The following is a 144,179-nucleotide window of genomic DNA, read 5'->3' as shown; positions in this document are numbered from 1 at the left end:
TTTTTCGGTGAGTGTTTTTTAGTTTTCTGGTGAGTGCTTAACTGTAAAGGAAGAGCAGGTTAAGTGGATTGGTTATGGGAAAGTGCGTTGGGGATTGAGGAGTATAAATAAGTGTGGAGGGTCAAGGAAGCGGTTTGTAGTCTATGATGAAATCTGGACCGTTGATAGGAGTAGAAGAGCGGGTTGATGCAATCTGGACAGTTGATAAGAGTAAAAGAGAGGGTTGATCCTGAGCTGAGCTGGAAAAAGAGTTGCCACTTGTGAAGGAAATAGGCTGGTCCTACGTGTTGGCTGATATACAGGGAGTATTTATTATGGATAAACTAATGCTGTAATTTATCACTATTGATATTTATGTCCCAGAAAATTTTGTTTAAATTTTTCTTTAGTAAACAAAGCAATCAACTTTTTGTAGAGATAACGAGCTTTTAGATATCTTGGGTTTAGCTCAAAGTGATAATGATGTTTGAAATTGAATTATCACTTTCCAGGATATTACCTATATTAAAAGAATATCAAATCGTTTTTTATGGGGAAGGTGAGAGAAAATTTTCAAACAGATATATTGGGTGCGCTATGTTTTTTGTCGATGTCAAAAGAAAAAGATAAGAAACAAGAAAAATATAACAAATTGGTGTACTTGAGTCTTGTCAAGGTCAAAATTCAACTTTAGAATTTTCGTGTGAAATCAATAAATAAGTAGGCCCTTATCCCAAACACTCCAAACAAACGGATTTTAAAAGACCAAATTGCACATTTGCACCCAAATGATGGAGTGATTTCATTCACCTTTGTTTTCAATTGAGTTTCTCGTAGACGAGAATTTTTTCAACAAGTTCAAATAAATCTCATAAGGCTACAAGTCAAATAAGTCCCTTATATTTTCTGTTAATTCCAATACTACCCTTACTTTTAAAAATCCTTTAAGCACTTTTATCCAAACATGTAACTGCTTATTGATAAAAAAAACTTTCAACACTTAAAAAGTACGTAAATATTTATGCTTAAAAGTCATTTTTTTTAAGCTAGTCCAAGTGGATTCTTGATCTTGGTCTATGAGTTTAGTCTGGTCCATGAGTTTCAGTAATCAGATAGTTAAAAAAATAAAACAAAAGTTCATTCCTTAATTTACAATTGGAATAGTGTGTGTTGTGACACAGAATTCAATGCAAGTGTAACTCAGAGCTGGCAGAAAATCTTTCTAGAAATGTAAAGTTCCTGCAAAGTCAGGTAAATTTTGTTAGTACTTGAGGGTATTATTCTTCTTGATGTGTGAACAACCTTTTGAATAAAAAAATAGAGTGACAGCCACACACACACTTTTTATAACGGTCACGGACCGTTAGTAGCGGAACTCTAGTAGCGTGATTTAGAAGCCCGGCCCTGTGGCTGCGCTATTGGCTCCATTCTCTACACAACTGAGCTTGCGGACCCGACAAATGGGGTACATCCTCTTAGCCGACCAATTTGCCCTTTTCGTATGTTGCTACTTTACTTTGATCACCATATCTTCTCGATTGGGAAAAGAATGCTTTAAATGGAGTGTAAGTTACCTTATCCTGAACTTCTATGGAGGGTTTAGTAGGAAGTAGATTAATATTTGCAATTCATTATCTCTTAATACTTTTATCTCACTAGACGGATTCAGAATTTAAAAAATTTATGCATTCTGTTATTAAGGTTTTTAACATTTAATTCATAGTATTTTTAAACTAATGAATTCAGACCTACTATTTGTACTTTTAGTGAAATTATATACATAACTTATGCTCTGTATAGCAAGTATTGGATTCAGTGAAACCCAATACCGCAACACTGGACCGCCTATGTTTTTATGATAATAGGCAAAAGCTTAAAATCTTTGTGGTTGAATATAGTATTTACACACATATCTACCCCCTTCGTTTCAATTTCTATTTGTGGAGTTCAACTCTATTACATGAAAATGAAGGAAGAACAAAAGACTTTGAAACTTGTGATTTTAAATTTGTCCCATGACATTTGTATAGCTATTAAAGAATAAATATTTACTAAAACCGGATATTTCACCAGTCCAATAAACTCATGACTCTGTGTCTTTACAAGCATGATTATAACTATAAATAGTTAATCAATAATCAATACATATTCTCTAGCTTAATTTATCACTTCATGATTATAGTAAATTAGTATGGTTTGGTTACTTTGTATAGGGTAACTTTTTGCCCTATAAAAACCTATCGCTAAGAGAGGAAAAAAAAATAATTAAGAATTGTTTAAGGCAAACATGATCATCAACTCAACTTTAAATTGTTTAGGGAAAATAGCGATTTTAGTCCCTGTATTATAGTTTTATTCCAGTTTTGGTTATTGTATATTTTAACTAAGCATATTTAACCTTTAATTAGTATATACATGTTATTTTGATCCCTCAAACTAACGGAAGTTAAAAAATTAACTGAATATTTATTTTTATTAATAAAGAATTAAGATTAATGCCGCTCCTCTCTCCTTATCCACGGGGTCTACCTTCATACACTGGCCAAACCCCTCACTTCTCACTCCACAAATTTTGTTCTTTCTCTATCCAAAGACCTTTAGGTACAACCCACCTCCTTCTTGATTAAATTTATTGTCATTTATATGTTCTCTTTTTATTCACTAACTTTCTCATTTCCCTTTTTGGGTTTTGGACAGGTCTGAAGAGAAATTCTTTGAGAACTAAGTTAGTTCTATTGAAACTAGTGACTTGGCACCACAATTTTCGAATTTACCTTTGAGTCGTAGCTCCAATTTAAATTTTATTTTTATTTTTGCTCTTTATTATTTGAATATAAATAATGATTCCGTTAAGTTTTTAACTTCAGTTAGTTTGAGGGATCAAAATAGCACGCATATATTAATTGAATGTTAAATATGCTTAGTCAAATTATACAAGGACCAAAATTAATATAAAACTATAACACAGGGACTAAAATCACCATTTCTCTAATTGTTTATTTAGGTTACCAGCGGAATGTAATTAATAGTGGTTCGTGGGTCATACTTATCATGAAGTGGCTTGTGAGGCTTTAATGTACCTATAGTTAAATTTAACATTTAATTGGTAAATTACTTTTCGGAAGGCCTTAGTTTTTGGATTATAATCGTACCCTACAGCGTAGAATTGTCAAAATTCTCAAAAATAAAATATAACTTAGCCCGCTAAAGAGTGAAAGTGACTTTTTTGGTCCTACAAAGATGAGGTGCTTAATCGCTATGTTTTTTATACCGTCTTTAAGGTGGCAAGAATTTTCTGTGGGACCACCATGTGTTGGGTACTGATTAACAAATATTTCCTCCTTTTTATTTTGTTTGACATTATCTTTTGCTTAAAAAATAATGACATATTTATATATTTTCTTAATGAGAAGTTCTTTTAGCTACACAAATATCATATCATGTTTAAAATTATAAGTTTTAAAACTCTATAACCATACAAATATTATAAAATATTTAAATCACAAATTTCAAATGTTTTTTCTTTATAAATTTTGTATCAAACAAAATTGCGATAAACAAATTTGTGAATAAAGGAAGAAATAATTACTCCTAATTCTAAGTTGAAGATAGCTATTTTCCTTTTTGTATATATATCGATTTTTAATTTAGTGATTTTACGTTAATGCATACAAATACAACTGTAGACAATTACCAACAAAAGAGGCATTTATATCTGTCAGAAAAAATGCTAAAAATCCATTGATAGAAAAAAGAATCATTGTTCAGCAACCTATTATATTTGTGAATTTATGATCGTGGGACTGCATTATCAAAGGTTAAATAATCTAATTTCATGTGAAATAATTTGTGCATAGGTAAGTAGTCCAAAAATAACCTTACATATCCTTGTATTAATATATATAATCTAAAATAGATTTAATTTCTTTCCCAAATATCCTCATTAGTACGAACATGTAGCACGGAAAGACATATTAGCAAGTATATCATTTGACATAATTTTTGGTTACAAAAAATAAACTCCTATAATGTTATTTTATGATAATCTGATGATGTCACGTACGTATAGATATGTAGAAAAGTGCAAACATATTGTAACTTAATGGGGATTATGTAAGAGGCGAATCTAGGATTTTAAAAGGATGGTTTCACCATTGCTGCTAATTTTTTTTTTAAAAAGACGCAAAAGTGAATTTAGTTGGGATTAATCCTAGGACCTTAAGGGATTAAACTCAGCACTTAACCAGTACTCCACTCAATCTTGTTTGATCATGTGTTCCTTTAGTTAATATAGATATATTTTAAGAATTATATATATAATATACCGAGTTTAGTCGGTATATTAAGAATTATATACATTATGCGAATTGTATACATAATATACCGAGTTTAGTCGGGTCACCATGTGTTTACGTAACCCATCTTTCCTACCTAAATTCGCCCCTGGATTAGGTGTTGATATAGACTATCTACCATTCCATAATCAATACCTCAAGGAATCTTATTAATTATCATAAGTTTGATTTCTAAATTATTTGTAGGTCTAGAGTATCTAATCAAGATATAGTTTACCAAAAATATGCTTAAGGCATGTACCACGTCTTGTGCATTATTATCAATTTATCATTTGATGATTACACCTTGGTAGTGATTACGTACTCTGACAAAGTTAAAATAGAACGGAGGCAGTAGTAATCGTTAAGCAATAAACCTTACATTGTTTTCATCTATCCAGGGGACTTTATAGTGTCAAATACATAAATAAATAAACTATCATCCGACTAACTTAAGTTAATTACAAAATAAAAGAATGGAGGTTGGTAGATTCAACACATGAACTTTAAAATAAAATAAAAAATGCACACCTGATATTTGCACGAAGCAAATAAAAATATGCATGACATATGTTTTTTAAACTTTAATCACTTTACAATGTTAAATTGTATGTGTTCTCATTTTAATTTGTGAGGATTACTGGATTATGTTTTAATTATTTAACTTGGTTGAGAAGCAGACGCTCCTTACTTGTAGTTTTACAGTTAGCACCGTCCATTTAATCGGTAACTGCCACCTCGTCACTTATAACAAGATAAAATTCTTTTTGACTTCTATCCATTTAATGGACCCTTTAATTCTTTGTTGTTAAAAGTAAAATATATGATAAGCTCCTGGTTTGTAATTCTACTAAAGCCGAAACTTAATTTAGAAATTATATACAACTTCATCTTCGTATAGTACTATTATTATCATGAGTATATTTTCATGATAAACTCAAATCTCAATTAGAATTTCACTATGTCCCACAAGTTTCGAATACAATTATAGTGATGATGAAATTAATAAATGCATGAACCTAGAAGTGAAGTTGATTGACATAATTCTGCTCATTTTAGCTGTACTTGAATCTACAGTTTTGTTGAACATTTTTTAAAAAACTAAAGAAATGCAGATAAAAAGAATTTTTATAAAACAGAGAATAGAATTATGACCAGCTGGCCTACGCCAACACCAATACCATCTTTCTTCTTTTTAAGTTAAGTGATATATTTCGAAATTCTTCGAGAGGAAGGAAATACATATTCGTAGCTTAGGAGGGTGATATTAATTATATAAAACAACAAAAAGTGGTGATAAAAAAAAATTGTTTTTTGAATTTCTTTCTTTTATCCTACTTTTTCTATTCCCCTTTTTCCCGTCATTCTTTTCCTCGAAGTGATGCTACAGCGTCAAGGAAAGTGCTCTGCCTTTTCTTTTCTACAGTATTAATTTTGATTTGAATTAATATTGGGTCCACGAAGACGGGTGACTAATAAATACGAAGCATCTTAAATTTAGGTGGGTGTATCATTATATACAATATATTAGATGTCGTGAAAAATCTTATTTATATCAGAATTATTACGGACAAATAAGATTGCTTCACTTTTAATTAAAGATTTTCTATTCGAGTCAGCATATGAAAAAAATCTTGGTAAGAGTGTTTTTCCTTTAAGTGGGACTTACGCGACACAAATTCGGATTGTTCGGGACTCCAATATAAATATCGAACATTGGGTGGAAAACAAATAAAAATCTTATTTATTGAGTTCTTTTCACAAAAAGAGAAGTATGAGACGTCTATCTTCAAACACTTAAATTTGAAAATTAGTATGTTTACATATAGTTAAGAAATTCTTAAATTTTGAATTTATTTTAAAATATTTGTCGGTTTGAATATCTAAATTTCGTAGAGATGACATAATTGTATTTCCGTTCTAACAATCTCTTAGAACTCAAATATCAATTTCAATAAATGACAAACTTGCATTTTAAAAGTACATAGGTTCTTTTTTACTGGCTACTTCCTTTGGTATCAAATAATAGTCACTTTGACAAATTGAATTTGCTTCAAATATTTTTAAACAATAAGAAGTCATTTATTACTTTGTCTTCCTTCAAATTCATCTCTACTATTTTAGTCAGTAGCATGTTAATTGAGCGAAATATTTAAGGAAAGTTAAATGATTGTAGACACTGAAATTTAATCGAACTTAAATCCACAAATTAATTTGGATCATATTCTAAATTCTAAATGTATTGGTCCAAACAAATATTATGGGCTAACATAATCGGATTTATTGTTTAAATCCAACATGTATGGACTTAGTTGAAACACCAATTCAATTGGGCTAGTCTATCTTGTCGGACTTCACATGATGAGCCCACTTTATTAGCCCAAGGTTCATGCCACGTGTCAAATGACGTGGCGCGCCAAGTCAAATCAAGGACCAATAAAATCATGTCACATGCATAAGTGACACAGCATGTCAAGTTAATAGAAGAACCAATCAAATGTCGCCAAGTGTTCAAATGACATGGTTCAACCAATCATCTACAAACCCTAGCTCTCCCCTACAATTATAAATAGGGGTCTTCATAAAGCCAAAAGAAGAGGGGGAAAAATATACATAGAGAAGCTCTCAGCCGCAAGTTTTCCGCATATTAAGAAGTCTTCGCTCCAAGTGGTGAGCCGCAAGTTTCCATACCTCTACGTTTGTGATTAAAGCTCAGCTCCACATTCGTAGTGAAATATCAACAACAAGTGATTCGTCCATTCAAGAACAAGCAAAGCCCTTGATTGACGGCCGTATCGTGAGGAGAAGAATCAGAGGATTACATCTTGTTATTTAAGATTTCATAAAGATTGTAACCCCCGCACAAATTCTTGAAATCAAATATTATTCTTTGTCGCTATTTTTCTTGTCTTGATTATTATTTTCAGGAACGAAAGATTAGTCGTTACAATGATAATTAAGACAAATACACATAACTATACTGAGTATTCATCTTAAAAGGTACAAAAAAAAAAATGAAAGATCAGATAAAAAAGAAGAAGATTAGATTAGATAATATGGACACCGAAAGAAGTTCTTTTTTCTATTCCTCTTTGATTTCTGTCTATTCCCCTCACTATGCACATAAACAAATTGTTGAGGTGTTTTATCATAAAAGCTTTTAGAGAAAGCACACTTTATTTATCTAGTCATTTATACACGTTTTCTTACGTGCGAGCTAAATTCATTCATTTTTATTAGGAGCTGTTTGGACATGATTTCATCTCATGATATGAAATCATGTTGACAAGAGGGGGTTGTTCAGATGGTAAGCGCCCTTCACTTTCAACTCGAAGGTTGCGAGTTCGAGTCACTAAGGGAGCAAAGGAGGCCCCTCCTGGGGGTAGGGGTAAAAAAAAAAAAGATATGAATCATGTTTGGACATGCAATTTGGATTTCTTAAGTTGTAGTTTTTTTTTTTTTTTTATAAACATAAAAACCCCACAAGTTGTGAAAACCATCAAAATTTTCCCAATTCTTATACAATCTTACCAAATGAGTAAATCATAGTTCATAATAAAATTAATAAGCTACTAGGAGACCTTTCTAAAAAACACAACATCAATTGATCAAACTTTAGTTCAATAAAAAGGAAAATTTAACATGAATAGTAATGTAATCACTCTGTAATATAATTCTCCCACATGGTAAACATGATTGGTAAATATATTTTACCAACTTGCAGATTAATATTTAATACAAATGATTGGTAAACATGATTGATAAATATATCTACCAACTTATGGGTCTTTTTTTACAAAATACAAAAGTATGGGTCAAATTTTACATTTATATTTTTTGAAATCATGATTTCAAATACCAAATCATGCCTTTTTGGATGATTTGGGATTCAGAGATGAAATCGCATGTCCAAACGCTGATTTCATCTCATGAGATGAAATCGCATGTCCAAACGCCTACTTAGTCAAACACATGAAAAATTACTTTTTAAAAATTATGGATAGTAGTGTGATTCGAATTTTGAATCTCTATTTGCTATCATGTTGAAGTGTGTGACCATTTAATCTAAAATTTAAGCTTTTGTCAAAACAAGTATGAGAATAAATACGGCTGAGAAAATGCAAAACCTTAATTATAATCAACCAAAAGACTGATCAACTACCACAACTTGAACCGAGTAATTCCAAAACATGCAAGACGAGAGAGAGAGAGAGAAGTTGATGACGGAAGTGGAGGAAGGAGACAAAGGAGGAGTCTGATTCTACAATTTGTTTTACAGTTGGGAGGCACCAAATTAATATAGTGGACTTCTACTAGCTAGTACATTTTATGGATAATGAAAATATTGGGGTAAGTAAATAGTTATGTTCCCAACTAACAAAATGACGGATCTGGCTTCTCTCTATTTTTCCAAAGTTCTAGCTTAGATTAAGAACATATGGCATAGGTTAAAATTAATGGAGATTAAAATTAATAACTAAGATTTAATTGACTAAAAAACAAAGTCCTAATCATAATTTGAATAATTAATAACTTTTTCATAAAATAAATATATTAAAACTTTTCTCTCTCTTCCTAATTTTTTTTCCCACAGCCGTATCACTCTTCTTCCACCACCCCATAATGATCATCTCCTTTTAGATTTGCCCATTTGTCACTGTTCCCATTTTCGAGCTATTTCCTATCTCATGAACTAATCCATTAAAAATTAAAAAGGAGCTTATTCACGCCTGATTATATGGGATATATATATATATATATATATATATAAGTAAAAATGTTTGTATTGACCTTAGGATGAAAGATTTTCTTTTGTGTGTGATTAACTAGACCAGATTTATCAAGAAAAGAAGCTTTTTCAGCCAAGTATTTAAATTCACAAAATTATTTTTCTCGAAAAGTTACCTATAAAAGTTTTTTCAATTAACTAGACATGAATTCTTGCAAGATAATCCAGTAGATGAGACGTAACGTTTCTACCCACAATATTGTGCTAGTTTAAATGTAGTGCACTCCTGAGGCAGATCTATATATAATGCTAAATATGGGCTCAGTTGAACTTTCGTGAATCTATAATTTTTAAGAATTCAGAACTTCCAATCCACTAAATTTAAATTTTAAATCCACCGCCGTGACTATATTTTCCTCACCTCAATTTAATCACAATAATTTAATTTATTGGGTTCAAATTATATTAGTTGTATGCACGCACACGAAAGCTACTCTCCAGGTGTGACTATTTATTTTCATGCCATAAATTCTATCTATATACTGTAGACTGAGCGGATGGACGATGGAAACTCTAGTGCCGTGATTTATGTCTTATTAACTACAGCTTAATCTGTGCCATAACATATCTCTTATACTATAATAACAAAAGGGAGAAAAGGACTTCCCACTTGGACTTGATGGATTAATGTGACTGTATAAAACAAAAATGCTGCGTGGAGTACTGAAATATTTATTTTTAAGCGGAATCATTGTTGGGTTTTTGGATGAGGTATGGAAGGAAATGGAAGAACACAAAATGGAGGAAAATGCCAAATTAAAAAATGAAGGAAAATGGAAAAATTTCTTTTTACAAAGGAACTTTGTCCCTCATTGGTAGGGGAAAGTAATACTACTGTGCTTATATTGGACATGGTCATTGCTCATCTGAGAAGACAAGCTCCAAGCTATCGCACAAGTCAACTACACCGTCTTCATCCACTCACTTTGGGCCTTTAAATTTTACCACATTCTTTTTCTTGTTTGGGGAATATATTTTGTTTGTTATCATCACAGCTAATGATGTATAGGATAGCTGTGCATTAGTTTGTTAGGATAAAATATTATTTTCTTCCATTGTTTTGTATATATACTCGTATGGTGCACAAAGGGATTACACAGAAAATTTCCAAATTACTCTTTGTTTTCCTACATGGTATCAGAGCACTCTTAAAATCCTTCTTTTGCTCATCATCTTTTTTCAATCTTCACTACAATAGTGAACTCAGATGAAACTCAGAATACCCCTACTACTACCTGTTACACCTTGGGAAATTTCGTGTCGTTTGCATTATGAGTAAACTAACGCAAGCCTAAAGTGGCCATGAAGCCCTTATAAGGATAAGAAGGGTATATGATAATTTTAAGTGTATACCTTAAGGTTTCAGAGTCATATGAAGCGATGGAAGTAAGTTCGTTGGAGAAATTGGAGTTTGAGTCATGTTGTGGGAAGGTTTCATATCATTCGAGTTATACATTGCTTAGCATTGCTTTGAGGGGGAGATATAAGGCCCGTTAGATGGTTAAAGAAGTTTTATATAAGTGCCAAGAAGGTTTCATAAGGATTGGAGGTCGAACGAATCGAAAGGAACACATTTTCGCGAAACCGGAGAAAATGGGGCCATATGCGGCCGCATACTCAGTATGCTGGACCGCATATGGGCAGAAAATTCACCAAAATAGTAGCCCTCACTGCCCAACCTCTACCCCTTGGAGATGAGAAGAGATGCGGCTGCATATCCCATATGCGAAGATGCATCTCCACCGCAATCGGGTGCGAGGGGCGACTTTGCCACCTTTTTAAATACCAAAGGATCTCATTTTCATATCAACCTCCTATACTTCTTTCCCCACACTTCTAGAGAGTTCTTGAGGGTTCCATAATACTCCAAACCTATCCACATCATCAAGAGAGAAGATCAACATCAAAACCCAAAAGATAATCCATCGAAGGTGATTGTTCTTGCTTCTCTACAAAGTTGTGATAAACTTGGTCTTGAAAAGAGTTGAGAAAGGTGAAGTTCCTCTATTATAAGGTATATTCTCCCTATTATTTACATGATTGAGTTGATATAAAGGTTTAGTAACACTTTGTCACGACCCAACCCGCCATGACTGACACTCACACTAATTCTTAAGGGGCGAACCAACACACAAGTCATCTACATTCAAATCCGATTTTATATTAACCAATTTAGTCAGATATTACTCATTCAAGCATAAAATAACCAAAATAAGTCATGCCATAAAAATACTGAAGTAAATGAGGAAGTTCTAACTATCACAAAATCCCCAAAATTCGAAAGTCATCATACGAGGACTCTAAACTAGAACATGTCTAAGGAATGAAATCTGTCTAATAACTATCCAGAATGTCCAGAATAGGAAACAGACATCATAAGAGGAAGATCTTCGGGCGGCCTGGCATGGATAGAAGCTCACCCTAAATCTGTTAACAACGTCCTCAATGCTAGATGTGAGGGCGGGTAGCAGTCTCTGTATCACAATCTGCACTTAAAGAATGCAGTAAGGTAGTATCAGTACAAACACTATGTACCGGTAGATATCATAGGCCGACTAAGATTAGTATCATGTATGTCTCATAAAATCAATAGAATAAGCAAGCCAGCCAACAAACGTGAAATAAAAGCACATTTGGATGGGCTTAAAAAAAGCAGCTTATAAGCTGTTTTCAGCTTATTAGATGTTTTTGATGAGCAAAGCCAAACGGGCCCAATTATTTTTTTGGGCTTATTTTAAGCATAAAATGACTTTAAGCTGACCAGCTAAACACTAAAAAAAAAGCTGAAAACAGCTTATAAGTTGTTTTCAGCAACTTATAAGCCAATCCAAACGGGCTCTAAATAAGCCATGACAAGTCAACCAAGGAATATCACCAATCAATCACCCAAATAGCAAGAATCAATCAACGAAAAACCACAACAGGGAAATAAGTCTACTACAATACCATACTCACTGTACACACATTCTAACTGATGTCATTGCTCAGTAGTCATGACCTGCAGGGGACCCATGGTGTCTATGTACCACTCATTCCGGATACTCATCGGACCCGAGGATAAACCGCCGCTCCGAAAAGAACCTCGGACGCGGGCTATATCAATATATCCCTCGTTTTCGAAACGGGCCTCGGACCACGAGCCCATAATCTAGGTCACATATTTTTCTTTCCATCTATCTGTATGTAACGATGTTTCCTGCCCTCTTATTATCAATGCTCACATCATCATTCGATATCACAATATCGCCTAGAAGATTATATTAACTTCTCATCACAAACACATGCACTGCAGATTCAACACATAGGAATAGTGGCACGAAGCCTACACAATCACTCAATCACATTCACATAGGAGTTCAACCACACAATATCATGCATGAAGACTAGACATGATTTCTCCTAAAGAATTTACAAGACATATAACCAACTAACCAAAGTCTAACTCAAGTAGACCGTAACCTACCTCAAATGTAGAGCTGGAACAACGCAAGTCACTCTGCTATAGCTTTTCCCTTCCTTAAAGCCTCGGAACGCTCAAAGTCTAGAAATAGAAGGCTCAATGAGTCACAATTACTCAAATCACAAGTACCAATTCAAGAATACCTTTCCCTTTACCCCATTCCAATGGGTGAATGATTTTCTAGGTGTAAAACAACCTAACAAAGGCCTTAGTCATCACTAATCATCCAATTATAACAATATCATCCAATTATAACAATATTACACCAACATTCCAGCTACAAGCAGTTGCCATGGTCAAGCTACCATTTTTATAGAACCCTAGATCTCAATTTACTTAGTTCATAGCTCTAAGGGTGCAATTCATGATTAAGAGGAGTTAACCCAAGCCATTAGATGATAAATAAGTGATAATAATCATAACCTATCAAGTTTAGAAGGTTTATTAATTTCTAGGGTTTCTATTACAATCTCACCATTGAAGACCCATAAAAGTGATGTAATCATGAAGATGATACGGAATGATTGAGGCTTACCTCTCAAGAGTATTCTTGCCCTAGCTTGGAATTTCACCCTAGGTGCTTGTGGGGAACTGTGTTGGAGTTTTATGAATAAAGAATGTGGGACTAAGTCTTTAAAATGCAACATTTTGCCATCCGTCGACCGCGGTAGCGCTCTCGCTATAGCGGTCACTTGACCGCTATAGCAGACAAACGAGAACTCGACCATCACTGTGGCGAGCCATCCTCCGCTATGGCGGTATCTCCATAGCGAGACATCGCCCGTCATAGTGGCCACATGGAAAATGGTTGACCGCAGGCTGCAGTGAATCGACCGCTGTAGCAATACCGCTGAAGAGGTACACCCACCGCCGCAGCGGTGCCACTCTGGCAGTGAGCTCGACTTTTGCCCAGTTTTTCCCCCTGTCACTTAACATTTCATCCGAGGTCTCACAAACACAAACCAAACATGCACATATACATAAAAATGTCATACGAATCCACCCGTAGCCTCAAAATTCCCAACAGAATTTTAATTTTCTACGTCACTCCCCGACAGACTCAATACAATAAAATAACAACCACAAATAAGTCAAGTTTTCAGTTCTCAGACTTATAAAATCGAGTTTCTATTAGCTCGTACTACCCTTGGGAAGGTTCTATTTGGTGGGGTGATCCTACATTTCCCATAACGATCGGAAGGGTCATTACACTCTTGGAAAAGAAAAGAATTAAAGTGGAGAAGTCATAGAGTGTTGGGGTGAAGAAGATGCCTATGAGATGAATTTGAAAGGGATTTTGGACAGATTTGAGACTAAATTGAATATAACTTCTTGATTATGATATTGTGCATGTTGTTATTGTTGTTTAGGAGTTATTTTGTGATATAGTGGAAGTTGACAAAATAGGGGAAGTGCTGCCCAAATTTCATTAGCTCGTTAATTATGCTAGTTTGAACTTAAGAGTGTTTTCAAGACTTAACCTCAGTATGAATCCTCTTGAATGTAGATTTTGTGGACTTGAAAGGAGAACGTTAAGTTATTAAGGAGACGTAAAGGTATGTTAAGGCTAACCCTTTCTTTCTATAGGCATGATTCCTTTATTGTGAATCCACACATGGTATCCATAATGTCCTACTCCTAGAAATGCTAGAAGCTCTAAATTCTCAAAGCTCCTATGATATTGTTGATAAATGTTCTCTATGATGATGATGAAAATGATGATGATGATGATCCTATTCCGAAAGATACCAAAACTTACAGTTCTTGATGTTCTCGTAATATTATTGAGCTTGTTCCATGATTATTGATTTTACTCATTGTTGTTGACCTCACCTTATGGAAATTGTTCTTTTAAGGTGAGATATAGCGATGATGATTCCATAATAGAAATCGGAGGTTTATCGACCTTACATCACTCTGATAGAGTAGTAATGTTTCATTGGGTTCTCATGCATGCTATATATATGCATGTATGTATTTTCTCACACCGCGTCGTGCTACAGGCGGCCGGGCAGCACATAGATGTACACATCATTGCAGTGGGCAGCTTATGATATCATCCCGGACGCGGGATGATGATGATAACACCGCGCCATATGGCTGGGCAGTATACTATATACACGATGATAACACCGCGCCTATATGGCCGGGAAGTATACTATATATATGATGATAACACCGCGCCTATATGGTCGGGCAATGTACTATATATATCTATGTATGTATAAGATGTTGTTTTGAAAGAAAAAGCTTAGTATGCATGATATCCGCCTTAAAAGGCAATCAGATGTACAAGTTATCTCTTTTATCTCATGCTCCTTTATATCTTTAATATGTTGTTATTCATGCCTTACTTACTCAGTACATTATTCGTACTGACGTCCTTTTTCTTGTGGACGTTGGGTTCATGCCTGCAGGTAGGCAGAGAGATGGATCAGATTCTTAGGTGCTTCATCAGCTATCTCACAGGAGCGCTGCACTTACTTCGGAGTTGTAGTGTCGTGGTATTACTCTTTTGTGCACATATTTGGGCATGGCGGGGTCTTGTCCCATCCTTATGATTTCTTGTACTCCATGTAGACGCTCGTAGATAGATGTGTATGGTTAGATGTCCCATAACCCTATTGGTTCATTTTCTGTATATCATTTTTGGCAGCCTTATCAGCTTGTGTGTGTGTATATATATATATATATATATATATATATATATATATATTGGCTTAGTCGATGATGTTCACATAGAGAGATATTATTATTGCGGATTCATGCCTTGTTAGATTATGATATTCATAAGTCATCTATCAGGCTCCACCTAGAATGTTGATGAGAAGTATGCCAAGAGGTGCTGGGTAGGTTAGCTTCGAGTATCCGTCATGGCCCTTCGGTTGGGCCGTGACACTACCCAAGTCACCTCTGTCAATGACACTGGTAACCCCTTTTATATCCATCCATCTGATTCACCTGAAATGTTACTTGTCAATTCTTTTTTTATGGAAGGGTTATGTTGGTTGGAGTTGAGCTCTTATCATTGCTTTATCAACTAAAAACAAACTATGTATAAATGATGCTATGTATAAATGATAGCACTCTTAAAGAACCGGATTCTCTTTCCACAGATCACAAATCTTGGACCAGGTGTAATGACATGGTTATTTCCTGGATTCTCAACTCATTTTCCAAATAAATTGCTGAGTCTGTTCTTTACTCTAAATTTGCAAGAGAAATTTGGAAAGAGTTATCAACAAGATTTGGTCAATGTAATGGTGCTCAACTTTATCAACTTCAAAAGGAACTATTAGATGCAGTTCAAGGTAGCTCAGACATTGCAGGTTATTTTACAAAAGTTAAGAAAATATGGGATGAACTTGATGCTCTTTTTACTTTTGATCATTGCACATGTAAGTGTATTTATAGAGGTAAGGTGAAAACCAAGATATCTCTTCAGGATGAATTGTTGATTCAGTTCTTAATGGGATTGAACCACACTTATTCCAGTGTTAAGAGCACCATCCTGATGAGGGATCATTTACCTTTAGTCAATTCTGCTTATGCTTTACTTATTCAAGATGAAAAACAAAAAGAGGTGCATATGGAAGCACACCTTCTCAAGCTGCTTTTATGGTCTCAAATCAGAGGTATAATCAAAACCAAAAGAACAATAACAACTTCTTAACAACTATGCTCAGAAATCCAGTGGATGTGAAGAAAGGTTCAAGGGTAACTTTGATTAGCATAAATCAAGACTGTTTTGCACACATTGCAAGTTAACTAGCCATAATGTTTCTAGATGCCATAGATTGATTGGTACTTTAAGTTTACCAAGCCAAAGAAGAACAAGTTTGCAGCTCATACCACTGCAAGTAGTAGTAGGATAGATCTAAATGGTTCACACACAACTCTTGGAGATGATTTCTCCCTTTTTGGAAAGCAACTGACCCTAGAACAACACTCACAGCTGGTGAACCTTCTGCAAGATTTCAAGTATGGTCAACTAAGTGAGCAGGTTCCTGATGCCACTATTTCAGCCAATTGTGTTGGTATAATCACCCAACATTTTAACCCCAATTCTTTTTCTATCTCTTCACAATTGACTCATCTTCATGGATACTTGATACAGAGGCCTCTGAATATATAACTTTTGATTTTTCCTCACTGTTTAATGTCCCAGTTTTAACTATAGCCTTATATGTTAATTATCAAATTCTCACACACTCAAAGTCACTCATAAGGGCAGTGTTACTGTTTTACCTAATCTAGTACTTCATAATGTTCTCTTTGTCCCCGATTTCAAGTTTAATCTTCTCTACATTCATAAATTCACTTGTCAATTCCATTGTATGTTAATTCTCTTCTCTTTTGGTGCAATTTTTCAGGACCCTTCCATGAAGAGCCCAATGGTTCTTGGTGATGTCCAAGAGGGTCTCTACATTCTCAAATCCAGTCCCATCAAGTCAAGCATAGTTTCAGTTTCTTCAGTTTCAGTTCCAACTAAAATTTTATTGACCAAGTCTGCTTCAGTTCCAATTAGTAGTTTGTTATCTAAGTGTGCTTGTAATTTTCCTTCCAATGTACTTGCATTTTCCAATTCCTCTCCTAGTTCAGTTAGCCTTAGTACTCTCAATGTAAGCTTATGGCATCAAAGATTGGGGCATTTGCCTTTTTCTAATATGAAGAATATTTCCAGTTTACCTTTACATTCTTCTTTGTCTAATTTCAATTTACTTTGTGATGTTTGTGCTAAAGCTAGACACACTAAATTACCATTTTCATCTAGTACTATTACTACAAAGGCTGTTTTTGAACTCATTCATGTGGACACTTGGGGTCCTTATGAGGTCACCAGCCATGATGGTTTTAGGTATTTTTTGACCATTGTTGATGATTTTTCTAGAGGTACTTGGACATACTTACTCAAAACTAAAAGTAATGCTGCTAAAACAGTTTCTAGCATTAGTTGAGAGACAATTCCAAACCAAAGTCAAAATTATTAGATCTGATAATGCAAAGGAATTAGATTCTAGTTTGTCCAATTTTGATTTCTTATCTTCACAAGGAATCATACATCAAACTACCTGTGTTGCCGCACCACAACAAAATGTTGTAGTTGAAAGGAAACATAGGCACATTTTAGAAAATTATAGGGCCTTGCTTTATGAATCACTTGTTCATTTATCCTATTGGGGTGAATGTCTTTTAACTGTAACATACTTAATAAACAGATTTCCTTCCAGAATCCACAATTTCAAATCCCTTATCAAATTCTACTTCAATCTCTTCCTTCATATTAGTCCCTCAACAGTTTTGGTTGCCTTTGTCATGCAAGCACTTTAGGACATTTGAGATCTAAACTTGATCCTAGAGCTTCTAAGTGTATCTTCCTTGGTTATCCTTTAACCAAAAGGGTTATAAACTCCTAAACTTACAAACCAGAATTTTTTTCATTTCAAGAGATGTTAAATTCTATGAGTCAATTTTCCATTCTCATTTTCTATACCACTTTCTCCTATTTTTCCCGTCACTACTGTTTCACCTACCAATGTCCCCATTGACTCAGTTCCTATAATTGATTCTGCTTCTCAAGATCCTCCACCCCTGATCCTATGGAACTAGTTTAACTATCTTTATCATCTCCCTCTTCTTCTGTTCTAACCCAATCAGTACCACCCACTCCTTCACCTACTCATGTTCCACTTACTGATTTTGCTGAATCATCTACTCACATACTATCCCTGGATCTTATTCAATCTGCTACTGATATTTCGCCTATTACAACACCTATTCCAACCCCTGTTCCAACTAGACAATCCTCTAGGGTCAAATATCCTCCTATTAATTTAGTTGATTATATATGTAATGTTGTTTACCTAACTGATATTACTGCTACTTGTCTTGCAGCCTGTTTAACACCCAATGTTTTACCTTTTTCTGATTTAGCTCATCAAACCAAACTTTTCTAAACACTATTGCTCATACTCATGAACCGACTACTTTATCCCAAGCATTTTTACATCCATGTTGGCAGAATGCAATGGCTCAGGAATTTGCTGCTTTGGAAGCCAATAAGACTTGGGAATTGGTTCTACTTCCTCATGGTCACAAAGCTTTACCCCCAAAATGGGTATACAAAGTTAAATATAAAACAAATGGATACCTTGAAAGATTAAAGCTCATTTGGTTATTCGAGGTGATATTCAAAGACAAGGAATATATTACATTGAGACCTATTCACCAGTGGTCAACATGACCACTGTAAGGTGTTTACTGGTTGTTGCTATTAAGAAGGGTTGAGATCTTTATCAATTTGATGTTAATAATGCCTTCCTTTATGGCAATTTACAGGAGGAAGTTTATGTGAGGATACCTGCTGGTTTACATGTTTCTACTCCTAACCTTGTTTGCAAACTCAACAAAGCTCTATATGGGTTAAAACAAGCCTCTCGTAAATGGTATGCAAGACTCACATCAACTCTTCAATTCAAAGGATATTTACATTCTATGAATGGTTATTCACTCTTTTTTAAGAAGACCACTGGTGGTGTTTCTATTCTTGCTATATATGTTGATGACATTTTAGTGACAGGGGGATGGTTAAACTGAAAGAGCTGCTCTAAATTCATTTCTTAATTCTGAGTTCAAGATTAAAGACTGAGGTCTTTCATATTATTTTCTTGGTTTCAAACTGATCAGAGAAAAATAGGGACTTATTATCACTCAAGGAAATTGAAAAACAGGGACTTATTATCACTCAAGGAAATTTACCTTTGATCTTCTTGTTCAATTCAATTGTCTGAACAAAAAGCTAGTTTCTTCACCAATTGAGCCTTCCACCAAACTACGAGCAGATATTGGTGAACTTCTCTCTGATCCTGCTGTTTACCGACGACTGGTTGGAAAGTTAAATTTCTTAACTCATACATGACCAGATCTATCTTTTGCCGTCCAACACCTCAGTCTATACATGCAATCCCTTTAAATGCCTCATTACCAAGCAGCAATCCGTTGTCTTCAATTTCTTTATGAAAATTTCTGCACTTTCTCTTCTTTCTCCATAACTTTCTGCACAAAACAGAAAATTTCTAAGTGTGATTTGGCCGTTCATTTGCGTTCGCTGCGCATCGGTGTTTGAGGTACCGCTACACCGGTGACGGTAATCCGTTCTGTCCTCGGAGGAAATAATCCCTAACCTTGAATACTTGGGGAGATTAAGTTCGTTAAGGATACACTGTAAATTCAGTAAGCTCGAATTTATTCATTGTTAATTCTGCTTCTTCTCCATTTCTGATTTTATTTAGTTTCGGTATCTAGAATATATTTTTGAATACAGAAGGATAACAATCATAAGGGTACAACTTATCATTGTAAAGAATTTATATAATCCCAATGGTCATATGAGTAATAAATACAATATCTTCCATATTCTCATTTGAGTATTACAATTAAACAAGATAATATTCATCGGTCAGTTTTTAGGAGAATCAAAGTGATTGGAGTTACAGTCGAGTGATCACCATGTATCGCTTTGTTTAAAGATTTCAGTCACACTAAATTTCCTCTCCTACCTTTGCTTCTCCCACTAATCAAGGATCTATCTACCCCGTCATAGAAATTAAGAAGGAAAAAAAAAACCATAATCTTTTAATTTCTTATTTAAGTTTTTTCCTTTGCCGTTGTTTCTAGGACGTGTGGGTCTGTACGCGTGTCTTCAACTGTCATTTACTTTTATCAAGTAGTGACTAGTAAGTGCTCATAAAGGGGGAAGAAAGGTAAGTATTCTGTTTTTGGTACTTCGTTAAAAAGCATTTATACATGATATTGATCATGTTAATCTGTTGAACTATTATTTGTGTCACTGATTAATTAATCGTGTTATTAAGAGTTTAAGAGAATAATTTTGAAGATCTTATAAGTATAAGATTTATATACTAGTTTCTCGAGACAGTCGTTACGTACTCTCTTGAACTTAGAGTTAAATGGCTTAATTGACCGTTGAGAGTTGTTTAAATGGTGACGTGTGCTTATTGATTTACTTAACTAACTAATAAAGATAGCTTGAGGAAAGCTAAAGCTATACACGGACGAGTGCGCTTTTTGTCTCTCTGTTAACTTTTCTGAAATAATAACAAATTAGATATACAGGATCAGATGTTACTTATTAGCTAAGTTTGTTGGAAATGGGACTTCATCAGGAGTCATATAGCTTACTTATTCTTCTACAATTGACCCGATAATGTAGGAAGCTAATGTCTAATTAAATTAAGCCCAACAAATCCATACCTGATTTTGACTTTGAAGATATATCAACTCATATTTGTATCTTTTATATTCTTATTTTTTAAAATTAAGTAAAAGAGAAGAATTTAGTTAACCGGTTGAAAGAAAGATTTAAGTTATATACATTAATCGTGTAAACAATTTTTTTAATCAGTGAGTTGTGTTAACTTGTGATATATGTTACTAATATCATTTTAATATGTTGTTAATATTAATGCTTATAATTATCTTATGATCTGACTGTATAAATATTATTTACACTATACATACGCAACCTCAACATGCCAAAAAAATATATATATACATATTAGGGATGAACCAACTTCTTGTGCTTCTAATTTGAGATTATATGGCATAGAATAGTCATGGTGTTAGAAATATTGTTTTCCCAAAACTCCCTCTTCCACTAACCAAACAAATGATTCAAACTAATGTGCATAAACGATTCCAATCATGGAGTAGCACTTGTGGCTAGGGGTGTACAAAGTAAACAGAAAAACCGCATCAAACCGATAAACCGAGTCAAACCGAGAAAAAAACCCGACTAGTGGTTTGGTTTGATCTGGTTTGGTGTTGGAAAAAAAAACCCGATCTTAATTGATATGGTTTGGTTTTAGCTAAACAAAGTCAAACCGAACCAAATCAACCCGGCATTACATGTATTCAATTTTTAAAATATTTTATACATAAAAATATTTATTTGTAATGTAATTTATAAATATTTCTTAAATTTTTTCGTAGTTTTTTTTTTATCTATTATCATACTATTCAAGCTTGAACTTAGAATTTTGAATGTGAATAAGTTTTATATCCTATGGATGTTAGTAACTCATATAAAGTCCAAATCAAAATCAACTCAACACTAATACTAACAAAAGAAATTCAATTTACCACTAGGAATGACAATAATGTTGGATATCTATTCTTTAGTTTTGCGTAATTGGTTTAGAGAGTGAAAATACATAACTTAAGTTTTTTTTATTGTCATGTAGTTAATACTTATTAGCCGTACTTATTTTAGCATGACTTAGTATTTTTAGATTATGGTCATTTTCTTTATGGCTTATTAATTAGCAATATTTATTTTAACCGATTTTATTATCTTTCGTTGAATATTTTAATACAAGATCATCACTCTTCTCACATTTTGTATTATGTTCTTATGAAACACCTTAATTAGATAGTTGTATCTTGCTAGGACTAAAGAAATATTTGAAGTAAAAGTTATATGTTTTGTATCAAGACTATTTCGAAAAAAAAAACCCGAATAACTCGAGAAAACCGAATAACCCAAGAAAATCCGAGGTTGAAAAACCCGAATTTTATTAGTTTGGTTTGGTGTATAAATTTAAAAACCCGACGCAATTGGTTTGGTTTGGTGTTTAAAAATTCCGAACCAACCCGGTCCATGTACACCCCTACTTGTGGCATTCGTGACACTAAGGAGAAATTATATACTTTTTGGTAGTTATTGTAATAAGAGATATATACTTGAATCTCAATCGTATATTTAATTAGTTTGTTAATTAACCCACTAAATGATAATATTAAATAAAGAGGGTATTAGAATTTAGAGGCTTTAAGAACAGTTTATAGGATAAGTTTCCAGTTCTTGCTCTACGACCAGTGCTCACTGCCCACTGCCCATTCTCCTCAACTGGCAAATTTCTTTGTAATTAGTTAATTTAGATTTTATAATACTGCCCATTCTCAAACTTGAGTTTTTTTTTTTTTTTTCAAAAAATAAAACAAAAAAAAAGTTAAAATTCACTCTTAATGATGCAATAAATCTTTTAGATATTTCCACTCCTTATGAGTTTGTGGACGGTGGAGTGAACCAAAAATGTCAACACGCGTATTGTCAATTTGACGCTTTTTGATCTTTTCCGTTAGAATCAATATATAGTCCACATATGCAGTGAATATATAGCCGAGTGCGTACGTAGCTTGAAAAAAAAAAAAAACGAAAGCCAAAATAAATGGAGAAATACTGGAGTATATATTGAGGCAAGGGCCGTTCACGGTGGAAGCTAAGTGGTACACTTGGCTTAGCCCATATCTCGAACGAGGAGATCTCAATTGTTAGATAACTAGGTAAACATAATCGAAGAATATAATGACTTTGAGGTGTGAAAGAATTAACTTTCTTTAAAGAGATATTGTTCGTATATAAATTGGGGGGAAATACAAGCAATTCCCTTCAGAATGCTACAAAGCCCATGTTTATACCTGCAGATTTTTTTTTATATGCTACTTCAAGAGTGTCCTTATATTTATTGATTTTGAGAATAATCATGTCCTTTCACGAACAGATGTGTCTATTCAATTTAAGACCTCTTACATTACAAACTATCTAACATCAACAATTTGAGGTTTCTTAGCAGTTTGCGGTTTAGCACCACCCTATCGCCACCTACTATTCATTTTGACAATTTCTCAACATGTGATATATAAGTTATAGGTTTGAGCAGCAACGACGCGAGGTTAGAAATTCAAACAAGAGGAAGAAAGCATATTAAGGAAATTCAGTAACTTATATATATGTGAAAAGTTATTTTTATTCTATTTCCATAATATGGTTTTTCAAGAAATGAGGTTCAATTGAACTTTCTTGCACCCGTAGCCTTGTGCCTGAGTTCGAGCTATGGAATCAGTCATTGATGTTTGTATTAGAGTAGACTGTGTACATCAAACTCTCTTAGGATATGACCCTTTCATGAACCCTTTGTATGAATACGGGATACTTCGTATACAGAATCATTTTTTTAAATATATATATTGATAATAACTGTTTATATATTTACGAGAAATTATACGTAAATATTTTGGATAAATGTTATGATAGAGGGAAAAAAAAGGATATATGATGGAAGAGGACAAGGAGATGTAAGAGGAGAGTCAAGAAAGAGTTCAGATTTGTGGACCTGTTTTACAGTTGCGGGGCATACTTTTGGACTTTATTTGTGTGAAGATAATGAAAAAAAAAAATGACGAAAAAAAGGGAAGATAACGATATAACGGAGAATATGGACGGAACAGTTAGTTATACCACCAATAACATAAAGTCCACCGTCTTATGGCATTTTGCCACATAAAATGGGAAAATTAATGGCATTTTCCCATTTCTCCCTGTTCCCACTTCAATTCCACAATTCCTAAAAATAAAAAATCTAGAATTAAATAGACAATAGCTCATTTATGGCTGACCCAATGGAGTAATTAAATTAGGTTTTATTCATAGTACAATATCTCCAGATGTGTATCACGGAGTAGTCTATATTGAAAAGAGTCATCACTTTCTTCTTCATGTTAATTATGTTCAAGCCCATCAATTTCTCATTAATTGCTGAGAACAACAACACAGTCCAGCTAGCTCAAAGTTTAGGCTGACTTTCTGTGCTTTCAAGAACTTTCATAAATGAAAGAGAACCATGCACTTAATTACGTGAAAGCTACTAGCTCTATCCAGGTGTGGATATATTTACTTCACTTTTACTCATGTCATTTTATTTCGAAACATTATCTTCAAAACTGTTGATGGACCGTGGACGGTAGTTGAAACCCCAGTGTCGTGATTTATGCATAATAAAATTAACCACCTTAATATATATTGTAAGACAAAATGGAAAGAAAAAAAAGAGAGAGAGAGAGAGAAAGGAGAAAATTTTGGAAGTTGACGTCCTTCTTTTGTTGATTGATTGATTATTAGTATCATTTTTATCTCTACTAGGGGAAGTAATTAAACGATTTTATTTTTTCTTTCATTCAACCTTTTATTGTTATGATACGAACGAAGCCTTGAAGCAACAATAAAATTGTCTTCGTGTGACCTTAGCTTCAGGTCACAGGTTCGAGCCGTGCAAGCATCCACTAATTAATGCTTGCATTATGTTAGGTCCTCTACATCACACCTTTGGTGTGTGGCCATTCCCCGAACCTTGCTAATGCGAGATGCTTTATGCATCGGACTGTCCTTTTTATCCTTTTATTGTTACGATAATAATGGAGTCCGGAACCAAAATGCCCCCAAAAAAATCACTTTTAACCAAAATACCCCAACAAAAAAAAAAGTTACCAAAGTACCTTTAGCGCAGTATTTTACTGCGCTATAGCACTTCACGGAGACGGAGCCGTTAAGTGCTATAGTGCAGTATTTTACTGCGTTATAGAAAAAAAAATTGGTACTTCTATAACGCAGTAAAATACTGCGTTATAGAAGTACCAAAAAAAAAAAAAAAATCTATAACGCAGTAAAATACTGCGTTATATAAACAGTACAAAAAAAAATTGGCCAACTTTATTTTTTGCAACACTTAGTATTTTTTTCCATACTTTGACCAATGATTAGTCGTGTGTCAAGACTCCGAAACGTCAATATTTTATATAGAACCTGATATTTTTTTCTGCGTACAATAATGTAGGCCCAATACATCAAGGATACGTAGACGCTCGGATCATCATTTTAGGGGTTGAAAAGGTGCCCGAAGTAAGTTTTGTTTGAAAAAACTTAGTGTTTTTTTCATACTTTGACCAATGATTAGTCGTGTGTCAAGACTCCGAAACGTCAATATTTTATATAGAACCTGATATTTTTTTCTGCGTACAATAATGTAGGCCCAATACATCAAGGATACGTAGACGTTCGGATCGTCATTTTAGGGGTTGAAAAGGTGCCCGAAGTAAGTTTTGTTTGATAAAACTTAATGTTTGACTGTAAGGTTATTTTAGTCAACTTTATATGTCGAGAAAATTAGTCAGCTTTATTTTAAAAAATTGAAACCGTAGAAGTGAAATTGATATTCACAGCTACATTACCCCGAGATTTTTACGTTGAAATTTATTGCGTATCATCATCTTATAAGTAAATAAAACTGAAAATTTCACGCTAATTTGGGGGAAAATCGAAATTGAATGGGATAAAAGGTATTTTTTTTAAAATCGGCTTGGCCAAACCTCCTCACGGCAGCTTGTTCGCGTAGATCTCGAAAAAATACGCAAGTTCAAAAAACAAAACGCGCAAAACGGACGTCCGAGCACAAAGTTATGACCATCTAAAGTTTGATGACTTTACAACTAGTTTTTTCTCCCTATATTTTTTAGAATTATATTTATATTCAAAATAAAGTTATGTCTTGATTAAAAAATAACACGCTTAAATCAAAATCTTAAAAAATAAAACACCCTAAAGTTTCCAAACAAAACTTACTTCGGGTACCTTTTCAACCCCTAAAATGACTATCCGAACGTCTACATATCCTTGATGTATTGGGCCTACATTATTCTACGCAGAAAAAAATATCAGGTTCTATATAAAATATTGACGTTTCGGAGTCTTGACACACGACTAATCATTGGTCAAAGTATGAAAAAACACTAAGTTTTTTCAAACAAAACTTACTTCGGGTACCTTTTCAACCCCTAAAATGACTATCCGAACGTCTACGTCTTGATGTATTGAGCCTACATTATTGTACGCAGAAAAAATATCAGGTTCTATATAAAATATTGACGTTTCGGAGTCTTGACACACGACTAATCATTGGTCAAAGTATGGAAAAAACACTAAGTTTTTTCAAACAAAACTTACTTCGGGCACCTTTTCAACCCCTAAAATGACGATCTGAACGTCTACGTATCCTTGATGTATTGGGCCTACATTATTGTACGCAGAAAAAAATATCAGGTTCTATATAAAATATTGACGTTTCGGAGTCTTGACACACGACTAATCATTGGTCAAAGTATGGAAAAAAAATTAAGTTTTTTCAAACAAAACTTACTTCGGGCACCTTTTCAACCCCTAAAATGACGATCCGAGCGTCTAGTATCCTTGATGTATTGAGCCTACATTATTGTACGCAGAAAAAAATATCAGGTTCTATATAAAATATTGACGTTTCGGAGTCTTGACACACGACTAATCATTAGTCAAAAGTATGAAAAAAACACTAAGTTTTTTCAAACAAAACTTACTTCGGGCACCTTTTCAACCCCTAAAATGACGATCCGAGCATCTACGTATCCTTGATGTATTGGGCCTACATTATTGTACGTAGAAAAAAATATCAGGTTCTATATAAAATATTGACGTTTCGGAGTCTTGACACATGACTAATCATTGGTCAAAGTATGGAAAAAACACTAAGTGTTGCAAAAAATAAAGTTGGCCAATTTTTTTTTTTTTGTACTGTTTATATAACGTAGTATTTTACTGCGTTATAGAAAAAATATTTTTTTTGGTACTTCTATAACGCAGTATTTTACTGCGTTATAGAAGTACCAAAAAAAAAAATTCCTATAACGCAGTAAAAAACTGCGCTATAACACTTAACGGCTCCGTCTCCGTGAAGTGCTATAGCGCAGTAAAATACTATGCTAAAGGTACTTTGGTAACTTTTTTTTTTTATTGGGATATTTTGGTTCAAAGTGATTTTTTTGGGGGCATTTTCGTTCCGGACTCATAATAATGCTAGTTATTGTTGCGGTGGGACCCGGGAGGAAATGATCTCCTATGACTAGTAGCTAATTACAATTTGAATGGAAAAAATAAGTTAAGAATCTAATGTATATATTATTCTTACCGCGATCTATGACTAGTTACAATTTAAATTAAAAAAATAACTCTACAAAATTTTGTGTAAATATTTCTCAACTCAGATCATTATTTTAACGATCATATGTAATTACAACCACAAATTACCTGTACGTATGAGACACCAAGAAGATTGTTATGAGACCAAATCCAACGCGCGCGGCAGAGCTGTCCATCGCAATAAAAATAATTTTGGTACTAACTCTAGAGAAAAGGAATAACCGATAGTTCTAAAAAAGTTTATATTTATTTTTGAACCTACAAAGTGATAGTAATAATAATAATAACAATAATAATTATATTATAGTAATAATAAATGATAAAAAACAATTGATTGTTAAGAGTTCCAGAAGGCTTCATGAGCAAGGTACAACGGTGCCCACTGCCTATTCTCCCCAAACACTTGCGAGTTTCTTTGTACGTATTTAATTAATAATAGGATTGTATTTTCTTATTTTGTTTGATATTTCCACTCTCAGTCCGTGGACGGTGGAATGATCCTTAAAAAAAAAAAATGTAAACACAGGTTTTGTGGGTTTGACGCTTTAGGATATTTTCTGTTACATTCAATTTCCATATTATTAGGTACAGTCAACATATAGTGACATTGTGGAGTAGCTAAAAAGAGAACACAAAAGGCAAAAACAATAGTAAAAAAAGTTATTTAAAGAAAGGATATTTTAAGTTATATATAGTGAAATGAAAATTATTTACGCGATTTGAACTTACCAATTGCATTTCCACCTTTTATTCGGTTAGAAAACGCCATGCATTTCTTTGAATTCTCTTTTATAATCAAATATGTGAAGCATATTATAAAATTCAAACTATTGAAGAGACGGTTTTATTTACTTATTATCGGTCCGCAATAGCTCCTCAATAATTGATGGCTTAGGAAAATCAGCATTCACAAAAATTTTTTAAAAAAAAAGGTACTTGATTTTTTTTTTTTTTAATACATCATATCTTAGACTATCGATCACTTAAAGGAAAACAGAGGGAGAAAGAGAAGCATAAAACAAATTATCTATGAGAATAGAGAACCTCTGAGTAGAAAACACTTAATCACTTAATGAGTTTATTTTTATGTGAATTCGAAATAGTTAGGTCTGAAGATTTTGAATACTGAATAGAAAAATAAAATTTGTAAATCAATGGAATGATGATGCGTGTAATTCAGTTAACGTTCTTGTGATTATTTTGGAATCAAATGTAACTAACAAGGATTAAGACAGACTAACAGACACGTGCATGGGCAATAACGAACAAGAATACTAGAATAAATTTAAATACTACTTATTATATACTAATAATTAATAAGTCTAAACATTTAGATCAAAGTCAAAGTAGCTTTAAAAATATTCTAGTTTCCCGGAATACTTGATTCTTTAATTATTTTAATGAATTATTCTTTTGGTAGGAAGCATTAAAAACTTGTTTTTTTAGCAACATCCATATGAAAGTTAATTTATGTTATTCATAATGTTTGAAAACCTTGATCCAAAGGAAGATAATTTATTAAAAAAGTTCCTGTTTTTTAGATACTCTCTCTTCAGGAAGATAATTTATTTAAAAAGTTCCTGTTTTTTAGATACTCTCTCTTCAATTAGGTAGGAAACGTCCCTCTTTGTAATTTAGCAACATCTAATTAACGGAAGATCTTCTATAGTTCTATGTATTAGGTGCTTATAATTGAGAACAATATATATATATATAATTTAAAATTTCCCTTCTTAAAATTAAGTTTAAGTTCTCATACCGAAATCTCAAATGCTAAACAGTTGTATCTACCTTGAACATACAATAGAAGTAGAAAATAGGCATCTTTCAAAAATTCCTCCTACTAAAGGCGATAAAAAGATATTGAGAAAGTTTAAGCTCTATGCACTGATGTGTAATTTTTACTATGTAATTCATTGAAGTTATGAGTAATTTTTAAGTTATCTAAACTCTTTTTATATGAAAGTGCCTCAAGATAAATTTGAACCAAACCATTTTTTTGAAAACTTTACAAAAGAAAGTTTCTAAATTCTAATTCTACAATAGGGAAAGAATTATTTAGAATTTAGAAAATAAAAATAAAGGAACATTTGGTGGGCCAACTGATGGTGACATTTGGGTGTTTAGCTGGAAGCCAACAGAATAGGTTAGCTGTTAGTACTTTCCAACGCTATTAACTGCCCTTCAGCCACCTACTACTCTATTTATCTTTTAAATTTTATCTTTATGATTAATTGTAACTAGTAAACTAATTTTGACTTCTCAAGGACTTTAGCTATGGTTATCTGTCAATTCGTATTTAGGCTTCTCATGTGATATATTACAATTATTATTAAAATAAAAATTAATGTTTCATGAAGTTTGAAAATGGGTTCAAAGGAGCAGCTATGAAAAATATGAGCGTTGATTACAATGAAGCTGAGTTGCAAGTTATATTTTTGATAATGAAATAGTGAAGATATATATGTTTTACAAGTGTGAAACTAGGTGATTTCTTTATGAAAAACTGGTATCAAATTTAGGAAAAATCCAAGATTGTAAAGTACTATCTTGGGTCATTTGCACGATTGACCTTCAAAGGCACTGCTCTTTAATTTTTTGCCCTCAAATTAGTGGTCTTTAATTTTTGGCCTTTGCTAAAATCTCTTGGTTTCGGGTTCGAACTCCCGCTCAGTAAAAAAAAAATTAAAAAAATTGCAAGGCAAAGTTTGAATTTTTTTTTTTTACTTAGTTGGAATTTTACAAACCTCTGCCTTAATGCCTAATTTTTGTCTGAATAGGTCTAATTTCGGCTAAAAGTTTATCTTAAGGCCTAACTGCCCGAATAGGCCTAACTTTGCTTCAAACCTCTGCCTTGCGAATTTTTTTTTTTTTTTACTGGGTTGGGGTTGGAACCCAGAACCTTGGGTATTAGGCGAAAGTTAAAAATTAAAGACCATTAATTTGAGGGACAAAAATTAAAGACCAATGTCTTTGAAGGACGATCCGCACAAAAAAAATGTAAATAGAGGTAGAGGTTTGTGGGCTATAATGAAATTGGACCGTTAGATTGGGCTAGGTGTAGTAATTCTGGACTGATCAGGCATCAGCTTGAGTTAGCACTTGTAGAGAATTCGGACCGGCCTATATGTGGACTGACAGAAAAGACCTCTTTCTATGGAGTCTTGTAAGCAATCAATTTTTTTTTCTAGAGATAAGAGTTTAGCTATATTCTTGGATTGAGTTTAAAGAGAAAATAATATACGAAAAATTGAAATATTTCTTTCATAAAAAAAAAAATTATTTCAGCTTTATATGACGTTAGAAAGAACATAAAAAATTTCTCCACTCGGAAAATTATTTCAGTCGTATTTGAGACGTGGTGATTGTGTGTGTGTAATAACAATAATAATTATACTTCAGTCTCAAATATAAGTAAGTGATTTTTTGAAATCTGCTTTAGGCAACGGGTGTTTGTATACAAAATATGACAAAAGGTTAGTGTTACATGAAGAATATATTTGTGTTTAGTGAATAAAAATTTCAGAGTACTGAAGTTGCCGTGCCTAGTCTTTTATTAATTTGAATATTTGGATTCACGAAGATGGTGAGTACCGCTAAACACGAAGTATCTCAAATAATATTTCGTTAATTAATAGCATAGTTGAAATCGTAATTCACTATTGTATGTAAGTCTAAGTTGAAATAATGATTATTAATTTACTGTACTCATATGAGTTGAAATCGAGCTTAAAGATATCGAATCATACCAAATTAATTCGTTTAAAAATCGAAAATTAAATTTGCGAACTGAAACTTTGAAAACCATACTGTAGACACTCCTAGTTATTATATATTGGAAAAAGGACCTTGATAGTGAAAACGAGAAAAAAGAACTAAACAAGACATTGGAGGATCATGTGTAAGATCATATACTAATATAAATTGCTAACAGTATTAACATGGCCAAAAATTAGGTGTTCTTTGGAATTAAGTACACGGTGTACACCCAGCGTAAATTTGTGATACTAATAAGAACAGAAAACGTAGAAGCCGAAGCAGAAAGTACCATAAGTTTCTCTTTGGCTATTCAGAGCCTAATCTATATATATATATATATATATATATATATATATATATATATATATATATATAAAGTTGGGGCAATAGACCCGCCTACGTGGCGCTCTCATCTAGCAGAATTCTTATTTATCTTTTTTGTCAAATTTTTGGCCTTTTCCTTTAATTTTTCAATTAAAAGCTAAATAATTTTTATGAGTCCAAAAGTCGCTACTAAACCAATCATCGCATCGCTCAACTAGAAAATCATAAGTCAATCCAATAATCCCATCCTTCAACGGGAAAACCAAAATCCAAAGCCTCTTCCTTTCTGCTTCTGATTTGTTCTTCTACAAGGATGTTTTGACGGAAGGGTAATTCCTGATCGTTTCTACATGTATCGTATATGTCAAAATCACATCACTCTCAACGAAGATTTCAGCCTTAAAATAATTGGTAATCTTTTTCTTTTCCTCTTTAACCCTCTTTCTTGATAATTGCCATAACTGAGTCAAATTAATCAGGCTTTATAATTAGCACATCAGATACGTAATGTGCTTATCCATCGTTTTGACGAGTTTATTAAGTAAATAATCATCTCATAAACCTTTGCCTTTTCTTTTGTTAATGAAAAATTAAAAGAAACAATTGAATTTTTCTTTCCGATTTGATTTGTCAAAATCATTGTCCGATCGACGTATAGAAGATGCCAATGAATCAGTTTACCCTATATAATTGAAATCTAAACTTAGTTAAGCGCTAAAAAAGTTTCTTACACTTCAATTGAGTGTTTACATTAATTTTTTTCTGAATGTTTACTCTCTAACTTCTGTTTTCCTTCAAATAAATATATGCAGATAAAAAAGTATCAAAAAGCGGTGCAAGAGAAATATAACAATTATTAGAGTGAAAATATGGATTTCCTTGATAATGTGGTTGAGGAGGAGGACGAGTTTACTAACTTACAGGGACTGATCTGTTTTTCTTTTTCTTCTTGCCTTTCTTTGGCTTCAATTACACTTTTTTTTTTCTTTTTTTTTTTCAACCAAAGCAGAAACCTTCTTATTTAAATTAAACAACAGTTACACCATATTGGAGGGGGACTTAATACCTTACCTCCTTTGAATTTTTTGGACAGCCGAAGCATCCATGTTGAGGTTTTGATCCAAATATCATACACATAGATTCTATGCTAATGCATTGAAACTTATCATAAGCTAATGCATCCTACGGGTGAATAAATTAAGGAGGTTCAAAGTACCAAATAGTATTCATCCTTAAGGCACCTCTAACCTCAGTGGGTAGGCCTCCTTCGTTCAAAAAAATCATTGGGACCTGAATTTGTGTAGAGCATCCGCCACCTCGTTTCCTTCCCTATAGCAATGCTTGATAGAGATGTTTCTGTGATTCATCTTTGTCTTTATTTCATCAATGATACTTTGTATCCTCCATGGAGGTTTGAGAGTACCATTTAACATTTGAACCACTAGCATGGAATCTAATTCTACTTCAAGAGCCTCGAATTGATGATTAACACACCAAGATATTCCAATTAAAGCTGCATAGGCTTCACTATAATTGTTAGTGTAGAATTGAGAGGGATACGAAAAAGCCATTATCAAGTTCCCAATTTTGTTCCTAACAATTTCACCTGCACCAGCTTTGTTTTGATTCTTCATATAGCTTCCATCAGTGTTGAGTTTCCAAGTGTTGCCGATTGGTTTGACCCATCTGATCATTTTGCTTGTAATGACTGCCTTGAAATTTTCTGCCATAAGACAGACCTTGCTCCAGTTCCATGTGTAATCAATGAATTTGAACTTCTTTCCAATGGCCACCTTGATCTGAAACAGAGATTGAAAGCATATATTAGAGGCAGTGATCTTTTTTTCCTCAAATTTTATTGTACATCTTGCTTTCCAAATCTCCCAACATACTATCACTGGTGTGATTAGTAGAAGGAATTTGTGCACTATATTTCTTGGTTGTTGTCTCCACCATTGCCATATGATTGATTGGGCCGAGTTTCCAAACATGTTCATTCCCAAAGGTCTTGTAATAATTTGCCAAGTTTGTTTGGCTAGTTCACTTGCTACAAAAACATGATCACCTGTTTCGATGCATGCTATCCTGCAACAACAACAACTAGGACCTTTATCAATGTGAAATCTCAATAATGAAGCATCCAATGGGAGATTTTTCTTTAAAAGTTTCCACATGAAAAAAGAAATCTTGAAAGGGATTTCTTTTATCCAAATGAAATTATAAATAGGGGCAGCCATCTGTTTGTTTCTGAGGAATTCAAAGGCAGTTGAGCAACTAAAATTACCATCACTATTCAGATTCCAAATAGCCTCATCCTTTTTGTCTTCGTTACCAATAGGGATATTCCTGATAAGATTCGAAATATCCCTTGGTATAAAAGGCTCCATATTTTCCAACTCCCATCGTTGGTTCCGTAAAAAATTCTTGACTTTTGTATTACCAGGTTTGGGAGTTGGGTTAATCATCTGATAAATGGACCCTTGAAAGGTCCAGTTATCCCACCAAAATAAAATATTACCTGAGTTAATATGCTAGTTGATATTGGTCTCTATTTTATCCCTGATGTGAAGCAGATCCTTCCAGGCAGCAGAGTCTTTAGAAGCTATCAACTTAGAGTTGAGATTACTTCTTTGACAGTACTTAGCTTTTAGGAACTGGGCCCACAGTGATGGTTATGTCCTTAATCTCCACCATCTTTTAGCAGTAAAAGTGTAGCAGATATCCAAAAGGCTCTTGAACCCCAATCCCCCTTCTGTCCTTAACCCTCATAGTTATTTTTACCATCTTTTTCTCCCCAGAAAAAATTAGCAAATTTCATTTCAATCTCATAAAGAACTGTGACAGGAGGCATTAGAGCAGCAAATATATGTAAAGCCTGAGATTGTAAAACGTGTTTAATAAGCACAGCCTTACCGCCAGCGGATAGAAATCTACCTTGCCACCCTGCGATCTTATTAAGGATCTTTTTTGAAATGTCCGAGAAATAAGAAATTCTCTTTCTACCACAGTATATAGGACAACCTAAATAAGTAAAAGGGAAGGAAGCTTGTTTGTAACCGGTCCACCTTCTAATCCTCCTATTATAAATTCTGTCGGTCTTACTTTGTGTGAGAAAGAAAGTTTTTTTGTTGTTGATTACCTGTCCTGATGCCTGTTGATACAACTTCAGCTGTTTCATAATGAGCTTAATAGAATATTTATCAGCGGAGGTGAATAATAAAAGGTCATCTGCATAGCTTAGATGATTAATCTGTGGCCCTTTTTTATGCATAGAGAAGCTAATGAACCTATTATTATGATGAAGATAATTCAAGGCTCTGGAAAGAGTTTCAGCGGCAATTATAAAAAGAGCAGGAGATAAAGGGTCACCTTGTTTTAACCCTCTAGAAGATTTGAAAAAACCATATCTAGTACCATTAATGATTACTGAGTACCAATTGTTAGAAATCAGTCTAAAAACCATTTGTATAAAAAACTCGGCAAATCCCATCTTCTTAAGGACAGAAGTAAGGAAATTCCAAGAAAGTTTATCATAAGCTTTAGACATGTCAAGTTTGATAACAGCATTGCAACTGTCAGCTTTAGATCTGATACCATGAATAATCTCTTGTGTTAGGAGAATATTCTCGGTTATCTGTCTACCTTTGACAAAGCCAGATTGATTTTCAGAAATGATCTTAGGCAAAATGGTGTTGATTCTCAAGGCTAGGATTTTTGATAAAATCTTGTTTGAGAAGTTACTTAAACTGATAGGTCTAAGTTTAGAAAAACAGTCCGGAGAAGTAACCTTAGGAATTAGAGTTAAACAAGAATGAGTATAGAACTTAGTATGGTCAGCTCCTTGAAAGAAAGAAAGCACAAAAGATACTACCTCTCTTCGGATGATATCCCAGCAATATTGAAAAAAAAGGCCATTGAAACCATCTGGACCTGCACAACTATTTGGATCCATAGAATCTATAGCTATCTTGATTTCCTCTTCTGTTGGGATTTTAGTCAAATGAGAGTTGTCCTCAGCATTGATCAAATTATCACAGTCTCTTACAAAATCCAAGTTAACAACCCTTTGATTTTCGGTGAAGATACCACTGAAGTAGTTAATCGCAGCCTGTGAAATGTTAGCATTTCCTTCTACCCACTGACCCTGCTGGTCCTTGATTTTGTAAATCTGGGCTCTTCTTCTTCTAGCCCTTATAGTGCTATGAAAGTATTTTGTGTTGGAGTCTCCATCTTCAGCCCATTTTATTCTTGCTTTCTGCCTGATGATGGAGTCTTCCATTTTCAACCACTTGATGTATTCAGCTTTGGATTTATTGAGAAGCATTCTGTCAGTATTAGAGTCTGAGGTCAAGTATGTAGTTTCAGCAGCGGAGACTTCATTCTCCATTTCCTTGACTCTCTGGAACACATCTCCAATACTGTCTCTAGACCATTTACTAAGTTCTTTGGCCACCATTTTAAGCTTTTGATGAAATCTCCACATAGGATTACCATATACTTCAGTCTCCCAAATTGTTCTAACCAATGGGAGAAAATCTTCTTGGTCAGTCCAAAAATTAAGAAACTTAAAGTATTTGATTACCTGTTGGTTATCGTTAGTGCAGGTGACCAATAGTAGGTTATGGTCTGACCCAGTCTTTGAGAGGTGCTCCACGGTGATATTTGTGTATCTAGTAGCCCATTCCTCATTGTGAAAAAACCTGTCTAGTCTCATATGGATTCTTTCAGTACCTCCTCTGCCATTACACCAAGTGTGAATATTACCTACAAAACCAGCATCAGTCATACCGCAATCATCCATACAATTTATAAAATCTAGACAAGTACTTAATCTAAAAGAGGCACCCCCTTTTTTCTCTTCGGCTTCCATTATAGAATTGAAATCCCCACCAATGACCTATGGACCATCAATGATAGAATTTAAGTCTCTTAATTTCTTCCAAAGATGTTTCCTCTTGTTAGCTCTTGATCTAGCATATACAATAATTATCCAAGACATGTCTGTACTTCCCTGCCAGTCAACCTGCAAAGTAACCTGTTGTCTAGTCTTGGAAATCACTGAACAAACAATGTTAGAATTCCAGAAAATCCAGACTTTACTATGTGAATTGGAGATGGCATGGTCAAATCCTAACCTTCTCCTAAACTTCTCCACTTTATTGCTTTTAAAAAAAGGTTCTTGCAAAGCAACAAAATCTATATTATAAAGTTTGACTACCTTGGTTAGTCTTTCAAGAGCACCTTTGGAGGTCATCCCCCTGATATTCCATATTATGAATTTAATCATAAAGAAATCTTAGGTGGTGGAACAACCTTTTCAGATTGTTCAAAATTTTCTGGGAGTACAGTATTGTCTCCCTTATTAGTGTTCTTACCTTGTTTGTTTTTGTTACCTCTTGGAGACAAACCTTGTTGTTGTATGATTTGTTCCCTTTCGTGTGTAATAGGATCTTTATTGTCCTTAGGGATTGGAGCAAATATTTCAGCCAAACTGTCCAGAATCTGTGCCTCTTCTTCTTTAGTAACATCTAAAAAACTATCTGGCACTTCTTCATCAGATGATATTCCTTCTATTTGATCCTCACTAGTGTCATAACCATGCTCCTGATCAGAGTCATATTCTATATCTGGGCCATGTCTGTTTTGTTTTCCAGGGGGAATGTACTCAAGACTTCCCAAATCTATCACCAAAGTACCACCTTTTTGTTGCAAACACTCGGTATCTGTAGTGATAGGGGACATATGTCCCTTATGAACTCCCTCAGAGCTGCTGCCTTGGCTGTCAGGATCCTCATTTTCATTTATCCCTCGATTAACCTTGATGTTGTTCTGAGCTACCTCTTTTGTCGTGATGTTTTCAGGTATGTCTTTGCTACTAGATTGCTCTGGTTTATCAAGAATATCCTTGATATGGGCTTGTTTTGATTTCTGTTTCGCCCATAGCATGTTCTTGAGGAATCTAGCTGCAGGTATGTTCTTTTTGTTTTTTGCTTTTTGTTTCTTTTTCTGTCTTTTAGGTCCAACACCCTTGATATTTTGCTCTTTATTTTCGACTGTTAAATGTTGCTGCTGCTCATTTTCGGCTGTATCATGTTGCTGAAGCTGCACTTTTCCAGTTGTAACATGCCGCACATGCTGTTTTCCAGTTGTAAAATGTTGCCCATGCTGTTTTTGCTGCTGCGCATGCTGTTTTTCAGTTGTAAAAGCTGTAAAATGCTGTTGTTTCTGCACGTGTTGCTGCTGCTGGTTCTTATTTTTTGATGTAGCATGCTGCACATGCTGTTGTACCAGCTGCACATGCCGCTGTTCCTGCTGTTCCCGCTGCACCTGGAGCTTTTGCCGCTGCCCATTTTGTTGTTGCTGCTGCGCATGCTGATGCACATGCTGCTGCGCATGCTGCTGCTCATGTTGCTGCGCATGTTGCTGTGTCTGCTGTTGCACATGGACTACAGCTTGAAGTTTTTGTTTCCTTGTTTATCAGTTTGTTGATTTATTGGCTTAAAAAAGGTCTTCTTATTCTTTCTCCTGGTGACCTCAATGAAGCCATCTTCATCTTGCATTTTTGTGATCACTCCTTCTCCCTTTAATTGTTGTGCTTCTCCTTGTTCCCCCTCTTTTTGCTTGCTCGACCCTTCCTCTATTACAACCTGTTTTCCTTCCTGTTGGTTAACATTCTTTCTAACTGCGACTTTACAATTAATTTGATCATGTCCTTGTAATCTACATATTCTGCAAAATGTCGGGATGCCTTCGTAGTCCAATCTTTGGTAATAACCTTTCAAACCAGCCCCTTTCTTTTCTATTCCAACAAAAATTGAATTTGGGAGATTTTTTTCCAGATCAACCTCTATCCTTACTTTGGCTAAATTTGGCCTAGTTCTTAGATTAGTAGCCAGATCTTCTTTTAATGGAGTTCCTACTTGCTGAAGAATTTGGCTAAGATAATTCCATTGGAACAAGTGATACTTCAATTCCGGTAACAAGACCCAAATTGGGGCTAAAAAGGTTTCCTCGTTTGGATCGAAATCCGGAGACCACTTGAACATTCTCATCAAAGCATTATCAGTAGAAATAAATCTCCTAAAGTATACATCATTTAGGTCGGCTTCATTATCAAAATCTAGAAAAATATGGCGATAATCATACACGCCTATACGCACCTTACCTTTCAGAGGAATCTGCTCTTTGAATTTAGTTCTAATCAAATCGATTTGGGGTCTGCCATACGTGTATTTTCCCACTAGAGTCCATTTACACTGTTCAGTCATTACCCCATAGTAATTATCAGCATCGAAGATCGCCGCCGGAGTGCCGTTATGTACTGTTTGCCTGACCACCACTGGATCGTTGATAATAGGGATGAAATGAGAGGGGTTCTCTTCAATTGCTCCCTTATAATCGATCTTCTTTGTTTTTGGCACCATAGAGGTGGTCGCCTTTGTGGTAGGGTCTTTTGGTTGATCTATACGCGCCGGTAATCCGGTCGCCGGTGGTGTCATTAGGTAAGAGAGTGAGTCTACGTGTTTGGCTTTTTACCGTTGTGGTTTGTTGTACGGAGAGCTTTTTTTCTTTTTTTTTAGATACACAATCACCACATGCGCCGGCTTCAATTACACAAAACTTAGAATGTATATGTTACAATCCTACACTTCAGAGAAGGTATGGGTATATTTCTGACTAATACTTTTGAACTGGGGGGTCAATTTTTCAAGTCTTCTTCCCATTTCATTTCCTCAACTTTGGTCCATTCAACTAAATCAACCAAAAGTATATTATCTTCTAAAAAATAAACAGTATTTGATTAAGGTGTAAATATACCCAAATAAACCCATTTCTATATAGAGCGAGAACTTCCAAATGTCAGATATGGTTGTACGTATGATTTCATTTTCTGAAACTTTTTCCTCATTTTCTGTGAACTATCTTTGTTTAATAGTTACTCCCACCGTTTTAAAAAGATTATCTTAGTTTGACTTGACACGGAGTTTAACAAATAAATGAATGACTTTTGAAATGTGTGGTCCAAAATAAGCCTTAAATATTTGTGCGGCTGTAAATCATCTCATAAAGTTAAATTATTTCTAAATATAGAAATGTGCCAATCTTTTTGGGACAAACTAATAAGGAAAGTAAGACAATCTTTTTCGGATCGAGAGAGTACAATATTTAGGCACGTAGATAGATTTAGTTACTGGTTATAGCATTCAGTATAAGAATATACCACATCTGAATTAATTGATGCTCCAATTTAGATGTGTCATTCTTGGAATAAGGGAGTGCATTTGTCTTCTCTGGTTATCCATCAGTTTTAGCATTTTTTTATAGTTATAATTGCGGCCATAGATTATTAGAAGTAAAGTTTTCAAGATATAAATATGGATGCTCAAGGAAATCTCTCCCTCATGAGTTTTAATTATTGACTATAAAATTTTATTATGTTAATTAAGGGGAGTTAGGTTATCCTCAATTTCTTTGCGTCTATATGGAGTTTAGTTAAAATCTCTGAATACTTTCATATAGTCTTTTGGTTCCCCAATTAATCTTTTGAATAATAATGAGCTTTTTCATGAATGAATGTCGCTTATTGCTGTGTATGAGTTGATACTAATACATTTATAGTATGTCTTATTGATCCTGAAATACATTTACTAATATTTCTCACGATTATGAATTGTGAGATAATATATGGTACATACAATCTAAATGAAAAGAAAAGGAATAGCTTTATGACAAATAATATTGAAAATGTTTTTAGTTGTCAGTAAAGTGTAACACCAGAATTTTTGGCATGGTCAATGACAGATTCTTCTACAATTTGCTTTGCTTTCTTTCTTTTTTTGTTCCTTAAGGGGTCGTTTGGTTTAAGGACACATTAGTCCCGGGATTGTATTTATCTCATCTATTGGGATTATTTTATACCATATAAAAGATGGTATAAAATAATCCCAGTACAAGTGGGTTAAGAAAGTATAAGTTGGGTTATCCCAGCACTAATTTTTATACCATGTTTAGTACAAGGTATAAATTTATCCCAACACTAATTTATACCTTATACCAAACATGGTATAAAAATTAGTGCTGGGATAACCCACCTTATACCTTAAACCAAACGACCCCTAATAGAAAAAAATTAGTATTAAATTCAACGAGGTTTACTAAGACCGCGCAAAGCGCTGGCAATTTTACTAATTTACTAGAATAAAACTAACTAAGAAATTTAAAATGACGACCGCCATCAATTAGCAGTAGTGCAGTACTCACACTTAATATCTTCAATTAATGACAAAATAAAGGAACTTATACTAGATAAATTTTATCATAAAAAATTAATTCATATCAATCAAAACCAAAGAAAGTCTAAAAGCAAAACAAAAAGAACAACTCAAAACCAAAAAAGAACCACAATAAAAAAGAGGATATAGCTAGACAGTTTTAACTCTTAAGAAAAAGAAAAAGAAGGAAAACAGCGTTGTAAAATCAATCAAAAGCCCAAGCATTCTCTTGTCGAATTTTCTCCTCTTCCTCTGGAGTAAAATCATTCTTGATGTCAAATTCTTTACGTATTTCCTCTGGCGTTTTCCCTTTAATCCTATCAGCAACTTCTTGACATATTACATCCATCAGCTCCTTATCATTAAGATAATTAGCGGCTAAAAGAAGATCGTACGGCACCGAGTGGTGCACCTCCAAGAAACCCTTGTCGAAATCATTCAACTGGTCTTTCGAGACGCCTTCCTCCGAGTGTTTCTTCCAATATTCGATCACTTTGGTCATTTTTTTGCTATCGACATTAGGCAGAGGAATGGCGTTTGAAACGCAGTCGTCTTCAACCATGTTCTTGATGGCTTGTGACTTCACGGCTATGGCCTCGTCCAGTTTGAATTCCTCACCATCGCTAGTTTCTAGGGTTAAGAGCTTTGTTGAAGACATGATGATGAAGTGAATGAATATTTGAATAAGGGGCGTTTTGTTTTTCTTGAGAGAGCTTTGAATGATTTCAATGCATGAAGGGGTTGAAGGGCTTTATAGAGCATCAAGTTTTCACTATCCTGGTTGAAGTAGGAAGCTAAAAACGAGAAGCAAAAAAAAAAAAAAAAAAAAAGAACATGCATGGGAAACTTTGTCTTCCCATAGAGCAGCTGAAAATTTGCATAAACCATGTGTGATTAGGATGAGTTTTTTTTTTTTTTTTTTTTTTTTTTGGTGATACAATGAAAGCTTAAAAACTAATTTGAAAATTCTATATTAATCGTATGACCGTATCAGATTAGGAAAAGGAAGGTTTTTTCCTTCTTTAGGACTAATTAATGAAAAGTTAAAAAGGAAAATTGGAGAGCTCCTTGTTCCTTTAATCCTCTAACCTCTTTATGTTATATGATTAAGTAACTTTTACAAATTAATTACTTATTAAGTATTCATGTTTTAGGATTCAATATCGACATGTACGTAGTTAACATAGATACTCAGAATTAGCTAATGAATAAAAATAATAATAATGAATTCACGGTATGCCATAATACTCGATTTGTCTTAATTTTTAACTGATGAATGCGAAGAAAAATTAAAAGACTGTGAATTTGGATTTAACCCTGGCTACGTGTCCTTTGGATCCTTCGTCCATCGGCCACTAATGAAAGCAAATTCTGTAAGAAAATCTCTTTGTATCTGTTGGTGTCCCACATCGATAGGTCATAGGCAATTCTCACTTCATGAACTCATTTTTGGGGTTGAATTAATTTCAAATTCATTCTTTACACGGTATAGAGGCATGCCCATCCCAATTTATTATTTCTGGCCCCATCTTATATTGGTGGGATAATGGGAACATGAATTCCTTAAATATACCTCTCAAGAGGTAGGTTGGTCAATTTATTTTTGTCACTGGTGAGGCTAACTTTTGTTGAGTAAGCTCCGAGCTAGAGAAGCACGCTATCGGAGTTCATGGTTTGATCTAGTTCATTTTTATCAAAAAGAAAAGCAAATCAATTATTTTCGATTTTCTCAGTTCACTTTTATACACATAAAATCCCAATTAATTCATTTAATCTACCAGAGTCGTGCATAAGCTTTTATATGTGTAACAAGAATTAATAAAATGGACAAATTCATAATCTAGTGAAATATATTCTTAATAAGAAAAGTTATCATTTAAAAATGTTTTATTGCAACAATATGAAAATTAGGGAGGTGAATGTGATATCTCAATGGCAAAAAAATTAATTTTATCGAGGTAAACATAGAGGGAGCTTTCTAAAGGACCTATTTGAAAGGACACATGGGAATCGGTTTTGAGTGTAATTTGGTGTAATTACACACTTTGAGTCTTTGACTTGCTTGTTTGGCCAAATAATTACTTGATTAGTAGAGAATTGGGTGTAATTGAGAGGGGTAATTACACTTTTTAATTTTGGGATTGAGTGTAGTTACGTACTGGATGTGGATAGTTACACTCTCCAATTCTGAAGGAGGCAAGGCACGATATAAACGTTTTGGGCTTTGACCCACACGAAAGGAGGTAAGAGTTTGTTCCCTTTTCTTACTCAGCAACAGTATTTCAGACCTGTTTAGATCATGACCAACAAATCTATTCTCAAACTCTTTTCTTACTTATTCAGATATTAAATCAAGGAGGTCTATGAATGTTTTAATTTTTAAAGCCCATTTAACTAGTTAGCGATTTTTGCGCGGATTGCCCTTCTTTTGGGGTGGTTTTTAAATTTTCCCCCTCATATTTGTGGTCTTTAAATTATGCCCCTCATATCGCTGGTCTTTAATTTTTGCCCTTCGCATTGCAACTCTGAGTGTTCACGCAGAAATTATGAAGTTCTGAGTTCGAACCCCCGCTCAAGCATAAATTAAAAAAAAATTGCAAGGCAAGGTTTGGGTCACGTGTATGCCGGGTCTGTTAAGGAATTACCAAATTTATGCCGGACCCGGCATACTCATGCCTTATGGGCAGACTTGGCATAAGTATGCCGGGTCCGACATAACTTTGGTAATTCCTTAACAAGTTTATGCCGGTGGGTAGGGGTGTACAAGGACCGGGTTGGTTCGGGTTTTTTAAAGACCAAACCAAACCAATTGCATCGGGTTTTTAAATCTATCAACCAAACCAAACCAACAAAAGTCGGGTTTTTTAACCTCGGGTTTTCTCGGTTTTTTCGGGTTGCTCGGGTTTTTTGGATTTTTTCCGGTAAAGTCTTCATACAAAACATATAACTTATACTTCAAATATTTCTTTAGTCCTAGTAAGATACGACGATCTAATTAAGATATTTATTAAGAAAATAACACAAAACGTGATGAGAGATGACATTGTACTAAAATATTCAACGAAAAAAATTAATGAAATTGCATAAAATAAAATTATCATAATCTAAAAGTACTAAGTCATACTACAATAAATATAACTAATTTATAAGGCATGTAAAAAATGATCATAATCTAAAAGTACTAAGTCATGCTAAAATAAGTACGACTACTAAGTATTAATTACATGACTAAATATTAAAGAAAAAAATAAAATTAAGTTATGTATTTTCACTTTCTAAACTAATATAAAACTAAAGAATAGATATCAAAATTATTGTCATTCTAGTGTTAGATATGAATTTCTTTTGTTAGCATTAGTATTGATTTGATTTTTGTTGAGTTTTATTTGAGTTACTAATATCATTGGGCTATAAAACTTATTAAACCATTCAAAAGTCTAATTCCAAGCTTGAAATAATATGTTAAAAGACAAAAAACTATGAAAAAGTTAAAGAAACATTTATAAATTACATTATAAATAAATATTTCTATGTATAAAATGTGTTTGAAATTTTATAAATGTAATGTCGGGTTGGTTTGATTCGGTTTGACTTTTTTTAGTTAAAACCAAACCAAACCAATAGTGTTTGGGTTTTTCTTTTCAAAACCAAACCAAGTTAAGCCAAACCACTAGTCGGGTTTTTTTCTCGGTTTGGTTCGGATTATCGGTTTGGTGCGGTTTGTCGGTTTGCTTTGTACACCCCTACCGGTGGGGGCATACTTTTAATGAGCAAACTTTTATGCCGGACCCGGCATAAACTTGTGAAGGAATTACCAAAGTTATGCCGAACCCGGCATACTTATGCCAAATCTGCCCATAAGGCATAAGTATGTCGGGTCCGACATAACTTTGGTAATTTCTTCACAAGTGTATGCCGGTGGGGGCATAGCGAAATTTAAACTCTGCCTTGCGATTTTTTTTTTAAATTTTGACTGTGTGGGGTTTCGGTCACGCCCCGAACTTGGGCCTGGACGTAACACGGCACCCGGTGCCTGACTGCATGTGACCGAGCGAACCAACTGGCTGGCTGAATCAACATGTGATACCAAAACATAACTAATTTATAAAATAAAACTAACACATGCTGATTAACTAAAATTCTGACTGAAATATCATAATGCGGAAATACTTAGACAATCTGAACATATCTGAAAGAAGCCAACATGGCTACACCAAAACAACTGGACGACTGAGTATAACTGTCTACAAGGCTAACATGACAAATATCTAACTGTCTGAACTGTGTCTATGAAGCCTCTAAGAGTACTGAATAATAAAGTTGTCTATAAACTGAATTAACTAGATAGCTGACAACGCCCCGAAAGAATTTGGGGCTCACCAGTATCTGATACGTGCACTCCTAAATAGCTGAGTCGTCAACCTGTATATCGTTGCCTGCATCGCGAGATGCAGGCCCCCAAGCAATAAAAGGGACATCAGCACATTTGAATTGTACTGGTATGTAAAGCAACTGAAGCAATAAAATACTGGAACTGAAACTGAACTAAACAGGACAGCAAGAAGTTGAAGTACTCCCTGTTTTGGATGAAGAATCACCTGTAAAACTGTAAATATAACAGTGGCCTAAGGCCCAAATAATGTGCACAAAAACTGTGGCCTCAGACCCAAGCAATACGTATGCATAAATTGTGGCCTAGGGCCCAAAAATACAGATACAGGTGTTCAACATTAACAATTTACAAGACTGAGACTGGCTATAGCTGATAGCATGATAACTGTTTCTGATTATGAGACTCATGTAAATAACTGGTTATACACTGGCTGAGACTCATGTGATAACAATGCACAAGTCTATAAAGATTACGTGCTGAGTTCATGATGTTCAAAGTGACAACCATGAACGAATTCTGTAACTACAACCCTAGAAGATAACAGTTCTATACCATACCATGAATCTAGGGCTAAACTATATTCTGAGTCAAATTATTGACAAGTATGAAGAATGAGGCGTAGGGAGAATCATGATTATTCCCTAACGTAGATAGTTAGCCTCACATACCTTAATTCCAGCCTTTGAGTGTAATACAATGTTCGTCATCCCTTTCAACTTTGATCTATGTCAATACAAGTCAAAGGGATTCTATATTAGCAATAATATTCATGCTTTGGTCACCTAAGCATTTCATCAAACACTTAGTAGGCATAAAGCTCCACAATCTCATTAATGGTGTTTCTTCACCTAATTCCCATTCTATTACTTCTAGGTGATTCTAGAATCTCAATTAGGTGTAATTAACATCATTCTCCATCACCCATATCATTATAAAAATCTCAAGTCAACAATCCAAAATCCTACTATAGTTCGTGTAATTCTCTTTACTAAACCCATTTACTATTCTCCCAAGAACTCATCAATTCACTATTATGAATGATTAGAGTGTAGAAGCATTACCCTTTTGACGGTCAATCCTCTTGAATACGAGTTCTAGGGTTTTCACGCCCAACAATAATGTTTCACTCACAACTCTATTGATTAGAAGGGTTTACTCAAGTTAGAAAGAGATTAAAGACTTGAATTCAATCTAGAATCATGATAAAACTTACCTTATATGGTTCTTGAGGCTTGGAACTTGTTCCCTCTGACTTTAGGGTGATTTTTCGTGACTAGGGTTGTTAGGAAAATAAACCCCAAGGTTAAATATAACTTAAAACGCGAAATCCCAACTTTTAACCAGAAATCGACCTGTTTCGCGATGGGTCCGCGATACGGGTGCATCACGCGATATTCTGCAGCTCAATACTCAGACTTGCCCGATTGTCCCGCGATGCGGGGCCATCGCACGCGCGCTCACGCGCTTCGAGAAGCGACGGGTGTAGGTTCCGCACAGTGTTCGGTAAAATGGACATAACTTTTGGTACACAGCTCTGTTTGGGCTCCACAATATACCGTTGGACAGATATTTCAAAGGGCTACAAATTTCATGTTTTAAGTTTCCTCAAATTCCCAACATATTTTGCACGAAAGTTTACTTGAAGGCGGACGTATCGAAAACTTAGCCGATTCTATAGAATTTTAAGTGCCGTACTATTAGCCATATTGAGACGATCATATCTCCTTGCTCCGATATCTGATTGGACTGGTCCTTATATCATTAGAAAGGTATTTCTACGTACTACAACTTTCATTAAGGGTACTTTCCCAAATTCCCAACTAATCAAGGAGTTATCGCTGCCCGAAGTAGGCCTATCAACCATTTTCGCAAAACGTTCAAACCTTCAGTTTTTCCACTAAAACTCTAATGATATGAGTCTAAACTTAGTTCCAAGATACGGGGTGTTACAGTTTCTCCCCCTTGGGATCATTCGTCCTCGAATGATGGATTCTGATAAAGAGTGACTGCCGAGACATGTGCACACTAACTGACATGAGCACATGAAAACTGGACTGAAAAGGGTCTGAACTGAATTATTTGTTGAACTGGACAACTACTAAGCTGACTGTCTAACATGCTGAATACTGATAATGTAGAAACTATAGAAGGAATGATCTGAGAGGGGAAGGTACAATACCTTCACCGGTTTCTGCTGATTCTTCAAAGAGTTAGGGATAGCTGGACTTCATGTCTTCTTCTGTTTCCCATGTAGCCTTTTCAACTTTTTGACTTCGCCACAAAACCTTTACTAGGGCTACCTCCTCATTCCTTAACTTGTGACATGGCGATCAAGGATTTTCACTGGTACTTCTTCATAAGTCAAATTATTATTGACTGTTATGCTATCAGTCAGGACAACCAATGACGGGTCTCCCACACACTTTCTCAACATGGACACATGAAACACTAGATGCACAATAATCAAGTCATGTGGAAACTCAAGCTCATAAGCCAATTGACCAACCTTTCATTGGATTCTGTATGGTCCAATATGGCGGGACTATGCTTCCCCTTCTTACCAAATCTCATGCCACTCTTTCTAGGTGAGAGCTTAAGAAATACCCAGTCATTAACTTCAAACTCTAAATCTCTCTGTCTCACATTTGTGTAAAACTTCTGGCAATTCTGAGCCGTTTTCAAACGCTTCTATATCAACTTGACCTTCTCTATAGCCTGATAGACCAAATCTGGTCCTAACAACTCTGCTTCCCCAACCTCAAACCAACTAATTGGCGATCTACATCTCCGCCCATACAAGGCCTCAAACGGTGACATATGGATACTAGAGTGTTAACTGTTATTATAAGAAAACTCAATGAGAGGCAAATGGTAATCCCAATTACCTTTGAAATCTAGGACACATTGTCACACCCCATTTTTTAACCCGGGAGTTAAAGTAGAAGTACGACATATTGGAGATTCCTGTTTTTGTTGTTTTTAAGGAGTCACCACCTAATTATTTATGGTGAATTAGGACACCTAAAGTTTATTAAAGTTATATTTAAAGTTAACTCTGTTTAAGGTCTGCGAAACTTATGATTCTGGGTAAGGGTTCAATTAGTCTAAAGGGAAGGTATTAGGCACCCTTTAAGACCCATTAACAATGGTTAACCGACCGGACTAAAATTTAATTATGCTAAGTGTAAATGTAATGTTTTAAATGTTTAAGAAAATATCTTATAAGTATTCCTAAAGTTATTTAAAGTAACACTTGTAGAAAAATAATAGTTGCATAAAGAGTTTAAGATAAACTAAAAAGAAAAGGACATATGATGTTTATATGTATTTGAAGGAAAAGTGAGTTATGCCGACCCACAAATTTAAAAGAGTTATTGTAAGATCAATGTTAAATAAATTTTAAAGATTCCATATAAAGACTAATAGCTTAATGTATATATTGCACTAAGGTTGTTTCAAACAAATATGTATTTCAAGTGTTGGAAAGGAATTAAAGTGAAAAAAGCTATCTGTTAAAACTAATTGGCTTTTATTTCTTAGAATAAATTAACGTTAGTGTAAGATTTGTTACGTTTTAAACTTCTAAGATAGTAAGAGTGAATCTTGATTCACTCTAGCTTGAAAATATGTAGGCATACCATTTTGAAAAATCAATTACTCCAAGTAAATATTATAGATACTATAAATAATTTAGAAAATAGAATTGAATGTAATTTGTGAAATTAACTACCCATTACTAAACTAAAAACCTCAATGTTATTAAAGTTTATCTTAATTAACAAGCACAAAATGTTAGTCATACAATATATGTTAAATGCACACAAAATAAAATAGAAGAGTAGATGTAATGTGAATGGGCTCAGCCCATTTAGGACTGCTGCTGTTTGCTGCCACTGTTGCCATTGGGATTCAGCCCAGTAGTATGAACTCGGATGAACCGGCCCATTGAGACTAATTACTACAGATTGCTGCTGCTATTGAACTTAGCCCATATTTTATCTTCTTAGTTGGCTGCGGACAGGGAAGGATGGTGGAGAATTTCATGTTGGGCTTTTAGCCCAACGCCAAATGCGGGAGAAAAACGAGTCCCTCGGACTCGTATGCGACATGCATAAAAAATGAAAGAAAAGAAAGAGTTAAAAGAAGTAAGATAATACTTAATAATGTACAAAAGTAAACAAGACGATCACATAAGTATTTTACTAAATTCTCGTTTACGATCATATAGTTCCTGCCTACGCGACATAGCTCAAAACGTGGGCGAATATATATAGATGAAAGACACTAGAATTCATATTCAAACAACCCACATAGATCTTTTATAACACTGCTTCGGCAGAATTTTAATTCAGCAGAAAACAAAATCAGCTACTGAAAACCAGCAATCCCACAGCAACATGTCAAACACAGTCAACATATATCTCTTCAGAACAAGCACCTCTCAAAACAGGAAAGCTGAATTTCACTATGGGAATTTAAAATCACACATATGCATATTAGGATGGCAAGATGTCTAGATTCACTTCACAGAACATTTTAACCTTTGAAGCCTAAAGCAACACCCAATAACACAGGAGAAAAATACTTGCATACGCATAATATACGAAGAGGGGATAAAAGGAAAGTAGGAACTATATTTTCAGCTACCAGGAGCTCCTATTTTACTTTGCAATGCTATCTATCAGACCACGCAAGATCCTAATTTGCAAATATGTTGTCTGAACACCAAGTAGCTTGGAGAAAGAAGTGTAAAAACAATCTCCATACAGCCAAGGAAAATATGCAGGAACCCCAAGTTATTTCTTTTAGAATAAACAACAAACATCTAGACCCTTGTAGAGCCAGCATTCATATTCCTCACAAGTATCTTCCCCTCACTATTCGATTCACTCGACTCTATCAACTCTCTTAACCAGCAAAGTACTTTATTCATAGTTCATGTCAGCTTCTACCAGAGAAATAGCCGAAGGTAGGGTGATATTTATAAAAATCATTTTAGGGACCCCAACTTAGAACTTACTAAACAATAAGCAAGCAAAGAAGACTAAACTAGATATCAAATATAACAGTGTCATAATGTTGCAACAAATGCTTTATCTGAATACTCAAAGTATGCTGGACTTAGCCCTTTAGGCATGTTGATACAAAAAACCAGATTCAACTTTTGAAATCATAAGGCATGCTTCCAATAAATAGAAACAAATGGAAGTGCTTAAACCTATATCAAGTCTAAATGAAACTTCATCTTCAGGAGAATGGCAAGTTTCTTGTTTTTAAAAATGAGAAATAAAAGCCAAGGCTATATAGACTAATGCAAATTTTCAGTAAAACAGGGATAGCATATTTCCAGTCAGATTCAATACTACTGTTTTAAATCTTTCTTTAATCCCGAAAGATAAGTGCTAAAACGATTTGGAATTCCTAAACTCTCATTTGGAAACAACACTTAAGATAAAAAAAAAACAAATTGGCATTCTTATCGCTTTACGATCCCACCAAAACACAGTCATTACCCAATAATAACATCAAACATTTCTTAGAGTAGTACTTTAATAATAAAAGAAAGGCCAACATCATCTTAAACTAATCAGCCTGCAGTTTCACGCTTTAGTTCTACATTTAGAAGAACTTAAAGAAATACTACATTATTAGAACTCCCATAGCACACAAACCAACAATATAGCACAACAGATTGAAACTAACTAGTCTAATTGCGGAGTTCAAACATGCAGAACTAAAATAAAACTAAAGTGAGGGAGGAAAATTACATTATGGTTATACTACCAGCCTACTTAATCAGCTGAAACGAAATGGTAACAAACCAGTTATAAATTGAACTTAATAATATCTAATCATACTACAATTAAATCCATATCCAGCAGCTAAATGCAGCACATCAACCAACATATGACTAAACTAAACACGTAATTAATTCATGCATGGATATTTAATACTAAGAAAAGGGAGAACGGTTACCTTTCACGGGTGCAGTGAACGGGGTGTCGAAGTCGTCGAATCTATGTTTCGAACAAGACGAACTCAAAATCGATTGAAGAAATTAAAGTTTTAAACAGAAAATGAAAGGGCAAATAGAGTAATTGTTCGCTGTCTTTGTTGATTAAAACTTGTGTTTTGTGGGGGGTTTTCGTTTTGTTTTCTAAAGTTGATTCGGGTTTTTTGCTCCAAAAATCCCCTCTGTTCTAAGACCAAAAATCCCTCCCAAGAACTCGAAAACCAGTAGAAATAGCACAAAATAAGACTAAAACTGTAGTGGAAAAGTGAAGAATCTCTCCCCTTTCAGATCGTTGTATTCTCCCTTTTATAGAAAAGAGAGGGGAGCGTATGAGAGAGTAGTGTATGACAGAGCGTGGGGGACAGACATGGATATGGCAGAGACGAAACGTGGGAGAGAGAGAGAGTGGAGAGAACGTGAGGGAGACAGGGGAGAGTGGGATGGCATAGAAGTGGAGGGGAACGTGGGATGGCAGATGATGAGTGGAAGGGGTGTGTGGGAGAGAGAGGAGAGTGGGAGCAGAGGTGTGAGGGGTGAAAGGGAGAGAAAGGAAGGGAGTAAAGAGGTGGAGAAAAAAAATGAGGGAAAGAAAGGGATTAGGGTTGAAGAGGAGAGGAAGTGGACCGGGTCGGGTCGGTTTTGGTTAATGGGTTGGACGAATTGGAATGATAGTGGGCTGAAAAATGTGGATTGAAATGTGGGTTAGGTATTTAAAAAATGTGGGTTGTTTATTTGGGTATGAAAATGATATTGTATTTGTATTTTGGGCTATTAATTGGCTGAAAATTGTTGACCATTCCTCCGCTATTTAATTATTTTTGGGCTTCTAATTTAATAACTGGTATAATATATGTTATGTAAAGATAATAAATAATTAATAATGTAAAAAAAAAAATTGTAAAGTGTTGTCTTGTAATTGATTTAGCGAGTCCAGACCCGAAAATGAAAACGATGACTAGCTATTCAAGATTTATGATGAAGTAATGCTCATAATGTCAAAAATATAAGTAGTGATATTAATAGTAGTAGCAATAAAAATATTATGAAAATAGAATATTTAGCTCGTCAATAAATTTAGAAACCCGAGTAAATTAAATAAAGGAGGGACAAAATTGGATGTCAACACACATGCTCTCAACATGTCCTCAAGAGTCTGAATAGTACGCTCTGCCTGTCCATCTGTCTGAGGATGAAAAACTGTGCTGAGGTTCACCCTTGTGCCCAATCCTTTCTGAAAGGATTTCCAAAAGTTCGCAGTAAACTGAGCACCACGGTCTGAAATTATGGACAAATGAGTCCCATGCAATCAGATGATTTCTTGAATATATAACTTGGCATAATCTTCTGTCGAATCTGTAGTCTTCACTGGCAAGAAGTGAGCTGACTTGGTAAGTCGATCTACAATCACCCAAATCGAATCATGCTTTCAAAAAGAGCGAGGTAAAACTGTTATGAAATCCATGTTTATCATCTCCTATTTCCAGACGGGAATGTCTATGTTCTGAGCCAACCCACCTGGCCTTTGGTGTTCGTCTTTCACTTGCTGGCAATTTAGACACTTAGCCACAAAATCTACTACATTCTTCTTCATGTCATTCCACCAATAAATCTCCTTAAGATCATGATACATCTTTGTGGAACCTGGGTGAATGGAATACCTGGAATTATGGGCTTCAGACATAATCCGATCTCTAAGCCCATCTATGTCTGGAACGCATAGTCTGCCTCTGTACCTCAAAGTACCATCATCTCCCCCTTGTTCAAAGGCCGTAGTCTTGTGTTTGTGAATTTCCTCCTTCAGCTATAACAGGCAGGGATCACTAAACTGTTTTTCTTTCACTTCTGCTACTAAGGAGGATTCAGCCATGTTCTGAACAACAACTCCACCATCTCCAGAGTCTAGAAGTCGAACTCCTAGGCTTGCTAAGCGGTGGACTTCCTTTGTCATAGTTCGCTTTTCTGCCTCGACATGAACTAAACTTCCCATGGAACGCCGACTGAGAGCATCGGCTACAATATTTGCCTTCCCTGGATGATAGAGAATATCCACATCATAGTCCTTAAACAATTCGAGCCATCTTCTCTGCCTAAGATTCAACTCTCTTTGCTTGAAAATATATTGCAGGCTTTTATGATCGGTGAAAATATCCACATGTACTCCATACAAGTAGTGTCGCCATATCTTGAGTGCAAAAACCACAGCTGCTAACTCTAATTCATGGGTTGGATAATTATTCTCATGAGTCTTAAGCTTTCTAGACGCATAAGTAACAACCTTACCATGCTGCATTAAAACACATCCGAGACCAACTCCCGAAGCATCACAATAAACAACTAATCCCTCGGTTCCCTCTGGTAGTGTCAAAACTGGAGCAGAAGTCAATCTCTTCTTCAACTCTTCTTCAACTCTGCTCACATGCATCTGACCATTGGAATTTGACTTTCTTCTGAGTCAACTTAGTCAACGGAGCTGAGATAGAGGAAAATCCCTCAACAAAACGCCTATAATAACCTGCCAGGCCCAAGAAACTTCTGATGTCTGATGCTGAGGTGGGTCTGGGCCAGTTCTTGACAGCGTCAATTTTCTGAAGGTCCACCTTAACACCTTCACCTGAAATCACATGGCCTAAGAATGCCACTGACTTAAGCCAAAACTCGCACTTTGAGAATTTTTCATAAAGCTCACGATCCTTGAGTGTCTGCAACACTATTATGAGATGCTCTGCATGATCTGTCTCACTACAGGAATACACCAATATGTCATCAATAAACAAAATGACGAATAAATCAAGATAAGTCTTAAAGACTCTGTTCATAAGATCCATGAAAGCTGTTGGTCCATTCGTCAACCCAAACGACATGACAAGAAATTCAAAATGACCATAACGGGTTATGAAAGCGGTCTTCGGAATGTCAACTTCCTTAACCTTTAACTGATGGTAGCCTGATCTGAGGTCAATCTTGGAATAACACTGAGCACCCTGAAGTTGATCAAATAGGTCATCTATTCTGGGAAGAGGATACTTATTTTTAATGGTGACCTTGTTCAACTGGCGGTAGTCTATACACATACGCAAGGATCCATCCTTCTTTCGGACAAACAAGACTGGTGTGCCCCAAGGTGAGATACTTGGCCTTATAAATCCCTTATCAAGAAGATCCTTCAACTGAACTTTCAACTCCTTTAACTCTGCTGGGGCCATCCTATATGACGGAATAGATATCGGCTTAGTGCCAGGAAATAAATCAATTCCAAAGTCAATTTCCCTATCAGGAGGGACTCCGGGTAGGTCATCTGGAAAGACTTCTGGAAACTCACTGACAACTGGTACTGACTGAAGAGCTGGAGTCTGGGCATCTGCATCCCCGACTCAAACTAAGTGGTAAATATACCCCTTGGAGATCATTTTTCTGGCTCTAAGGTAGGAAATAAATCTACCCCTAGGTGCTACTGAATTACCTTTCCATTCTATAAGTTCATCGGGAAAATCAAATGTCACAGTTTTGGTTCTACAACCCACAGAGGCATAACAGGACTCTAACCAATCCATACCCATAATTACGTCAAAATCTACCATCTCCAATTCTATTAAGTCTGCTATGGTGCTGCGGTGGTAGATTAACACTGGACAACCCCTATAGATACGCCTAGCTATAACTGATTCCCCAACCGGTGTGGATACTTCGAAAGGTTCATGCAACTTTTCGGGCTCTATCCCAAATTTCTTAGCAATATACGGGGTTACATAAGATAGAGTGGATCCTAGGTCAATTAGAGCAAATACATCGAAGGCAAAGACTGTTAGCATACCTGTGACAACATCTCCACGAGCCTCTGTATCCTAGCGACCTGACAGTGCATACAGACGGTTCTGACCACCGCCCGTATTACCGGATTTTGTTGCTCCGCGCCCCTGCTGGGCTTGGGAATTTTGGGGAGCTGCTGAATTTATGGACTGAGCTATATTACTGTTACCTTCGGTATTCTGTCTTGCGGACGGACAATCCCGCAGAAAATGACCTGGCTGACCACACCCAAAACAACCATCCCTGCCCGAACGGCATACTCCTGAATGTCTCTTACCACAAGTGTTGCAAGTAGGGTGTTGAAAACCACGGTCGGTCATGCTGGCCTGTGACTGTGAGCCTGCCGTTCCGAAGTTCCGGCCTTTCTGGTTAAACTTGGACCTCTGAGATGGAGCACTAGCTGTCGAGGGAGCAGGTCTTGATGACCTATTCTTAAAGAACTAACGGTTGCTACCTCCCTGAGATCCTCCCTGACTGAAATTACCAACAGACTTAGCCCTCTTGTTGAACTCTCTATCTTTTTGCTTCTGCAGGGCTTCTTCTTCCTTCATCCTTGTCTCGTTACCTTGCACGAATGCCAGTATCTTGGAAATAGTCATCTTGTCGTTCTGAGCAACTGTGTTGGCATCCCTGTGCAACTCGGGTTTAAGCCCAAGTACAAATCTTGAAACCACGGCTCTCATAGCAGGAACCATGTGAGGAGCATGTCTGGACAATGACACGAACTTGAGGTAATAGTCCTGAACAGTCATGTCCTTTTGCCTCAGATTCTCAAACTCTATAGCCTTGGCTTCTCTAACCTCAATTGGCATGAAATGCTCAATAAAAGCGTTTGCAAATTCATCCCAAGTAGCATAAGGTGCATCCTCCCCTCGAGACTGTTCCCATGTCTCATACCAAATATGGGCCACATCTTGCAGCTGGAAAGCTCCGAGTTCTGTTGCCTCTGTATCAGTAGCATGCATCACACGAAATATTTTCTAGAGTCCATCAATGAAATTCTGGGGGTCTTCCTCCTTCTTTGACCCTGTGAACACTGGCGGCTTCATCCGCATAAACTCCTGAGTCCTAAAACTGTTTGACCCACTACTAGCACCTGAGCTAGGGGTTGTTTCCTGTCGCTGGGGCTGATTTGCCAAAATTTGAGTGAGCAGCTGAATAGCTCCTCTAACATCCACATTCGAAGTATTGGGAGGCGCAGCAGCGGCATTAGCTGCAGCGGCATTAGCTGTGGCGGCTGCCTGGGCATGAGTGCCCCCTTCTGTTGCTGCGTCAACGGTAGCCCTCTGGCTAGTAGCTGTATTTTTCTTGTTGTACTTCCTTTTAGGAGCCATTTCTGAAATACGTAATTTGCACGAGTTAGAAGAATTCCTAAAAGCATTATTCTATCTGCACGAACTAGAGTATGAAAGAAGTGAAACAAATCCTGAATGTCTTGGTGGTCAACTGTTTATATGTGTGGGGCCCTCACACATATAAAAGAGACCCCACTGGACACGGCTTCATAGACTCCCTAAGACACTTGAACCTAGGGCTCTGATACCTAGCTTTGTCACGCCCCGAACCTGGGCCTGGACGTAACACGGCACCCGGTGCCTGACTGCATGTGACCGAGCGAACCAACTGGCTGGCTGAATCAACATGTGATACCAAAAAATAACTAATTTATAAAATAAAACTAACACATGTTGATTAACTAAAAGTCTGACTGAAATATCATAATGCGGAAATACTTACACAATCTGAACATATCTGAAAGAAGCCAACATGGCTACACCAAAATAACTGGACGACTGAGTATAACTGTCTACAAGGCTAGCATAACAAATATCTGACTGTCTGAACTGTGTCTATGAAGCCTCTAAGAGTACTGAATAATAAAGTTGTCTATAAACTGAATTAATTAGATAGCTGACAACGCCTCGAAGGAATTTGGGGCTCACCAGTAGCTGATACGTGCACTCCTAAATAGCTGAGTCATCAACCTATATATCGTTGCCTGCATCGCGAGATGCAGGCCCCCAAGCAATAAAAGGGACATCAGCACATTTGAATTGTACTGGTATGTAAAGCAACTGAAGCAATAAAATACTGGAACTGAAACTGAACTAAACAGGACAGCAAGAAGCTGAAGTACTCCCTGTTTTTGATGAAGAATCACATGTAAAACTGTAAATATAACAGTGGCCTAAGGCCCAAATAATGTGCACAAAAACTGTGGCCTCAGGCCCAAGCAATACGTATGCATAAACTGTGGCCTAGGGCCCAAAAATACAGATACACGTGTTCAACATTAACAATTTACAAGACTGAGATTGGCTATAGCTGATAGCATGATAACTGTTTCTGATTATGGGACTCATGCAAATAACTGGTTATACACTGGCTGAGACTCATGTGATAACAATGCACAAGTCTATAAAGATTACGTGTTGAGTTCATGATGTTCAAAGTGACAACCATGAACGAATTCTGTAACTGCAACCCTAGAAGATAACAGTTCTATACCATACCATGAATCTAGGGCTAAACTATATTCTGAGTCAAATTACTGATAAGTATGAAGAATGAGGCGTAGGGAGAATCATGATTATTCCCTAACGTAGATAGTTAGCCTCACATACCTTAATTCCAGCCTTTGAGCGTAATACAATGTTCGTCAACCCTTTCAACTTTGATCTATATCAACCATTTTCGCAAAACGTTCAAACCTTCAGTTTTTCCACTAAAACTCTAATGATATGAGTCTAAACTTAGTTCCAAGATACGGGGTGTTACAGTTTCGAACCTGGAACCCACGGGTTTTAGCCGAAGGGCAACATTTAAAGATTTCAAATATGAGGGGCAAAATTTAAAGGCCAACCCAAAAGAAGGGCAATTATGAGAATTGCCCAGTTTTCTTTGAATGAAACTAGCTGAATCAGAGCCCGTTTGGATTGGCTTATAAGTTATTTTTAACTTATTTGAGTGTTTGGCAAAAATAGAAAACAGCTTAAATTAAGTTAAAAAGTGCTTAAAATAAGCTACAGCCAAGAAGTTGCTCAACGCCAACTTATTTTTTTTGGCTTAAAAGCCATTTTAGTTTGACCAATAACTTTACCCTTTTATCCCTTATATTTTCTATTAATTCCAATTCTACCCTTACTTCTAAAAACCCTTTAAAGCACTTTTATCTAAACACGTAACTGCTTATTTATAAAATAATTTTCAGTACTTTAAGCACTTATACTTAAAAGCCACTTTTTTCCAGCTAATCCAAACAGGCTCTAAGTAGGTCACATGCATGCTCTACGTAACCAATTGGCAAATATGCCAAGTTAATTCCCTAGATGGTCATCCAATCTTTGAGAATTACCTCTCAAAATCACTTTTCTTTCTTTTAGGACCACAAAGTCATTCAACTATTACTATTTTCCTAAAAAAATACAAAACATCTCAAAAGTCTCATTCTCTCCTACTTGGCATGCCATGTCAAATTAAAGCCCAATTTTTTAATTAATAAACTTATTTAACTCATATTCATCAAACTCATTTAACTCAACCCATATCTTACCCAATAAAAAATGACCGGTTAAGAAGCAAAGGAATGAACTTTAGCTCTAGCTTATTTTTTCCGATTTAAGTTAATATTAAGGTGACACATGTAAAATAATTAGTTTAATTTCTATATTGCCTTAAAAAAATGAAGATGTGTTAGTTGAAAAGGGTTCCCAATCGATCTTCACCCAGAACTGTGCAACTTTGAACCTTGATATAACAACATCAACCTGGAATACTTAGCTTGGTGAGGTTCGTGAGCTTTTCCAAAAATTTAGCGAGCAAGTGATTCTGTGTAATCAACCTGGGCTACTAGATAGGCAATTACATGTTAGACTCTTCTGCATAACCTTTCATGACTGAACATTGAGAACCCAAATATATAGCTAGCACTTCCTCATTTATCAGGCACTATAAAAATTAAATTATTACTATTATTTCACATAGGTCACCATAAGATCTACTTAAAAATAAAAAATAAAAAATGTTAGAGCGAAAGTTTATCACGGGGTCATTTTGGGTTAAATGGGTTTGATGAATATGAGTTAAATATTTTTATTAAAAAAAATGGGTTTTAATAAGACATGACGTGCCAAGTAGGAGAGATAAGGCTTTTGTGGGGTTTTGTTTTTTGAGGAAAATTGTGATAGTTGAATGATTATGTGGTCCTATAAGAAACAAAAGTTATTTAAGAGATAATACGCAAAATTTGAGTGACCATCTAAAGAATTAACTCCAAATATGCCTGAAAGACATAGTTGTGCGACGAAACAATATGAAGATATTACAGTTTATTACTTCCTATGTCGGGCCAAGCTAGTACCAATTTTCTTCCGAGTATTCTTTTTTGTAAATGACCCTCCACAAGGTCGCACCCTTATTATACCTAGCAGGGGTAATTTTAGGCCCTATTTTTTGAGCACGTGAACACATGGTCTCGCCGTAAAACTAGGTATTTTATGTATATATTTTCTAAATTTAGTATAATAATACCTACTAGAACACATACTACAAAAGACTAAATGGTGCACTTGGTTGAAAGTTGAGTTATTTATCTAGGGGACTAGGGATCAATTCCCGCTTAATACTTTTTTATTTTAGTGGTGAACCCATGCTCCAGAAATTTTAGGTTCACCTCTGATACCTAATCTTACTGACGAGCATAGAGTTGTGCCAGTACTATCCATTGCTCCTTGTCCTTGCATTTCTTTAACTAAGGGTGTGTTCGGTATGAAGGAAAATGTTTTTCTGAAAAATGTGTTCTTGAAAAATAAATGAATTTCTACTTATTTTCTCATGTTCGTTTGGGTAGCGGAAAATAAGTAGATTTCTTACTTATTTTCTCATGTTCTTTTGGTTGGTAGAAAACATTTTCAGGAAAATACCCACCCAAGCCCCACAACTCCACCCCAACCCCCCACTCTCAATTTTTTTGGAGGGAGTGGTGGGGTGTCAGGAAAGGGGGGTGGAGGTGGGCCAAAAAACCAAAAAAAAAAAAAACAAAACTTTTATTCAAAACAAATTTTTTTTTGGGGGGGGGGGGGGGGGTGGGGGTGAGGCAGGAGTGGGTGGGGTGGCGTGGGGCGGTGCAAAATACCAAAAAAAAAAAAAAATTTCAAAACAAAATTAATTATTTTTGGAGGGGGTGGGTGGGGGTAGGGTGGGCTGAGGGCAGGGGGCGGTGGGGTGGGGGTGAGGCAGGGTGGTACAAAAAACAAAAAAAAAATCAAAACTTTTTTTTCAAAACAAAATTATTTTTGGCCGGGGGGAGGGGGCAGGAGTGGGTGGGGCAGGGGTGGGGCAAAAAACAAAAAAAAATTCAAAACTTATTTTTCAAAACAAAATTAATTTTTTTTGGGTGGGGGTGGAGTGGGCTGGAAGCAGGGGTGGGTGGGGTGGGGGTGGGGCAGGAGTGGGGTGGGGTGGTGCAAAAAATTAAAAAAAAAAAATTGGGTGGGGGTGGAGTGGGCTGGAAGCAGGGGTGGGGGTGGGGCAGGAGTGGGGTGGGGTGGTGCAAAAAAAAAAAAATTCAAAACTTTTTTTTCAAAACAAAATTATTTTTTTTTGGGAGGGGGTCGGGGGTGGGGCAGGGGTGCGTGGGGTGAGGATGGGGTGGGGTGAGCGTGGCACAGGGGTGGGGTTTGACTGCGGGTGGGGGTGGGGTGGGGTGCAAAAAACCAAAAAAAAAAAATCAAAAACTTTTTTTTCAAAACAAAATTATTATTTTTTTTCCAATGAGTGGGGCAGGGGTTGGTGCGTGAGGTAGGCGTGGGGGTGGGGTGGGGTGGGGTGGTGGGAGTGGATGGGTGGTTGATGGAATGCACTTATAGACTTGTTTTTCCTACTTTTATTAGGGCATTTTCCGCATTTTTGAGGAACTTGTTTTGCTAAAGAAAATGTTTTTCAAAATTTTTGACCAAAGAAAAATTAAAAACATTTTCCGAAAAATGTTTTCCTCCATACTGAACACACCCTTAATATAACTAGTTTTTCCTCCGGATCCCTTAAAAGAAGGGGCTTCAAACTTATAAGCTCCAATTAATGACGAAAAAAGTACTAATTACGCTAGATAAGTTTAATCATTAAAAATTAATTTATAAATCAATCAAAACCAAACAACAATTCCACAAAAGAAACCGGAGGAAGATCGAACCAAAAAAAGACTAATAGGATATAGCTAACTAGACAGTTTAATTTTAGTTGTGACAAAATAAGAGGAAAACAGCGTTATAAAATCAGTTAAAGGCCCAAGCATTCTCTTGAAGGATTTGCTCCTCTTCCTCTGGAGTAAAATCGTTCTTGATATCAAATTCTTTACGTATTTCCTCTGGTGTTTTACCTTTAATCCTATCAGCAACTTCTTGGCATACTACATCCATCAGCTCCTTATCATTAAGATAATTAGCTGCTAATAATATATCATACAACACCGAGTGGTGCACATTCAAGAAATTCTTATCAAAATGATTCAACTGGTCTTTCGAGACGCCTTCCTCCTCCGAGTGTTTCTTCCAGTATTCGATCACTTTAGTCATTGTTTTGCTATCAACATTAGGCAGGGGGATGGCATTTGAAACGCAATCGTCTTCAACCATGTTCTTGATGGCTTGTGACTTCACGGCTATGGCCTCATCGAGTTCGAATTCCTCACCATCGCTAGTTTTTAGGGTTAAGAGCGTTGTTGAAGACATGATGGTGAAAAATCTTTGAGATTATTGAAAAGGAACTTGAGAGGAGAGCTTTGAATAATTCTTTGAATAATTTCAATTAATGTATGAAGGGCATTGGTTTGGTTTTATAGAGTACTAAGTTTTCACTTTCCTAGTTAATGTAGGAAGTTAAAACGGGAACAGGAGAACATGGGAAACTCTTTCCAAGCGGAAATTTTTACATAAATCATGTCAGATTAGGAAAAGTAAATTTGATTCCTTTTTTGTGAATACAATACAATGAACGCTAGCTTAAAGTTAAAAACTTTACATTAACCACGTCAAATTAGGAAAAGGAGATGTCCTTTTTTAAAAAAAAAAAAGAAAAAGTTATTGTGAATATAATGACAGGTTAACTGGAAGGTTCCATAGTTAATTATTTAAATATTTCAATTTCATCTTCAATTATTTTGATCATGTCACAGAAAATAAAGTTTGGGAATAACTTTACTTCAGACATTCTCCTCAACTCCGTTCATGTTTCTAAATGAAAACACACACACGCACCTATAGGTAAAAATTCAAAACCTTTCAATTGACACCAAAAAATAAAATATTCTTATGCTTCAGAGTAAATAATGATAGCGAATTCTCGTGTTACTATAGTTACCTATTTATCTTAATTTTTGACTGATGAAACAAAAGAAAATGGAATAACTTGAATTTGGATTTTGCTCTGGCACGTGTCTTGGATGTTTCGTCCATAGGCCACTAATGGAAGCAAATTTTTATGAACAGATAATTAATATATTTAAATCTCCCTAAACTATCTATGATTTCTCAGCTTAATATTTAAAACATGGAGTATTGTTGGTACCTCACTAATTGAAAGGGTAACTTTTCTTTGGGATTATTTCTACACAATATAAAAAGACTTGTAAGTTGATTTTGAAGGGGATTCTACGAGTTTGGAGGCACAAATTAAGCACAATTAGAGCATCTTGCAGCAAGAAGCCATTGAGTTTTTTCTTTTCTTTTCATCTGTTCTTAGTTATTTTATGATTTTTAATAATCGTTTGACTGCTGTCAGCCTATCATGACTACGCATGCATGACTATTTTTTTTAGGTTATGGTGTTACATGAATGTTGATGTTTGAAGTTTAAATTGGCGTTCATTGAATTTATCATACTAATTTATTTATTAAATCTTGCGCTTAGTGATTTGATTGCTTGATTACCAATTGAATAATATGTCTTGAATTGAGCACATAATTGAGAACTCTTAATTGCAATATGATTAAATATGATAAGTTCTTGAACCGAGACATCGGAAAATAGATTCAAGGTTAGGTTAGGACATTTATCATCACATTGGCTTTGTCACCTTTACAGGAACTATTAGTGTGTTCTTGTTAATTCTAAGTGCATAAAAATATAGGCGTTAGCTTATCCTGATCAATATACGAGCAGGAAATTGGGAGATTCCCACGATTGAGTAAATTTAACCTTATCGACTAATAAACCAAATAGATCAATTAGTCAATCCTAGATAGCTTGACAGAATTATTTGTGTGCCATAGCCCTGAAATCCTTTATCTCATTGATTTTTCAACCTAAGCTTGCCTACTTATGTTCGTTCAATTATTCTATTTTAATTGCTTATTTTTACATTTTTGCAATACAATATAGTATAATAAAGCCACAAATACAGTTTTTGATTTTTTTTATTTTTTTTTGTAGATAAATAAAGTCAAACCAGTTTATAAACGGGAATAACTTAACGATCATCAATTAGAAAACTCAAACATTAAAGCTTCAATTAAAAATAAAACAGGAAACATTGTTATAAAATCATCAAGAACTCAAAGCCAAAAAACAAAAAGGAGAGAGAGTGAGAAAGAAGACAAACATAGGATATAGCTAGACAGCTTTAATTCTAAGCATAAAAGTAGAAGAATAAAAAAAAAAGAAACACTAATATAAAATCAATCAAAAGCCCAAGCATTCTCTTGGCGGATTTTCTCCTCTTCCTCTGGAGTAAAATCATTCTTGATATCAAATTCTTTACGAATTTCCTCTGGTGTTTTCCCTTTAATCCTATCAGCAACTTCTTGGCATATTACATCTAAAAGCTCCTTATCATTAAGATAATTAGCGGCTAAGAGAAGATCGTACAACACCGAGTGGTGCACCTCCAAGAAACCCTTGTCAAAATCATTCAACTGGTCTTTCGAGACGCCTTCCTCTGAGTGTTTCTTCCAATATTCGATCACTTTGGTCATTGTTTTGCTATCGACATTATGCAGAGGAATGGCGTTTGAAACGCAGTCGTCTTCAACCATGTTCTTGATGGCTTGTGACTTCACGGCTATGGCCTCGTCCAGTTTGAATTCCTCACCATCGCTAGTTTTTAGGGTTAAGAGCTTTGTTGAAGACATGATGGTGAAAAAACTTTGAGATTAATTATTGAAAGGGGAGTTGAGAGAGCTTTGAATAATTTCAATGTATGAGAGGACTTAAAGGGCTTTGCTTTGTTTTTACAGAGAACTAAGGTTTCACTTTCGTAGTTGATGTAGGAAGTGAAAACGGGAAAAATAGAATAAGGACTCTTTCCAAGCTGAAACTTTTATAAAAATCATGTCAGATTAGGAAAAGTAATTCCCCCCCCCCCCACCCCACCCCACCCCCGCCCCACCCCCGCCCTTTTTTTTTTTTTTTTTTTTTTTTGTGAATACAGCACAATGAACGCTAGCTTAAAGTAAGATTTGCATAAATCCATGTCAAATTAGGAAAAGGAAGTTTTTTTTGAAAAATTATTAGTAATAAAATTTACAGAACCTTCAATTGACAGCAACAAGTGAAATTTCTTTATGCATTAGGAGCTTATGATAATAACGAATGCACGTCTTGCCGTAGTGCTTGATTTTTCTTAATTTTCGACTAATGAATACAAAGGAAAATGGAACGATTTGAATTTGGATTTAGCCTGATTATCTGTCCTTTGGAACCTTTATTCGCCTACCACTAATTAAAAATCTTTTTTCTGTGCGGACTACCCTTCATTTGGGGTTGCCCTTCCATTTTTTTGTACGGATTGCCCTTTTTTTGGGATGGTCTTTAAATTTTGCCCCTCATATTTGTGGTCTTTAAATTTTGTCCTTCGCTTGGATACCTGAGGTTCTGGGTTCGAACTCCCGCTCAGGCATAAAATAAAAAAATAATTTCGCAAGGCAGGGCTGGGGGAGTGTATGCCGGATCCGGCATAAAATCCTTAAGAAAAAACTAAAGTTATGCCGGAGGGGGCATAACTTTTCCTCAAGGCATAGTTTAGTTATGCCTTATGGGGCAAAACTTTTCCTTAAGGAACTATGCCTTATGGGGCAGACTTTTAATTAAGGCATCACCAAAAGTATGCCCCATAAGGCAGAACTTTTTCTTAAGGTATAGACTTTGCCTTATAAGGCAAACTTTTAGTTATGCCTTAAGGAAAAATTCCTTCTTATGTGGCATACTATAAAAGTTTGCCCATTAAAAGTATGCCCCTACCGGCATAAACTTGTGAAGGAATTACCAAAGTTATGCCGGACCCGGCATACTTATGCCAAGTCTGCCCATAAGGCATAAGTATGTCAGGTCCGGCATAAGTTTGGTAATTCCTTAACAAGTTTATGCCGGTGGGGGCATACTTTTAATGGACAAACTTTTTTGCCGGACCCGGCATAAACTTGTGAAGGAATTACCAAAGCTATGCCGGACCCGGCATACTTATGCCAAGTCTGCCCGTAAGGCATAAGTATGTCGGGTCCGGCATAACTTTGGTAATTCCTTCACAAGTGTATGTCGATGGGGGCATAGCGAAATTTAAACTTTGCCTTGCGATTTTTTTTAAAAATTTTGACTGTGTGGGGGTTCGAACTTGGAACCCATGGAGTTTAGCCGAAGGGCAAATTTTAAAGATTTCAAATATGAGGAGCAAAATTTAAAGACCACCCCAAAAGAAGGAATTCCCTTGCCCTTCAAATTGGTGGTTTTTAAGTTTTGCCCTTCGCCTAATTTATCGAGGTTGTGGATTCGAACTCCAAATTAGTAAAAAAATTAAAAAGAATTGTAAAACATAATTTCGCGAGGCAGAATTTTGTAAATCTGCCATGCAAATTCTGGACCTTAAGGTAGAATTTGCATGGGCACAGGGCAAAATTTAAAGACCACTCCCAGCCTTGGCAGAGACCACGCTCCCCTCAGGTATTGTCCACGTGTCGGTATGGCATTCGACCATTTATACCCTTGTTTAACCAGGCCATGCAGACCCCAAGGGAGGCTCGAACCCGCGACGACCACGTCTTTACACCCTCCGGAGAGAGTCGCCTCTTACCAATTGAGCTGCATACTGTGTAAGGCGAATCCTGCAAATTGCCCATTAAAAATAAGTTCTTTATGAAAATCCCTTTATACAATGTAATAATATACTTTTCGACATAGAATACCTAAGAGGAAGGTTGGTCAATTTATTTTTGTCACTTGAGAGGCCACCATTTTGTCACTATAGCTCCGTGCTGAAGAAATATGATAACTAGGGCTGTTCACGGTTTTTATCAAACCGAAAATTTAATCAAATCAAATAAAAAAACTGATATTTGGTTTGGTTTGGTTTGGTTTGATTTGGTTTTAAATTTTAAAAACCGATAATATTTGGTTTGGTTATGGTTCTATTAAAAAATAACTGAATAAATAACCGAACAAACCGATAAATTATATACATAAATTTTATAATTATTTATATGTATAATATTAGTTTTTCATAAATAATTATAAATATTTTATACCTTTTAATCATTAATTTGATTTTTGGTCTACGTATTTCACACGATTGTTTAAGACCCATGTTTTTAAGAATATGTCCAAGCCCATGTCTTTAAGGGGTCGTTTGGTAGAAGGTATAAGCTGGGATATCCCAGCGCTAATTTTTATACCATGTTTGGTAGAAGGTATAAATTTATCCTGGGATAAATTTATACCTTGTACCAAACATGGTACAAAATTAGTGCTGGGATATCCCAGCTTATACCTTCTTATCCCACTTATACTGGGATTATTTTATACCATCTTTTGGATGGTATAAAATAATCCCAATAGATGGGATAAATTAGTCTCGGGATTATAATCCCGGGATAATTTCGACTATCTACCAAACGACCCCTAAGTCTTTTAACTCTTTAAGGGGTCGTTTGGTAGATAGTCGAAATTATCCCGGGATTATAATCCCGAGACTAATTTATCCCATCTATTGGGATTATTTTATAACATTTAAAAGACGGTATAAAATAATCCTAGTATAAGTGGGATAAGAAGGTATAAGCTGGGATATCCCAGCACTAATTTTTGTACCATGTTTGGTACAAGGTATAAATTTATCCCAGGATAAATTTATACCTTCTACCAAACATGGTATAAAAATTAGTGCTGGGATATCCCAGCTTATACCTTCTACCAAACGACCCCTAAGTATTAAGTGTAAACCTACTAACATAAGCCCACGTTAGAGTCTAATGTCTTTAACTTAAATTTTTAGCCTTTCTTTGTCAGCCATTTGATTTTAGGTTGTTTCGTCTTTTTTTTTTTTTTTGAATTTATACATTTCTTTTTTCTTGTTTGAATGAGTCATAAACTTCTAATATTTTTCATATGAAAAGGACAGAGGTTGTAGATTTGGAGGTTCCTATAGAAGATACTTCAGTAACATCAACATTTGCTGTAACTCAAGCACATGGTAATGCTCTAATACTTCTTCCGTGGATAATCCTCCTAAAAAGCAGAAAAGAACAACTCCTTGTAATCGAGACCCTAGCCTTGGGGATAATGATAGAAAAACATCTGAAGTTTGGGATCTTTACACAAAGTTTTATTAATCAAATGGGAGAATTGAGGGCAAAATGCAATTATTTCCCCGAAGTTTGGGATTATTACACAAAGTTTTTTTATTTCATATATTTTAATTTTAATTTTAGGTAGTCTTTATGTTTAATTAATATGTATGTTTGTAAACAACAACTAAAAGCTCCTATGCTCTACTTTATTTCCAGGTATGTGTATTAAGATGACAAAAATGGTGCAGCCACTACTAAGTTAGTTTTTAGCTCTATATGTAATAGTTTAGCAACTTTGGGTAACTTGAGTACTACACTATCACTAATAGTGAAAATGTTTCTATGATGTATGTTTCACCTTAAACTATAAATAAAAGTTATCATTTGAATCAAAAGAAAGACATGTCTTTTTCAACTTTTTAATGTTTTATTGATAAGTCTCATGGCTACTAGTCATAAACCGAAAAATCAAACCAAACCGACAATAACCAAACCGGTGGTTATTATTTTATTTGGTTTGGTTATGGTTTTAGACTTTTAAAAACCGAATAAATTGATTTGGTTATGGTTTTAATCAATAACCGACCCAAACCGAACCATGAACACCCCTAATGCTAACGATGTTCATGGTTCAATTTAGTTCGAATTTTATCAAAAAGAAAATCAAATTAACTATTTTCGATTTTTCTCTTCAATTTTTTGTCACGCATAAAATACAAAGTTAATCTACTAGAGTTGTGAATAAACTTTTATATAAGTCAAATAGTCAATACATAGTTACAAAAATTGACGACCATTGAAATGTATCGCCTGTTTGGCTAAACTTATTTTTTCTTATAAGTGCTTATTTTTAAAACTAGTTATCTAAGGCCCGTGCTAAGCTCGAGCCCAAACTCAAAATACAAAAATAGTCACATTTCAATTAAAAAAGTATAATTTATTACATATTGTTACATATTTTCTTACTGCATAATTAACAATTCGTTGGCACGTTAAATATGTATTGTTGATAAATATTTATTGTTATTAATGTTCTTTAGTCAGTTGATTAGATAATTTTTAAACAAAAAATTAATTATGAGGAAGGAAGTTTAGCAGAAAAATCATCAAATACCAAAGGGACACAAGCAACTCGAAATTCTGTAAAGTAACATAATTTAAAGGGAAAAGGGTCAAAAATGTCCCTTTAATTTGGGAAAATATATAAAAATATCCTCCATTATAAATTTGGGTTAAAAAATATCCCTCCGGTCATTAAAGTTTCCAAATATATCCTATCATAACGGAAATCCCCCAAAATAACCCGATTCCATTTATAGACCCACTTCATTTAAACACGACTCAACTAAATAAAAAACCCATATGCAACTAACTTGTTCCCGACTCCTACATCTGGAGCCACTAGGCACATGAGCGGGTAACCCATATGGATTTTTATTTAGTTGAGTTAGGTTTAAATGAAACGGGTTTAAAAATGAAATCGGTTTATTTGGGGGGATTTCCGTTAAGACAGAGGTATATTTGAAAACTTTAATGACGGGAGTGGTATTTTTGACCAAATTTATAATGAAGGATATTTTTAACCCTTTTCCCAAAGTAGAGAGATATTTTTGACCCTTTTCCCTAATTTAAATTATGTAAAAGAATCCAACTCGGTGAAAATCATAAATTTAAATTATTGACATTTTTATGAGTTTGTGAGCATACAAATTTTGTATTTATAGATAGAAATAGACTTTTTTCTTATATAGATTATTAAGTTTTAATTTCACTCATAATATTCATGTAACAAGAGTTTATACTAGTTAAATGTCATGATTTAAGCTTAGTTTTAGACGAAATAAAGAGAAAAAATTAAATTCATTAAATGAACGTCAAGAATCAATTTAGTTCTTCATATATAGTTTGTGCTTAAAACTATTTCTTCTAAGTTAATATTACAATTTATAATACTTTTTGAATTTTTAATATCTAAATTTAATTTAAATATTAAGTTCATCCAATTTAATTTACCTTCATAATTTAGCTAAATACTCTGGCGAAATAAAAAGTGTCACATAAACTAAAACTAGTTTACAATTACTAAGAGCATGAAGAAAGAAATTAGACATCATATTAACTTAATATACTAGGTGACTCTCACCACATTTGAATTCTTGAAAACTATGAAAATTATGAAATCATTATTAGTGGCATGAAGTAAATTATTTTGATACATTCAAAAAAAAAAAAAAAAAGAAAGAAAGAAAAAAAGAGAAAGAGATTGTAATATACCACTAGTAAGTAATAAGTTGCAATAGGATAGAGTAAATGATTTTCTAAAATTAATTACTTTAACTTTTTTTCGTTCAAAAACATTCTGCTTTTGTTTATTTGATTAATTAGTAAGATCTAATAAATGCCCATAATTATCTAAATTTTACTACATAATATGTATGGTAACAAATAATGTAAAGAGTAATTTAATAATCCTTTATGTGCATATAATATGTTTTTTTTAGTTTGTGCTAGAAAGTAAGAAGTGTTTTACTAAATTACCTTAGTTAAATAGTACCAATTTAATATGATTTTTTGGTTATGTAAAAATTCACTTATCTAAATAAAAGGAAATTTAGTTTAAAAAAAAACTATCAATATCTTCTCAATTTATATAAAAAATTATTTGAATTAAATATAAAAGTTAAAATACCATATAATATGCGAAGGAAGTAAATAACGAAAAAAAATTCACAAAAAGTTATTACAATTCAATATACACCAATTACATAGGCCCACATAAAAATTTATTTAAGATAAATAATGAGTCCAAAAAATAAGATTAGGCAAAAGACAAAACAAAGTCAAGCACCATAAGATTAAAATTTTTGTGAGGACTACAAAAGCACCTCATTCCCTCTTATATATAGTAGTAAAGTGAGGTGTTTGACCAAACTTTTGAGTGAAAATAAGTGCTTCTAGTAGTAGAAATTACTTTTCATAAGCTTTAAAAAATAGCTTATGCTCGAAAACACTTTTTTGAAAAGCACTTGTAGCAAAAATACACTTAGAAGTACTTTTTAAACAAACATTAATTGCTGGTAAAAAGTTTTTTTAAATTAACTAGACAAACACAAACTGTTTTTGCTAATAATACCTTTTTTGATTTTTTTTTTTTAAATACTTTTTCAAAATAAACTGATTTTAAAGATTTGGCCAAAGAGATTAGTATTCTTAGTGAGAAAATTTGCCATTTACTAAAAATTATAAAATAAGGAAGGTGACGTAATAACTTAAATTACGAAGGTGGTTAATGTGATCGAGACAAACTTAGGGGAGATTTCTGAAATTATCAAACATTTTTTTTTTTTTTGTTTTTTTTTTTTAAGGAATATGTCTAACCATGGTTAACCCCAAAATACCATTGAAGCTCAGCTCGGGCTTCAGATTTGAATAGTGATTGAGAAGCTTCTCTTTTTGGGGTACCCATCAAATTTCAGAGCTCAAATTTTCTCATATTCAAGGTACTTATTCATTCCAAGAAAATTTCAGATGTCAATCTTTTTTTTTTTTTTTACCTAGACTATTGCTTTAAGAAATAAAAAGAACCATAAAATTTCTTGTAATTGGAGTTTATGGTTATTGAAAAATTCAATCTTTATCAGTCATAACATATGGTAAAGATGATTCAGTAGAAATTACACTCTCACTCTGTGATGCATAAGAAGATGGTTATAGGAATAAGAAAGCGTTTGTTGTGAATCTTCTTGCAAATAGTGCAGTTATTATTTGGAGAATGGTGTATGAAAAGTTGATGATGATAATATAGAGTGAATGTATGACTTGTGTTCTCTGTTCAGTATTCCTTAGATCTCCATGAAACTCTTCTGCCGCTGATATGTGTGTTAGTAAAAGAAATAAATAAAAAACAAAAAAGGAGCTGCATCTCGTGATATTTTTATGCTGGTGTATAATTTTTTACTGAAAATTGTTTATATGTAGGTTTTGGCTGCGGTTCCTCCTTAATTTGTTTTCCTACTATTATTATCTGTTTATCAATCCAGTTTGTCCTTCTTCTCTGCTTGTTCTCATTAACTTATTTGCCTCTTTCTGGTGTTTAGATCAATGAGAAATACTTCTATTTTATCTGGAAATAAAAATAGGAAGTTTGGTTAAAAGAAAGAGGAAGAGTTGTTCCAGAGTCGAATCTGACTTATTGATGATGAATTTAAGACTGGGAATTGGAAAGTGAAATAGTTTCGTCATGCTTTTCGTGTCGATTCTGCCCAACCATAACATTTAGATAATTTACTTCAGCCTGATACCTATGTCTAACAGTCTGAGGGCCTGAGTTGCGGGACAGTGGGTTCATCATTCTGTTGTTTCACTGATTTTTTACTTCACACCCCTTATTTGAGGCTCAAGAATTTAAAAAATTAGTTTTGGAGATATAAGCTGAATGTAGCCTTGTGTATAAACTCTCATCTGTGACATAATCATATTTGTTTCAGTTCGCTTTAGCTTGTTATCAAGACTCTAATGGCCAAGAGAGTGGCCTTTGTTGAATATGACAATTCCCAAGCAACACTTATCCAGTTTGAAATAAGTCACTTTTCTTCAACTTTAAGCCTTACTCTCATTTTTCTGTTCACATGCGTTCAAGTTTAATAGGTTAGATCAGCTTGAATGTGGATTTGTTATAGGCTTATAGATTTAGATTTTTGAGTTGTATTAGAGTATCAAATTGCTGGACTTTTGATTTTCGTCCTTTGATTTCTGCACTCTCCGTTTAGTCATTTGTTGGTCATACATACACAGCTACCCCTTAATTATATTTATCATACAGTTGCAAAACCGTGCTGCACTTGCATCTTCTATTTATCATTATCTTTCTCCAGCGTTTGAGCTGTCATTAGGGATTCATTCAAGGAATAAGCAGTATAATATCGACTTGCAGTATATCGACAGAAGATAAGAAAAGAGGCTGACAGCATCCAGACCCATGATGAAACTCTTTGATTCTCATTGTCACCTTCAAGATCCAAGGATCATTAATATGGTCCCAAAAATTATAAGGACCACAACTGAAACAGGAGTTGTCCATTTTGCTGTCAATGGCGTGTCGGAGAAAGATTGGCATTTGGTCAAAGAAATGAGTGAAAGCTACCCTTGTATTGTTCCAAACTTTGGGCTCCATCCCTGGTTTATTACTGAGAGGACTCCTAATTGGCTGAAAACTTTGAGAGGATATTTGGAGGCTACTCCTGCTGCTGCAGTCGGAGAGATTGGTATAGATAAAGGTTCATTTGGAAAGAAGATTGACTTTGCTGATCAGGTGGATGTCTGTCGACAGCAGCTTCAACTTGCCAATGAGTTGGAAAGACCAGCATCCATACATTGTGTTCGTGCTTTCGGGGATCTTCTTGAATTATTAAAATCTGTGGGGCCAGTTCCTGCCGGTTTTATCCTGCACTCGTACCTTGGCTCTGCCGAAATGGTTCCTGAATTTGCAAAGCTTGGTGCTTACTTCTCCTTTTCTGGGTTTCTTATGTCCATGAAGGAAAGCAAAGCGAAGAAAATGTTAAAGTCAGTTCCTAAGGACAGGATCTTGTTGGAGACAGATGCACCAGATGCTTTGCCAAAATTGAGCGATCCAGATTCTCTGTATTTGATTGAGAGGGAAGCTTCATTATCTGATGAAAGTTCAAGTGGAGGAGGAACTAATGATGGAAATCCGTCTGATAATTCACCCCAGGAGGACAAAGGCAATGAACGACAGGCACAAACAATCCATAACCATCCTGCAAACATTCACCATGTACTCTCTTATGTTGCGTCTTTAGTTGAGCTGACAAAAGAAGAACTTGCTGAGATAAGCTTCGCAAATGCATCCCGGCTCTTTTCTTATGAAGGTTCAAAAGTACAGCAACAGGTAAATTTAACTCTTTTAAGACGTGCAGTTGACACTGCTACATGCAGTTTCCCGTTTCCTTTTGTGGAATTGGTTCATGGTATATTTTCCTAACCACATCTCTTCTTCTGTAACAGGTATAAAGTGCAAATTGGAGCTGTGTCACTGAAGACAGCTCAAAGCATTCTTAGGCTTTTCATAATGTGACTGGGCAAATATATCTCTTTTGTGTTCAACTATTGTATCAAAGCTTGTGGTTGCATTAGTACATCAAATTCTTCGGTGATTATCTTTAAAATATACTTTAAAAGTTGTGTAACTACTAAGAATTTCTTGAACTTCCAACCCAATAACTATTAGTAAGGCTAAAATTGGTACACCACAACAATAACAACAACAACAACATACCCCGTGAAATCTTGCAAAGTGAGATATAGGGAGGTTATAGTGTATCTTGCAAGGTGAAACCGTTGTTTCCGATAGACCCTTGGCATAAGGACTAGGGTAAAACAAGTATGACATTGGCTTTCCAAACCGGACAAAGAGACATCTATATTTAATACATATAACAAGTAAAAATGATCGGAGGGAGTACAAAATAAATAAATCAATAGCTGCAAAGGAGATTTAATATTTAAATTTTCAGAAATATAAAAGTTATTTATATGCAGTATTTAAAAATTTATAATCATGGCAAAAATGGCACCTTAATGATGTGCTTAATTGAAATTTCCACACCCAAATTCTCTGTTGTTAATGAGCAGGGATAGGGAAAAATCAGCTCCTCTGTCGTCCAACATATTATAAAAACCTCAACATTCCTATAGTATATCTTTTCGTTCGTAACATATTTACGATTTCACAAAACCTAGATCTTTTCACATGGATCTCATACAATCCTACGATGATGACGAAATCCCCAAATCTCCAAACCCTAATTCCGACCAAAACCCTTCACCTGATTCTTCCCCAGTCCGCATCCTTCCTTCTAAATCCGCCGCCCCTAAAGTCGACGACACCATGTTAGCCCTAACAGTTGCCGGCGGCGCTGCCAGAGCTCAATCCAAACCCCTTGACCCGACCCAACACCTCGTCGGATTCAACCCGACTTACGAACAACTATGGGCCCCAATTATCGGTCCAGCTCACCCCTATGCTAAAGACGGGTTAGCCCAAGGGCTCCGAAATCATAAATTAGGGTTTGTTGAAAACGCGTCAATTGAACCGTTTGTGTTTGATGAGCAGTATAATACTTTTCAGAAATATGGGTATGCTGTTGATCCTTCTGAGAATAGTTATATTGGTGATTTGGAGAAAATGAAGGAATGTGATGCGATTTCGGTGTATAATGTAGCACAACGTGAACAGAAGAAGAGGAAATTAGAGAAAAAGAAGGAAAAAATGGAGGAGGAAGGTGATGAGGTGGATGTGGATGTATCGGAAGTTGAGAATCCGTCGACTGATACGTGGTTAATGAGGAATAGGAAGAGTCCATGGGCTGGAAAGAAAGAAGGGTTACAAGTTGAATTAACTGAGGAACAGAAAAAGTATGCTGAAGAGTATGCTAAGAAGAAGAGTGAAGAAAGAGGCGGCGATAGAGAAAAGGCGGAACCTTTACTTGAAAAGAGTACATTTCATGGTAAAGAGGAAAAAGATTATCAGGGTAGGTCGTGGATTGCGCCACCTAAGGATGCAAAGGCTGCTAATGATCATTGTTATATACCGAAAAGATTGGTTCATACTTGGAGTGGACATACGAAAGGGGTTTCAGCTATTAGATTTTTCCCTAAGCATGGTCATTTGATTTTGTCAGCTGGGATGGATACAAAGGTGAAGATTTGGGATGTTTACAATTCCGGTAAGTGTATGAGGACTTACATGGGACATTCGAAAGCAGTGAGGGATATTTGGTTTAGTAATGATGGGTCGAAGTTTTTGACAGCTTCGTATGATAAGTACATTAAGTATTGGGATACAGAAACAGGACAAGTGATCCAAACGTTCACGACGGGTAAGATACCCTATGTGGTGAGGCTTAACCCTGACGAGGATAAGCAGAATGTACTTTTGGCTGGTATGAGTGACAAGAAGATTGTGCAGTGGGATATAAACAGTGGACAGATTACACAAGAGTATGATCAACATCTGGGGGCAGTTAATACAATTACCTTTGTGGATAATAATAGGAGGTTTGTGACCTCTAGTGATGATAAATCACTTCGTGTTTGGGAATATGGTATTCCGGTTGTTATTAAGTATATAAGTGAACCCCATATGCATTCCATGCCGTCTATTTCGCCCCATCCAAATGGGAATTGGATTGCAGCACAAAGTTTGGATAATCAGATTCTTATTTATAGTACGCGAGAGAGATTTCAGCTGAATAAAAAGAAAAGATTTGCTGGACACATTGTCGCTGGTTATGCTTGCCAGGTCAATTTTTCACCTGATGGACGGTTTGTCTTGTCAGGAGATGGTGAAGGCAGATGCTGGTTTTGGGATTGGAAATCGTGTAAGGTCTTCAGAACTCTCAAATGTCATGAAGGGGTCTGTATTGGTGCAGAGTGGCATCCTCTGGAACAAAGTAAAGTTGCTACTTGTGGTTGGGATGGTTTGATCAAGTACTGGTAAGCTTTATGATCCTTGCCTTAATTATTATGTTTATGTAGATTGATCTTTTATTGCTTTTTCCTGCAGTAGATTTTAGTTGTAAAAGTAGTTGTGACATGGATAATTAAAAATGCTCTCCTTATACAACAACAACAACAACAACATACCCACGGTAATCCCACAAGTGGGGTCTGGGGAGGGTAGTGTGTTGATTAGAATTGTGACTAAATTTGTCACTCCCACCTTGATCCACGGATGAAGTACTCTGATCACCCTCATAAATAAAGCCATCTCAAATACAGAGCTCTAAAGTAAACTATAATATAGAAAATGTTATGAATGAATAGGTTACTGATTTTAGAACAACAAATTATAAATTTCAGTATAAAATAATCCCGATTTTAAAAAACTTGAAACTGTGTTGCATTTTTAGAAATTTAATATTTTAAATTGATTAACGAGGTCTGTGCTTAAAAGTTGCAGCAGCTTAGTGGAAAATAGCTCCTGTACAATGTTTCTGTAATCACTACGTGTAATTCAAGGAGCTAACAAAATCCTTAAATTGATCAATACTAATTACTGTTTCAACTCTACAGCAACAAAAAAGACTCTCGAGACATCTTAGCCTTAGCACATAGATGGGAGTAGTGATTCTCTCAGATCATCTGAGATTTCTCTCCTCCCAAATACAGCAGAAGCTGCAGGCCGTAACCATTTGCCATATCATCTTCACTGAATTGCCAACTCTCCAGAGCCCCCATATAGCCTTAGCACATATATGGGAGTAGTGATTCTCTCAGAGCATCTGAGATTTCTCTCCTTCCAAATACACCAAAAGATGCAGGCCGGAACCATTTGCCATATCATCTTGACTGAATTGCCAACTCTCCAGAGCCCCCAGCTAGCACAAGGGTCCTTAACAGTGTAGGGCATTACCCAACTAACCCTAAAAGATTCAAAAACACACTCCAAATGTCTGTCTATCTGACAGTGAAGTAGAATTGTAGTCTGGAATATGTTGAAATATCTTCCTTAACAGGCTATCTTTGTTGAAATTTGTTAATTAGTTTTTGTGCATTGCATGTATCTTTTTTTTTTTTTTTTTTTGGAAACTGGTAACTGTATTATTTCATTAGAGCAAAACAGTACATGGGTTGTACTGAAACCATATTTACATAAAAACTCCATCACTCTACTGTCCTGTTCCTATATTGAATCTAAAACATCAATGATGGAAACAGTCACCTGATTACACCAAAAGCATAAGATCAAAATACAATTCAGCTTGATCTTTTGCATACTATTTTCTACATTCTCAACATCTGGAATTCCCCTCCTTCCAAATAGTCCATTAAATACATGCTGGGATAATTCTCCATCTACCTTTGTTCTTTGCCTGCAAACCTGCTTCCTCCCAACTCTGAAGTGCTTCTGTATCATTCCAGGCATAGTCCATGAAATGCCTTGGCTGTCCTGTAATCTTGCAGTGTAGAAATAGATGGTTAACTGTTTCTGCATCTTCACCACAAAAGAAACATCTGGAACATAAAGGCAACCCTCTTCTCAGCAAATTGTCTTGTGTCAGTACTGCTTCCTTAGCCAGCAACCATACAAAGCAAGCAACTCAGTGGTGGTTTTTTGTTTTCCAGATATGTAGCTGTAGATTGGACTGTTTCATTCTTCTGTAGGCTGAACTCACCTTTAAAGAGCCCCTCCTACTATTCTGCCACCATAACACATCTCGACCTGTTTCCAATTAATGTTTTTGAGACCTTTTGTCAGTTTCTACAAGTGTCTCCTCTTGTCAATCCCTTGAGAGATGGTACATTTCAGCTTACTAGCAACCAGAGAGGGTTAAACCACTTCCACTCCTGCTGTTTTGCTGTCATTACTGTATATATCTGTTATTGGGATGAATGCTATTTGGGGGGGGGGGGGGGGGGGGGTTAGAGGTAGATCAGTGGATACATCTCTCATCCAGAATATCAATTAGATCTATTGTCCTCTCTTGCTCTGGAGGATAACCATATTTTCTATTCACTTCTCTTATCGTGTTGTGCTCTTGTTTGTACATGTTTATATTTTCAGGCGGATTCACTATTATTATTATTATTATTATTATTCCTGGTGTTTAACCGACATGCTAACCTCATCTCTGGTTTGCAGGGACTAGTTTTTGAGCAGCCATATCTGTCTTTGCATGTATGCGAGGGCAACTTGTTCAACATCGGTTTGCTTAGAGGAATCAAGACTTAAATCGTCTGGGACATGTTGGCTAGAGGAATCAAGAAGCTATGTATGCATTTGTTGGTCAACACGCGTCTTTAGCTCTGTAAAACAGGTTGTCTTCTCAGATGGTTTTTCTTTGGTTGAGGTCGTACCAATAGTTACTAACGGAGGGACATGTCACTTTCAATCAAGCTATGATATTCCAGTAGACTAGTTAGTTGGAAAATCAGTTCTTGCATTTTCCCCTGTCAGTGTCATGCAAGAATGAACTTTATGTTGTATATTGTTTTCTTTATTTTAACCTCTTTTTTCCACCAAATGGATTGGGTTTGAGGATATAGAGGTTGCAGTTCTTGTTTCACCTCTTTTTTGATGAAATGGTAAACAGACACCCGGTGTTCTATATTTCACATCAGTTCCCGTCGACCTGGTCTTATACTCTCAGATTCTGCGATGTACTTTAGCTGTGCATTTTGTTTTCTTTTTTGTTCTTTGTTGAATTTAAGCCTTTGGAGCTTTTAGCTGCAATTTCCGGGTGAACTTATAACTGGGATTTCCTTTCTCATTTCTTTGGTTGATGATAATTGCTCAACTTCATAGAGGGTAACACATTTGAGAATGCTCTCAGGCATGTCCCGCGATGTAACTGGTGAAAGACTTTTCCAACAGCCAAATACAGTTCCAGCGAAGAAATAAACTGGAGAAGCTGCGTTTTCATCAATTACTCCCTAGTTATTGTATAAAAACTTAGTTTTAATATTTCTTCCCCGTTCCCCTGTCTTCTAGCAATGGGGAAAACAACAATCACACAATATTACTAAATAAGTTACGAGGAACTGAGTCTGGTTCGAGTGGATTAAGAGAAGCAGAAACTCCACGCGGAATGTTAATTTTATCCCTGAAGTGACGCAGTAGATAGTAATGTACTAAATATGGCATCGAAGTCCGTGGGGGAAGCAATTGAAAGATAGAGGATCAAAAGATAATTTTACAGAGAGTCCGGAGTCAAAATGACTTATTTTTGCAGCCATTAGATCAAAATAAGCTGCCTTTTTTTTTTATACCACAATGGGTATTTCGTTGGATAGTTCATAGCCGGATTTTTTTGTTGCATTTCGCTACACTTGTAGCGAAATGCAACAATTTTTTTTTTTTTTTTGCATTTCGTGAGTTAATCAACGAAATGCAACAATTTTTTTTTTTTTTTTTTTGCATTTCGTGAATAAAAAAACGAAATAAGAAATTATATTTATATATATATATATATATATATTTTGCATTTCGTGTATTAAAAAACGAAATAGGATAAAAAAAAAATTAATTTCGTTCATATAAAAACGAAATTGGAAAATATATATATATATATATTTTGCATTTCGTTGGTATATCTATGAAATAGTAAAAAAAAAAATTTGTATTTCGTTTATTAAAAAACGAAATATGAAAATAATTTTTTTTGTATTTTTGTATTTCGTTTATATAAAAAAATAGGAAAATAATTTTATTTTCATTTCGTTTATATAAAAACGAAATAGGAATACATATATATATATATATTTCATATACCAATGAAATAGGATAAATATATATATATATTTTTTTGTATTTCATTTATATAAAAACGAAATAGGAAAATAATTTTTTTTTTTCGTTTATATACCAACAAAATATATATTCATATAAAAAAATAATATTTTCCAATTTCGTTTTTATATAAATGAAATACAAAAATAAAAATAATAAATATATATATATATATATATTTATCCTATTTCATTTAGGGCTGTGCATATTAACGGTTAAACCAATAACCCGAACTAATTATTGGGTTATTGGGTTAATGAATTACTGATTCGGGTATCGGGTGGTGCCCTGTGGTTATTGGCTTATTGGGTCGGGTCACGGTTTGGCCATTTTTGTTAACGGGTGAACCGATAACCCGATAACTATTATTTTTTTTTTGGAAACCACTAAGTAAACCTTAGTGGAGGATATTTTATTAATAGTAGTACACTAGTATAGAATAAACAAGACAATAGAAAACATGAATGGTCTGCAAAAGCAAACAGCATAAAGCAAAAGGAACAGCCCTAAAAAAAAAACCAGTCCCGACAAAATTCAACCTAGCCTCAATTCTTAGGGTTTCAATCAACAACTGAGCTCATCGCCTAAAGGAGATCTCCAATTGTGAAAATGCCTTCTCATAAGACATTTATGATAAAGAAGAAATTAGCGAAGAAGCAAAGGCAAAACAGGCCAATTCTTACTGGATCCAGATCTGTTTCTTTCAGGTAAAAGTCTTTTGCAACTTATTTCCCTAATTTGAGCTTGATGTTGAAGTGATAAATCGGGAAACCACTGTATTACGCTTCAATTTGGACTGATTGTGTCTTGAGTTATTTGAATCAAACGTACTTGTCCATCTAAAGCCCATTATAGAACACTCTCCATGAAGACTTGAAAATGTAAACTTACTAAACTATTTTTTACTTCTTCTACATTGCTTTTAATTCTCACTCTTGTTTATGTGTTTTTGTATTTCTCTATTTTGGGGTGTTTGTTGGGGTTGGGAAATTAGGGAAATCACTTCCTAGCAAAAAAAGTTCTTCGTTGTTGAAATATTTTTTGCTCAGTTTTGAAGATGGGTTCCTTGTTCTTGAAATCTTAACGGTTAACCCGATAACCGAACCGATAACAAACAACAACCGATTAACCGATAACCCATTAACCGATATCTTAACGGTTCTTTAATGGTTTAACATGTCTACAAACCGATAACCGATAGGTTGAACCGATAACTTTGAAACCCGAACCGAACCGACCGATATGCAGCCCTAATTTCATTGGTATATGCATTCCTATTTCGTTTTTATATATAAAATTATTTTCCTATTTTTTTATATAAACAAAATACAAAAATACAAAAAAAATTATTTTCATATTTCGTTTTTAGATGAACGAAATAAAAAAAATTCTTATTTCGTTTTTTAATAAACAAAAAAACAAATAGTTGTAAAGTCAAGACATAACTTTATTTTGAATATAAATATAATTCTAAAAAATATAGGGAGAAAAACTAGTTGTAAAGTCGCCAAACTTTAGATGGTCATAACTTTGCGCTCGGACGTCCGTTTTACGAGTTTTTTTTTTTGAACTTGCGTCGCATAGATCTCGATTTTTTTATTTTTTTTGTATTTCATTTATAAAAAAACGAAATTGGAAAATATTATTTTTTTATATGAATATATATTTTGTTGGTATATAAACGAAAAAAAATAATTATTTTCCTATTTCGTAGATATACCAACGAAATGCAAAATATATATATATATATATATATATTTTCCAATTTCGTTTTTATATGAACGAAATTAATTTTTTTTTATCCTATTTCGTTTTTTAATACACGAAATGCAAAATATATATATATATATATATATATATATATATATATATATATATATATAATTTCTTATTTCGTTTTTTTATTCACGAAATGCAAAAAAAAAAAAAAAAACATATTTCGTTTATTAATTCACGAAATGCAAAAAAAAAAAAAAAAAATTGTTGCATTTCGTTGATTAACTCACGAAATGCAAATATATATATATATATATATATTTGTTGCATTTCGCTACAAGTGTAGCGAAATGCAACAAAAAAAATCCGGCTATGAACAGTGCCTTGTGTGGGTATTTCGTTGGACCCATTGTGGTATAAAAAAAAAAGGCAGCCTATTTTGATCTAATGACTGCAAAAATAAACCATTTTGGCTCCGGACTCATTTTCAGACATCTTCTATATGCAATAGATATGAGAGATACCATCAAGTGATCAAGTTCAAGACGCCCTGGGGCTCCAGGAGATACAAGGAGTCGCTCTTAAATTTTACATGATGGTAAACATAGTGATGACATGGTTGGAATGAGAAAGCGAGTTTTAGGAAACAAAGTTGAAATAATCATGAAAGTACGTAACGTGGGACTATACGACCCATCAAAGGGGAGTATAGATAGTGGCATGAGTTCGCACAAGCGGTGTAAAGCATATTTGTCGCAAGTCGTCTTGTAACAAGGTTTAAGTCAGGCTTAGATATGAAGAGAGAATTCTAGTTGCACTTAGAGGCGAACCTAGGATTTAAAGAGGATGGATTCACCATTATTCATAAGATAAGATATAAAATTTGTAGTGACATCAACTTGGCGAGCTAAACGTTAAAGGCTACTTAGAAATTATAAAAAAAAAAAAAAAAAAAAAAGACGCAAAAGTGCATTTAGTCGGGTTCGATCCCGCAACCTTAAGGGATTAAGGCTAGCACAGTGCTCTACTCAATCTTGTTTGATCATGTGTTCCTTCAGTTAATATTAAATATAATTTAACGATGATATACATAATATATCGAGTTTAATCGGGTGGCCATGGGTTCACTTGACCCATTTTTTATACATAAATTCGCCCCTGGTTGCACTATAGTTGTTGGGATGAAGGGAGTAATTCTGTTGCACAATATGATAATCCTTGTGTAATATGTTGTAGTAGAAAACATATACTTCCCAAAGTGGTAACTTGTATACAATAGTTTTATTATCAATCTTTTCTTCAATTTTCCTCATATAGATCTTCAGCAGGTAACTCTTCTATCTTTTTTGGAAGTTAAATACTTTAATAGCAAAAGCAAATGTGAAGGCAAAAACAACAGCATATGCAACAATCACAACTGCAACAATCATGCTGGTACCCGAAGTAACGACTCAAGAATTGTTCCACTATATTTCATAATCACTAATTTTGTCTTGGAGGTCTCCAAATTGTGATGCAAACAAACCATACAATGTCCAGGCAATAGGACAAGCCCAATAATACCATCTCCACCATATGGGCATACGCTGTTTTTTTAATGAAGAAAAACAACAAACACATGTCAATTTCGATCTCTAAATTGATTTTCATATAACAAAAAATCAAAGTATTTCAAGAACTTACAGGTCGTGGAACAATGAATCCTGAGAAAAGATTCCACAAGGCATAGAAGAAAAGAGACGCAATATGCGCAATATTTTGATTTGGGGTAACGACAATGGTCATCATACCATAGAAGGTGAAGTATAACAGAGTGAAATACATGATGAACAAGTACCAAAGGAACTTGGTTACTATCCATTCAAATCCAATCATAACATAGACAATGACACCATAGAATACAACTTGCACAAAGATATAGGGCATTTCAATGAAAACCTGCAAGATAAGGAAAAAAAAGCTATAAGTAATTTAGACTTTTTAAACCAGAAATTGGCTTATAAGAAGTTAAATTCTCTGCTCACTTGTCCAAAGGCATAGGGGATGGTAGAATACATTCCAGCAGCTCTTTCTCTGTAAAATATTGTATGCTCAACGGCTACTACAACAGGCATCACTGATGATGCATGTTGAAGACCAAGGAAGATAACAGGAGCATACATTGATCCCATAGCATTAAATAGATCTTGGTTTTTACTCCTGTAACAAAAAATAAAAAGCTTTTAGCATTAAGACCTAAAGTCTTTTCTAGGTTAAATGAGTACTTGTTTCGTCATATGTTTGGACTTTACACTTTAGCACCAAGATCCCAGCACATTGTCCCCATGGCCAAGGCGATGAAGATTGTAAAGAGAAATCTGACTGCAGTATAAGCAGGATTACGCCAGTATGACCAGTGTTGCTTCCAAAGGCAAGCCATACATTGGGTCCAAAATGGTTGTGAGTATTGATTAGCGAAATGCAGGTCTTTTGTTCCAGGGCGAGGGATGCTGAGTTCACTAATCAATGCTTTATTCCTCCTGTAAAGGTCTGATTTCTTGAATAAATCAGCAAAATCAACTTCCAACATCATTTTCTGAGTTGAGTTCGTGACTTCTAACATCCAAGTTGCTGGATTGTAGCCATCTTGTATTTTACTTACCCCAGACATTGACTGAATACAAGAAAAATTAGTTTAGTATTTGATCGAAAAAAGGAAAGCTTTTTTTCACTTAGACAACTTACCTCAAAGTATTTGATCAAATGGCAAGAATGGTGACCCAATGGACCAATATGTATCTCTTGTCCACCTTGTTTCATTAGAAATAGCTGCAAAGTGTGGTGTTTCAATGTAAAATGAGAAAGAAAGATACATTTATTACCTTGATTATGTTAAAAAAAGGTGCTAAATTCACCTCATCAAAGGTTTCAAAAATGTTGATACTGGGCTGGTGGATGGTACAAACAACGGTTCTTCCCGTATCAACGGTGTTCCTAATAGTTCTTATCACAATTGCAGCAGCCCTCGCATCCAGCCCTGAAGTTGGTTCATCCATGAAAATGATAGAGGGGTTTGCCACTAGTTCCACTGCAATGGTCAACCTTTTCCGTTGCTCAGTTGAGAGACAGTTCACTCTTGGCAAACCAACTAAGGATGAACTTAAAGGTGTAAGCTCCACAAGTTTCATAACTTCCTCAACAAACATCTGCACAAGGATAATAATATAGGAAATGTAATATGATTGAGGTTAACTGATTTTTAAGCGAGAGATTCATGTTATGGAAAGAAAATATTCAAAAAGAGCCAACCTTTCTGGTATTTTCATCAACATCATGAGATAAACAGAGCCAATCTGAGTATACTAATGACTCATAAACTGTAACATAAGGTGAATGGATATCATTCTGCTCACAGTATCCGGATATACGTGCAAATGTTTTTTGCTTCTTCGGATAGCCAGAGATCTTGATACTACCCTCAATATATCCTCCTGTTTTTCTTCCGGCCAATACATCCATCAATGTTGTTTTTCCAGCCCCACTAACTCCCATCAAAGCTGTCAAAACACCGGGCCTGAACGCTCCACTTACACCCTTCAAAAGTACCAACCTATCTTCAGTGGCACCCTGATATTTCATTTCCTGCAAGTATTATTGGAAAATTCAGTAAAATAAATGTTGAAATGGGGGATTAGCATCACTAATTTGTGATCCATAATAATTCCTAGCTAGTTACCTGAGGCATATCAACAGAGTATGTAACTTCATCGAAGGTGATGGAATGCGGTTCAAATGGAAGAACCATACCCTTTTTCTTATTCTGGCCCTCACTATTGGACACTTCTTTCTCAATGCTCGTTGTTTTTGCATCTTCACTGCCTTCTGATAGCATAGCTTGTGGCTTACCAAATGCTGTAGATATTCAACTAAACATTCAATATTTTTGCCTTTTAGGTAAAAATTAAATGGAGAAACTCAAGAGGTACCCACGATTAAGATAAGCGAGTGCAAGACTGTAGCAGATGTTAAAGACGATTGTGAATCCATTAAGTGCACCGATACCTATCCAATACCAGTATGCATTTAGGAAGAACCCTCGAGATCTTACAACTACAGCTCCAAGTGGCTCAGTTCTATTTGGTGCAATCTGTTCCCACCTTTTCCCATCAAATTCATTCGCTAGAATCGAATTCATCGAATACATCAAAGGTGAAGACCAATAACCCCATATCCACCATTTCTTCACATCATCTACAACATTAGCAGTGGACTTGAACACTAGCCGGTTAAAGCAAGACATATGCTTCTACAAACATATAAATCACAAAATCTACCTCGTGAAAGAACGAATCCACTCAATACAAATTGTGAAAGCAGAGCAAACATTCCAAATGTATTAGCAACTCCCATGGTCCTTCCAGCTGCCCCAATGAAGCAGAACAATCCTGATGCCATCAGGTTTACTAATATGAGTAGCAAGAAATGTTTGAACAATCTGCAAAACTAGACCCCTGTTTAGTAATCACGGGAAAATATAAATTGTTGAAGGTAACCTAATCTTTATTCTACATCATCGTTTTCTCCCCTTACCTTACAAGGTTGGGATCAAATCCAATGACATAATAAGTGAGGAACACCCATAGACCAACTTCAACAAATGTTACGGGGATTTTGAGTATCCATGAGGCCATTACATAAGCCTATGTAGGGAAAAATAGAAAGTCCCTTTGCTTGTAGAAGACAGGAAGTTTATTAATTGTCAAGGCAATCTCAGACATTCTATTTAACATCATCCTTGTGACCACAAAAAAGAGGGCACTGACATATATTCCTCCATCATTCATAGTATCATGGGGCATCTTAATTCGGAAAAAGAGGGTCATTGTTATGAGTGCCATAATTGAAAGCTGAAAACAAATCGAAACAAAGAGGCATTAGTACTTGCAAGTAAATATGATGAGACAGACCTTCAAAATCAATAAAATTTAATAGACTAAGTTGTTACCTGAGTGAACTTGAAGATGTAAACAAATGAGTTCCTCTTCATTAGTAAGAGTTCTCTTTCTGTGCAGACCTTTAAGAGTTTTTTCTTCCTTATACCATACTTTTGAGTTGACAAAGCAGCGGGATGACTTTTGGTCTTGTCATATGAATCTGCAAGCTCATCCCTAAGTTTCCTCCCAACATGGAATGATTGATATGCCTCAGCAAATTCTTTTGATGTGATAAACCCTGTAAGTCTCATCCATCCTCACCCAATATTGTTGTTGATCCTTCATTGATGTCACCTGCAAGGAATTTAATTTTTCACTATCAGAGGAGCAAATAGATCAATGCTTCTCATCCATATTAGTTTGTAGTTTATTGTAAGACATACTTCTTGCAAGAAGTTGGCCACGCCTTTTCTATCTGGGCATTTGAAACCCATGGACTCGAAGAAGCCAAGGACATCCTCTCGAGGGCCCTGATAGACAATTTTGCCATCTGATAACAGAATAATGGCATCAAAGAAGTTGTAGGTCTCGGGTGCTGGTTGCAAGAGAGATATCACAGCAGTTCCATTGAAGATTTGCACAGATTGCCTTAGAGAGTTCACAATGGAATAAGTGGTGGAACTATCCAACCCAGTTGAGATTTCATCCATGAAAAGTGCCTTTGAAGGTCTAAGGAGCATTTCACCTGTTGTCACACGCTTCTTTTGTCCTCCTGAAATACCCCTTATCATCTCATCTCCAACTATAGTGTCTGCACAACTATCCAGCCCCAAAAGCTGCACACGGAATACACATAATTATCAAATTTCTTCTGCCTTTTCATTGTCAGGTAGAGAAATTGTTGGACATAACTTTTGTTACCTTAAGAACATAATCTGTAACAAAATTAGCTTTTTGTCCCTCTGCTGCTGCCGCCTACGTTGTCACAAAATAATTAAGGTTTGCCTTTGCCTTCCAAAAACTTGCTTCAAATTGCATATATGTATACCAGCTGATTTGTGGTACCATTTCTACTATGCTACATTTGGTACTAGCCTTACCTTCATGAAGATATCAATATCAGGATCTGGCTTGATTTTAGCTGCTTTCTCTTTTCTTGACAATTCAACCAACATATCTGCAAAAAAATTCCAACAACCATCAATCGATATATCTATGTTAGTATCAAAATTTGAAAAAAGAAAAAAGAAATGCTAACCATAACGAGAGCCAACTCCCTGGTATCTGGCAGAGAATTCCAAGGTCTCTCTTACAGTCATTTCTCCAATGTGTACATCATACTGGCTAATATAAGCAGCAGTTCTTTGTGGCACAAATTCATTCATTTCATGTCCATTATAGGTCACTTTCCCAGTACCCTGATTTCCACAAAAAGCAACCAAAAAAGAAAAAGTGTGTCCCGTTTGGAGTTTAAGTTCTATGCACTGACAGTCTATGATAAGCATATCTTAATTGGTAGACCGTTAAAAATGATAACTAATCTTTGCACTGTTAGTATATGTAAGTTAAATCCTTTTAATACATAGAGCTAATGGTCTTACCTTAAGGCCAGAATCAAGCATTCCAGCCAAAGGTAATAATAGAGTAGTTTTGCCAGAACCTGGAGGTCCTAAAATCAAAGTCATTCTGGAAGGCTTAATGATACCACTCACATCATTAAGAATAGTGAGTTTCTTCTTTCGGTTCGGTAGGATATGGAGAGAGTTCAACATTGTCTATGAACGCAAAAGAAAAAAAAAATATAGTTACAAACACCCTTTTTGTTAATAGAGAATCAAGATTTTCTTTTAGATGTTTACCTCAAGAAAATTAGTCATGAAGTTGGTAAATGTAGGCAAAGCTCTGCTTCCTATATATGCATCTGCTCAATATTTAGATGCTCATATCTTACTTCTATTGATGGCAAATCTATCCCAACTCTATAAAAATAAAAAAGAAATGTCAAACCACTTAAATTAGGGGGGAAAACAACCAAGTCAGTATAACGACTACTACATTTCAATTCTAAGCAAGTCGGATTGACTATATGAATCCTCATTATCCGTGCCACTCCATTTAAGCTCGTCTCGGTTAAATACTATAAAAATTAGTTTCTCTAACACTAGAAGTTCTCTAGAGTTTCTAATAGCATATACATTTGTATCAAGTTCTAAAGACTCCTAACAAACACTGAACCTAAAGTAAACATCCTAACATTACAAGACTTTAATCACAATTAATCAGTATCGCCTATATAGATTTGTTTTTCGTCTACGGATAACGACACACATACAGAGAGACAAAAAGATTCATTCACTTACCTATGAATTCTTTGCCTGAGTTTCAACAAGAACTTCTCATTATCCTCATCTGCAACATTCACAAGCCTCTCAAGCAAATTCTTTCTTTCTTGAAAACCAAGATCATGTATATCAACTTCAACAGTTGCACCTTGTGATCCAACCAAGAGACCTTTTCTTAAACGATCGAACGTTGGGAGTTTTTCAAGAGCTGCCCATTTAAGAGCCTCTTCATCATCTTCATCTCTTGACGAACGACTAAAAATCTCCACAGCATTGTTTCTCCATATAGAGTTAGTACTATTCATACTTAACCTTGAACTCCCTTTCATAATATTTTCTCTCAAACTACTCCCTCTTAAATTTGCTGGCTCCATTTTGAACCAACAAATCTTACATGAAAGATAAGAGTGTTACTGAATTTAAAAGCAAAGGGATTATTATATAGCAGCAAGTATGAAGGCGGGCTGTAAATAGGAGTAGATGGTTCAAGAACAATTTCTTTTTCCAAAAATGTTTGAATAGACAGATTAATGAGTTAATGGTAAAAAACACAACTGAACTATCACTTTTTCGTGAGTTTCCTATCTGAACTATCAGGTGTGCGAGTTTTCTACCTGAACTATCACTAACTATGTATCAAAAAACACGTCAACTATTAATTGTTCATGCTATACGTCATAAGGAATGTGCAGAATGTGCATATAGCTAGGGGTGTTCATGGTTCGGTTTCGGTTTTCCCTAGAAAGAAATCAAACCAATTAAGTCGTTGCTTCAAATATTGATGAAACCAAAGCAAATCAATTAAGTCGATTTTCATCGAATCGGTTTTGTCAGTTTTGTTTTTTTTAATATGACATATACCCAAGCACATATTCCGAAAACTATATTAATTCCAACATAACACTACTTCTCACAGATGGTCACTCAATTAATAGTTATTATATCAGAAAGTCATCCTTCTTCTTGATTCCAATTCTTTTAATCAAATAAAGTGACTTTCTCAAATAATAACTATTAATTGAGTGACTATTTGATAAATCAACTCAACACTACTGTAACGCTTGGAAAGTTTTTTACGCAACATATTATGTACTCGCTCAAGTGCTGGACCAGAAAAGTGTGGTCCTTGAGCACTGTAGGGACGGCGACACGTGGCAAAAACATCAGGCGGTAAAAAATGAAATAATAGGATGTCGGGGAGACAAAAATCATTATTTCTCACAACCTTTTTAGAGCTTTTGAGGAGAAAATAAGCTAGGGTTCTACACTCCTCCTCAAGGTAAGATTCTTACCAAGAATTCATTTTACATTTTTTAACACCTTCTAGTTCCTAAAACCTAGGTTTCCACCCAAGAATCAAAGAGTACTTCAAGACCCAAAATCTAAGGTTTGTGGAGACGTTTTTCAAGATGAGTTCGTTACTTCCTACTACTAAAGTTAGCAATTTTATGACGTATAACGATGTTTCAATTGTTAGATTGATGGAGTTTCTGAGTGCAAGTGGCTAAATGAGACCTCAATTGAGGAATTTGATTTAGTAAGTAGTTGGGTAGGGTCGCGAGTTCGCTACACCTCGTTTGGATGGTTGTTACATATGTTTTTATAATGTATTAATTACCACTTAGTATTGTACTACAGTATATTATTTTAATGAAGATAATGTTCGGATAGATTGTATCGTTTTCGTTGTTACAAAATGATACACATAAGTAATTTGAACGATAAACCTACAAGAAAAGAAGATAAGAGTAGAGTTATTATAAAAAAAAGTAGGGTAAAAGATAAAATAGGATTATTGGATAATACGCTAATACGCTAATACAAAATGAGAAGAAAAAATAAGGTAACTACGCGATCACACCAAATCGATCGTTACATAAAATGTGTCTTTTCACCATTACGTAACGATATGATACAATAAAATTTAAGTAACAATCTAAACAAGATATTTAAAGTAACAACACAATACAATACAATAAAATAGGTAACCACCATCCAAACAAGAGAACCTTGACAGTTGATGTTAGGTAAGTTGAGGTTGCTTCCCTAAATCAGGGTTTGATAAGCAATTGTCTGATTTTTCTTGAGAGTAAATCTTTAGTCTATTTGTTTGAAAAGTATGAATTCATCCAATTAATTCACGATACAAATGAATTACTTAATTTTCTTTACTGCATTTCATAATAAATGTTTAGTCCTGAAAAGTCTTGTTCCTCCATTTTGGGGGCTGGTCAACGAGATTCGCTGGGCATCCTTGGGTTGTACTTGGCGTTTGGGCTTGCTACGTCGTGCCATTGGTGTTGAGGACATAGGTGACGAGGCTTGTGGCTAGAGGCAGGCTGTCTAATTTTGTATGGTGGATAAGTAAAAAATGAAAATTTATTTTTAGTATAGTAGACAAGTAAAAGTGAAAATTTGTTTTTAATATAGTAGACAAGTAAAGGTGAACGGAGTGAGTATTATATACTAGGGTGGATCATCCAAAGTAATTACATTATCACTATCATTGATAAGTGTTCATACTATTGTTTCCAAAGGAAGCCAAAATATTACATATAGAAAGTGAAAGTTGCTTAGTGGTTGTTTAGCCATCCTTGTCTGCTTGGATCTTTTCTGCTACAAATTTCGGTGGAGATAACAAAAAAGATGTGTGATCTATCATATTTTGTAGTCTGGGTCCTTTATTTGCCAAGCAGTCAGCCACTTTATGTGCGTACCACTGAATTCGCCAACCTTTTCAATAGGACCTGCATGATTTAATTAAATTTGCATAAATGGGGGAAGATATTGAGTCAAGCTCAATTTCAATTGGGAGCAGCTGATTTGGATATGCTGTTGGAGTCCTTGTAAGATGTCTATTAGTTCTGAGTATGTGTGAGTGTTAAGGAGTATACTCTCCTTGTAAATCCCATAACTCATTTCCCAGCCTCATTTCTAATGATTCCGCGAATTCCTCCAGCATTATCCTTGCTTATGTAAAGATAAAAAAAATTAGATTATTGTAAAGGCAAATAACTAAATTACAAGTCAAGAGTTAAAAAGATTAATTTTTGCTTAACATTTTATATAAAAGAATATATATATATTTATATGTGTATTTTCTGGTGATTTTTTTCTTAAAATCAAAATCAAACCAAACTTTATTAATTTCTTAATTGAAAACCAAGCCAAATTAAAAATATCCATTTAATTTATTTTTCGGCTGGCTCGATTATTTGATTTCTTGTGAACAACGCTACATATTGGCCATTCTAGCTGGGACAAAGGGTAATATTTGCCCCTCTAATATTTAAAAAGGTTTAATATTACCCTCCGTTATACTATGAATCTATATTACTCCTAACATTATATTATGAATTCATATATACCCCTAATGTCATAAAAGCGGCTCAAATATGACCTTCCTCGGTTAATCTCATCCATTTAGCCACATAGCATGCCAACTCATGCCAACCCTTCTTCGTCTTCCACCACCCTTCAAAGTCACCAACTCCTTCACCACCATCTCAATTTTTATGGCAAAATTCGGCTTAAAGATGTTTCACACAATCAAAATAATGTAAATTACTCATAATATATTACCTATTTCATGTTGCAGATTAACTCCGCCTGTGTGAGCTCGCTCACATTGCCGGTCCCAAGCCCGGATAAAGGAGGAGGGTTGCCGAGAGTCAATCGGAAACAGCCTCCTTACCCAGGTAGGGGTAAGGATGCGTACATCTTACCCTCCCCAGACCCCACTATTGTGGGATTACACTGGGTAGTGACCCGACCATGTTGCAGATTATGAACCTACTTAATATAGACGGTTTATATAGTTGACTTTCAAATACTAATAGTATGGAAATCTTACAAAATTAAAATTACCTATTTAAACTCGTTACAAGTCATGTTTCCTCGTCACTGCTCATAAATTTCCATACACTTCCATTAGCTTATCACTACATTACAAAAACGACAAAGTACTTTAATCATTTGAAGAAATCAACACCAAATTTCCTTTGAAAGATTCTATAACAACCATTACAATGTCAGTTACTAATTAAAATAAAAATTGACCTCCTCATTGTAAAAATACTAAAACATAGTAAAATATTAAAAATGAAAAAGAGTTTCTAACCACTAACGAGGCTTCTTCTCCCCTCTTACTACCAGTGTCACACAATTTCATGAAAATTTAGTAGATACGAAGGTATTTGGGTTAGCACGAAATTTAAGAAATAAAGAAATTTTTTAATTGTGGCCTAAATAAATACATAGATATTTGTATGACTATAAATTATTTTATTAAGCGTAAAATGATATTTTAAATTAAATTGTTACTAAATTTAGAAAAGTGTCATTCTTTTTTAGACTGACTAAAATGGAAAGAGTCACACAAATTGGACAGAGGAAGTACATATATGGACTAGCTCTATGAATAGCTTTTGTATTCCAGAAAAATATTTTCCAATTTTCTCATGTTTGGTTAGTCCAAATATTTTCTCTAGAAAAACGAGTTCCTTAAAAATGAGAAAAATGACTTCCCTACCAAAAGCAAGGTAAATAGTTTCTATAAGTGACATTTCAAGTTCATTGTCCCCCCTCCCCCTTCCCTCCAACGCTTTCGATCCTCGCCCCTTAACCATCCTCCCCCCCCCCCCCCCCCCCCCCCACCCCCGCAAACTAAAAAAGGTCAACAATGTTATAGTGAGCTGTCGTTACTTAAAGAGGAATTTTTAATGCGAAAAGGGCTAAGATTTGCCCTTGTACTTCCCCAAATAAGCTATATTTGCTTTTTATTATACTTTTTCAACATATTTGTTCTTGTACTCCAAAAAAAAAAAGTCATACTTATCCCTACTCCATTAAATTTTCATGTCCACCTTAATTTTCCTATGTGGCGTCTACGTGACTTTTCATTTTAATTAAATCTATTCACTCATTTAAATTCTTTTAACCTATCCGACCCGACCCACCGACCCACTTAAAAATTAAAACCCGAACCATTTTCTTTTCTTTTTCATCTTTTCCTCTTCTTTTCACTTTTCAATACCCAATCAAAGCTTGTTCTTGCAGTTTATTTACTCAAATACTTATTCTAATTCACTTTTGTTGGCATGGCAGCTAATTGGATTAGTGCATTCTGTAAATGCTATATTTCTTCTTCTTAATTCAGTCCTGAGCAATCTTGTAAGTGCAACAGTATCTCCCATCCTGTTTTCCGAGTCCCTTACAATGCTTGCTATAAGTAGTCAAATCCTGTAAGTCTAAAAGGAGACTTGTTGTTTTGTGTTTCGGTAATTTACTTGGTTTGGTCTCACATCTTTTATCCTACTAGTTTCTCGCCAAGTGCATTGCACGTGTATGTCGTGTCATGTAGTATATTTTGTAAAATAATACTATAAATAATTAAACTACAGAAACGAACGGTTACATAGCATTAGAATCCGAAATGCTCCATTACAATTTCCTTTTTTGGGTTTCCTTCATGCTAAAACAATTCCTGTAACAAATATCATATTACTACTATATATAGACATTTGCTTCTCAACCTCGGCCCACCGTCCATATATAGGTGATAGGTCTTTGTATTATTCGCATACATTTACAAAAAGTCGTGGTGGACGGGTAAATAATCCTTGTCAAGCTTGTTATTAAGATTATCGAATATATGTTTAAATATTTGGGAGTTTTGTCCACTCCACATGGACAGATTTCATGATTGTAAATTTGTATTTAAGATTCTTGCACAATCTATTACCAGCAGCAGTTTCCTTACTTTCTCAGTCACTTTCTTAAGAATTTCCAACATCTAATATAACACTCTTTTCTTTTTAGTCACTCCAAAAAAAAAAATTGATATCTTTCTATATCTAGCAACAACTTATCCAAAATTCTCATTTTACCCCTAATGAAATGATTTCTAATCACAAAAAATTATTTGGCTTGTTTTAGACCACAAAATTCAAAAGTCTTCCTGAAATTATTTTGACAGTGTCTTCTCTTTTTCTTTTGACGTTATAATAACAAGGATAACTATATTGCAATTCCAAACAAGTTAGAAGTTTTATCTTTTTGACTTTTGACATTAAAAGCATTAATTCACTCTCCAATTTATATTATTTAAACACAATTTCATATGATATTGGATATACCCAGTGTATTTTCACAAGTGGGGTCTGGAGACGGTAGAGTGTACGCAGATCTTACCCTTATCTTGGGAGGTACTAATACACCATATTAATAGTAACCAATTCTATGGTTAGCCTGTTTCATCTCTCGCTATTCCTTTTATTTTTGTTTTTGGTATGTCTATGTCGTAACTTTTAATATTTCAAGTTCCATAAAACAAGTATATGCACGAACCACCATCATATTATGAATATATTCTTAGGTAAACATAAAATAAGCTCATATTTATGCAGGTAAGCATAATATGTGTAATTTTGATATTTTAATTGTATTTCTGTTAGGTCCACATTTGTTAGCTTACTTTCCACAGTGGAAGCTTGTTATATTTTGCATATGTAAGTGTTGATAATATACAAAATCTTCTTTTAGATCCACATATCATAAAAGTGAAGTAAAAATCCTATAATTAAATCAAATCTTGAGTATTGAACACCGCAGTTAATTAGCTGAAAGCTTCTACTGTTCATATTCACTCCCTCTGTTCATTTTTATTTGTCCACTATGAATTTTGCACACTCCTTAAGAAATAACAAATGAAGTGCATATTTTACCATGTTATCCATATTAATTGGTGTATAGTTGTATGGATTTGGAATGAGTAGTTACTGGTAAGGGCAAAACAGGAAAAATAAATTATTTTTCACTTGATATGCAAAAGTGGACAAGTAAAAGTGAAAATCTATTTTTGGAATAGCGGACAAGTAAAAGTAAACGGAGGGAATAATACTCCATATATTAATAGTAATCAATGATATTGTTAACGGAAAAGGGCCAAAATTACCCCTGAACTTTGGGAAATTGTTCATCCATACCCTTCGTTATACTATAGGGTCAATTATACCCGTATCATTATATTATGGTCCAGATATACCCTTATGTTAAACAGCCTGCCACGTGGCATCATCCTAGACGCCCAGCCCATTTGTTCCTCCAAATAATTTTTTACCCACCAACTTAACCCAACCCAACCCGAATATAATTTTTTCACTCAACCCATTTTCTTTTCTCTTTCTTACTCTTCTTCTTCCTCCATGTCCACCATCTCCGATCCCTCACCCCAGCTCCTCCATGTCATTCTCTTTTTTGTTTTTTTGAAAATAGCTTAATGAGTTTCTTTTGAACATGGAGATAGGATTGTGGATGATAGAATACCTTGCCCCTTCCCACGCACTGGTTGGTCTGTAACTTTGGTGAACTGGAAAATTTGAGTTCATAATCATCAAAGCAATAGTTATGTCATAAGCATTTGACATCTTAAATGGTGTTTTTATATGACAAGCAAAACTCTGATGCAGCTGCAGAATATTTATGCTCTTCCGAGCTATTGCAGCAACTAGTCAGAAAAATCACTGTGCCACAAGAGCTCTTTAATATGCGGAATGTTGCATTAGGAATAAGTTTCACGAAATTGGTACCTTACCGTCTTTCACAATCCAGAAAGGTTACTTCGGATCAGGTATAAAATGGGCTCTGGACAGTGGCGGACCTAGTAAGAGCCCAGGGGGTTCACCCTTCGGCGAAAAATTGCACTGTATATACAAGGTGAAAATTATTTTTATGTATAGATAGTAGACGTTGAACTCCCTTAGCTTCTTCATTTATGGCTTCTTTATATTTTTTAACCTTCTTGGCATAAATTCTGGCTCCGCCACTGGCTCTGGAATGAACTTATTCCTGCCGATTTTGTACTTCGACGGTCATCTTAAAGAATTAATGGCGTGACAGTTTTTTTTAATTGTTAGAATACTAATTTAGAACCTGGTCCCAAAAACAAAAAATAGAATGACATAGAGGAGCTAGGGTGAGGGATCAGAGATGGTGGACATGGAGGAGTTGGGCATGGAGGAAGAAGAAGAGAGTAAGAAAAACAAAAAAAAAGGGTTGGGTGAAAAAATTATATTCGGGTCGGGTTGGGTTAAGTTGGTGGGTAAAAAATTATTTGGGTGGAAAATTGGGCTAGGCGTCTAGGATGATGCCACGTGGCAGGCCTTTTAACATAAGGGTATATCTGGACTATAGTATAACGGTAAAGGTATAATTGGCCCTATAGTATAACGAAGGGTATGAATGACCTATTTCCCAAAGTTCAGGGGTAATTTTGGCCCTTTTCCGTATTGTTAATCGCTTCTTTATTAATCACGCCATTCCTTTTGTTCCTTGTTTCTTGTATCATGTGCATGTTAAGTTTTAGAGATAATTTCAGAAACCTCCTTTCAGATTTGCTTTTATAACACTAACCTCCCTCATGGTTTGAAATATTACACTTCATTATTTTGATTTTCTTGTAACAATACATGATTTAAATGACAAAATTTTATAATATTCATATATTGTCCTTTTGTAGTGCAATTATTAATACTACACTTTCAACACAAATACCTCTCAAATATTCTCTCTATCACGTAGTGTCAAAATATTGAAGATTGTCCCAATAACAAGAAAAAATGGAAATAAATCCTCTTCTTTACTTGGATTATATTCTAAAGCAAACAAAGTGATAATAACAATGGCTTTAATAGGTTACAAAGTATTTTTGTATGTAATAAGTAGTATTAAACTAACCTCAGTTAATCACTGAAACTATCTTTGGCTTTCAACGTTGATGATTGATCAGGGATATTGTAGTACCAAAGTGTGCAGTTCCAAAATCCCTTCAAACAAACAGGTAATTTTATATAATTTTCTTATTTGAAAAAATGAACTGTTAGTTAGAAATTAAAGTACCAAAGTCTTCTCGATGAGTAATCAAGTGATTAATCTCACATAATATAACAACGTTACTGTATCATACCAATAAGTGGGCATGGTGTGAAAGAAAATCTCAATGGATGCGTCAATACAATGACACAATTTAATACGAACAGTCATGTCGATTCTTGTTGAGAATAAAGCTGCATCAGTTTTTTATTTTTGTTTTTAATGAGTAGGGAATGTAACTTATTTAAAAGAGTATTTTAGTAATTTAACTTTTAAAGTTTTGGAGTTCATGTTTTAATATACGGAAAAGGGCCAAAATTACCCCCGAACTTTGAAAAATAGTTCATCCATACCCTTCGTTATACTTTAGGGCCAATTATACCCTTACAGTTATACTATGGGGTCAATTATACCCTTCTGTCTAACTGTTGCCACGTGGCATCATCCCAGCCCTTCAAAATTATTTTACCCTCAAATAATTTTTTACTCACTAAAATAACTCAATCTGACCCGAATTTTTTTTTCAGCAAAAATAATACGGATAATTTTTCCAGAAAAAAATATAAAAATTATCCGTATTATTTTTGCTGAAAAAAAAAATTCGGGTCGGATTGAGTTATTTTAGTGAGTAAAAAATTATTTGAGGGTAAAATAATTTTGAAGGACTGGGATGATGCCACGTGGCAACAGTTAGACAGAAGGGTATAATTGACCCCATAGTATAACTGTAAGGGTATAATTGGCCCTAAAGTATAACGAAGGGTATGAATGAACTATTTTTCAAAGTTCGGGGGTAATTTTGGCCCTTTTCCGTTTAATATAATATTGATTGATATTGATAGAGCTGTTCTTATGTTGTTTTCCAGTGGAGTCTAAACGCGTGCTGCTTGTCTTGGTAAATAGATATGTACCCATCATCCACTCGCACTACTAAAAAAACAGTGAATTTCGATCAAAATTTTTCGACCTCACTTTTTGGTCGAAAAGAAATCGATCACGTGAGGTCGAAATTTTCAGAATTTAATTTTTTTTTGGGGGGATTTCGCCCTCAAGCTGTCGATATTTACACGGGAAATAAAATTTCAACCGCATGAGGTCGAAACTTATTTTTGTACAAATAATAAATGAGAAAAAACATTTTTAAAAATTAAATTATATAAATAAAACAATTAATTAAAAAAAAAAAGAATCATATTTCGACCACACGCGGTCGAAATAATAAACTTGTAAAATTTAATATACTCCCCCAAACTTCAATCGTGCAATTCTTATTCCCAACAACCAAAACCTAATTATATTAAAACTCCCAACCCCACCGTACCCCTACCCAGTCGCCGACACTCCACCCCACCACACCCCTACCCCTCCCCGCCGCTGACGCCCCATCCCCACCACTGCCTGTCCTCCATCGCCGCCGTTGCTAACCGCCGCCACTAAAGGTAAGTCATTTTTTTCCATTTTTTTTTCAATCTCATTTCTATCATTTTTTTTTTTTTGGTAAATATCTCATTTCTATCATTATTAGTTACATTACTTTGTAATTGTAATTTAATTAGTGGATTACTTATATTTATTGTTAAAGTTTGCATTTGTAGCTATTTATTAAAATTTTACTAAGTGTAAATTGAAATTTATTTGCTATTCTAGTAACAAGTTCCCCTCTGTGAGTTAGGTGTCACTTTACTGGCAAGTTAGGTGTCCGATCACCGGATACCTACTTGAGGGGGATGTTTCCGATAGTACTATGACGGTCCAACACGACAAAGCTTTTACAGAAAAAGAGGAAAGAAGAGATAAAGCTTTTACAGAGAAAGAGGAAAGAAGAGGACTTGGTCTGAAAGAGAAAGAGAAAGGAAGAGATTAATCTCTTATTTTTACAACTATCGGGTCATTCTTCTGCTGGACCACATTGATAACAGATTGGGCCCAAAGTCATTATTGGACTCCCACTTACAATTCTTAGTCCAAGCACAGTGAGCTACACCATAACAATAATACACACCTTGGGATAAATGACTCCTTGCACAGATATTTTTTTAGTGAGCTGTAAAGTTTTAGTTAGTTAGATAGTTTCATATTTTACATTTCCATCCATAGAGTAGTTTACAACATTACACTTCAGTCCACAGGTCAAATGTATAAATAGACTACACTGTTCACTGTTACATTTAGAGAAATATACAAAAAAAAAATCCCAATCTCGATCCTTTTCTGCTAATTTTGTCATCATTCTTCTTCATGATGTATAGTAAACCCTCTACCATTTCTCACCATTATGATTTTAACTTTCACACCGTATAACCTTTCATGTGATCTCAATCGTTAATTACATATTCATGGTTTGGTGTTCCTCAATGTATCTCTATAAAATAGAGGTATTGAAAATCATGTTATACACATTTAGATATGATTAAAAGAAATTAGAAAAACTCTCATATCTTGTCTCTTTATTTCTATTGCTTTCATCTTTAATATTATTTTTTACTTGCTCTCGTTTCATAAGACGTTACCAGCACGATGTGCTAACCAATTTATCCATCTCAAAGTTTTGAACAAGGTGAGTTTCTTTTTAGTTATAGTACTGTTGCTATGCATTCTTTTGTATGTGGAATATGCTTTTACATTTTACTTGTGATGATGCTCACTAGTAATTCCTTCTTTACTATTTGGTTGATGTCTGAATTCTTCAATTTAGAAACTGTAAACCAAACAAAAACGTGTCAAACAAAATCAAACAAATGCTGCTAGTAAGATTAATAACTGGTTGATGATCGTAGAGTATTATTAATAAGATTAAGCACAAGTCTTTCCATTCCCGACATGGCAACATCCTTTCTCACATTTTTTATTTGCTAGTCTTTTTTCTAATATACATACGTAACTTACCAAGAATAGGATAGAAACCTGTATATAATATGATTTTTCATAGTCAATAAGCATTGGTTAAGTGTGAACTTAGATATATATCTGATCATAAATATGTCATTGAGATGATGAGATCCCTTATTGCTAACAAATATTGTTCTATAAGTTTTTACATGTGGTAGGTAGGATATATTACTATATGCTTTAATATAGTATTGTTTCAATTACAGAAAATGGGAAGAGATGACATCTGAAAGTGGTAGCACCTCTATCCTAATAAATGAGAAAATGGTCAAATGAGCCCCGAACGACCGACGTTCGACCGAAATCTCAACCACACACCTTATCTTTCCAGGGTCTATTATTCTCTATAAGCATTTTAAAAGTGAAATATATTGCTCCCTAAATATTGAGGTGGCAAAGATAGTGTACTTCACTAGAGAGACAAAACTAGATTATGGAAACTTTATTTTCACAAGTATTTTTATTTAATATTAATTTTCTGATTTTTTAAATTCTTTCATGTTTTTTCTTTTGTTTTTGGTCTTTTCTTTTTCTTTTTTCCTTTGTTTTCTTCAACCTCACCTCTAGCGAAGATGAGTTTGGTGACTGAATTTTCGCCGGCAATCCCCACCCCTTCAACGAGTCATGCTCATTCACAAGATCCAATAAAACACACTGATGTTAGGCGAAATTGAAAGAATATCCAAAGGGGTACTGTAGCGTCTCAAGGCACGGGCTACGTACCCTTGATCCCAAGTTCATGGCAGCCCTTCATCAGAACAGAACAAGAAAAAGGGAAGCCGGAAAAGCTCCTCCGGCCATGGAAAATTTCAGATCGAAAAAAGATTTCACTGCCGGAAAAGAAAAAAAAAACAAAAGGAGGAGAACGAACAACAACTACCCAGCACCATTTTCGTTGATAAAGACGAAAAAAGATAAAGGGAAAGTATAAAAAAGAAAAAGAAAACAGGGGCATTACAAAAAATAGAATAATAAATCAAAAAAAAAAAAGAATAAGAAAAAATAAAAATACAAAAGTATTAATTGAAAGTTACACGTGTCGGGCGCGTGCACTTCACTAGCCAACACATACGCGGATGTGGCTTTTTAAGGATGAGTATATTTCACTTTTAAAATGTCCAGAGGATAATAAGACCCCCACAAAGATAGGTAGAATGTGTAGTTGGGATTTAGGTAACATTAAGGGCTCATTTGACCATTTTCTCCCTAATAAATACTGCCATATAGTAATGGTCTGTAATATTTGCTGATACCATCATCATTTAGTACTAGTAATTATTTGTCAAATTTAAATTGTGAAAGTTTGAATTCGTAGTTATTGTTTTTCATTGGACACCTCATCATTGAAAGATTATAAGAATGATAGATTTACACTTGAACTCAAATAGAGTTTACAAAATATGTTCGACCTTATGAGAATGATAATGTCTTGTTGAAACTTAATTCACTTATATATATTTCACCATGGGAAGCCATTAAAGAAAGCTTCAAAGCTTGGCTTGAAAATTGAAAAATTTCTTGAACCCAAATAGAGTTGTATGAACACAGGTTAAATTCTGGAAAAAGACTCTATGATTGAAAATGAAATTGAATGTGTGTGTGTTAATGGGGGAAAGGTTCTCACCCATGGCTTTGGTTGGTGTTGGAGAAGAAAGAGATTTTTAATTGAGGAAAGAAAAAGAAAAAGAAAAAGAAAAAGAAATTAAAAAACGGAATAATAGATCCAAAAAAAAAAGTTAATTGAAATTTCCAGGTGTCAAGCGCGTGCGCTTCACCAGCAAACACATATGTGGGTGTGACTTTTTAAGGGGATAAACATTCTATTTTAAATTAGTCCGGGAGATAATAGGACCCCCGCAAAGGTTGAGTGCTCAGTTGGGATTTCGGCCAAACGTTAGGGGCTCATTTGGCTATTTTCTCGAAAGTAATACAAAGTGGATGTGCACTTGACCTTTTTCAAAGTGATGTTGAGGTAGGACATAAAAATATGATAAATGTCAAAGCATGATAATGAGCCTATAATGAAAATTTATGAATCACGTAAAAATGATTATAGTCCATTCCTTGAAGATAATGTGACTTATGGTAAGCACCGTTAATTCTCACCCATTCTTGATATATAGTGAATGTGTCAAGATGTGATAAAAATTATGAATAATGACGTGCTCATGTATGGTTGGATAAATACGACAATCCACATTTACAGAAGGTTTGAGAGAAATAGAGAAATTTATTTTGGCATAATTAGTCATTGATCGCGTACTTTTAGTACATCACAAATTTTGTAGCATGTCTTATCATGAACTACCAAAGGGCAAAGGCAATTAATAATTCTTGCATGTAAAGATTTTGGCCATGACCAAAATGAATATTATCGTGTGGCCGCAGATATGTCATTGGGCACGTACGTATGGTATGTCAAAAATATTTTGTCAGCCCTTATAAAAAATTATTACAGGTAAAAGTAAAGAAGAAATGTGTCTTGCCTGTGATGATTTTGACCATGACCATGGAGGAGACATTCACCATATGCGGATGGTATCATAAAATATTTGGTAATACAAAGTTAATTGAGAGCTCCGAAAGAGCTAATTTGTTACTGTCAGGAGGAATGAAATTGTACAATATTGGTGTCGTAGTAAGTTTTGAAAAAAGAATTATTAAGTTTGAAAGGCATTGGCCAATAATGAATTATATTGAGACTATCATATTACGCATTCAAAGCGGATTATAAATATTTATGTGAAAGGTTATGCGTCTTTTCTTCCTATTTGAACTACACAAATATAAACATGATGATGGAATCACATGCGATAGTAAACTAGAAGTTTATTAAAAGAGATATCAGTTAGCATGACAGGTTGGTCATCCCAGTTTAAATGTGATACGAAAATAATTGAAAATTCATGTAGTTATATATTGAAGAAATAGAAAATTGTTCACGAATTCTCATGTGTTACTTGTTCTCATGACAAATTATTATATTGTACCAGCTAAGTTGGGATTGTATTCCCTGATTTTTTAAACATATAAAAGGTGATATATATATGTATATATATTGGCCCAGTCACCAAGAGCTTCCAACTTTATATTGTGCATTCTTCTGTTGGAAGAATAATTTATCCAAACATGCTAGACTAGGGAGTTTTAGCTATATCATCCATCTTCTGAAGTGATTCCAAGGATATTATGGGCCCACTCTACCATTGAGCTAAAGTCCCTTATGCGAGCCTGAGTCACGATAAATAGAATTCATACTATGTTCATCCAGATACTAATTATCAAGAATTTGATCAAAACAATGAACAAACATTACAATCAAGGAACTTATTTTCTTCACCAGGACACTGGTTGAGTATGATTCCAATATCTGGTTCCAGAAAGAGACGGGATTATTGTGGAAGGAGATACAAACAAGCAAGGATAGAAATCACAGTTACCCCAGCAATCTCATAGTCATGATATTTTCAAAGAAATTTAGAAAATGTATACTTACAAAGTCAAAATCAATCTTTTTGCAGGTGCCGGCAGTGACACTAGCTTCTCATGAAGCAAAATTACTGATGCAACTACAAGAAATCCAACCACAAAAGGGTAAAAATTATTTGTTAGAGAAAATGATAGAAATTCTATCTTCTTCACTAACACACACGAAAATTAGTAATCTTAAGAGGAGCATACTTCCTATCTCCTTGATTTGCATCAACAGGTAGACAATAACAAACATGCATTACACACTGTTACTAGTAAATGCAAGATCACAGAGGAAAAGTGTCTATTCACAATAACGTGTGTTCACTTTAAGTTCGATTTCAGTATTTTGCAGTACGGTAAAACGATAATCATATTCGACTTCGACTTATATATACTCGTATAATAAAGAATTATTACTTTGACTTTTCAAGACTTGTCTCTTTGTTTCAATTATATCATATTTACATCTTACACATGTAGAAATATTCAAAAGAAAGTACAAGCAATTCCATTCGTTAATCAGCTACACAAAAAGGACATTTCAATCAACATAGGGTAGTCAAAGTTCCAAAGTCTTAACGACATCAGCCAATCCTCTGGTAGGACAAAATGGCATTAAATGAGATGTGATATGTAGTTTTATTATACTAATACGATTTTATATATTCGTTATTAATGATATAATATATATGGATTGTATATTTTATATACATCGGTACGGTATCCGGTATTTCTTTTTATAAATCAATAGAATGCATAAAAAATATAGCAATATCGAAACTGCGGTACCGAAAATTTCTGTTTCGGTATATGGTAATTCAATATCTACCAAAGTATGCACACTAGGGTCTACAAGCCTACATGTGTATCATGCATTCACTAACTGACATCTCATTTGGTGCCCTCTACGGTAATCACAATGATGCAAGCTTTGTTCTGAGTAAAAAATCCATCGTAAGCAAGGAAACAATACAGTGGACATATTGAGCATGATGTTTGGTTTGCAGGTAAGTCTATCTCAGTAAATAAGCTTTTCCAATGCTTTGTATGTTGAAGCACACATCGTTGAAGTTATTATCAATCATGAATGTTACTGCTCCCACTTTGATTACATTTTCTCTTGCTCATTTACCATGAACAAATCTTTTATGGTTAACAGTCTTCACACTTTCCCAAACTTACTGCCTGAATTCAAATTTTCTACTTGCTCTCTGCACATTTTATTGGCTATACATGTAAAATTCTAATAGAGAGGTGAGCATTTAATTCTTCACTTTTTTGTTTAAATCTCAAAGGTATAGGGTTCAATTTGGAACAGTTATTTTAATCTTCTTCTTCCAATTCTAAGAAAGTTTTTGTTGATCAAGACATGGTAAACCTGCCCTTTCTCTATGGCTGAACTTTGGAATAATATCATAAAGGACCATAGTCCAGAAGCCCAGTTGACAAAAAAAGAAACTCTGTTTGGGTACTTACACCAAACTAGTAATGACAAGGGACAAAGGAAGTAACAAGTAAAAAACTAATAAGGATGTGCCATACAGCCTCAAATGTATCTTCCTAAGTAGAACATCAGAAAACTTTCTGAAAAGCCATTATGAAGCAGCATGCCTATTAGTATAACAATATCCACCAAATGCATGTCAAAAGTTGCTTTACAGTTGAATGTCAAAAGCAAGATCACACAGAAAGGAGTGTCTATCCACACCACTGTCCTGTGCATCAACTTAGTCATCCTTTTTCAGTTTCAACTTTGCTTCGACATCGCCACTGTAAGGAGCTACGTGGTATGCATATTGCTGCAGAACAGAAAAGAAAACCATCTCCACGCAAATTAAAACATTCTGAATGGCTTCCTGAAGGTGCTCCACATCCAACCAAAAATGGTGAGGTTTGATAACGCCCAACGCAACTAGAATTTTAACCACCAACCCCTGCAAAAGACCGAGATGAATAGTTTATTGCATAAGTGATGCTGAAAACATATTTCAGTCAAGCAAAACATCAAACGGAAAGAGGCTTCCTTACAGAAACAACACAATAAAGAACAAATACCACCTTTTCGAGAAGTTGAAAGAACTTTAATAGTAATGGCATGCAAGTAAAGAGGGTGTTAACAGGATTCAACTTTTTAATGGTGTAGTTTTTGTATCGTTTACTTGATGACTTGCTTGCTAGCAGGACTCCTTTTTTTTTTTTTTTGATAAACTAGAAATACCCAGAGCCACTGGCTCATGATTTTGATACTCAGTGGATAATGGATCCGCCCTCACACAATGGGTATCCAGCAATCAAACTTCAGAGGAGATGACTGGTAAAAGAGTAAACAGTTATCTACTCCTAATGACGTAACCTTTTAGAGGAGGGTGGAGGCAGACATGTTAAAGACCTTTAATTCTCAATTGTTTGAACAGATAAAATGTGACAGCCCAATCCCAGAACCCTTCAGCGTGCCTTATAAACCCAAAAACTTCCAAGGCATTTCAACATCTTGTTGTCGAAATAATGAAACCAAGTCCTCTATATAGAAAACATTTTCCCAAGCTACAGATAAACCTAAAAGTACATAGATGGTACAGTGTCCCTTGTTGTGTTTTGGTTCCATTACTGGGTTGCACACGCATAAAGAGGATAGCAGTAGAAGGTTTGGCATGAGGCGAAACCAAATGAAGGTGCTCCCAGCTAATAAGCAAACTCTATGCCCGTTACCCATCCCACTCCCACATCACAAAGACACAGAATGAGGAAACAGCATTGGAGGAAGTATTCAAATAAAAAAATGCACAAACTTCCACGTAGGTAAAACAAAATCTGAAATTAGTCAAAGTCCTTCGATATATAGCTGGTAAGAGAAGTCCTTTGATGGGTTTGGCTCCATTGCATATGGTTTCAATACATACAACTACAATGAGTAATAGAAAGCTTGCGAATAAAGCAAATGTATGTCCCCTATCCAACCCCACACGACAAACATGCAATGAAAATAATAGAACTAAAGAAGCTTGATAAGTATTGGTTGTTCATAAACATCTCGCATAAACTTCCTGTAGGCAAATCCAAATCTTTAATACCAGCTAGAATTGCAGTAAACACTAATGTTTTTTCAAGCCTAACATACCAAACAACAAAGAAAATAACCTTCTCAAAAAAACTCTTTCCAGGCATATCCTAACAACGTCCCTTGGAAGATCATCACGGCCTTGTGGGCTGCTGATCATGTGTATACTTTTAAATGACAGGCAGCTGAGTAAGCTTTCCCGCATCTTGATTAATCCAATGGGCAGTCTATCTGCTATAGTGCATAAGCACATGTACCGGCCCAACTGAGAAAGCAGATAAGCTTTGCACTTTGTACTGCGGATTCGAACCTAGAATCTCCAGCTTGTTACTCTTACACCTCAACCACTCAATCCTGCCCTTGGGACTACGGCTGCTATATCCTTATGCTGCCCCTTTAGATTACAAATATTTTCATCTTTTCTTTCAAATCAAGCTTTTAAAATCGAAAAGCAAAGAAAGCGACAACTGACAGGACCGTAGAACTTAACACAATAAATATCATTAAATAATTTTATAATGCCATTAAAAGATAACTATGATAATCAAATTAAATTTCAATGTTTAGTTGATTAACCGTAAAAAGGAATTAATCTGCAGTAATCAAGTTTATCATTCAATTGCTTCAGCTACTGTACTTAGAAGCTATGTTACTCGGACTCTTCAAAAATGGACACGGGTGCGTGTCGGATCCTCCAAAAGTAGTGCATTTTTGAAGGATCTGACACGGGTGCGGCTACATTTTTGGAGAGTCCGAGCAACATAGCTTAGAAGATAGAAAGATAAGTCCAAAGTGAACATTTCTGCAAAGTGCATCGCTTCACCCACGAGCCAACAACCCCTCGTTTCATAGTAGAAGCAAATGAATCACATATTTCGAAGAAAAAGAACAACAACAACAACCCAGTGAAATCCCACAACGTGGGGTCTGGGGAGGGTAGAGTGTACGCAGACCTTACTCCTACCAAGGTAGGATGGCTGTTTCCGAAAGACCCTCGGCTCACTTCGAAGAAAAAGAAGAAAAAAGTAAATTTAAAAGAAAAATAGACATAGAAGTTGTAGAAGAGGAAGTGTTACAAATTCAAGAAGAAAAGAAGACAACAATGACAATGAATTGATGAAGCATGGGCGACAAATAATCGTAGCAGTCAAATACCAAATGACCCTATTTATTCCCTCCGTTTTCTCTTTTTACCCCGGTTTTTTATTCAAATTCAATAAATCAAGAGAGTTTGTAAAGCGCACATTTCTGCAAAATGCATCTTTGCTCCCACGAGCCAAACAACCCTCCATTCATATTAAATGTAAATAATTAAATAAAAAGTAAATTAAGAAGAAGAATAGAAAGCAAAGTTGTAGAAGAAAAAGCGGTACAAATTCAAGAAAAGAAGACAACAACGAAAATGAATTGATGAAGCGTAGGTGAAGAATAATCTTAGTAGTCGAATACCAAATGAACCTATTTTTTCCCTCACGATCCTACAACATATGGCTCTAACCAACGAAGTGATGGTTTTCAATAACATCACTTTCAAGCATAAAAACCGGTGGCCACCTTATCAAAAAAAAAGGCAAAAAGCTGACGGCTCTTCTTCAAATAAAATATGAGAAATTGCTCTAAAGATTCTAGTGTGTCATATGCTTCTCAGCTAAATTTGCTAGACCCCATCTACTTTTCATATTTAATAAATTCATAATATGCCATCAAAAGATAACCTCCTCCAATACCTGTCTTGTCCCTTTTTTTTTTCCGATTTTCTGCTTCCAATTGTTCTAATTCAGTACGACTTTACAACAACAACAACAACAGCCGCCCAGTGAAATCCCACATCTTGGGGTCTGGGGAGGGTATAATGTACGCAGACCTTACTCCTACCAAGGTAGGATGGCTGTTTCCGAGAGACCCTCGGCTCAATAGAAGCATAAAAAGGGGGTCAGATAAGGTTAAAAGATTTAAAACGATATTGCAATGAAATAATGCAAGCGACACAGTAAAACAGGATAATCAAGGAATTCAAAGCGATATGGAAATGCAAATCACGAAAGCGGCACAGATAAAATAGAGTAATCAAAGTACAGAAAGTAGCAAATAATAACATAAATCAAAGCACAAGAAATTATAATGCGCTAATGCGCCTACTAATAAGTAAAGATAACGAGACTTATATACTAGCCTTCTACCCTAATGTGGGTCCTCCACACCTTCCTATCTAAGGTCATGTCCTCGGTAAGCTGTAACTGCGTCATGTCCTGTCTAATCACCTCTCCCCAATATTTCTTTGGCCTACCCCTACCTCTTCGGAAACCATCCATGGCTAACCTCTCACACCTCCGCACTGGGGCATCTATGTCTCTCCTCTTCACATGCCCAAACCATCTCAGTCGCATTTCCCGCATCTTGTCTTCCACCGAGGCCACTCCCACCTTATCCCGAATAGCCTCATTTCTAATCCTGTCGCTCCTAGTGTGCCCACACATCCATCTCAACATTCTCATCTCGGCAACTTTCATCTTTTGAACGTGAGAGATCTTAACTGGCCAACACTCCGCCCCATACAACATAGCCGGTCTAACCACCACTCTGTAGAACTTGCCCTTCAGTTGTGGTGGCACCTTCTTGTCACATAGCACTCCTGAAGCTAGCCTCCATTTCATCCACCCTACCCCAATACGATGTGTGACATCATCGTCAATCTCCCCGCTGCCTTGCATGATAGACCCAAGGTACTTGAAACTACTTTTCTTTTGGATGGCCTGAGCACCAAGCCTAACTTCCACGCCAACCTCCTGGGGTGTCTCACTGAACTTACACTCTAAGTACTCTGTCTTGGTCCTACTCAGCTTAAATCCTTTAGACTCCAAGGTATGTCTCCAATCCTCCAGCTTAGCGTTAACTCCGCTACGAGTCTCATCGATCAGGACTATGTCGTCCGCGAAAAGCATACACCATGGCACCTCACCTTGAATTTGTCGCGTCAATCTATCCATCACCAAGGCAAATAAAAACGGACTAAGAGCTGATCCTTGATGCAACCCCATCACAACTGGAAAGTGCTCTGAGTCCCCTCCTACTGTCCTTACTCTAGTTTTGGCTTCCTCATACATGTCCTTGATCACCCTAATGTATGCTACAGGTACACCTTTAGCCTCCAAACATCTCCATAGGATTTCTCTTGGAACTTTATCGTAAGCCTTTTCTAGGTCGATGAATACCATATGCAAGTCCCTCTTCCTCTCCCTATACTGCTCCACCAGTCTCCTCACAAGATAAATGGCTTCTGTAGTTGAGCGTCCCGGCATAAATCCGAACTGGTTCTCTGAAATAGACACGCCTCTCCTCACCCTCATCTCCACCACTCTTTCCCACACTTTCATAGTATGGCTTAGTAGCTTGATACCTCTATAGTTTTCGCAACTCTGGACATCCCCCTTGTTTTTGTATAGAGGGATCATTACGCTCGACCTCCATTCTTCGGGCATCGTTGCCGTCTTAAAGATGACATTAAACAACCTAGTCAGCCACTCCAAACCTGCCGAGCTCGCGCTCTTCCAAAATTCCCCAGGGATCTCGTCAGGTCCGGTCGCTCTTCCCCTGCGCATCCTACGGACAGCACCCTTAACCTCCTCAACCTTAATACTCCTGCAATACCCAAAATCGTGACGCCTCCCTGTATGCTCCAAATCTCCCAACACGATGTCTCTCTCCCCTTCTTCATTCAAGAGTTTGTGAAAATATGACTGCCATCTCTGTTTAATGAGAGTCTCCTCTACCAATACTTTTCCATGCTCATCTTTAATGCACTTCACTTGATCCACATCGCGCGCCCTTCTCTCCCGCACCCTGGCTAGCCTGAACAATTTCCTATCCCCGCCTTTCTCTTCTAGTTCAGCATAGAGGCGTTCAAAAGCTGCCGTTTTTGCCGTCGAAACCGCCGACTTCGCCTCCTTCCTCGCTATCTTATAAAGTTCCCTATTCGTCCACATCTCCACCTCATCCTTGCTTTCTATCAGCTTCGTATACGCCATCTTCTTTGCTTCCACCTTCCCTTGCACTTCTCCATTCCACCACCAGTCCCCTCGATGCCGACCACGACTACCTGTCGAGACTCCCAACACTTCCCTTGCTACAACCCTAATACAACTAGCCGTCCTATCCCACATACTGGTCGCATCCCCACTACTATCCCAGGCCCCCATATCCTTCAATTTCTCTTCCATCTCCAGGGCACTAGCCGTGGTCAAACTCCCCCATCTGATCCTAGGTCGATCATCCCCGACCCACTTCTTCCTCGTCATCTTAATCCCTAAATCCATCACCAAGAGCTTATGTCGGGTTGTAAGGTTGTCCCTCGGAATGACCTTACAATCTTTACACAAACCTTTATCATCCTTCCTAAAAAGTAAAAAATCTATCTGAGTCTTAGCCGCCGAACTACGGAAGGTTACCAAGTGCTCTTCCTTCTTTGGAAAACTCGAATTGGCTATCACCAACCCAAAAGCTCTTGCGAAATCCAAAAGTGAAACTCCTCCTCCAACATAGTCATATAAAATGAATATATGTAAAACAAACCCTTGACCAAAATTACAGGAGATGGGTGAGGAATTTTCTTTCGGCCGGGTGGGGGGGAAGATGAGTTGGACCTCTACCTGCCAAAAGCTGAAGAAAACAATCCCTTTGATGCAGATGAACTTTGAAAGTGGTTTGTGTGGCTGCAGTTCCTTTGAAAAAACATGGTAGAAAGCAACCAAGGAGTACATGGCCACTGAGAATGAAATATTGAGAATGATGGTAAACGTCCAGCTGAGCCAACTCGGATATAACCCAAGAATCTGTAACGTGATCATCAAGATAGAGCATGCTGGACGGATGATAACAAACTGCCATGTCCAATGCTTCATAAGTTTCAGTGTCCGGTGATCTAAGTGGGCAGTACGAGGCTACAATTGGCAGAAAGACTATTAGTTGCATCATCACAATTCACCATACCCATACTAATTTATCAATCATTCTAATGAAATAAAGTAAGAAAGGCATAAGCTCAATTGAACAACTGCCAAAATTAGGAAGACAAACTTCAACCTAATTTCTCACATCAGCCACATTATAAGAAAATTTACATAAGCTATCAGTACTTGAACTCCAAGCTTAGACAGCATATCAGTACTTAGACTGGATCTGATAAATAATTTCTTTAGGATTTGCAGTCATAATTATTAATCGGTTACATTAGGCTAATAACTCAAATAACTTGATTAAGTACATTAGGCTAATAACTCAAATAACTTGATTATCTATCTTAGATGACTAGAACCCATGGGCTTCAAAACAAAAAATAAAAGATACTGGGGGATGGAGTTTTCCTTTCACTAAAGGAGGAAAGTGAAATAGTGACTAGATCCAAGCACAATGGTTATCAGATATAAATACATGAATGCATTATTATCTGACACATATATTAAGAGAAAAGGAGAAGCATAAGTATAATCACACCTGAAATAGAGTCATTGGAAAGGAATGATGAATTTCCCTCCCTTTGATTTCATCAGGCACAATGTTTTTGCTGATGGATATATTCAAATAACTATACATCAGGGCCAAAAATTTGGCGATTGCCTGCAAATGAAACAACATCAAATTCTAGAAAACAACCTGGAAACCTTTTTTGCTGTTAATGACACGATATAGCAACTTACCACAGCCTCATAGCATTCTTTAACTGAGTCTAGAAACATGAAAAATGCTTTGCTTCCACGAATATCTAACAAGCCCACAAACGAGTCAATGGCATAAAGGGGGGCCATAACTATAATCATGATTATCGCCTTTTGCTCCTTTGGGTTTTTCCAATAGAAGAGGTGTTGTGACAAGAGCTGTATCGTGAAATGCATTGAAAGCAAAGCAGAAAATCCTGATCCCACCATAGTGAGCTGTGCACTGTCCATACTAGCGAAGTCCATATTTTACCAAGCCTTGCAAGAACACAGAACTCTTCCTGCATATATATTGGTGTGCACTTATTTTTCAATTATGCGATACTAGTAGGAAGTCGAGCCAGTTTGAAATGTAAATATATTGGCTGGTGCTAAAAACATGCATTGTTAGAGAGCATCTTTCAACTAGAGCAATTTTCAGTGTTGCTAGTTCAAGGGCGATGAGAACGACAAATAAAGTTATCAACTTTATTATAATTAACATGCAACTGTTTAGCAAAATATCAAATTCAAGAAACCTAAGCTTGATATTTGAGCACCAATTTGATTTAAATATCAAAGGGACATATTATCAAAATTCAAAACCAAATCTTTAGTTAAAATACAGATTTTGCATTTCGGGAATCAAAATAAAATGCTTTCTTGAAAAACAAAAAAAACAACCCAAACCAATAATTAGCAAATTGAATCAATACAAAATACCCATATCCTCCAGGTCACCAGAAATTTAAGAAGACGACAAGAAAGTGATACAAAATTAAGATCCAGAGAACTTATTATCATGATGGCACACGAAAAGAAACAAGGAATTAAGCAAACATGACAGTAATCAAAGTTCTAAACAAAGAAATTGAGTGTTACAGGAGAAATTTTGCACTTACAGTGAATCAATCAAGATTAGTGAGTTGGCCGTAGTATTGTGATTCTACTTCTTATAATGTCACCTGCTTTTTAATTTACTGTCTCTCTCTCTACTACTTCATTCAATTTAGGTGTGTAGGATTTTTCAACTTTACTGTGCCCACTTGGCATCAAATATCATTTAAGTACTGATTTGGCCCCGGTTTGGATATGGTTTTTGACTTATGAGATAAAAATTTTAAAAATTTTAGCTCACGACTTTTGATTTATTTTTGTATTTTGATTTAAAAATAAATATTTAAAAATATTTTTTTTATTTTATTTAAATACTATAAAAGTGCTTAAAATTTATTTTGACTTAAGAGCGCTGTCAATCCAAACAGGTTCTTAAATATTGATTTTAAGAATGGAGTATAACTACGCGTGGTTCTGTTTTGTCGTGGCTTTTACCTTGTTACTTTGATTGGATTTGTTTAACTCAAATAAATGGGTGATAATTTTATGATAACCTTAATTTGACTTCAAAAATAAAGTTCCTCAATTTTGACCAATAAATAGTCTTAATATTTTAAGTTAATTGAGTTTTTAGATACCTATTTAATCTTTTACATTACAACTTTTGTTTTCTTACTTTTTTAATATCATAACTTTTTTTATTTTGTTTCTAATCTAAATTATGAGCTTACTTATTGAACAAAAATTATTTTCGAAACGTATAAGTTAATGACGTCCAATAATGAAAAAAAAATGAGCATAATGAAAAAATTTAGATTAAAAACTAATTTGGCCGTATCAATTGTAATAACAATCTAAACTCACATTGTAGCTACACAATTGAGAATAAAAGAGAATGAAGACTTTGTAAAGCATATACTCAGTGCAAATAATATATAAAAAGTATTTATTAAAAGTGTAGGTGGATTTTATGACAAACTCTTAAAATATTATCTATGCATACTTAAATGAATTACAATTGAGAAAAAAATTTCCTTGATGACGATTATAAGTCAAAATTTCTTGTATGAGCTTTTAAAATTCTAGCAAAAAACCTACGTACAAAAATAAAATATCACATAAAATATATAAAGGTGTTACGAAAATGGATAGAAAATGTCAAGGAAAAAATATACATTGTGTAGGATATTAGGGGAAAATTGTCTATTGTGTAAGTTGAAGAGGAGTTTGATTTTTAATGCAAAATTAAGAGATATAAATAATTTTTACCCTAAACAAATTGATAGGACAAAAAACGTGTATATAGTTAGTGTAATTTGACATTTTCTACTAGCTTATGTGTTTCAGACTTTCAGTCTCTATGTCAACGATCACTTACTAGAAAATTACCCATAATTATCTTTTAAATAGTGTAACATTTTTTTGCAAAATCAATTTATAGAAGTTAATTTAACTCAATTGAGTTTGGTTTTAGCGTGATTGATTTTGATTAGGTCAAAATATAATTGGATGTGATAAAGTCAAGATACATGCATTGTCAATCTAATATATATATATATACACATTTCAATATACTTTAATTTGTAGTAGAATGTCAGTTACTAATATTAACAGGTTACATAAGTGTTTGTAATAGAAATTTACCTATAATCGCCTTATAAAAAGATCTTACACTTTCCTTGCATAAAACTTGAACCAATTTTTTTTTTTTTTTTTGGTCAAAATTTAAAACGATATGAATATGTATTCATGCTGACAAAGAAAAAGAGGTAAACATCCTACTATAATGTGTATAATTGCACTGATTGTTACATGGGAAAAATGGCTAGTATCCTAGTATAATGTATAAATTTGCACCGATTGTATTTAAAGAGTTTAACTAATATACACTGCAATTTTTATTTATTTTTACACAATCAGGTAATATGTACCGTCAATAGTCGGTTACCCCTTAATTTGTTACCATCCTATGTTCCTAATTTTTAGTTTCGTTTATTTTCTTCCTCTTTAACACTTCCTCTGTAATTTCCCCTCTCTCTACTCTTGACCCTTCTATAACTCAGAATGACAAGATCTTTAGATCTGCAGAATCAAGTCCTAACACAAGCTTAGTCAAATTTGGCGTTTTAAAAAAAAAATATATATATATGGGGTAGGTGAAGGGCGGATGGGGGAGGGAATTACAAGACGGGAATCGAACCCTCACCAACGAGGTCATAATTAAGGTAGCTTGGTAGAACGCTCATGTTGGGTACTGGATTTTGGTTATAATTTGATGACAAACCATCTTTGGATTAAAGCTTTTTGTTAAGCTTCTATGCGTGTACAATTAAATTAAAGGGATAAACTTATATAAAGAGGAGTATATCTTTTCCAATATGTATTTCTTTTGATGCCGATGTTAATAGAATTGCAGGAATCCCAGAGAATTCGAGTAATTCAATGCTAATACAGGAGTTACCTAGAGATAACTTGAGTTGATTAGCTATAGAAATGGAAGAAAAGAGATGGAATAGAAGTAGAATAGTATTTTTGTATTGTATTTTCATAAATGTCTCTAATAGAATGTATTACAAGTATTTATAGGAAAGGTATCAATGAACTAATAACTGATTACACCACCAAAGGATGTGGTGCAGCGGATGAGGCTTCTCCACCCTTAACTAGAGGTCTCGGGTTCGAGCCCTGGGAATGTTAAAATCCTGGGCAGGGGGCGCTTCCCTTAGAATGGGGCCCTACGCGGCGCGAATCCGAATATAGTCGGACTTCAATGCTGTACCAGACACCGGGTGGGAAGCCACAAAAAAAAAAAAAAAAAAAAAAAAGAACTAACAACTGATTACAACTGTCTACAAGTCATTTGATTGAATTACCCAACTAACTAATGGAAACAGTTAACTAACTTTTGAACTTCAACTACTAAAGGCTGATTCATGCATCAGCCCATTGATGTATACTTTCAGTAAAAGATTCCTACGATTTCAATCAGTCTATCAGCTTTCTTGTATCCAATCTCAACCTCTTCACACATTGCAATGTTTTTATTTAAATCTTATTGATATACAGATCATAATCATAAACATACTCTTTCAACATGAATAAGGGGTCATAACGCTATAACTTTTTCTTCAACAAATGCTGGTTCTTGCTTTAATAGTTTGAAACAATAAATAAATTGTAAAACTGGATGTAATGAAAACAAAGAAGAGATGACGAAATACTTGAATTTTTGGTAAATAAGGTAAAAATTCTAAACAGATTCTGAGAATAAATGTTAATGTAGAGTTCAAGTTGCCTTATATTACTATTTTCCTTATTTAAAAATCAGATATTGAAAAAGTGAAAACATTTGAAATTTACTGGTTATAGGCTTAAAAGTTGCCTGATTGTGTAAAAAAACTTTGCACATTCGGTGGATATTAGTTAAACTCGTATTTAACATAGTATATATACAACCTAAATTCTTTACATACTTGGTCCCCCATTTTCTCTGATTCAATAAAGTGTTATCCAACCGCATAGCTTCTTGAATTTTGACATTTCTCTTGTTTTATATTTTGTAGTCTAGTTCTTGAAATATACTGGGCTTTATCAGTACTAGAGACATCACTTGAATCCAATATTGGTACATAGTCATCATCACCTCTGGGTAAAAAACTAAGAAAGATTCATCATTTTCAATGCCAACACCTACTAAGGACAATATCATCCTTACAACAATTATTGGTCCAGAATAATAACTGGATGTTATAAAGTCAGTGCTCTGTTCTTGTTTGTGACCATCCAGCTGAATTATGGAAAGAAAGAAATTGTTAGTAATAGTTTTGTCTATGGTATTAGTTTTTGAAGGCTATTATTTTGAAAGCGGGGCTTCAATGACAGTAACGTATGATCACAAGGCATTGGTTATTGATGGAAAGAGGAGAATTTTGCAATCAGGTTCAATACATTATCCAAGAACTACCCCTGAAGTGAGTATTATCTTCTTACTTCTTAGATTATACTAACATTACTATATGGCACATTATGTGATATGGTTTTAGGGTGTTTTCTTGTTGAATGTAGATATGGCCAGAGATCATTAGGAAGGCTAAGGAAGGAGGATTGAACGTGATTGAGAGTTATGTTTTCTGGAATTATCATGAACCAGTCAAAGGGGAGGTATGAACTTCTTTCAATTTTGGTAAACAGCTTTAAATACAACTTTTCATTAATAAAAGATTACCTGTGTTGAAGTGTTAACACAAAATCTGATTATTCATTCTTATGATGCTCACGGTTGGTATTTACTGTACTTCAGTTTTGCTTCAAAAGCTTCATATAATATTGGACAGAGATGAGCTTAAATGGAGCGATATGGACAGTGAGGATTCATATAGTTGTTTAGTTTGATGTTTCACTACAAAAGAATCGTTAAGTAGCTAGAAAAGCTTTTCTGATGCATAAACTGTCACTAGGTTCATGTACTTCTTGGTTTATGTTGTTTGCTTTTTCTTTATTGCTGCAAAAAATTGCTAGCTTGCTGCATAGATGATAAGGTTTTCATGGACATTTACATGCTATAGCATGTTTTGTCTTTTTGAGCTTATTATGATACTCTTGCTACTTGCCTTAGCTTTTACGAAATGTGATTTGGATCTAGAATACTCGGTTTCTGGTGCTTCTTCATATTCAAACTTTTATTTTCTCATCTCTGAATGCAGAATATCTATCTATTTAGCAACTCATATAAAGTTGTGTTACCTCATCTGGGACAAAGCGGTTTGTTAGACATATAGAGCAGTGTATAGTAGTCTCGTGACTCGTTGCATATTGCTGTTGTTAAAAATTTCTCCTCTCATTTTCTCCATAAGTAATTATACTTCCAACTACAACAGTACTACTTCAAGGGCAGGTTTGACCTTGTACGGTTTGTGAAGACAGTGCAAGAAGCTGGCCTATACGTGCATCTCCGAATTGGTCCATATGCCTGTGCTGAATGGAACTATGGGTTAGTTCATCAAGGCAAACTCTATTTTTCCCGGTTCATTGAACTGTGATAGTAGCTAAAAACTTGTTATTCTCTAAAGTTGTCAGATTCATTTCATTAACTTATTTGTGCACTTCACGGCAAAGTTTCCATATATAGAAAAAAAGGCAGTGATTCATCTCCACCAGTGGATTAAGGACAGTCATTTTCTTATTTTTATAATGCACATCTTAACAAGGTTTTAAATTTTTTGTTTAATAGCTCCGCTATTTTATCCGAGCAGGGGCTTTCCAATGTGGCTACATTTTATCCCTGGAATACAGTTTCGCACAACCAATGAACCTTTTAAGGAAAGTGTTGACTAGTTTTTTATATTTAGCTTTGGACAGCTATTCACCGTGTCCTCTTTTAGCTTTTCTGTTTTTTCTTTCAAATATTCAGTACTATTATATGTTATTAGTTGAAGAAACCTGTATTGATTTCAATGCAGAATGAAATGAAGCTCTTTCTTGCCAAGATTGTTAATCTTATGAAGGATGAGAACCTCTTTGCTACACAAGGAGGTCCAATTATTCTCGCTCAGGTTGTTTAATCCTCTCTTTTCTTTTTTGATATTTCACCATCACACTCTTTTCCAATTTTTTGATAATGGATATCTTTGTTGTATTTTACATCTTCCTCCTGGATCCTGAATAGTACACTCTTATTAGTTGATAGTTCGCTATCCTCTTTTTCCATTTCTTCTCTTTGCTCTTTTTTGGTGTTAATCAGTGATCTATCCACTTAACAGGTTGAAAATGAGTATGGAAATGTTGAGTGGGCATATGGAGTCAGTGGAGAACTGTATGTAAAATGGGCTGCAGAAACTGCTGTTAGTCTTAATACAACCGTTCCTTGGGTGATGTGTGCGCAAGAAGATGCACCTGATTCAGTTGTAAGTGTTTATGGTATTCATGATGGCATATTCCACCTACTACCTTACTATCCATTCCTCCGCAATCCATACTATTTGCAGTGTGTCAGAAGCATTTTCTTAGCTATTAGTAGGATATTGCTAAACTGCTGTTTAGAATAGATATTATAGTATGTTACAAAGTTCAGGCAGCTCAAGACCTTTTGAACTAAATTTCCTGCTGATGTTAGTTCTGCATAAAATATCTGAGAGTAACTTCCTGGTGATGTTACCATTAATAGTTTTGCTTCTTAAGCCAACAGTCAAAAGAAGGACATTTATAATTTAAGTAATAACTGCAAACATGTTGATTATGCAGATAAATACATGTAATGGATTCTATTGTGATCGCTTTACTCCAAATTCCCCATCCAAGCCAAAGATGTGGACAGAAAACTATGTTGGATGGTAAATCTTCCTCCTTTTTACTATCCTCAGGAACTCTGACTGAGGATAGTAAAATTTCAAGGTGTTGTTTCGTTTGCAGGTTCCTTGCATTTGGTTATCCTGTTCCCTATCGACCTGTTGAAGACTTAGCTTTTGCTGTTGCACGCTTTTTTGAAACTGGTGGTACATTTCAAAATTATTACATGGTAAATGCCTCTTAATTTCCTCATGTTGTTCTTGACTCTTGTTACTTTTGGGATTTAATTCTGCCTTTTCTATTTAGTACTTTGGTGGCACCAATTTTGGTCGAACGGCAGGAGGCCCTCTAGTAGCAACAAGCTACGACTATGATGCCCCCATAGATGAGTATGGTATGACCATGTCATAAAAATAAGAAGCAATTTGATATATACAAGTAGAGCTGTCAATATGGGCTTGGCCCGCGAGGCCGGCCCAACCTAACCCTTTATTTAAGTAGGGTTGGGCTAAGATTTTATAGAAGTGAGGTTCAAAAGCCCAGCCTCTCTTGGCCCGCCGACCTCAAGGGTTGGGCTGACGCCAACCCTTGAGGCCAGAAAATAATAATAATTAATTAATTTAAAAAAAAATATAAGTAAATTAAATAAAAAAATAAATAGTAATGAGAAAAAAGAATGTAATTACTACTAAGTAGTAATTAGAAACTGGAGTAATACTTTTTAGTCGTAAAATTTATATTATGTTTAATTTCTTTTGAAGGTGATCTGAATTAGTGATTAAAAATAATAATTTATATTTGTTCTCTTGAATTTTTTCTTCTATGATATGGATTTGCGCAAGAGTGGATGGTAGAAGATTCTATTTCATATTGCAAAAGTTTCTTCTATTTCATAATGCAAAAGTTTCATGTTCAAATTGTACCAAAAATCACTTAGAAAATGTTATTTCGAAAGAAGAAAAAAGCTTAAAGGGCTAGCCCGTCCTAGCCCACGGCCCTCTTAGGGCTGGGTTGGACTGCCATTTTGCAGGCCCTTCAATTAAAAGAATCAGCCCGTCCTAGCCCATTTAATTCTTTGGCCCTTTCGGACTGGGCTGGGCCAACCCATTTTGACACCTGTAATAAGCATCTCTTGAAGCTGCTTTTTAAGGTTCTCAATCTAATCAAACATACTTGATACAGGTTTCATAAGTCAGCCAAAGTGGGGACACCTGCGCGACTTACACAAGGCGATAAAAGATTGTGAAGAGTATTTGGTCAATGCAGATCCAATTCATTTGTCCTTTGGTCTGGAACTTGAGGTAAACGATACATAGTGATAAACCCGTCAACCGGTTCGGGTAAACCGGTTCAAACTGGTAACCGAACCGGTAAAACCGGAACCGGTTCAACCGGTTCCGGTTTCTATTTTTTTGGAACCGAAATCGGTTAAACCGGTCGAATTAATTTTTTTTTTTTTTTAAATTGTAGCCGTTGGGCTGCTATATATAGTACATATATATAAGTTATAAGTATATATAGTATACATATAACTTAAACACACACACACACACATATATATATATATATATATATATATATATATATATATATATATATATATATATATAACTTATAACTATATATATAGTATGCATATAACTTAAACATATATATATATATATAAGTTATATAACCTAAGTATATTGATATATATAAGTATATTCTTAATATATTTTAGGTATATGTAGTATAACTTAAGCATATAACTTAATATATATATATATATATATATATATATATATACACACGTATATGCTGTATTGCTGACTTGCTGTTAGCCTGTTATTCAGTAAATATATAAACTTTACTTATAAACTTATATAACATATGTAAATATACCTACAATATACTAATAAATACTATAATATATATATACTATACAAAAAACAAAAAAAAAAAGAGGTTTTGGACGTGTTTGAACCGGACCGGTTCCGGTTTCAGGTTTTTAACCGGTAAACCGGAACCGGTGGCCGGTTCCTGTTTTTTAACTGGAAACCGGCCGGTTTGTTAACGGGTTACTGGTCCAGTCCGGTTCAAACCGGTTAACAGGTTTACATAGTGAGATGTCTTCCAGATTTCAGCTGTTTAATAGATTAAAGGTAGATAACACTAAAAATTGAATCTTAACCCAACTTCATTTCTACAAAACGTGAAGAAAATGGACCTGATGCCTAACTCAGCCCTAGTAGCTAGCTAAAAGAGAACATACAAGAAAACTTCAGCTCATACACTTAACCCTGGGATTCTAACACTTCCTGCACAGCTGTGGGCTGGATATATAATTTTTCATCATTAGAGTGATCTGAATTAGCTTTTTGCCAGCCAATGAATATATTCTTTAATGTTGGATAAATGTCACTTGTTCTTTTAATTGTGACACATCAGAAATGTCTGCCAGGCACATGTATACTACAAAACCTCCAATGACTGTGCAGCCTTCCTTGCTAACTATGGTAACAGTTCAGATGCAAATGTTACATTTAATGGGAAGTCATATTTTCTTCCTGCTTGGTCTGTTAGCATTCTTCCAGACTGCAAGAATGTCATATTCAACACGGCGAAGGTACTGCTTTCACATATGTACATTAATTTTTCCTACTCACAATGTCGCGTTTTATCTGTTTGGAGGATCCCCTCTATGATTTGGGTGCTATTATGGCATCGTATGAGCAATGATATATTTCCACGGTTAACCTTTATCTATTATCTGTTCCACTAGAAATGCATAGAATATCCTGATCACCTTGCTTATAACATGAAACTATGAAAAAATAACTCATTCTTAAGAAGCTTTATTGAAGTGTTATTTTACAAAAGTTTTTCCCTTTGCTCATAATGGAGAAAGGTTGTTTCACAAAAAACAACTGGAAGTGCAGAATTTACTCACAACACAGTCACAATTGAAAATTCCATGGAGTCAGATGCTTGGGGCTGGTACAAAGAAAAAGTTGGTATTGGGAATAATAATTCATTTGCAGCATCACACTTACTGGAGCAGATAAATACAACAAAAGATACCAGTGATTTCCTTTGGTATACTACAAGGTAATTAATTAGTTTTCCTTCACTTATCGGTGCTATTTTATATTTCTATACTAAAGAATCTGATTGGGGGATTGATAGTCAGTGAAGATGATAATATTTGGCTTCCCCGAGAAACTAAAGGGCATACCCATATTCTTCATTTGTTAAAATAAATTGATAATCTTGGTAGAGCGGTTTATTTTATTTTGTTAAGATCCCAAGCTTGGTTTCGCTGGTTTAGTAATTTGTCCGATACAATAAGCTCTTTACTTCATTGATGTAATATCCCTACGTTGTTTTTTCTTTCTGTTGCCAGTATAAATGTGGAGGAGAACATTGAGAAGAGAAAAGTAAAAGAATTGCAGTTAATTATTGGAAGCTTAGGACATGCAGCTCTTGTTTTTGTAAACAAGAAATCCGTGGGTAACTATCTCATCTAATTTCTACTTCCTCAACCGTGTTTAATAACTTAGAAATTCCAACGTGATCTTAACAGCAACGTGAAAGTGTACTTTTCTGATAGATTGAGATTTTTGATGAAGCTGTTCATACATGGTATTAGAGCACGTAAAAGTCCTAGTTCACCTATATGATAGATAAAGCTCTGGATGAGGTGGTTCATGCAACTCAACAGAACCAAGAAGAAGACTAATATACCTAATTTTACCTTCAGCATTCCATTAAGACTACATAGAAGTGCTTCTTATATAAGATTATTCTGTGATTTGAGATGGTATCTCAGACACGATTTTGATTTTCTATCCGGAATTGGAATATGGTTCCATTATGAGTGCTAAGACAGCTGACCATTAAATCTCTTTTGTATTCAGCATCTGCAAGCCTCCATGTCTATCATGCATTCACTAACTGACATCTATTTGGTGCCTTCTTCAGGATTTGGCTACGGTAATCACGATGATGCAAGCTTTGTTATAAGTAAAAAGATCCATCTTAAGCAAGGAAACAACACAGTGGACATATTGAGCATGATGGTTGGTTTGCAGGTAAGTCTATCTCAGTAAATAGGCTTTTCCAATACTTTGCATGTGGAAACTCATATTATTGTAGTAGTTATTTCCCATCATGAATATTATTTGCTTGGTTACATTTTTTCGTACTCATTTATTATGTGATTCACCAGAACTATGGGCCGTGGTTTGACATCTCTGGAGCAGGGGTATTTTCTGTTATGTTCAGCGATTTGAAGAATTCCAAGAATTTTTCTTCTACAGGATGGACCTACCAGGTTCTTGATGATTATTTTAACATAAATCTTTTTTATTTTGCCATGCTATCCCGTCTTAATAATTTAACTTTCTTGTTTAAATATGATTTCAGCTTCCTAACTATTATTCTAGAGGTACAAGTAATTCAAATGCCAAAAAGAAAATCTATTTGAGTACTTAAACCAAACTAGGTAATATGATAAGGGACAAAAGAAGTACAAGTGAAAATCTAATAAAGATGCGTGACAGTGCCTCAAAGGTATCTTCTAACAAGAACATTAGAAATATTTTTGAAAAGGCATAATGAAGCAGCATAACATTATCCACAAAATTCATATCAAAAGTACGATGTGATTACATTCAGACTACTTCGAAGTCCAGTACAAACAGTTGTGCTTTACAGGAAGAAAGTCTATAATTTTAGCTTCTGATAACTGAGAGTTCTCCTAACATACTAGCTGAGGTCAGCACATCTGCTGCAACCAAAAGATAGAAAGGGCAATAGTTGAGTTATATTTTGTCAACTGATTGTGGAAATACGTCCTACAATTTCATGGTCATCCTATATTTGCAAAAACAAGCTTACTAAGGACAGAATAGATGTTGATTGCAGGCTTTCTTTTTCTTTTTGCGGATTCTCTTGGGGGTGGAGGGGGTGCTTTATATTCTTCTCTGTAAATTTTGAAAGGTTATGACTTTGTTCTAATAAGATCCTAGGATAACTTGAGCTTTGCTTATTTTTCAGGTAGGACTTGAAGGTGAGTATCTTGGACTTGATAAAGTTAGCCGTGCAAATAGCTCGCTGTGGATTCAGGGGAATTCTGTCCCAATAAATCAGAGTTTGATATGGTACAAGGTGTGTAGAATTGCTTGTATTTCTGGTTCACTAGTCCTTGTGTCAACTGCTTATTATTAGGTACCTTATGAGGAGTAGAGTGATAGTTAATGCCTATGCTGGTGTGTCTCTCCATTCCCCATTTCCCGTTATAGAAGGCAAGGGTGGTCATTAGTTCCTTCTTGTATATGTCCTCAATGCTATTTTTGCCTTTAATCTCTTGCATGTAGCCCCTTTATTTGCAATTAGCATCTGATGAACATAGATAATATGTTACATCTGTTGTATCTTTTGTCTTGATTCTTGATCTCTTATATCCAGGTTAGATTTTCTCCTCCAGAAGGAACAAGTCCTGTATCACTAAATCTCTCCAGTATGGGTAAAGGTCAAGCATGGGTAAATGGGCAGCATGTAGGGAGATACTGGTCGTCTTATCGTTCACCTTCAACTGGTTGTTCCGATAATTGTGACTATAGAGGAGCTTATGATTCATGGAAATGTCTGAAGAAATGTGGTCAACCTGCTCAAGTGTTGTGAGTAGATAGAAGCGGCTAGTGCATTTTACTCTTGATGCCTTGCATTGTCATGATCCTTCTTGCAAATTGATCTGACTAAGTACTAACCATTAAAGCTTCATATAGGTACCATGTACCGCGCAGTTGGTTAAAGCCTGGAAAGAATCTGCTTGTGCTGCATGAAGAGCTTGGCGGTGACCCTTCAAAAATATCTCTCTCTACGAGATCTGGGCAAAAAATTTGTGCTCATGTATCTGAGTCGGATCTTCCACCCGTTGATATTTGGAGGCCAGATGAAGATCGTATATCTCAAGAACCTTCATTGCGACTGAATTGTGAACAAGGATGGACTATTACTGCAGTTAACTTTGCTAGCTTTGGAACTCCTCAAGGAGATTGTGGCGCATTCATTCAAGGGAGTTGTCATTTAGATGTGTTATCAATAGTTCATCAGGTAATATTACTAGCATTTCTTCATTTTTTTTCTGCATCTATTAGTGGTGACCACAGAAATTTCCCATGTACCACTCAAGCATTGTCATTAGAGCTCGAACTAAGCCAATATTATGTAAACCTTATCAGTGAATTGTTAAATACCCCCTTAATTGAGGGAATGAGTTGTAATCTCCTAATATTAACTTGGACAATCCTCCTCTCATGACCTAGAATTTGGGGTTAAGTCCCAGGGTTCATTTTCTTCACATGCCAGATTCAAGCTAGATTTAGGATTGGGTTAAAACCCGAGGTCCATTTCTTCACAAAGAATACATCACCTAACCCTTGGGGGTCGCATAATGGTTTCTATCGGGTTTTTGGGATGCCCATTCCATAGCTTGGATGCTCGGATTCTTTTACACACCTCAATTTTGTTTTAAGTGTCAAAAGTAATCACCATTCTCGTATGTTTGGATCTGAAATTCTTGAATGACTATGCAGGGGTGTTTTGGCAAATCAGGATGTTCCATTCATATCACCATGGCTAAACTCGGTGACCCATGTCCTGGAGTACTAAAAAGCCTGGCTGTCGAAGCTTTCTGCAGTGCTGAATCATAAAATTCTATGGTCCTGGTAGGAGGTGAAATCATTGGATTAGCATGGTAACCTTCTTGTCATTTTTTTCTGTTTCTGGCAATCAAAGGTAAAGGTCTGTATTATAAACCAGAGCCAGCTAGAGTGTGCAACTTGTAATCTATAATACTTCAGTATTCCACTTGTCTGATGATCCAAAAAAGTAATAAATGAAAACCTTTGCCCCCTTTTTTCAGCTATATGTTCATGGCTTCTGTTCTATTACTGGAATGACACGTACATTCATTCTGCAATCTGTATTTCGGACTTTAAACTTCGAAATAGACAGGAAATTGGAAACTAAGGGGTTAAAATGGACTTGAACTAAATGTTGTAGTTGGGATTCTATTTTAAGATCTCCAGATTAAGTACTCAAGCCATCCATCCCCACAGGGACCAGTAAAACACGCACATCTATTTCACACGGAAAAAAGAAATTGGAAAGCAGGATATAATAAAAAGATTTTGTCTTATTGGAATTTTACAAGTAATACAAGCGTAGATGTGTCGTGGGAGAAGAGGGGGGGGGGGGGGGGGGGGGTTGTTGGAAGCAGGGCTTTTACAGCTTATTTAACATTAAGAACAAGAACATGTCTCTTTTACACATTTAGACAGTAAGCAGAATCTTCCCAATGTGCTTGCTGCTTTCCATTAACTGATGAGCCTCAGCAGCTTCTGCTAAAGGGAAGTACTTGTACACCACCGGTTTCACCTTGCCTGCTGCTATTGCTGGCCAAACATTCTTCTCCACTTCTCTCACAATTTGAGCTTTGTTTTTTGCGCTTCTGCTACGCAAGCCAGCAGCTGCAGAAAGTCACAGATACACATAAAATCTACTGAGCGAGATCCAAAATGAGGTCCATGTCATTCATTCAAAGAAAAACTACATGAAATTAAATTGCTTCGTTTCTTGAGCTTATTCTTAGAACTGCAGCTGCAACTGAGAACTATTGCATACCCATTAACCAACATAATCTACACGCCAAGTCCAAGTGAATACTAGACCTTAAAGTCATCTAATGGCATGTGCAACTATATGAGTACATTCTCCGCCCACTCATTGAGCTAGTTGGGGGGAAATAGAAAGAAAGTGGAATTACAGTAGAGCATTTTAAAATTTCCCTCTTCCAGTTCACTAACGGCATTCTTGTTTGAGTATTTGGTCAAACAAGTTCACCATATCAAGCTTAAGAATATATTTCACAAAAAAGATCTATCAGAGCACATCTACGCTTACCCTGCACTGTCAGGCGTCTTGCTAACATACAGCCAAGATTTACTTGTGTCACTGTTCCTCCCATAAAGCCAATAATGAAGAGCCTACCATCAACATTAAGGCTGTCAAGGTTTCGTTGGAAGTATGGACCTCCTATATTATCTAGTATGACATCAACACCTGCGTTGAACATTGATATTAGAATATGATCAGCGTAACACATGAAACGAAATTAAGTGGTGGCCCACTGGCCCCATGGGATATATGATAACCATTGTAATATTTGACAGAAAAACAAATGATGCCTACGAGAAATGATTACCTTTGCCTCCTGTTTCTTCCTTGATGCGTGTGACAAAGTCTTCAGTCTTGTAATTGATGCAAACGTCAGCCCCGAGTTCTTTGCATGCAGCAAGTTTCTCCTCGCTTCCTGGTTAACAAGATTTGACACGGTTAGCTGGATGATTTCAGTTCCAGAATGAGATAAGATATCATCATGAACCTGCTGTGATGAAAACTTTGACCCCAAGGCACTTAGCCATTTGAATGGCAAAGGTACCAATTCCACTAGAGCCTCCATGTATCTGAAAGTAACCCATGTAGCTATTAGTCATTTCTGATAAATAGTGTAAATATGTAGTAAAAGAATATTTTGTAAATCTTCTATTTTAGGTTAGTATAGTTTGTATTCTAATAGGACATTGTAACTATGGTATATTTACCAACTCAATCAATGAGAATAATCACGGAATTAATCTCTTTCATGGTATCAGATACTAGGGTTTCTTTTCCTTCTCTTCCGCTGCCCTAATTCTCCGACGTCTTCTTCTTCTTCTTCTTCGATTTCCGTCCATTTTTCTTCCCTTCCATCAATGGCAGACACCAAGTTCCATCCTGCTTTGGCTGTCTCCAACATCAAGAATCACATCTCAATCATTCTTGAGATGGAAACGGATCATTATTCGGCTTGGGCCGAATTATTCAAACTTCATGCCCAGTCTCACCGTGTCCTTTCCCACATTCTGCCAACCGGAAAGGAGAAGGCTCCTACCACCGACGACGAAAAGGAGTTGTGGTCCACTTTGGATGCCACGGTACTTCAATGGGTATATGCAACCATCTCCACGGACTTATTGCATACAATCATCGAAGAAGACCTATCGGCAAAGGAGGCATGGGATCGCCTCCGTAATTTTTTTCAAGACAACAAAAACTCCCGTGCCGTTGCTTTGGAACATGATTTCTCTCATGTCAAGATGCGGGATTTTCCAAACGCTTCGGCGTATTGCCAACGTCTCAAGACCTTGGCCGATCAACTTAAGAGTGTGGGGGCTCCGGTGACCGACAACCGCCTCGTTCTCCAACTGGTGGCTGGACTCCCAGAGGCATACAAGAATTTGGGTACCTACATCCGCCAAAGTAAGCCTCTTCCACCATTCTCCGAAGCTCGGTCAAGTTTGTGCCTTGAGGAAAAGGCGTTGGCTGAAATGCACGATGACTCACCCGCGGCTATGGTGGCTAATTCCAAACGTGATTTTGATGACTCTTCTCATCTGGAAAATTCTGGTCGTTCTCACCATCATCGGGGCAAAAATAACAACAAAAACCGCGGCTCTAGCGGCGGGAATAATAACGGCAGTGGCCGTGGTTCGGGCGGCGGCAGTGGCAGCCGACGCCGTGGAGGACGCTCCTCAAGTGACCAGCAGCAGTGGCAACAGCCCTCCTCACCGTGGCAGTAGGGTTGGATGCCTCAGTGGGCTCCCCCTTGCCCGTATCCTACCACGCAGTGGGCTCGGCCACAGCAGCAGTGGCAGCCGCCATCTTCTTTGTCTGGCCCGAGGTCGCTGGCCCAGCCTGGCATTTTGGGCTCGCGACCACAGCAGCAGGCATATGCAGCCGCGGGCCCCCCGACGCAATGGACTCCGCCGGATATTGAATCGGCCATGCACACGATGACGTTGAACCAACCCGATTCGAATTGGTATATGGATACCGGCGCCACGTCCCATATGACATCCACAAAAGGTACTCTCTCGTCTTATTTTAATTTGAGCAATCGTAATACTGGCATTGTTGTTGGTAATGGTAATTCAATTCCAATTCGAGGTTGTGGTCATGCTAAATTGCCTCCCCCGAACCCTCCTTTATTGTTAAACAATGTCCTTCATGCGCCAAAACTCATAAAGAATTTGATATCGGTTCGTAAATTTACTACTGATAACTATGTGAGTGTTGAATTTGATCCTTATGGGTTTTCTGTGAAGGATTTCCGAACGGGGATGGCTCTCATGAGATGTAATAGTAGGGGTGCTCTCTATCCATTGTCCACCTTCAAATTTTCCACCAATTCACCGTCGACTTTTGCTGCCTTGTCTTCTACCCGTTGGCATGATCGTTTGGGCCACCCGGGAGCTTCTATTTTGGATTTTCTTAGGCGTAATAAAAGCATTGAATGTAATAGTTCTAGTTCATCTAGTATTTGTCATTCTTGCGTTCTTAGTAAACATGTTAAGTTGCCATTTGCTAGTTCTATTTCCGAAACTTTGTTTCCATTTGACATTATTCATAGTGATTTGTGGACTTCTCCAATTTTGAGTTCTATGGGCCATCGTTATTATGTTCTGTTTTTGGATGATTTTACCAACTATTTGTGGACTTTCTCTTTGGCTAGAAAATCTGATGTTTACTCAAAATTCATGGATTTTAAGACCCATATTCTTACTCAATTTGAACGTCCTATCAAGAATGTTCAATGTGATAATGGGAGGGAATATACTAATAGTCAATTCGGAAAATTTTGTGCATCCAATGGGATGTCTTTCCGTCTTTCGTGTCCTCATACATCCTCTCAAAATGGGAAAGCAGAAAGAAAAAATCGTTCACTAAATAATGTCATCCGGACTCTTCTTGCTCATGCCTCCATTCCTCCGTCTTTTTGGCATCATGCATTGCAAATGGCGACGTATCTCATTAATATTTTACCAAGTAAGCTATTGGGTCACAAATCACCTTTAGAGGTCCTTTACCAACGGAAACCATCTTATTCTCATCTCCGAGTCTTTGGGTGTTTATGTTATCCCCTTTTTCCGTCTACTACTATTCACAAGTTGCACCCTCGGTCAACTCCATGTGTCTTTTTGGGATATCCACCAAACCATCGTGGCTACAAATGTTTTGATTTATCCTCAAATAAAATCATTATTTGTCGTCACGTTTTATTTGATGAGACTCAATTTCCGTTTTCCAAAATCCATACTCTGGCTCCCACCTCTTATGACTTCCTTGATGATGACCTCTCTCCTTACTTGATCCATCATATAGCCGCCAGCCCTCCACCGCTGCCCTGTCCCCCTCCGTCACTGCCCGTGACTCAGGACCACGCCGACCCCTCCCCACCTGGGCAGCAGCCTCCATCGTCCTCTACGCAGGACTAGTCCGCCCCTCTCCCCCACCAGCTTCCCACCACCCCGCAAAACTCGACCATTTCTCCACCTGTCCAGCCCAATACCCACACACGCATGGTCACTCGTAGTCAGCGCGGGATTTTCAAACCCAAGCACCCATTTAATCTACATGCGGCGGTTACCAAGTCCCCCATACCTCGTAAACCGTTGGATGCGCTACGTGACCCGAATTGGAAATTGGCCATGGATGATGAATATGATGCTCTTATTAAAAATAAGACGTGGGAGTTGGTACCCCGTCCACCTAATGTGAATGTTATTCGGTCTATGTGGATTTTTACTCATAAAGAAAAGTCTAATGGTGATTTTGAGAGGCATAAAGCCCGTCTTGTAGGTGATGGCAAAACACAGCAGGTTGGCATTGATTGTGGTGAGACTTTCAGTCCGGTCGTGAAGCCAGCAACGATCCGCACTGTCTTAAGTCTAGCTCTATCTAAACATTGGCCCGTTCATCAGTTGGATGTCAAAAATGCATTTCTTCATGGCGAGCTCAAGGAGACGGTTTATATGCATCAGCCTATGGGTTTTAGAGACCCATCTCGTCCCGATTATGTGTGTTTGTTGCGCAAGTCCTTATATGGGCTTAAACAGGCACCGAGAGCTTGGTGTAAAAGATTTGCTGACTTTGTTTCTTCCATTGGTTTTGCTAATAGCAGGTCTGACCACTCCTTGTTCATCTATCGCAAAGGGCACCACTTGGCTTACATTTTACTATATGTGGATGATATTATTCTTACTGCTTCTTCAAATGCTCTCCGCTGTTCTATTATGGGCCTTCTTGGCTCAGAATTTGCTATGAAGGACTTAGGTCCTTTGAACTATTTTCTTGGCATTGCGGTGACCCGTCACAAGGGTGGTATGTTTCTATCACAACGAAGTTATGCTACGGACATTATTGAACGTGCAGGAATGTCCTCGTGTAAGCCTTCTTCCACTCCGGTTGACACTAAACCGAAGGTCAGTGCCTCTTCTGGCGATCTGTGTGACGATCCCACTCATTTCCGGAGCCTTGCAGGTGCTCTTCAGTATCTTACCTTCACCAGACCGGATATTTCTTATGCCGTACAGCAGATTTGTCTTCATATGCATGCTCCACGAGATACGCATATGCTTGCTCTTAAGCGGATTATTCGGTATATTCAGGGTACTCTTGATCATGGTTTGCATCTCTACTCATCTTCAGTTACTGATTTGGTTTCATACACTGATGCTGATTGGGGGGATGTCCAGACACCAGACGCTCGACGTCGGGTTATTGCGTGTTTTTGGGAGATAATTTGATATCCTGGTCATCTAAGCGCCAACCTACTCTTTCCCGCTCTAGTGCGGAAGCAGAATATAGGGGGGTTGCTAATGTTGTCTCTGAATCATGCTGGATAGGTAACCTCCTCTTGGAACTACATTGTCCGATCCCTAAGGCTACTTTAGTTTATTGTGATAATGTCAGTGTCATTTACCTGTCAGGAAATCCAGTCCAACATCAGCGCACCAAGCACATTGAGATGGATATACATTTTGTTCGTGAAAAGGTGGCGCGCGGCCACGTCCGTGTCCTTCATGTTCCGTCCCGATATCAGCTCGCCGATATTTTCACTAAAGGACTGCCACAGGTCTTATTTGAAGATTTTCGGGACAGTCTCAGCGTTCGTAAACCTCCCGTTTCGACTGCGGGGGTGTGATAAATAGTGTAAATATGTAGTAAAAGAATATTTTGTAAATCTTCTATTTTAGGTTAGTATAGTTTGTATCCTAATAGGACATTGTAACTATGGTATATTTACCAACTCAATCAATGAGAATAATCACGGAATTAATCTCTTTCAATTTCATGTCCTTGAGCTTATTCCACGGAATCAAGGATTTTGTGAAGATACTACCAAAGGATTGTGCCAATTGACTAAATGGCTGATAATCAACACAGATAAAAGAAAAAGGAACTACAGCTAACAAGAAATCGTATTAAAGAGTAGCTTTGGTCAGTCTAATCACCAGAAATGTTTCACCCGAGGAAAGCCTGCTCGTCATGAAAACTGTCGACCAAACAGTGCACGCCACTTCAGGAAAACTAGCAGCATCTTGTAAAGAAATGCCTGATGGAACAGGAAGAACTTGTCCAGTAGGTACAGCTACTCTCTCTGCATAACCTCCTCCACCAATGAGAGCACATACCTATCAGGTGAAGATTTTACATCATCAATGCACTAAATAAAACTTCCTTTCAACCAATTCATAGAAATGTACTCTCCTAATCCACGAAAAAAAAAAAAAAAAAAGCTCATAAGAGGATAAACCTTACTCTTACTCCAGAGCAGAGGTCGTTGAGCACTCTACTCCTACTCCAGAGCCCTTACTCTTATCAAGATATAAACCTTATTTCCCCTCCTCGATACTTAATTATCTCCACTTCCACCACTACTTAATTTTACCAAATTTATGTTAAACCAAACACCACAAAATTAATAGAATGTTACCCCATGGAAATATTCTACACCATACAACAACAACAACAATAACTACCCCATAATCCCAAACTAGGTGGAGTCTTCTATATTAATCATCTATATCCATTCTGCTCTAATGGGGCTCATTTTATTTTCCAATTCTCATAAAAGGTTCTCTAACTCATAAATAATCCCTACACTGACATACAAAACTCTTAACGAAAACAAATAAATTTCGCCGAAAACTGGACCAAATATAAGTGCACCAACAAATGACTAAGCCTTAATCTAAACTAGTTGGTATTTCCTTTATGGCTTTGGCTTCCTTCCTGTTCTGATCTTAGCCAAGTCCGCCTAGGTTCCAAAAAATTGTAAGTAATTTAGACAATCTCAATGTTACATTATGCCATACCAAGAGCAAAACTACCAATTCAACAATACCAAACAGCAATTAGGCCTCGACTCTAGACTAGTTAGGTCTGCTACATAAATTCTTAACATCCATTCCACTCTATTTGAGCCCAAATTCAGAAGAAAAAGAAAAAGAAAAAAACTGACAATTTCACTAGACAAATCTTATACATTCAAGAATAAAGCTGACATATTTATAAATAGAAATGCAATCAGACAAACCTGGTCACCAATTTTCCAGCGAGTAACATCCTTGCCAACAGCTTCAACAGTGCCAGAACATTCAAGACCAGGGTATTCACTATCACCTTTAGGGGGTGGGTGTTTACCTTGGCGTTGAAGGGTGTCAGCTCTATTAAGTGCAGTAGCTGCTACTTTAATCAACACTTCATCTTCTTTAATTTGTGGGTCTTCCACTTCTTGTAGCTTCAACACCTCTGGATCACCGGGACTTGTGATTACTACAGCCTTCATCCTTGATCACAAATCAATTTTACAGAGAGTTAACTCACTGAACTAACAAGGTTTTTGGGGTTGCTGAGAAGTGATAATGACTATGATGTGTGTAAGTACTTATTCGTGTCGAGTTGGAGAGGCTTACACGACTTTCTTTCATACATACTGCAGGGGCGGATAATTTTTTTTATATTTATATGCATATATTAACTTTTAAATATTCTCAATAAATTATACTCCGATTTAGTTTCTTTTTATGTGAACACTCAAATGAAAATATACTCCGATTTAGTTTCTTTTTATGTGAACACTCAAATGAAAATTTTGAATCTGTCACCGTACATATATACATATCCTAGTGTGTTAAGGAGAAATGCCAAAATCCAAATCAAACCAAAAGATAACATTAAGGGGCCGTTTGGTTCGAAGACACTGGGATTAGTTATAGGATTAGTTATTTTGGAATTATTTTTATTGATTGTTTAATTTGTTGTATTAAAAGTAACATGCATTGCATAATTTTTAAGAAAAAGTCGTTTGTTTACAAAAATACCATCCACCTTATTTAGTAGAAAAGAGATTTGAGGCACCTCAGGGCTATATTTGTCACTTTCATTGTTTTATCCTAGATAATTGATGTTGGATTGTTATTCCAGGGATAACTTATCCTTGTACTATTTTTAATATTGAGATAACTTACCTCAGCATCTTAACCAATTAAGGGATAAGTTAGTCCTAAATATTTATCCCATGACTATTTTTCCTTACCTATCGTACCAAACGACCCCTAATAATGTTTTGATTTGATTTGCTTTTCATTTTTCATTTTAAAACTTTAGCAAATAATTAATTACTCCATCCGTCTTCTTTTTTGCGGCATTGTTTGACTTTGTACAAAGTTTAAGAAATAATTAAAGAATTTTAAAGTTTGTGGTCTAAAACAAATCTTAAATATTTGTATGGTTATAAATTATTTTATTAAGGTACAAGAAAATTTTTAAAGTTAAGTTATTTCTAATTATAGAATGTAACCCTCTTTTTTTGACAGACTAAAAGGATAGTTAGTCGCATAAATTGAAACAAAGAGAGTTGTACATATATATTTGAAATAGTCAATTTTGTCCCTTGAATTATTTGAAATGGTGTAACTTTACCCTCTATTTAAAATTCGTGATAAGTGCTTTTACTTGTAAGGACTTGAGCACAATTTATATAAGAGATTATAAATTACTTTAACTATTTTATGTGATAATTTTTATACTATGTCAATTTGTATAATATAAAGTCAATTTATAATATTAACTTTTTTCAAATTGAACATTTACTCTACAATTTCCTTCAAAACTACTATACGATCGAAATTTGGAATGACTTAAAGTTATTATAAGTAATATAACGTGCCTATGTATAATTAAATTTGATTTATTTTATTGCATCATTCTTAGAGTTAGTAAAATAAATTCTTTATTATTGATATAAAAACTAATTTTTAAAATAATTATGTAAGAGATGAGAAGGTATATGATTTTATGTTTTAATGTAATAAGTCAGTGTAAGGAACGAGAGAAAAAAAAGCTATATGTCATCGTTTTTTATTTGTTAAAATAGGAAGTCTAATACTAATTTTCTTATTTTTTATTATATCACTTACACATTCAAAGCAACTCCTACCCGCAAAAATAAAAATAAAACAATAAAAATTGACAAAGGCAAAATTGTCCCATTTTCAATACTTCAAGAGTAAAATTGGCTTTTTTTTTTTTGTTTTTTGTTTTTTGGAACAACCATTAGTAAGAAGAATTTTTGAAGCTTTGGCTAGTTGATCGGTATTTTTGAGCTAGGTGACTAACAACAAGAATATTTTTAAGCAAAAAATATAATAGAGGAGTTAACTCATTTGGAATAGTTAGGATAACTTGACCCTTTTCCTAAAAAAAAAAAAAAATTACTGAATTCAATTGTTAAATTCGAGTGTTATTCGGATTTTGAGATTCAAATAATTTTACCATAGTTTTTTAATGTCTTTTAAATATTTTAAATTATCAATTATTGTGACTTATTGTACTTTTATGTAGTTTCTAAATATGTAAATTTTATTTCAAAAAACTGAAAGCACCATGTTCGAATTCACGATAAAAATAAAACAATTTAACTCTCAAAATGCAAATTGAGCCACATAAGTTATAACATGGTCCCAATACCCGACATATATTAGTTACACGCCCTAATTCCCGTATTTATACAAACAAAAAGGGAAAATAACTGTCTATGACTATTTAGAAAAAATAATTACCCGAAATAGCCCATGTTTGGAATATTACACGAAATGGCCCAATTTGTACCCCTACTTCAAAAGCCTATAAATGTGATTCCAGCAGGCTGGGGTACTGTTACACCTCGTAGTTTTGTACGTGAAATCTATTAGGCATTAGTTGTTTTAAGTGTAGACTTGGAGGACTTCCTAGGATATGTGAGATTGTATGCACCTATCTCATGATTACGAGGGTTTAAGTTCATATAATAAGCTATGGAAGGCTCCGGAACCAAGCAAATCAAAGAAAATAAGTTTGTCGAAAATTTGGAAAAAGTTGGCAGAATTTTGGGTCAACATTGGAGGGGTATATCTCCAGGTATATTAGGGGTTTTAAGGTGTTTCAAAAGCCTAAAATGAAGTTCGTTGAGTCTAGTTTCCAACGCAACAAACCGCTCGTCGATACAACGTCGGAGTAGAGAATTATGGACGTTACAAGTTAGGCGGGCAGAGCAGGGAACTGCACTGCGCGAACGCATGTTGCACGCTGCTACATGCTACAGTGCCAACCAACTCTAATCCACTATATAAGGGATAAAACCCCTCTTTTTCTCCATAATAACTTCCAAAAATCTTCTAAAAAGCTCAGTAACATATGAGAGCTTACAAATAACATAAAAGTGGGGATTTTGAGAGATTTCAAGTGGCGGAATACTAATCGAGGTCCGGGTGACATGTAGTCACACTTATAGTTTTGTTTTGCGTTGGAGTTGGCTTGGATCCAAAGTAATTATTGAAAAATCTTGCTATTCTAACAAATATAAGGTATGAATCTCTCTTTAATAATATTGATTTAGGAATATTTACGAGAATAAGAGTTATAATTATTGTGTCGGTGTTGTTGGCTTATAGATTGAGGTTTGAAGAAAGTTTTGGACGAAATTGTACATATTTGTCTTGTAGAATCTTGATGATGTTATTGTTGATGTTGTTGGTATTATTTGAGCCTTGTTTGGTATTTGGAGGAAGTAGATAATACAGGGAAGATGCTGCCCAAATTTTCGTAATCCCAAATTAGTCTTCGATAACTAGTACATATAAGTTGATGGGAAATATGGTAAAGGCATGATTAAAGGTGTATTTCTCAATATGTAGGTTTGGGTGATGGGCAAGCATCGAAGTAAGGGATCCTTTGAGTGGTGGCTTGACGAATAAGGTATGTAAGGTGTTCGTTATCCTCTTTCTTTAGCACGAATCCAACTAGAACATAAAAACGAGTGTTCCATAACAAATCCACTCCATTCCCATGCTTTATATTTCAATTCTTAATGTCTTGTTATTTGATTAAGTCTTAAAATATTATTTTACTTATCATCATCGATTACTTCTTTAGACTCGATACAAATTCCATAACTTATTTGGAGGCTACCGACCTTATGTCACTCCGAAAGGCCAAGGTCAGTTTATTGACTCCTCATGCATTGTATACATATATATGTATGTATTGCACTATTTTACTACACTGTGCCGCGCTATAGTTGGTAGGGCATGGCGCGTAGATGCGCACACCACTGCAGTGGGCATGTTATGATATTGCCCCGGACGCGGGCTAATGATGATAACACCGAGCATTAATAGTCGGGCTTGATTCTATATATATAATACCGAGCCTTAAAGGTCCGGCATGGATACTATTTATTTTTATGCATAAATATATATATATATATATATATATTTATATATATATATATATATATATATATATATATATATATGCATTGCATTCGTACTACTTCCAGAGTTTCAGGTTTCGCTTATCCTTATTAATGTTACATTATATCTTACTTTGTTGTTGCTTCCCACCTTACATACTCAATACTTTTATCCGTACTGACGTCCCATTGTGCGGGGCGCTGCATTTCGTGCTGCAGTCCCTGACAGGATTATTGAGGAGCAACCGCAATAGGACTTCCAGCTTCAGCGGTGTTAGCAAGTGCCACTATTCCGGACTTGCTATCTTTTGGTACTTTTCTGCTTATGTAATATATGTTCATATGTACACTCTTAGAGGCTCATAGACATAGTGGGGTATGTAAATATTATGTATGTCCTTGTCGGCCTTGTTTTGGGTTCTTGATATTTTTCTGATAGCCTTGCCGGCTTTATGATACTCGTGATGTTGTAGTGACCTTGTCGATTCGCATTTGTACATATATGTTGGATTATCAGACATTACTAGTTGGGCCTTTTCTGTGTGCAGGTGTTTTTTGAGTTACGGTATATGATGTTCAGAGTAACCGCTAAGTCAGGTGGTTCCTGGCCAATGGGTCGGAGCCCGTCATAATCCTCGTTGGGGTGTGTTATTGGTACCTTGGATATAACAAAAGTGATAATACAATTTAAAAAATGTTGTATACAAATGAATTTTCTTGGATATAAACACCTCTTATACATTATTATACACTCTATACATTATTATACACTTTTATACAAGGTTGATATATTGTGTACTCTATATGTATAAAATTATATATTGTTGTATGATGTTGTATATTGTGAAAAAGTGACTATGCAAGATGTAATTTAAAAATAGGACTATGTAAATATAATTTTATATGCTAGATCTTACGTTATTAAAATTTCCCCAAACAAAAATAGTCCATCACCTCACCGCAAACTCAAGTGCTACTGAATTTGGGCTCACAACAGTTCCCTACTTTCCTTGTCCAAGTGCAATAGGGAATCCGCCACTATATATATATATATATATCAACGGAGATGGAGCAGCATTATCAATGGCAGATTCAAAGAGTAGAAAACGCAAGTTGCTGCGGGTTCCTCGCAAGAAGGGTTCGCTATCTATTTTCAATAATCTGACTGACGAACTCCTTAATGAAATCCTCATTAGACTACCAAGTTGCAAACAAGCAATTCGATGCAAATTGGTTTGCAAACGCTGGTTTTCCCTAATCACCTCCGATTACTTCGTGACTACCTCTGTCAACCACCATCGAAATAAGGATGAAATTATTCTCCCCTTTGCTCTTCTTTTACATGATCGGGAAAATAATAGTGTAGAATACTGCTCAATATTTTTAATGCCTATGACTTTTATACTGTCAGTATATTACCATCTTGTTCTTGAACCAACGTTGCTCTCACTATTTCTCCACAATTTACTATATTAATTCTTAAGTTCCTTGCTCGTTTTGTACAAAAAAGTTAACAAAACTAGGGGAAGAATCACGATGCAGTATTTTTTTGATGAAAAGAATCACTATACACTAGTTTCCCTACAAACCTACCATATATTTGTTCGACAGGTCCAGCTTATTTAAGTTTTTCAGCAGCAACCTGCAATCCATTATCATATGAGAATTTATGAATATTATTTTGTGCAACCAGCGTTTGTGAGTAGATGTTAATTTAAACCAGAGTAAGATTAAGTACTCGATCTTGTGATTCTCGGTCCTTGTTTTAATCCTGGAGTTTGAGCTTCTAGGCATAAACTGGAGTTTGAGATTCTCGGTTCTAGGGAATCCTATTATCGGTTTCCCCTAGAAGTTTCTTATAGTGCTTCCTATGCCACTTTTTCTTGTTTCGCGCTTATTTACGCCTTCCCATTGAAGTTCCGATTTTTGTGTTTTCTGATTTTACCAATAATCGAAAATAAATGATTGAACTTTATGTATATATTACTAAATTTATTAGCATTGCCATATAGTATTGTTAGATGTGATCATCCGCCATGGATCTGGTCAATATAGAGAGTAGGCATGAACATCTCAACAGTATCATCAGATGGGGAACCTTTAACCCCTTTTGAACATTTGACTTGTTCTAAATCACTATCTTTTTAATCGGATACATGACCAGATCTACTTCAACAAAACTTGTGTCAACGTTGGAGAATACGATCACGGCTGCTAACACTAACAATAGTAAGCAGAACATACCAAAGTGTTAAATGAGAGCCACGTAACAGAGGTTCCTATAAACTTAACATTGATAGGTCCTCTCTAGGGAACCTACACCCAAGGTGTATTGGTGGAGTGATTAGAAGTATCATTGGATTATTTGATTCATGAAGGGAATTTCTAACACCCACAGATACTCTACAACTCTTCTGGAAAATGCTACCCATTCTATCGAGGTAATTAGAATGCTCAATAATGATCATCTACCTTACAGTTCTATTATCCTTGAATGAAGGTATCTGATGCAAAGGCTAAAAAAATTGGCGATAAAGCTTGGCCCCTGGGAGCAGAATAGAGTTGTTGACCTTCTCGCAAAGGAAGGAGCTAAGGAAAACCTTTCAATAGAGTTAGATTTTTTATAGTTCTTTCAGTGTTTGCCAATGAAATGATTTGGACATATATTTTGGGGACTATTTTTGATCGGCGAATAATAATTGTAATGGTAATTCGGTAGTCAATACTGTAAAGCTACAAAGAACTCTTAACGCTCCAATTGTCACGTAAAATTTGCTATCTTTATATATTATTTATCATCCAATTTACCAAAAAGAAGAAAAGAAGAAGTTGTTAACACCTTCCTTGTTTGTTAAACTGCCTTTCTATGACAACTCAAACAGAAAACAAAGGAAATCCGGAGGAATCGAGAGTAAGAATGGTCTGAACAGATTTTTTGGCAGACTGTCGGCGTTAGTCAATAATAACAAGAACAAAAAAAAAAAAAAAAAAAAACATATCTAGTGTAATCTCATGAGTGAGATCTTGGGAAGGGTAGAATGTACACAAACCTTACCCCTAACTTGGAGGTAGCGAAAGAGAAAAAATCAATTTTTGTATTAATACGGACATGTAATTTAATATTATCCGGACATATCAATTACACACCCTAATTCACCTATCAATTACACCCCCACACACATCAAAAAACCTAGTGAAATCCCATAAAGGTAAATTGAATCACAAGTTTCAAAAGTCTTCACTCTTTCTTAAATATCGTGTTCATCAAATGAGTTCATATAAATTGAAACGGAGCGAGTATTATATATATCTATATATATCGAGGTGGGGCTATTACCTCACACCTCACTAGCTGTGGGCTGTGTCAATGGCAGGTTCAAAGAGTAGAACACGCAAGTCGGTGCAGGTTCCTCATTTCAACAATCTGCCAGACGACCTCCTTATTGAAATCCTCATTAGACTACCAAGCAGCAAACAAGCAATTCGATGCAAATTGGTTTGCAGACGCTGGTTTTCCCAGATCTCCTCCGGTAAATTCGTGACCGCCTCTGTCATTCACCATCGAAATAAGGAAAAGAATCTTCTCCCCTTCACTCTTCTTTTACATGATCGGAAAAATAATTATGTAGAATATATAGAGTGCCTCCACCCTAAACAACGAGTGGTTTTAGGGTTTCTCCCGGGTCGACCCGATCAAATTTGCATAGTAGCATCCTGTGATGACCTTATTTTATGCTCTGATGGAAGTAATTACTTCATCTGTAATATCCTCACTAGGCAAGGGATTGTTCTTCCCCCTAATTGCCCGCTAAAATTGGGTATTGGTTTCTTGATTGAGCCTGATTGTGTGGATAATGCTCGATACCAGGTGTTACAATATTTTTATAATGATAATTCTGGGATTTATGGTGAGATTTTTTCGTCTGAGCAAGGACGATGGACCAGCTTTGTTGTAACATCTCCGCGCACTTTGAATTACTTAGGGAGAATTACTTCACTTATTGCTTGTGGACGGATGTTATATGGATTGAATTATAAGAGTAACGTTCGGGCTGACTTTGTTCTGGCATTTGATCCATTCACAAATGATCCTGCACAAATTCTACACATTATTGATTTACCACTTGAGGCTCGTGATATTCATGGCTTGTTGTGTTCTAAATTGGGAGTGTGTCAAGGTCGTCTACTGTTTGCTCAAGTAATTGATCAACCAAGCCGATACCCTTGTATAAGTGTATGGGAGCTTGATGATTACACAACGGGGAAATGGACGTTGGTGCACAAGAGAATCCCTACAATCAAAGCGTCAAGAGTCCCAAAATTACGTCATGATACCAAACATTTGGTTTCTGTACTAGCTTTTCATCCATATAATGAGGATCTTGTATGTCTTCGTGTAGGTAATTATCACGTTGTGATGTACAATATACGAACAGATAAAGTGGAAAGCTCTACTCATACATTGAAGCTGCCTGGTTTGCCACAAGTAATAGGAACAAACAATGATGGGTTACTAATGTTACCAATTACCCAAAAATGGTGGCCAACACCAGTAAGAAAATCCCTTTAATCTCATAGCTTCCTATCAGGAGTAAGTCTTGGTCATATGGATTAGAGTCGTTGATCGTTCTTATCGTTTCCTTTATGTTGTCCATATATATAGTTCATTCAGGATGTTTTAGGCATATGATACAGTGTTGAACTCCAACATGCTTAGTAGTAGTAAGCAAAGTCCTTTCTTTCAGGTTATTGTGTTCATATTTTAACTCCACAGTTGACAAGCTGTTCAATATTTTTACTGTCAATATGTATTATCATCTTTATCTTGAACCAAAGCTGCTCTCACTATTTCTCCACAAATTTACTACTGTATATTAAGTCTTAAGTTCCTTTCAAGTCTTGTACAGAAAAGTTCACTCACAAAACTAGGGAAAGAATCATATGATGTAATATTTTTTCCTACAAAACTTAGTATATGCGCTAAACTGATTGCGAGTTGATTCCCTTCAGGAAGACGATCAATAAGTCCAACTTGTTGAAGCTTTCCAGCAGCTACGTGCAATCCATTATCATATGAGAATTTATGAATATTATTTTGTGAGTAGATGTTAATTTGTAGCAGAGTTAGATTAGGTACTCTTGCGATTTTCGGTCCTGGTTTTAATCCCGGACTTTCAGCTTCTAGGCATGAAGTAGCATTTGTTGTAGTCTTAGAGCCCGTTTGGATTGGCTTATAAGTTGCCTATAAGCTGTTTTCAGTTTTTTTGAGTGTTTGGCTGGCCAGCTTAAAGTCATTTTGTGTTTAAAATAAGCCCAAAAAATTAATTGGACCAGTTTGACTTAGCTTATTTAAAGCAACTTATAAGTTGAAAACAGCTTATGAGCAAAAAAAAAATAAGTTGGACTACCCCAACTTATTTTTTTTTAGCTTATAAGCTGTTTTAAGCCCATCCAAACAGGCTCTTAAAGAATCTATCATCGATTTCCCTTTGAGGTTTCTTATAATGCTTCCTATTCCACTTTTTCTTGTTTCACAGACAGCCTATTTGCACATCGCCATTTAAGGCGGAACTACCTTTTCAAATTTTT

General features: G+C 35.5%; 11 protein-coding genes and 1 pseudogene across 16 annotated transcripts in view; 5 read left to right on the top strand and 7 right to left on the bottom strand.

Moving 5' to 3' along the window:
* Positions 1 to 91, bottom strand: part of LOC132623720 (uncharacterized) — a 2,099-nt gene extending 2,008 nt beyond the window's left edge. Inside the window, exon 1 of the mRNA XM_060338521.1 lies at positions 1 to 91. This exon is cut by the window's left edge and continues 630 nt beyond it. The gene's annotated coding sequence lies outside the window, so the exon portion shown is untranslated.
* A 31,614-nt stretch (positions 92 to 31,705) lies between these two features.
* Positions 31,706 to 38,149, top strand: LOC132623593 (uncharacterized). 2 transcript variants are annotated; one of them, XM_060338369.1, is made up of 3 exons: positions 31,706 to 31,919; positions 37,370 to 37,477; positions 37,655 to 38,149. In XM_060338369.1, the coding sequence occupies exons 1-3, from the start codon at positions 31,859 to 31,861 to the stop codon at positions 37,882 to 37,884; spliced, it is 399 nt and encodes a 132-aa protein (XP_060194352.1). In that variant the 5' UTR covers positions 31,706 to 31,858; the 3' UTR covers positions 37,885 to 38,149. The 2 variants fall into 2 exon arrangements, with proteins under 2 accessions (XP_060194352.1, XP_060194351.1); XM_060338368.1 differs by having other exon boundaries at positions 37,625 to 38,149.
* Positions 38,150 to 40,945: 2,796 nt separating this feature from the next.
* LOC132622780 (SKP1-like protein 1B) lies at positions 40,946 to 41,545 on the bottom strand. Its single transcript, XM_060337444.1, has one exon. It carries the CDS (start codon positions 41,436 to 41,438, stop codon positions 40,986 to 40,988), a length of 453 nt encoding a protein of 150 aa, XP_060193427.1. The 5' UTR covers positions 41,439 to 41,545; the 3' UTR covers positions 40,946 to 40,985.
* A 19,705-nt stretch (positions 41,546 to 61,250) lies between these two features.
* On the bottom strand, positions 61,251 to 61,763 carry LOC132622877 (SKP1-like protein 1B). Its single transcript, XM_060337547.1, has one exon. The coding sequence runs from the start codon at positions 61,719 to 61,721 to the stop codon at positions 61,266 to 61,268; it is 456 nt and encodes a 151-aa protein (XP_060193530.1). The 5' UTR covers positions 61,722 to 61,763; the 3' UTR covers positions 61,251 to 61,265.
* Positions 61,764 to 63,509: 1,746 nt separating this feature from the next.
* Positions 63,510 to 64,296, bottom strand: LOC132622366 (SKP1-like protein 1B). Its single transcript, XM_060336969.1, has one exon. The coding sequence runs from the start codon at positions 64,116 to 64,118 to the stop codon at positions 63,666 to 63,668; it is 453 nt and encodes a 150-aa protein (XP_060192952.1). The 5' UTR covers positions 64,119 to 64,296; the 3' UTR covers positions 63,510 to 63,665.
* Positions 64,297 to 70,885: 6,589 nt separating this feature from the next.
* On the top strand, positions 70,886 to 73,720 carry LOC132623631 (uncharacterized). Of its 4 annotated transcripts, none has more exons than XM_060338414.1 (3): positions 70,886 to 71,044; positions 72,478 to 73,452; positions 73,569 to 73,720. In XM_060338414.1, the coding sequence occupies exons 2-3, from the start codon at positions 72,523 to 72,525 to the stop codon at positions 73,572 to 73,574; spliced, it is 936 nt and encodes a 311-aa protein (XP_060194397.1). In that variant the 5' UTR covers positions 70,886 to 71,044; positions 72,478 to 72,522; the 3' UTR covers positions 73,575 to 73,720. The 4 variants fall into 4 exon arrangements, with proteins under 4 accessions (XP_060194397.1, XP_060194398.1, XP_060194399.1 ...); XM_060338415.1 differs by having other exon boundaries at positions 70,888 to 71,044; positions 72,419 to 73,452; XM_060338416.1 differs by having other exon boundaries at positions 70,898 to 71,044; positions 72,367 to 73,452.
* Positions 73,721 to 74,131: 411 nt separating this feature from the next.
* On the top strand, positions 74,132 to 78,680 carry LOC132623630 (uncharacterized). Of its 2 annotated transcripts, XM_060338412.1 has the most exons (2): positions 74,135 to 76,058; positions 78,208 to 78,680. In XM_060338412.1, the coding sequence occupies exons 1-2, from the start codon at positions 74,314 to 74,316 to the stop codon at positions 78,212 to 78,214; spliced, it is 1,752 nt and encodes a 583-aa protein (XP_060194395.1). In that variant the 5' UTR covers positions 74,135 to 74,313; the 3' UTR covers positions 78,215 to 78,680. The 2 variants fall into 2 exon arrangements, with proteins under 2 accessions (XP_060194396.1, XP_060194395.1); XM_060338413.1 differs by lacking the exon at positions 78,208 to 78,680 and having other exon boundaries at positions 74,132 to 76,062.
* A 3,681-nt stretch (positions 78,681 to 82,361) lies between these two features.
* On the bottom strand, positions 82,362 to 89,238 carry LOC132623951 (pleiotropic drug resistance protein 1-like; annotated as a pseudogene).
* A 16,194-nt stretch (positions 89,239 to 105,432) lies between these two features.
* LOC132622492 (uncharacterized) lies at positions 105,433 to 113,863 on the bottom strand. Its single transcript, XM_060337107.1, has 5 exons — positions 113,710 to 113,863; positions 112,811 to 113,109; positions 112,608 to 112,730; positions 111,764 to 112,054; positions 105,433 to 105,993 (listed from the first exon to the last, which is right to left on the bottom strand). Exons 2-5 carry the CDS (start codon positions 113,072 to 113,074, stop codon positions 105,787 to 105,789), a joined length of 885 nt encoding a protein of 294 aa, XP_060193090.1. The 5' UTR covers positions 113,075 to 113,109; positions 113,710 to 113,863; the 3' UTR covers positions 105,433 to 105,786.
* Positions 113,864 to 117,139: 3,276 nt separating this feature from the next.
* Positions 117,140 to 126,833, top strand: LOC132622493 (beta-galactosidase 8-like). The gene is made up of 19 exons (XM_060337109.1): positions 117,140 to 117,615; positions 117,710 to 117,805; positions 118,522 to 118,634; positions 118,897 to 118,969; positions 119,104 to 119,196; positions 119,404 to 119,547; positions 119,885 to 119,973; positions 120,053 to 120,158; positions 120,236 to 120,323; positions 121,112 to 121,230; positions 122,370 to 122,534; positions 122,817 to 123,016; positions 123,312 to 123,418; positions 123,890 to 123,999; positions 124,137 to 124,241; positions 124,967 to 125,077; positions 125,378 to 125,589; positions 125,698 to 126,025; positions 126,508 to 126,833. The coding sequence occupies exons 1-19, from the start codon at positions 117,439 to 117,441 to the stop codon at positions 126,622 to 126,624; spliced, it is 2,553 nt and encodes an 850-aa protein (XP_060193092.1). The 5' UTR covers positions 117,140 to 117,438; the 3' UTR covers positions 126,625 to 126,833.
* A 170-nt stretch (positions 126,834 to 127,003) lies between these two features.
* On the bottom strand, positions 127,004 to 134,738 carry LOC132622491 (uncharacterized). The gene is made up of 6 exons (XM_060337106.1): positions 134,394 to 134,738; positions 133,309 to 133,488; positions 128,358 to 128,439; positions 128,178 to 128,285; positions 127,877 to 128,035; positions 127,004 to 127,443 (listed from the first exon to the last, which is right to left on the bottom strand). Exons 1-6 carry the CDS (start codon positions 134,643 to 134,645, stop codon positions 127,247 to 127,249), a joined length of 978 nt encoding a protein of 325 aa, XP_060193089.1. The 5' UTR covers positions 134,646 to 134,738; the 3' UTR covers positions 127,004 to 127,246.
* Positions 134,739 to 141,957: 7,219 nt separating this feature from the next.
* On the top strand, positions 141,958 to 143,160 carry LOC132624588 (uncharacterized). The gene has a single exon (XM_060339344.1). It carries the CDS (start codon positions 141,958 to 141,960, stop codon positions 143,158 to 143,160), a length of 1,203 nt encoding a protein of 400 aa, XP_060195327.1.
* Positions 143,161 to 144,179: the final 1,019 nt, after the last annotated feature.

Source organism: Lycium barbarum, chromosome 12, assembly GCF_019175385.1.
Source record: "Lycium barbarum isolate Lr01 chromosome 12, ASM1917538v2, whole genome shotgun sequence".
NCBI lineage: Eukaryota > Viridiplantae > Streptophyta > Magnoliopsida > Solanales > Solanaceae > Lycium > Lycium barbarum.
Note: the sequence above shows the minus strand (reverse complement) of the source record. Positions and strands in the feature narration are given on the sequence as shown.

What these genes read in the sequence shown, in the direction of transcription:
- LOC132624588 (XM_060339344.1), top strand. Translation starts at nt 141,958, where the DNA reads ATGGCAGGTTCAAAGAGTAGAACACGCAAGTCGGTGCAGGTTCCTCAT.
- LOC132622366 (XM_060336969.1), bottom strand. Translation starts at nt 64,118, where the DNA reads ATGTCTTCAACAAAGCTCTTAACCCTAAAAACTAGCGATGGTGAGGAA.
- LOC132623631 (XM_060338414.1), top strand. Translation starts at nt 72,523, where the DNA reads ATGATGAAACTCTTTGATTCTCATTGTCACCTTCAAGATCCAAGGATC.
- LOC132622877 (XM_060337547.1), bottom strand. Translation starts at nt 61,721, where the DNA reads ATGTCTTCAACAACGCTCTTAACCCTAAAAACTAGCGATGGTGAGGAA.
- LOC132623593 (XM_060338368.1), top strand. Translation starts at nt 31,859, where the DNA reads ATGTATCGTATATGTCAAAATCACATCACTCTCAACGAAGATTTCAGC. An exon ending in TTTCAGCCTTAAAATAATTG is followed by an intron (nt 31,920 to 37,369) that starts GTAATCTTTTTC and finishes TGATGTTTTCAG; the next exon opens with GTATGTCTTTGCTACTAGAT. An exon ending in CTTGAGGAATCTAGCTGCAG is followed by an intron (nt 37,478 to 37,624) that starts GTATGTTCTTTT and finishes GCACTTTTCCAG; the next exon opens with TTGTAACATGCCGCACATGC.
- LOC132622493 (XM_060337109.1), top strand. Translation starts at nt 117,439, where the DNA reads ATGGAAAGAAAGAAATTGTTAGTAATAGTTTTGTCTATGGTATTAGTT. An exon ending in TCATATTCAACACGGCGAAG is followed by an intron (nt 122,535 to 122,816) that starts GTACTGCTTTCA and finishes TAATGGAGAAAG; the next exon opens with GTTGTTTCACAAAAAACAAC. An exon ending in TGTAAACAAGAAATCCGTGG is followed by an intron (nt 123,419 to 123,889) that starts GTAACTATCTCA and finishes TGCCTTCTTCAG; the next exon opens with GATTTGGCTACGGTAATCAC.
- LOC132623630 (XM_060338412.1), top strand. Translation starts at nt 74,314, where the DNA reads ATGGATCTCATACAATCCTACGATGATGACGAAATCCCCAAATCTCCA.
- LOC132622780 (XM_060337444.1), bottom strand. Translation starts at nt 41,438, where the DNA reads ATGTCTTCAACAAAGCTCTTAACCCTAGAAACTAGCGATGGTGAGGAA.
- LOC132622492 (XM_060337107.1), bottom strand. Translation starts at nt 113,074, where the DNA reads ATGGACTTCGCTAGTATGGACAGTGCACAGCTCACTATGGTGGGATCA. An exon ending in AAGAATGCTATGAGGCTGTG is followed by an intron (nt 112,731 to 112,810) that starts GTAAGTTGCTAT and finishes TTTCATTTGCAG; the next exon opens with GCAATCGCCAAATTTTTGGC. An exon ending in TTCCAATGACTCTATTTCAG is followed by an intron (nt 112,055 to 112,607) that starts GTGTGATTATAC and finishes TGCCAATTGTAG; the next exon opens with CCTCGTACTGCCCACTTAGA.
- LOC132622491 (XM_060337106.1), bottom strand. Translation starts at nt 134,645, where the DNA reads ATGAAGGCTGTAGTAATCACAAGTCCCGGTGATCCAGAGGTGTTGAAG. An exon ending in GGAAGAAACAGGAGGCAAAG is followed by an intron (nt 128,036 to 128,177) that starts GTAATCATTTCT and finishes TGTTCAACGCAG; the next exon opens with GTGTTGATGTCATACTAGAT. An exon ending in AAGACGCCTGACAGTGCAGG is followed by an intron (nt 127,444 to 127,876) that starts GTAAGCGTAGAT and finishes GACTTTCTGCAG; the next exon opens with CTGCTGGCTTGCGTAGCAGA.